The 117,024-nt window shown below is 38.0% G+C and overlaps 4 protein-coding genes across 4 annotated transcripts; 2 read left to right on the plus strand and 2 right to left on the minus strand.

The window, feature by feature from the left end:
* Window positions 1–524: 524 nt before the first annotated feature.
* On the minus strand, window positions 525–36,342 carry LOC114349717 (C-Maf-inducing protein). Its single transcript, XM_028300189.1, has 14 exons — window positions 35,133–36,342; window positions 25,570–25,794; window positions 10,607–10,735; window positions 9,573–9,623; window positions 9,420–9,491; window positions 9,232–9,321; window positions 8,208–8,446; window positions 5,985–6,206; window positions 5,165–5,435; window positions 4,728–4,826; window positions 4,490–4,645; window positions 3,925–4,080; window positions 3,254–3,398; window positions 525–2,890 (listed from the first exon to the last, which is right to left on the minus strand). Exons 1-14 carry the CDS (start codon window positions 35,754–35,756, stop codon window positions 2,766–2,768), a joined length of 2,604 nt encoding a protein of 867 aa, XP_028155990.1. The 5' UTR covers window positions 35,757–36,342; the 3' UTR covers window positions 525–2,765.
* A 1,846-nt stretch (window positions 36,343–38,188) lies between these two features.
* Window positions 38,189–40,739, plus strand: LOC114349729 (phenoloxidase-activating factor 2-like). The gene is made up of 6 exons (XM_028300206.1): window positions 38,189–38,647; window positions 38,887–39,036; window positions 39,311–39,408; window positions 39,625–39,885; window positions 39,977–40,178; window positions 40,473–40,739. The coding sequence occupies exons 1-6, from the start codon at window positions 38,189–38,191 to the stop codon at window positions 40,632–40,634; spliced, it is 1,332 nt and encodes a 443-aa protein (XP_028156007.1). The 3' UTR covers window positions 40,635–40,739.
* Window positions 40,740–41,395: 656 nt separating this feature from the next.
* On the plus strand, window positions 41,396–44,531 carry LOC114349870 (phenoloxidase-activating factor 2-like). The gene is made up of 7 exons (XM_028300462.1): window positions 41,396–41,790; window positions 41,923–42,221; window positions 42,381–42,536; window positions 42,669–42,766; window positions 42,926–43,186; window positions 43,546–43,747; window positions 44,262–44,531. Exons 1-7 carry the CDS (start codon window positions 41,448–41,450, stop codon window positions 44,421–44,423), a joined length of 1,521 nt encoding a protein of 506 aa, XP_028156263.1. The 5' UTR covers window positions 41,396–41,447; the 3' UTR covers window positions 44,424–44,531.
* Window positions 44,532–44,558: 27 nt separating this feature from the next.
* L (zinc finger protein Lobe) lies at window positions 44,559–94,917 on the minus strand. The gene is made up of 10 exons (XM_028300463.1): window positions 94,888–94,917; window positions 88,943–88,987; window positions 59,079–59,296; window positions 49,745–49,887; window positions 48,024–48,231; window positions 47,310–47,948; window positions 46,823–47,107; window positions 46,384–46,528; window positions 45,789–45,964; window positions 44,559–45,629 (listed from the first exon to the last, which is right to left on the minus strand). Exons 1-10 carry the CDS (start codon window positions 94,892–94,894, stop codon window positions 44,796–44,798), a joined length of 2,700 nt encoding a protein of 899 aa, XP_028156264.1. The 5' UTR covers window positions 94,895–94,917; the 3' UTR covers window positions 44,559–44,795.
* Window positions 94,918–117,024: the final 22,107 nt, after the last annotated feature.

A 117,024-nucleotide genomic window follows, 5' to 3' on the forward strand; every position in this document is an offset into this window, starting at 1 on the left:
CTTATGTATTGTTAAGTAGTCGGCTTACTTTGGTCGGCCGTGAGACTGCCATGGCCATACCCATTGAGGAATTTATCTATGGCCATACCTAAAGGATGTAGCACTATGAAATACCTAATTAAAGAATCTGTTAGGAGTGTAAAAAAAACAAATCATATTCAAATGGGTTTTTATTAAAAACTTTCACACTTCACACAGTGGATAAGTCTTATGCCTCTTTATGAAACTAATTAAAACAATGTTTCAGTTCTTATTTTTTATGTAAATATTTGATGTGCAATATCTACATTTAAAATGAATTAACTTGGCCAAATGATAAAATAAACAATAAAATAACACAAGTACTTACATACATAAATATCTTAACAAATCATTATAATACATCTAAAATATTTCTGATCATAATAAATGTTTTAATTATTCCATTTCCTCTATTTTTTCTGACGTACAATAAAAATCTACGTTTTCAAAGCTTTGATCAGAAGTGTGTGTTATATACAGCTATTCATATTTAATAGTAATCGGATAACTTATACTAAAAATCAATAGATATGGCCGTTTCCAAAATCCAGATAGTCGAGATTTAAAAATAAATTGAATTATTATTCGATAAAACAACAGAATTATAAAATCTATTATTAGATATAAATACATAAGTAGTAGATTTATACATTTATTTTTGTGATAAAATAAATGTGACATAAGAGCATCCAACTTTCCACAGTGTTTCATACACGCGAGTGTCGGTCTAATCTCACAGCCCAAAATAAAATATAATAAAACTTAAAAATTACAATACTAAATTTTAAGCGTAGATAGTATAATAACGAACTGTTTATTTATCATCAACTGTACAATATCATTGTTTTATTTTGCTAACTACGTGTACTATCGCCGTCGCAGGCAAACATACCATAAAACCACGAATTTCTCCAATAGTTTTGAACTTTCAGCCCTTCAGATAAGGTTCATGTTCAATCGATGTTTGTTATTTTATGGTACGTTGCTGTGCTCGCGTCGTACGTTACGCTAATTAATTGTGAATCCAATATGCTTTCTATATGCAACGTGCTTCTTTTAGATTCAATTGGAACTACTTTAGTCGGGTACTAATTTAGATAAAACAGAAAGTTAACTTTAGGAATCTCATATCTTATTTATGACTCTCACATAGTTATTACATAAATACACTTATTAAACTATTTTTAGTGAATTAAAATCTTGTTGCAGATGATTGAGAAACATCTAAGGAATGCATATTTATGTTTTGAATACCCATAAAACTATTTTTCTACAAAACTTTTAAGTCTCCTCCTTATCGTAGACATTTAAAACAGTACTATAACCCGGTTTAATAATGAATGTTTTGTCACTCAGCTGTTGTGTGAAAAAATCTAACAGTGCTAAACCCCGTTTAGTTAATGAAAACTTTGACACACCGTGACGAATAAAGACAAAAAACCGTGCCAGACGGTGTCATAGGTCTGTTTCAGTTTATGAATAAGGGGCTAAGGTCCGCATTATAAGCGTCATTCACCAATCTGCTAACCGGGTAAAAATATTTATGTAAAGAAAAGTCTAAAAAAGAAAGAAAGGTCTAAAAATAATATAATCGGTGCTAAATGAAATGCCGATCAGAAGTATAGGTAAAGAAGACGCTTCTAATTCGGATCCTGTACTATTAGACGAAAAAGCAGCATAAGTAAATACATAATATTCAATTTTCCCTCAAATATTGTGTCATCAATATTCCCATAAAATAAATAGGTACATTTTGAATCTAGTAGGTATTAGAAGAAACATAGACTTGTGTAGGTATTAGAAGAAACAGACTTGTCTGGTATTTCCATAGAATTGAATTTGATATAAAGCATTTTCTGTTAATAAATTCGATAACTTTACTTATTAATCCACACGGCACTCATCATTTGGAAATGAAACTTAACTCTAAAAATAATAAATATATTATATGAACCCCTTAAACGGACGTTGTCTTTGATATTACGAAATTCGCAGTAGTTTGTATTTATTGTGTATTTTTTATCAATAAATAGACTATAGGTATCACGGCATTTATTACTAACATTGGCTAGTTAGCTAACTGATGCATAACGTTCGGCAAATTGGACCATTAAGGGGCAGTTGAGAGGACTAGAACGAATTGAAAATTAGCAGAAAGTTAAAGCATTCAATTTACCATAAATAACTAGGGTCTACACTTAATGTAACATTGAGTCGTAAATATTTAATTGTTTCATAAGTTGGTACCTCTCCTACTTGGTATTTATTACATTGCATAATTTACTTTTTACACAGGTACCTACCTAAACACGCCCGGTTTCTGAGCCGATCAGAATAACCGCCTCTACTTATGCTTACCTAATATTTAATTTAGGTGCTTAATCACAGGTTACTGATGATGTGGCAATTGTTGTTACCAAGCTCAGAATCTGGCAGTAAATGGTTGGTTAAGGTCTTTAGCGTTACCATTAATTGTAATTTACAGGTGGCGCATATTCATTTAGGTAATTTTAAATTAAAAAACATTATTGCATAAATAATTAGGTAATTCTGTGTCCTAATATTAAAAAATGGAGTTTGTGTAATCAGAACTAATTACTAGACGCCACCGGTTCTTAGTGCGGTTCCTGCCGCGTTGATTCAATCAAGCCGACTTGTACCAAGATCCATTCGTTCTAGTTCCTCATGAGATCGCGAGGCTAATCACATGGTAGAGGGGCGGGCGGCCACGGGGTGGGCCACTGTCACCACGCCTCCGTGTAGCGGATGTCATACTCTTGGAGGTGGGGCAGCCGCTGGCGCAGGTTTTCGAACGCCTCGGCCGATAACTTTGTACTGTTCAGGTTCAACCGCTGCAGGTTTGATAATCCTGTAACAAATAAAAGTTGGATGTCATATTTGAGATTTCAGTTCGAAGTTTTGGGGAAAGAATTAGGACTCATAATCACCAATTATTAGACGTATTTCTTAGGAGGACGTATTTCGATACTTTTCGTAGATTTTATTAACATTTTGAACTTATGACGTCACAAATAGATACTGAATTTTACAGTAAACTGAAAAGTAATCGATTTTTCAAGGCTAAATTACGCCTCTAAACGTATTTCGGAATTAATTGGTTAAAGAACTTCCCAACTTATTTGTGTTTTAACATACAGCTGTCTTCAAAAAACAATTTGGTAACACCGTTTTTACAAGTCATCACAACCATTAATGAAAACATGAAAAATACCTGACAAAGCTTCAATTCCTTTGTCGGAGACGGGCGTCTCGCACAGATTCAGGACTTGAAGGCGAGGCAGGTGCTCTGCGATGAGTTGCACGCCGCTGTCGCCGAATTTAGTAGCCCATAGATTCAGGTAACGAAGTGAGGGGAGCTGGAATAAAGTAATAACGTCATTATCTAAGGAAATAGAGCTATGTAATTATTATCTAAGGAACTTGGGAATAGAAAATAATAAGTCAAGCAACTTATTCTATGCTCTAATCATCAGCTCATAGGTAAGTTGTTAATGTTGTTAAATGGCGGTTAAGCGCAGTTCCACTGTCCGTCTGTTTTGCAGGACCGCACACAGAAAATTGTATGACATCTTAGGTGGGTTAAGTTGAGTGGAATCGTTACCAACGAACGGTTAGTGTGCGGTGTAGTCTTGCAAGCTCACAACTGACGCACGCCCTTCTCAAAACGACTACTGAATGAAGAGGTTTACGAGAGTTTGTTCCTCAATTCCCCGCCAATTTATAGTCGAACTGCATTCTTATGGTGCGTCCTCACTGGGCGAATGTGCTCGCGCGGTACGCTTGTCATCCTGCTCACTCTGCTCTTGAGTAAGCAGGATGTTGAGTTTGCCGCGCGAGCCCATTCGCCCAGTCTGGACGCACCATTACGTAAATGTTATTTACCTTTATAAGGTGGTGTGCGCACGCGCTGGTGACGCTGGTGAAGGCGAGCGAGAGGCACTCGAGGTTGCCGAGCGCGCCGGCCTTGAGCAAAGCCTCCACGTCCGCGTCCGTGGCCCGTACCGGCAGCGCCAGCCGCCGCGGCCCGCCTTCTGCTTGCTGTTCAAGAAAAGTGAAGGTAAATAGAGGTGTTAGACCGACGATCTGGTGAAGGTCGCGGGAGGTGCCTGAATGCGAGCGGCGCAGGACCGGACTTTGTGGAAATCCTTGGGGGAGACCTTTGTCCAGCAGTGGACGTCTTTCGGCTGAAACGAACGAACGAACGAAATAAAGGTGTTAAAGGTTCTCAGTCAGATACCGGCACCATTAAGCTAGTGTCGATTTGAAAGTAACTTCATAAGTTCAATTGCTTCCTGATGTTGTTGTACTAGGTAGTTGCCACTTAATTAGTTTCATCAGTTTTTACGGAGGTTGATCAGACTGGATAGGCAGAATGAAGTGGTAAATTTTGTTCTGAGCTGAACTGATCAGTTTTTTTGCTTGCAAATATTACACAAAGAGAACTCACCAGTCTTTGTAAATTCTGCTGCCTTTCACATAAGTCTCTATAATACTTCAGGCCAAGTTCAGTACCCTGCAACGCTGCTATTATTTCTAGTTGAGTTTGTTCTCCACTTGCAACTTCCCATTCCAGCATTAAACATAGAGCTTCTAAGGCGGCAGGCTGAAACGAAAATTATAATCATTAATACAAAGTCCAAAGTATGCCATTTTGTTACAAGTTTTAAGTTATGTAGGCTACTTACATGTTCACTCAATGCGACTAAAACAAAATCTGGCAGTTGCTTGCTCATACTTTGCAGGAAACTTTTTCTTTTACAACAACACCGTAGCAAAGTTCCAAGCTGAAACCAAAATAAATAAATTCAATACGGTGTTATTTACATGTACTTATTACGTCAAAGTCACAAGCGCATATCAAAATTAGTGAATAGCACAATAGAATACCTATCAGTAGGTAAATAAGAATGCAAAAGTTANATAAGTTAGTTTCAATAAATAGAAGTTTCTTCCAAAATTGGGGCTGCTTTTAATGTTTTGATTGTGTAAATGAGACGATTGTCTCTACTCTCTTACTAGAGCACTACTACTTACTAGTAGCAAGCATTATTTTAAGAAAGTGTCTAGGTAATTTTTGAATTTCACGTATATATAGGTGTACCTAAGTTATTAAGTGGCTTACCATATCACCCCAAAGCTGGCACAGCTCCTGGCTAGGCAGGGCCAGCAGCGGGTCAGACGGCGCCGCCGCACGAAGCCACGAAGGCGGGGAAGGCCGCGCCGCGCGACACGGAGCGACGCACGCGTGCGCGCCGCAGCGCGAGTCGTGCGCCAGCGCAGACAGCACGCGGCCTAAACGCTTCGCCACGCGCGGGCAGCTCAGCGCGCCCGAGCACAGAGGAACGGGCTGCAGAACCGCGCCCACTACTACTAGCCAGTCTTCGTATTCGCACCTGCGATAAAAACGCTTATTAGAGTCAGCATATTGGCTTATTTTTTGCTTCTGGTGAATTTTTCTTCTTTTACAAGATTAATTTAGATAAAATGTAGGTTAAGTACGAAGAGAAGATTTATGACGTAAGAAGAGTAGAGTCAAATTATATCGTAACTCTATATTTATTGAAGGATTGAGGAAGCAATCTTAGCAATCATTTCTTTGGCGCCTTATAACGTTTCACATCACGATTACGATTTCTATATGACTAACATGACGATAAAAGAAGAAAACCCTTCCGCAGCGTCAAAGTACATAATCATCAGCAGTCAGGAAGAGCTGGGCAATGACCGATGCGGCGTCAGCCTAGGGCGATGCCCTCGATGTTAGTAGCGTACCAACTCACATGTGCTCTAGAATATCCGCGAAGCACAGCACTTCTTCCTCAGCATCGTCACATACGTGTGGCGCCGTCGAGGAGCGGTATAGTGGTGGTCGATGGCCACCAGGGCCACACGGCCGCGAAATTGAGAGCATTGGACTTATAAAACGACAGTAGCCTACTCACATGTGCTCCAGAATATCCGCGAAGCACAGCACTTCTTCCTCAGCATCGTCACACACGTGCGGCGCCGTCGAGGAGCGGTAGTGGTGGTCGATGGCTGCTAATGCTACCGCTGCAAGGTTGGGAGCGGCTCGCGGGTGCGGGCACGTGGCGCGCCGCCCGCCGTGCGTCACCTCCACGAAGCGACGCACCAGGGCTGCCCCCGAGTTGTGAGCACTTAACGCACTGCAAAATTAAGAGAACCATGAAAAAAATATCCAAGTGTACGACTGTTAAGACAGGGGCAAGGAACTGAGAAAGTAGAGTCGATTATTTTAATTTTTTAATAGGACATAGGGATATCTCGAAGAGCTGTATCATCATAACGTTTCTCGTCTATGGCTTGATTAGTTTCATCAAGTGTTCTTTGCCTACAGAAATGATTTATTAATTGCGTGATACATTAAAACTAATTAATGTGATTGGAATTTCATTGACCTAATGTTAATTGATTTACTTATACCTATTTGCGTCACATTGAGATATAATATTGAGTTAGAACGGGCAAGGTAACGATCACAATTGAGTTAGTATGTCATCCAATCAGACCAATTATGATGTAGATACTTCAATTTAATGAGTTAACTTCGACCACAGTTCATTTAAGAGGGCCATCTTACGAGCTATGACGCACGTTGTTTGGGTTTTCGGGCAAATTTTCAAGCGCACTTTACAGTAGAAACTGAGGCGTCATTCGTACTTTATTATTAGGTCTAGGCGTGTTTAAGGGCAAGGACGCGTTGCAGAAATGCAAAATAAATAGGTATAACGCTACATTATGTAAGTATATGAATTGTTTCCCCTTCATAGATTTATTTACTTACTTACATTACCTACTTTTATTTCTTGCAGCGACATTAAAATTTGTTTGACGTCAGTACAGCTGATAAATCTAACATTTACCTGATGAGTCTAATAAACTAACCTGCATTGTAACCAAATGAGGCTAAGAGGCTCATTTGTTATTCCGATCAGATAAAACTCAGACGTGTATCTTTCATAATGTGTTTGGATGGGCCAAATGTTAAATAAGGCTCAGTTAATGGTCACTTATCAGTTTTGTCCTTCACGGTGACCTCAGCTATTGAGTTTGCTACCTGTTTACTGTTTGTACTTAGCGAATAAATCAATAATTGTATGTAACTTTTTGAAATGATGTAGACAGGTTGGTACAACTCTACATTTTACGATCTCTGACAACTAAGTAGTAAGTAGTACCTACTCAGATATAGGCATTGTAAAGATAGATTTTCAAATGTAGGCAGTATTTAATGCCTAAAACCCACGCTCTTTCATGAAATTCATAGTAATCTTTTAAAGAAAAGTTCGACATTTAAGGTGCACTTCCCCCTACACTAAGTATAAATAACTAACTTTACTTGATAGGCACAGAAAGAAATTTTAATATTCTGAAATGCTGATCCGGATACATTTCACTGTTTTTCAGCATTTATCGGAAAAACATTGCCTGAACTTCGTCTTTGTAGGCATTTTCAAAATAGGTAGCTCTATCATTATCTCATCAATTGGACTACATCCTACACTTAACTTGTATAATATATTTAACAAATGTTTTGCGTAACCTTTACATAACAGTACTACAGTACAAACTACTATGACGCTCATTTATGAGGTAAGTAAATAAGTAGCTAATGTAAATAAGTCATTCTCTTTTGTGACTTTTACTTGTATATTGCCGATGATAAAAAATCTCGTGTTTCTGAGTACGTTACTTGCAAAAGTATTAAGTGTGACGTAAGTAAGTGGTCATTGTGAATTTACGTTCGTCAGTTACGCACTACTCTACTCATTGTAACAGTTAATATAAATATATGGAAATATTATTACCATTTATTTCCGTCATATCCAATATGTAGGCTAGAATTTTAATATTTAAACTACTCTGTCCTTTAATTTAATCATCAACCATTTTGTTAGGTACGTACTCGTATTTGGACAGATATGTAGATAGTTACCTAAAAAGATGACATAATGTTCTTATTTAAGCATAAACAATAACTTTTCGTGTTAGTTTATGAAAACTGTACATCATCATTGATACCTACTTGACGACGTAACTATGGGTGCAATACTTTCTGTTAAAGCCAGAAATAAACGCGGGCTAAAGCCAGAGCAGCAGCTATAACTTAATGTGGTATATGTATAACTAGGTATTTCGTTGTTTACCTAATATAATCTTTGACGAGCTGCCGAGCGTTGGGCGCCCTAGCGAAGTCCACGTTTCTCGTGAGCACTCGTCGCACCGGCGGCGCCAGCGCAGGCAGCGGCGCTGCTCTAGGCCTCCGCCGACAAAGCCGAGCCAGCAACGCACACAGCTCGCCCGTAGCACACCGCTCAGCCAGAAGCGGAGCCGCCGCGCTAGTCACATTCTCCGCCCACTCCTCCCAATCAGAGCTCTCCTTTCTCTAAAACAAGCATTCTATATCAGTATACCTAATACTCATAAATATCTTATTTATAACCAACCAGGTTTCGCCTGTGGTGTAGTTTTCAGTTCGTAAAAGCTTTCATGAGACTACGCATGTTATCAGTAGATTTATGAAATCCATTGCTTTTGGGAAAAACAAGAAGATCAATAACCTACGATTTTGGTGTAATAGACTGAAAATTATGTACGTAGGTTACAGTAATGGAGTGATGCGGAAGGGGTGACATGAGTGGTAACATTTCTGAAACACATCTGAAGTAAAATTTACGTAACAAAAACAGACCCTCCCGCACCGTACCATAATCACGGGGACCTAATTAGTTGAGTGGTACTACCTGAGTACCTACCTACTTACTTAACAAGACGATTCTTTCATAAAATATTGAGGACCGTGTATTCCTTGAGATGTATGTAAAGTAGTAAAAAAATGATTAAGGCTATCCTTTACGCAGGCACCTTGTAAAAACTAGCAAATGTTTATGTTGGCCCGCGCGCTGTTAGCGAGTCGACTCCAGCGCCGACGTCAATCACCCGCTTGATGAAAACATCACGAACGTTTCAAGTGCACACATTATGCTGTGTATATGTTTATTATCAAATAAGTATTCGACAATCATTAAATTGTTATATTTAAACTACGCACACTATTTAATCATACGTTGTTCTGTTTTTGTAAGAACGTTGGTTTACGCATGTTTCAGCCTCTACGTTTATTAGTATAAATACATTTATTAGTAGGATCAATGAGATTTTCTGTCTTACCTCTGATAATAAATCTGTGAGTATCTGCAAAGGCGCCCGAGTAACGCTTTCGTCTTGCAACGGTGTCGTCATAACGAAATCAACCATATTCTACAACAACAAACAAGATATTGATCAGTATTTTCAGTTACAGTAGGTACATTTTCCTTCGTGTAAAGAACGTCATTTAAAAATAATTAGCAACAAACCTTTAATTCTTTAAGCACCACCTCTCTTCTTACAGACTTCGTTAGGAAATGTCGGTATCTTATAATGTTCCTCTGTAAAAAAGAAAATGAAGTTAAAATTATATCTACCCACCTGAAAATGCAAAATGAATTTCAAAGGGCGGGTAAACTTACCCTCCATACAATGGAATGATACCACTGGTCTCTTGTGTAAACATCGTTAGCCTGGAATACAAATAACCAACGATCAGTATGAATTAGTGGTTGGTAGGTTAATGATTACCTACTGTGAAGCATTTTAAACAATGAAAGTGACTTATTAATAAATTAAAAGTGGTTTTCCTCAATGAAGTTTTGTTGTGGTTGGTACTTCTACTATAAATTACTTTACACAGGTATTAGTTGAAGATCGGTACTGAATAAATCCTAGTTATTTTTAAATAAAAGGATCATAAACATTTGCATCAGTGCTTATTAATATTTATTTTTGTTTAACACCACTAAACCACTGAGTAGGTATCATATTACAATCCACAATAATAATATGTGGTCGCATGATATCTGGATCAAGTAGCGCCTATTTTGTAACCCAGATGGAGTCATAATAATATAGTAGAGTCATATTTTATTTAGTTACCTACCTACACGGGGTTTTTCAAAATTAAACCAATCGAACTTTGGCTTAACTTAATGTAACTAGAGATAATTCAATATGTAGTATAGCTTGAGGGTCTTTGTGTTTGTATAGGTAATGTATGTTGTAGTAAAATGAAAAAAAAAATAGGTAGGTACCTACTACCTATCTAATGCGCAAGTAGAGTCGCTATCGTTATGATCTTTAGTGTTACAAATTCACTTATTTACACTTAGGATCCCAGGGTAGATGGAAAATTTTGATCAGTATTTAGGTAAAACGAAGGCGAGCGAAACCACATCCTTGTGTGATATTACTTTTCAGAATTTGACCATTAAAATTGACACTGACCGGCTTCTTACAAGCTGTGTTTTTCTCAAAACTTTCAGATTCGATTCCTGTCTTTTTTTTTCAGAAAAAAACTAAATCACTGAAATGGAATCATATACATTCGATTTCAGTGGTTTAGCTTTTATTGGAATAAGCTGAACCTGTTTACTACAGACTCTACATGTATCATTTTAGTTCGAATATTTGTCACAAATGCTAATTATAAAAACAGATCAAAACCAACCTGTAATAATAGTGATCCATGAGGCATTACGATCCTTAGGCAGTATTTCCTCGCAGAGTCCCACCGTGAGATACAATAAACCTCCTGCATGCAGCTGTACGAGAGTGGCTTCTCAAGCAGACCCGAAGGCTGAAACAAGAGAAGCATGTTATAATTAATAGGGTCACTCAGGGTCAGTGGCACAGGGGACATACGAATCAATCACAGGGCTCTATTCAACGCTGTGCGTTCGATTTCCTGCTTCACTTGAGCAAGCATCGTTTGTGAATAAGGGCGTCAATCCACTCGATAGTGTGTGCATAGGGAGGTAAACGGTAAATGGAAATACCATTTGACGGAAACCACAATTAGGTAGGTACCTATTTTAAATTAAGATTACTTTTACTGACGTAAATAGAATTAGGTATTGAAAAGTAGGGATGCATTATACTGTTACAAATATCCGACCTATTTAAGTAAATCATTGCCTGAAAATTGGACTTTCAAAACAATTGTTCAATGATCATTGACCATGGCTCATTAAAACAGTTTAAATAGGAAGTCAGAAGCAATAATACACCTACTCTAACTGAAAACCCATCAATTATGATGCCCGCCATCAAACGAGGTTAATTTTGGGTGTCTATTACACGTTCCGATAAAGGAAATTTAGGTCAACGAGGGCCCTGGGATCACTAAGTAAGTACCTACTAACAAATGTGGTATGATGGTTCGTAGAGCAAAGATATAAGCAAGCATTTTTTTTTGGAGCCAAATAGGAACCTGAGTCTTATATTAAAAACCTTAGTTTACTTTTTGAGCCATTATTTTTTGTATTACAAAGAAATAACATACTATAATTAGATTGCTGCATACATTACGCATGTTACACATACGCAAACCCATTCAAAGTTTAACACGTTAATTAAAGTAAGTATGCATGTAATTTTACTTTATCTTAATTACTTTTAGTCCGCGGCACGAGTATATCGTGGAAACAGTTTTTCCTGAGTGAAAATACAAATATGTATATTATTATATAAAGGACAGTGCCAATCCATGTATGGAAGTTGGACCAAGTGCTGCCCAGAATGAAACTATAGTGCATTTTGTTCCTCAGGCCAATACTAATTTGTAAACCGGAGCGCACTGAAATCTATCCCAGGAGTTAAGAGAAAAAAAGAGTTTTGTTCGGAATTATTTACATGCAAAATATCATCGATGTATACCTACTACGCATAAGATTTCGCGATTTTGGCATTAAATAACACTCGTTATATTGAACTTAACCGTACTACATCCGTACACCTTACTTAAGTACGACTTCTACATTATTTATAAGCGATCAAGGGCTGTTGCAGTAGTTTGGTTAGTTGACATAAATTAATTATTTCCAAAATAAAGCAAGAAGTTTTAGCTTACAATAACTTCAATAATCGATTGTAATACACCAATAAATTGATTTTTCGCAAGGATAGAGAACTAAAACTTCTTGATTCATTTTGGAAATAATGATTTCTGTCAAGTAACCAAACTATTGCAACAGCGCTAGATCGCTTATAAAGAATGTCTAAGTCGCACTAAAGTAAGGTGTACGGATTCAGTATGGTTAAGTTCAACATAACGAGTGTTATTTAATGCCAAAATCACGAAATCTTATGCGTAGTACGTATACATCGATGATATTTTGTACGAAAATATTTCAAAACAAAACTCTTTTTTTCTCTTAACTCCAGGGATAGATTGCAGTGCGCTTCGGTTTACACATTAGTATTGGTCTGAGGAACAAAATGCACTATGGGTTGATTCTGGGCAGCACTTGGTCCAGACCCTGGCACTATCCTTTAATATAAACCTAAAACTTATGCTTTAAGTTCCCAATGCATAAGTTACTTAAGCTCGTAGGATTATTTAGAGAAAAGCTTCAAATTCGCAGTCCATTTATTATTTGTGGGGTACGAATAACCAAAGCAATAGTAATAGCAATCCAAGCAAAATTAAGCTCGCTGCACGATTGTTAGAACTATCGTCTCTTAAATGTGCTGGCTGTTAAGTTTGGGTTGTGAATGCAGTCGGGTCGCAGTCGTGTCGTGTCACAGACTCACAGAGCAATGCCCTGTCCGCACGGCCGTTGGGTCGCCAACCGAACATACTGACAATACTGGGTCACTCGGAGAGCCCTTGTGCCACAGTATGCTCTTTGGATATCGGCTTACTGTACCCATCGACCCAGGAAGATCGGTACTCATGTAAGTTTAAAAGATTCTGCATGTTTTTATTGATCTGCCCATTGCATAAAAGTAACATGACGAATGGGTTATAAGACGGGTTTTAGTGATTTCTGAACTAAATAATGAGCAATTCAATTCCAAGAGAGCAAGATAATTGGTGAACTACACCATGCGTGACCCACCATACCACCAGCTCATAACACTACTTAACAAAAAAATATACTACCTAATTAAGTAGTTAAATAACATTTTCAAATTAGTACTTAATAATTAAATAGCATAATTTTGTCCTAAGTTTTACGAAATATGTATAACGTCTTTATTATTTTGTACTACCGGTGCTTAAGTAGTTAACTGTCATACGTAAATATTTGTAACGTGTTATTGTACTGTATCACATGTCCAAATAAATTACAATACAATTACAGGCTGGAAATCCCAAAAATTACGCATTCCTAAGAAAGCATGTCATCTGAACAAACAACTTCCGAGAAAATTTCAAGATATTTGTTAACTCATACCTAAAAGTCTTATAATTAGTTATGACATGACTTAAAGATATGAAAACAAGATAAAAAGCCTGGCTAATCGAAAGCTGAAAGGTCTGAAATGTGAAGTAAATATTTTCATGAAATTGTTCTAGTGTAGGTAGCTTTAAATCTGTGCACGTGTTAGAAATTATTTAGACGTAGAAACTGAAATTAAAATAANGAAAATAACCGAAATTTACTTGAATAAATAAATAATGCAATGAAAGAAAAATAAATGTTAAATCAAGCGGAAAATTCTCGAATTTTACGGAAGATACAACCAATTGGTTTCAATTAAAAGGCATGGTCTGACAATTTTTTTGCCGGCTTGACCTTTACACCATGTATAAAACTACACGGCATCAATAGGTAACCAATGTGACGTCGAAATCTTAAAAAATAACCTCTGCCATAATTATTGCTGTACAGCTGTTTTACAATATGTATTGGGCATTAATTGTTCACATACAAAAATGTGTTATAGCACCTTAAGAATTTGAGCATCATAGCCCCCTTTGGATTGGACTAATGTTTTCCTGCTTTTATTACACAATTCATGCTGATATTTATAAACAATAACTCAAATAGGTGCCTGTATTAAGAAATGCATTACATAATTCAGTCTATCTTAAAATATCAGCAGATTGGTCGGTATAACAGGAATATTACAATCCAATTAAATACGCGTTGTGCCTAGTTGAGTTTGTAAATGAGTTGTATTGACTTCAATCTTTTTAGGGTATCGTCGGTTCATACTCAAGTGCTTGTTATTATGAAGTCATTGTTCAAAATAAAATTCTATTTGATGCCAGAGTAATATGAAGTTTTACTGGTATCTACACATAAAGGTGTTGTAACTGCCCTTATTACAACCTTTTTCTGATAAAGAAAGTTTTATAGCTACAGGCACGGAAAGGTAGGTAATCAAAACTTACAATCTTTAGTTATTAATTCCATGGATCCAAACAGTAAAAAAAACGCATAAATTACGAGTAATCTGTTTTAAAAGTAAAACTAAAGTTAATAACTATACATTTCTAAAATCAAATCACTTTCTACATTTAAATCTCGCAGTGTTACCAATAAGTACTACTTAGACCTATTACAGTTCAATAGTAAAATAAATATTTAAGCACATAGTTACATTACTGAATAGGTATTGATAAAGAAAACTATCTTTTTACTAATTAAAATTTTATTATGACGTAATTTTTATAAAACACGAAGGAATGATTTTGTTCGCTAGCTATCAAAGGTACATAAATAAATAAAACATATCGTGTAAGTACGAGACTGTTAGACTTCCATTACTACATAGAAATGATTACGACAGTCATGAAAAGATTATAGGATGACGTAAATGTAGCCGTGTTATTGTCTACACACAAATATTTATAGAAAATGTTACAAGATGAGTACTCGAGTTCGTGATATTTTCAATTGAAAGCAAATCTATACTTATAGCTTTATTTTAGTAGACCGTAGCAAGCCCGCATCAATCTATTGAGTAAGGATCTTTGGGGGTACGTAATGTGTAATAATAAATAGCCCGTTAACTGCAAAAAGAGATTAACTGTACCAAATCCTACTTTCGTAAGAGTTATCCCCATGTTTTGTTGAAGGTTAATACTCATAAATTCATTAAAAAATAGATGTAAAGTTTTACTAACCCGACATGTATAAAGACGGAACGTAAAAGTTGAAGCAACGTAAAAGAAACGACTCTATTTTACCTGTGCTTAACAAAATGAATTAATCGACTTGGATAACATTCATTCTAAAACTATTCTACAAAATATATAATGCAAATAATTTATAGCCTTTTGTTTTAGTGCTAGGTGGTAATTAAATAAATAATTTATACTATTAATACCGCTAACTATCGTATTTTTGTGGCTGTGACGCACGTAAAGGATCATTAATGTGTTTAAAATTAAAATATTCCATACCTAAATTGCCTATTGTGAAATCTGAACTCACACTTGAGGGCACAGCTAATAGACTATAAGCACAAAAACTATTACAATAAAAAGGTTCTGTATGTTGATTAAGTTGTAAAATTTTTGGGTCATAAAAGGGATAATGTTTAAAAAGTGAATAAGTATGCTTTTAGTTTTGTTGTTCACTAAAGCTCAACAATACATTGCAAAGGTCAATGGATTATTGTAATCATGACTGATGATCCATTGTGTGACAAGGCAAGCAAACTGTTAGGCCACTGCGTGTGTAATGATCATGGCGTAGTGTTTACTATGATGATGAAGGTATGGACCGCATTCAGCGGAGCTCGCGTGACGCATATTAATCGAATGCGAGGCATGTGAAGTAATGAAACCACGACGTAGACACATGCACAGACAGATCCAAACGATAAACACAAACAGATAACGAGGGTCAAATAAATAAATGAACTTCTCATATCGAAAAGTAAGCTGTAAGAACCCTAGGTCTCTACGTCAGGTATCATACGTTAGTGATATGAATTCAATAATATCGCATCTACGCTGAAAAACATGATGTTTTTTTGGGACGCAACCTACTGGGTATTAGTGTGCGGGCAAAGCTCATTCGGACTATCGGCCAATAGTCTGGGCCTTCCCGACATATTTATTCGAAAGTAGATTTGATTGAGTCTTCAATTTCCTTGTTGAACTACACACTCCACGCCATTTCACTTTGTGTGTCCCATCAGGGTATTGAACCTGAGAATCCAGGCTGGAAGATTTTCCGTCTCTGGAGTAGAGACAACTAATTTGAGATCCACCAGTCAAGATAAATTGCAATCAGGTAGTAGTAGCACAAATAAGTATGCATGTTATAAATGCGTGGACTTTGGATTCTCAAATATTATATTATACCTACATATAAACAGTATTTACTCTGTAAGATAAGTTATAGGAAACTTATAAGATCAGTGGAAATGGTTTGCAAATTGTGATAAATAAAATATAAAGAATAATAACTTAGAAACGATTTGTGTACCTGGCGATACGATTAACTTTTTTCTTCAGGACCTAGGTAGGTACCTACATTATTGATAGGTTTTATATAATAGGGTGTAATTGCAGAACTATCTTCGAATTTTCGTTATCAGGAGCTATAACTATTGAAAAGTCAGAAATAGCTATGTAGAGCCAATTTTGGTTCAAAGTTCAAGTATAATTTATTATGTTCATTAACAATTATAACAATAATTGAACTTTTATTTATGTTGCAGTCAAAACTCAAAATCAGTCAAAAGTGGTTTTAACTGGTGCCCTTGGTCAATATTACTTTTATTTATTTTTTCAATCAAAAGTGGTATTAACCAAGGACGTTAGTCAAAACCACTTTTGACTGCAAAAAATCAGCCAAAGTGGATTCGCTAGATTTACAATTTTACCAAGCTGTCCAAAAATATTTGAAAATAAGGATTAGTGAAAATTACCAGGAATTCATGAAAAACGTGATAAAGAACAGTGCATACAAATGATGACACCTACCTTACTAATAGGTACTTAGTATCTGTTTATCTCTTATCTGAAGAATACTTAGATTTCTGAAAAGCATCATTACTGTAGTATTTAAGTACGTGTGATCATTTTGTATGCACAAATTACATAAACGTTACACTTTCAAATGGTTTCCATAACACATTTGATGATTTCCAATTAATTTTCACTAATCTTAACACTTGTATGAATTTTGACCAATTTTAAATCAGGCGAAACCACTATTACATTTGGCAGTTGACTGAATAAATCTGATGCCAAAATGCCAACGATTTCTATTCACCCTGTATAATTGAATTTATTGAAATTACGCTTTTAACCGACTTTTTAAGAAAGACGGAGGTTGTTCACTATCGCGTTTTGTTGATATTTGTATATATGTTACGGTTAAAGTAATAAATGTGAAAATAATCGCCGGTTATAATGAATAATTTACCACATGATTTGGTAAATGTGATTAATATAAGATCATTTATGTGTGTATAAAACTAAATAGGCGGCTTAGGGGTGACCCAAGGGCCACCCCCGCCGCACCTTAACCTGTTTCTCACTTTAAATCAAAATAATGTGTTATAGGCATTATGGTAAAGTAATGTAACGCAAGAAACAGTCCAAACTCATTTTACCAAATTATATTAATATAGGTATGATATCAAAACGTTTAAAGTGTGAGGCTGTACATGAGCGCTGTACACGAGCCGGTGTTCTCTTTTATGATAGTCGTTAGTACCTACTAAGGATACATTATGAAATAATCACCAATAAATGTGATTAATTTATCACTTTTACCTCGCCTGACGGTAATTATTCATAATAACCGGCGGTTATTCATAATTTTCAATTTATCACATTAACCGTAACATATATAACAGTTAAAACTCATAATCGGTCCAAACCACTTTTGACTGGAAAAATCAGTCAAGGGTGATATTGACCAAGGGCATCAGTTAAAACCACAATACTTTTCTATAGATACAAACATAAAGGTAGGTACGTATATTAGCTACCTACATCTAGTCAAATTCTCAACCACTGCGCCAAACCGATCTTCAAAGAAATAAATTCTCTCTATTGACAATAGGTATAGTTATGCCACCAGAATTTGCATAGTAAGCGGTAGGAATTAGGATGCATTGACAAAAATGAGGCAGGTCATGCGGCTTAATCTACTGATAACGTTTCGTTTAACCCACTTTGTGCCCACTAGGCCGAGGCCACAAATGCCAACGTTTATTACCTACGGCTAGAACCTGAAATTAGGTTTGCTTTTGAACCTATTGAAAACCGCTTTACTAGGAATTGCAGGAAAATGCGGGACATACGGACAGCGTGAACTCAGCCTTATGGCAATCAAGTCACGGAAAAGACAGTAACAAATAAGCCTTTCACAAAAAATACCCTTCACAAAAATCCTCAATGATGTGAGCAAAATTAAACGAGTAAAAAGTGAAATTTATAAAAAGTTCTGCAGAGTTTTGTGCTTGTTACCTATTCTGAAAGGATTTACAAATATTAGTTAACACCTAAGTAGCTATAGGTATGCACATGGTTGGTGTCAATATCAAAAATCTGTTAGGTGCAAGCTATGTTTTACATAAGAACATTCAGGGTTAATAGGTATGTGCATGAATATAAGATTTTTATCTGTAACAATATTTGTTATATCATTGTCTGTAACCTATTCATAGTACCTACAAGCTAGACTGGTTGACAAGCTAATCTCCAAATAGCCTTTATTAGATTGGCTGTTGACTGCACCTACACGGTTCCAAGTCCCAATATTAGGACGCTAAAAGTATTTTCCTTGTGTTGGCTGACGTCAAATGGGAACGTTTTGTTTTGAAACACCAAGATCCGCCTTCGCAGGTAACGCAAACATTTACGTTTTCTTTCTTTCATGCACTCCGGCGCAATTTGCTCAATGATAAAAAGATAGCGCTCGTATCTGCGATATCGTGATAACGCTCTTATCTAAATTATTGAAACGATGCCTGCATGCGTTTTCATTTAAACTGCCTTTGTAGGATATCTAACGATACAATAACTTTTGAACCTAAAAGTTTCACTTAATTTTCGAAACTTGTAAATTAGTAAATGAAAATTTAATGACTTTTGTTATGATGCATTGACTAGAAAAATTGTTTTGTTTCAAAGCCCAAATTATTTATTTTGTTATCTCGTCCAGTAAAGAACTCCGTTTTCCTAAGTTACCTATGAACAAACGGGGAAAAGTAAACAATGGGTGTATATTTAATAATTTATCAATATGTTACCTACGTCTATAAATAAGGTAGGTACTTACCAATATACTCGTACTTTCAATATGTGTGCCAAGCCAAACGTATCATGAAACCAAAACGATTTGCTATTAGTTACAAGAACATCATTTTTCCTGTCCGATATTAGAGCAAAAGAGTTGCCGTGCCACTAACACAATTATAAAGTAATAAAACACAGTTCTTTATTTCTTCTCGGAAGAGATGTTGTTTTGTTTGTTACATTGAATATTTTTAGCAGGCACTGGTTGTTTATAGCACGTAAAATATCTCTATACAGTAAAAAATTGTTTAGTTTACTTTAAACATAAAACAAAATGACGTACTAAATAACGGCGAAGATAAATTCAGCTTATGGACTGTGCATTTAATAATAGTTATTTCAGATAAAAATGTTTCTTTTACATTGAACGTCACATCCTATCTTATTACCCATTCATTTCATCATCATCATCATCATCATCTATAAAAGTTTACAAATACCTTTTAACTCACCAAAAAAATTAAGCAATCGTTAGTGCAGGACGAAAAATTCATAGTATGATACAAACGATTTGTCCCTTGCTGGGTTTGTGCACGCGACTATATCGAACGGTAAACCACTGAAATAACTGCTAACACAATATTGAATATGTATAACATAGAATAAACGAAAGGCTAGGAAACATTTTGACAGGGAATGTGGAATTCCCACAGTGTGTCCCACATGTGACAGTGCTTCTCGCATTGGAATTCCTTTCTTGACAATTCGATCACATTTCATTTGAAATTGAAAAATGAATTAATTAAAAAATCCAGATTTCATTTTTACCGAACAGAAGTCGATACTTAGCATTAAGCTCCTGTTTTCTTGTAATTTCGTCGCGATGGACTAACGGCTTTCACTTATTGAGAATTATTGAAGAAATCTAGATTGTGACTATAGACACAGAATATAATTTATAGATAGTAATAAACAAAATGAATCGCAGTGGGAATCCCTTAATGATATCGAGGTAGGGAGAGATTATGAGTTCATTGTTTTTTTTCCATTCTTTCCCTTGTTTATCTACGTGGAAAACTCGAATAAGTACATGGTTTCATACATTTTAAATAACAGTATTGGTATTAATACTATACTAATGTAGTGACGCACGGAGTCTCTTATCTGATTGACCTCGGCGGGGTTCACGATAAAATTAAATTGCTGTCGTCTAATTTAAATACAGACGTCATTGTAACTGCTTGTCTTAATGAACAGCTTAAGGCTGGGTTGCACCATCTTACTTTAACTATAACAAACGTCAAAAGTCTGTCAAACTCCATACAAAAACACCGGTTAACGTTATAGTTATGCTCAAAGTAAGATAGTGCAACTCTGCCTAAGTCCTCTATCAATGCTTGTTGGCGGTGCAGTTGCGTTGTATCACCACAGCGGCACGTGTAGCAGAAATTGACAAATTGTTCTTAATTGTTGAGTTGTACCAAAACATAAATATGCACTTTTGTGTTCTTAAGTGGACGTTCTTTGTATGTCTTTTATGCCACCAGCCCAATCGTAACTAATACTTATAATATGTACAGTGTTTATGAAGAAAAGCAGAATTTCTTTCTCCGCATCAATATTCATATCATACCCACAATGTCGTCGTAAAATATTCTCATCAAAAAGACAAATTCTATTTCCTTGAGGCAGGTGACTACATTTCCTATTGGAACCATTAAGTAGGGTGTAATTGAACTAACGCAAACTAAAGCTTCAGGTATTCCTGAAGTAATTAGATTTTGTAAGCGAAAGTAGGTAGGTATTATATTATATCTGAGTTAAAAAGTTGAATGGCGCGCATGGCAAGATGCACGTTCCAGCGATAGCAACATGTGTTTGCGTCATTTGAGTCGTAGTCACAAATCAAAACTAATACACATGAAACTCTTTAACAGTCATTTACGAAAACATTATCGTATTTTTTTAGCTTTATGGCATACTAGCTTTTGCCCGCGGCTTCGCCCGCATGAAATTTCATTTGTCACAGATCGTCATAAATTATAGCCTATATGTTATTCTGGATTATAAACAATAATACTCTAACTAAAGTTTCATCAAAATCCGTTTAGTAGTTTTTGCGTGAAAGAGTAACAAACATCCAGACATCCAAACTTTCACATTTATAATATTAAGTAGGATTTCATTACGTGACTAAACTTAATTAATTATAGTTGTAATAATTAATAATTATTAATCACTTAGGTACATCAAAAATATATACCTAAATAGCACTTTAATTATTCATAATACAATACCTACTTGCGTTATCTATTGCATCAGAGTCTTAAACTGTTTCGTCTGCGTCTCCCGACATTTATAATTTTCAGACTTACTTATCGATTACTTATTATAACTACTCTGTCAAATATACTTATTTCAGTTTGTGGATTATAACATTTTTAGTTTCCATTTGAAAAACACACTAGCTTTCGGTGCAAGTAATATAAAAAACCTATCCTACACTTACTCGTAAGAGACGTAAAATTAGAATAAATTAACTAAACTGAAAAAGGGAAATGACGCTACCGTTCTATGCCTATGTTTATGTGCTCTTATCTGAAGAACTTCTAAAGGTTTTCACGAGACCTTCACTCTTGCATTTTCCGCGGAGACACGCGCGTATTTATTTATACCTCCCAAAAGCTCCCTTGAGGCTGAACTTCGTCTTAACCTTGTAGTTCTAATGATGTTGCCGATTCAAAGCTGTATTTACTATAACGAACTGACCTGGCGAACTTCGTACCGCCTATGTTAATCAAGAATGATGTAGAATTCTAAAGGTAAAAGAATTTTTCAAATCGGTCCAATAGTTCCGGAGCCTATTCAGTACAAACAAACAGCAATAAAATTTTACCTCTTTATAATAATAGTGTAAGGATGTTTACATAAAAAAATATCAAACAAGGACGATTCTATTTTATTTATGGCTAAGGTGATATTTCTTATCTATAGTATAATGTTGGTTTGCTTTGTTGACTGTATAATTTTCTCCGTACCGGTGGGTGAAATAATTAAGTATTTCATCGTAGATGTGGACGGAGTTAATGTTTTATTTCACATTTCGTTATATGTATTTCGTAAAAAAAATCATAGAGTAATACAGTATTAATCCTTCAAGGCCCGCGAATCTAGACACAATAGATAATCAATTGTTATGACATTAATGAATGCCGTCTGGGACTCAAGCGGTTAATAGAAACAAAACTAACTGACTTGACAGACTTCGTTCAAAGTTCAAATAGGCCAGTAGAATTAAACACAAAAATGAATTAAATCGGAAATAATTCCTACTAAAGATTTTAGTGCTTTAATGGCTTCATTAGTTGCCCATAAAGACTCTCCTAGGTTTTCGACTTCGACGGAGTTGTGCTTAAGTGGTGAGGGCCCCCGAAAGGGGCGCTTTTTCGGTTTTCCGGTTATACCACGTAAAGGACTTACCCTATCGAAAAGTGGTCTTCCTGGCGGTTGAAGGGCATTTAATCCTGCATTAAATAAGACCAAATTCATATGTTTTGAACAAACCGTTCTCGTGCAAATGTTCGGCAAAGTAGAAAATATGTGTATAATTAATGACCCTCTCCACGTCCAATGGCTCGTTACCCGCAGGCTTCCAAGTCTTGAAAAGAAGCGCCTCAACCAGTATAACCCTATCAAGGCTTACGAGCTGGATGCGCCTATCCTTGTTCGTCCCAGCCGTTCTTTAACTGCGGTTGCTGCACCTCTTCCTGGTACTCATCTGAACGACTCTGTGTTACCTACTGTGGCTGCCCCTCTTCCTTGTATCCTCCTGCACGACTACGTTGCCTAGCCGTATGCCTGGTCTAAGGTTCGACGCCAAAAATCAACAACAACAAGATCATATTAAAACGCTGAAGAGTTTTTTGTTTGTTTGTTTGAACGCGCTAATCTCAAGAATTACTAGTTTGATTGAAATAATTATTTTTGTGTTGGATAGCTCATAAATTGAGGAAGGCTATAGGATATATACAATCACTCTACGACTAATAGAGGCGAAGCAGTAAAGAAAAATGTTGCAAGCACGGAAAATAGTATTTAAACTATTTTCACGCGTACGAAGTTGATTTTGTGGCGTCGCACCTTGGGCCAGGCATATGGCTAAGCAATGCAATCGTACAGGAGGGTACAAGGAAGAGGGGCAGCCACATTAGGTAACACAGAGTCGTTCAGGAGAGTGCCAGGAAGAGGTGCAGCAACCACACTTAAGGAACGGCTGGGACGAACAAGGATAAGCAAATCCAACTCGTGAGCCTTGACAGGGATACGCTGGTTAAGGCGACCCTTTACAAGGCTTGGGAGCCTACGGGTGATGAGCTATTGGACGTGGAGAGGGTAATTAATTATACACATATTTTCTACTTTGCCGAACATTTGCACGAGAACGGTTTGTCCAATCCATATGAATTTGGTCTTATTTAATGCAGGATTAAATGCCCTTCAACCGTCAGGAGGACCACTTTTCGATAGGGCAAGTCCTTTACGCGGTATAACCGGAAAACCTAAAAAGCGCCCCTTTCGGGGGCCCCCACCACTTAAGCACAACTCCGTCGAAGTCGAAAACCTAGGAGAGTCTTAATGGGCAACCAATGAAGCCATTAAAGCAATAAAATCTTTTGTAGGAATTATTTCCGATTTAAAATCTAATTCTACTGGCCTAAAAATGAAAAATGGAGTGCTTACATTTTCTTGAAAAAATCAAATTTTTCTTTCTTCATAAGCTTTCCTGAACCTCATGGAATTTTTCCGATTTGATTTAACTCTGCCCGAGATTTGGGCTTAACAACACTTTTAGCGACAATCTTTATTTAGATTTTATTTCTGTGAAAAGCACAGTGGTTCATTAAAATAATAGGCTTCCATTTTTAAACTAGCAGTGAAGTTCGTTATTAATTTTTTATCAACATTTTCCGGCAGAACTGGGAGGTGAGGTGTCCATCACGTTGTCTGTTATTTAGCAAATTGTATTTCGGAGTTGCTCATCCACTTTGAACTTTATCAAATTCACCTGGAAAAATGTGCGGACGACGGCATCAAGCACCTGGTATCTTATGTAATACAATATTTTGAAAAATAACCCGCTGTCGTCATTTACCCACATTTTCTAAAGGATTTAGTGGAATTTCTATACAATTACGCATAACATCGCGTGATGAGTAATCGAATTGACGTATATTTATTATTTGTACAGATGTCAATAAGATTACAGGCTATTTAAATATTCAATTGTAGTGAAAGCATTTTGAGTAACGGAAAAAACAGTTTGTACGTGTCAATGTTATATATTTGGATTAGGAAATAGAAACGGAAGTTACTGAAATTGTATTATTATTAAGAAAACAACTTACGAAACATCATCCTATGCCTATTCTATAAGGAAAATATGTGGAACTGTAACTATTTATAAAGGATAAACAACATAAAACTTTGGGTCTAACTTCAAGAAGTATTTGTCCATTATAAATAAGTATAACTCTATCATTAAATAAACAGTTCACGAGAGATACGTTAAAATAATATAAGTACAGAATTTGTTTACTATGAGCAACTAATGACTAGTTCTAATAGAATTTTCCTCATTAGAATAATTCTACAGGATTTCAGCTAACAAACAATTAGCTGAAATCGTCATAGTTTCCTGTGATATAACTTGTAATATTCCGCATAATATTGTTTGTTGTGGAATAGTAAACTCTTATCACTGTTGTTATGTCTATTCTATTACATGGAGTCGTTTAGGTACTAATTGTATTACTACTACGTTGGACATTCAAGTACGTAAGTTATCAGAATAAATGATCTGATATTTCTCGTAGACAACTCTAGAAGTCATAAAGATCCAATTGAAAAAACACACGTTATGTGATCCATATTATTTAATTTCAGTGCCTTATAATTTAACCAGGGCTAAGATCGCAAATATTATAACTTGTGTAAAGAATATTCATGCATTGACAGCAAATACCTGAAGATAAATCACTAACATAGTTCAAAGATAATGTTGTCAAAACAGCTAGAAAGAAAATCAATTTGCCAACAAATGGTGGTCTTCATTCAGAAAATAACATGTTACTTATAAGATTTTAAATTTTCGAATTCCATTTCAAGTCGAGACCCGTGTTTCTCTATTTTTGTTGAAATAACATATTCTCTTTGTTAGTTAGTGTTGAATATATCAATACCTACTTTGTTGCAGTATTGTTAATGGTGTAGTCATTTTTAATTAACAAATAATGTACTAGAGAACGACAAAAGTTTAAAACTATTCTTATATAAGTATATTAATGTCATAATATAGCGCGATCTATAATGATTAAAGAAAATTATTTAAGGTCTTAACATTGTTTAGCCCATATCTCGATTTTGATTTTAGTTCCCCAAAAATGTGCTAAGTGTGTGAAAAGATACTATCTTACCGTTTTGGATACTATGTTGTCTTCATGCAGACATAGGACATGGGTCTCCCACCGCCTCAGGAACTTGGCTGCCAGAATCTTCACGACCACTGTCCTGGTATGCTGGAAGCAGCACACCCTGAGGGTGCCTTCCGTGGCCAGCTTGTAGCGGGGGCCGGGAGGGGGCACTGGCGCCCCAGTCGTTTCCAGCCCGCTGCTGTCGGTACAGCATTCGGGACTTGAGCCCTGGGGATAAGAAAATTGGGTTTATTTTCCGAAAATGTGATAAAGTATATTTTAGGAGTTGATGCCCGTTTTCACCATCAATAACTAATTTTTAAGTGACCCCTATGAAAACAAAATTCATAGTGTTACCATAGTAGGGGTCACTTAAAAAGTAGGGATTGATGGTGAAAACGTGCATGAGTCAAACAGAAGGATGATGTATTTTTTACTAACAATGTTCGAAACGAAAGTCTTCTACTACACACATCCAAATGTAGCAGCGACAGCCTTACTGTTGGTTATGATTTTTTTCTATAAAAAAGTAAATATTTATAAACAGAACCGTCAATAAACAATATGTAACTCGCACTTGACCGGATTTTTTAGAGTAAATATGGCACCCACTATACAAATGTGTACCTATAGCTTAACGTGTTTTTGAGGCCTTTGGTTATTATGTATTAGGTACACGCGAAACGCAATAATTTCTTTACTGGCTAAAAGAACTATACGAATATTTCTAAAAAAAATCCTACTTGGTTGTAAATCGTTATGTAGAGCAGTGCTTCTTATATAAGTTCGTTATTTTCGTGTAAGTATTATGTTAAAAAAACTTAATTAATCTTTATGAACGTGTTTTATTAAAAGAAACCAACCACAACGACATCAATTACCTATCATTAGAGTTATGTTAGTAAAACATACTGTAAAAAACGACTAATTATACTCATTAAATGCAATATACACAAAGCAAATTACAATACGAAAAACTAAAAGGAGTTTACTTGCCATAGAAATGGTTGGATTATGTACGGTTATTGTGACGAGCGGAGCGAAAACGGCTCGTTCCAATGAAGGCCGCACTAACAATAAAGGCTATTAATCTGAAAAGCTACGACGATGACCATTGGCTGTGCCCTGAAGATAAAACTAATGGAATCATGTGTTGGTTTTCCGCTCAGTCTCTAGTTAAGCGCAATTGTGACTTGTGGGCGCATGCTCGCATCTACCTATGGGGAGGTACTAATATTATAAAATCGAAAGAAACCGAACTGATTTTTGTCTTAAAGATAAGTTGGACTGTGAAGAAGGACATAGGAGAAGTAGAATTCTCTAAGGAAAAAAAACTAGAAAATGATGAAAATTTAAACACGGAATAAAATAGTAACTTACTTATTATGTAGAAAAGGCAGGACACTCATCATAATTCCATTTCTGGGAAGAAACAAACCAAAAACCACGCAAGTTGCGGGCAGAAGCAATTTCAATGACGCACGGGATTGTACCTCCTATACGTGAAACGATACATAGAAATATCCAATATTTTTATAATATTATGACAATGCATATAGATCTAAACTAGCGCTGCACTATCATCGAGGAAGTTATTTTTCATAACAAGGCAGTAGCTATTTCTGAGTAAATTACCTAACAAGTACTCGAAATGTGAAATCTGTTATCTCTACTCTGAAATCATCCGGGTTAACGCCCTCTGAGGTCCGAAGATGGATAGGTCGTACTTTGCCCACCTGATTAAAACAAAGCATTACATAATTTCAAAGGTGATAGACCCGAAGAAACAAGAAATACTCGTGAGTAATAAGAATGTGTATTATAAAATTTTTTGCTGCAATTCACAAGGTTAGTCAGTACCTTCACACATTCGTCTTTGATTGCATATCCAACTGCGTTTTATTGGCGCTGGAAATACCGGCAGTGGCGTGGTAAATCAAAACTCTTTGGAATGTCACACGTCATTTCTCGATAATAAGCCAATGTAGGTACTTAATGTTGTGCGAAGCGAAGTTGATTATAGCGCAGTTTTAATTGGTTCCTGGTCAGTTGGAAATAGCTTTATTTCAGAGGCAGTGAGGTACAGACGACAGCATCATCAGGTCATATAATCTCCACTACAGGATCTTAAACTGCTATAATTTTCCAGAGAAATTGAGGATTTTACACTCATCACTCACTGGCATAAGATGCAACTGCTTAGCTTCATGTGCACCCTCTTTCAAAGCAATTTTTTCCATAAAACATCTGTTGCCAGGCAAAGCTTCCGTTGCTTCGGCTTTATGATTGTCGAATGCTGAAGATTTATAATGATTTGAAAGCAGCTCGTACCTTAGGTACCTACTTTACATTACGTAGGTACTATAAAGTTGACACAGTCATTTATAATTTTAGATTTTTTACTTTAAAAATTAGCATAAAACGGTCCGATTTATTATGTAAAAGGATATAAGTTTTTAAATAAAGTTTGAATGTTCCACATTTTTCCTCGTAACAAAAAACCGCACACCACAATCAGTAACGGTTTATTTACGCAATAAGCTATACTTTACATTACGTAGGTACTATAAAGTTGACACAGTCATTTATAATTTTAGATTTTTTACTTTAAAAATTAGCATAAAACGGTCCGATTTATTATGTAAAAGGATATAAGTTTTTAAATAAAGTTTGAATGTTCCACATTTTTCCTCGTAACAAAAAACCGCACACCACAATCAGTAACGGTTTATTTACGCAATAAGCTATATTTTCCGGATGATAACGTCACAACTAAAGCAATTATTATTTTATGTTAGGTACAATGACAATGCATACAGGGGATTGGATGCAGCATCAACGAAATAACTGGCGATATGACGCCACAGTCAACCTTGCAGGTCCAACGTATACAACAAACTCCTTTTTAGGGTTCCGTACCTATAAGATGACAAAGAGACCCAATTAATATGCCTACGTTCTCTATCGGTCTCATGAACTTCAAGAGGTAATTAATTAGATAAGAGTAGGTACCTGTTGCCGCTTTAATAATACAAAAATTAAATAAAGTGGTTATGCTTTTTCTATTTATCGTGTGGTACGTGGTTTTTGATCTGTTACAGAAAAAGAATCAATCAATCTTCCTGGAAGTAGAATTAGGATGAGTATCATCCTTTCTAGCCTCGACACCAAACAGGGAAATAATATGTCGCATTCATCTTATTAACGAAGCAATTACGATTGATGATAAGTTCCTATAATAATTTAGAAAGTAATGGAAAAATTTACGTTACTTTAAAAGTAGAAAGCAATAAATTTAAATAACTCCATACCTAATGAGCACAATATTGAAACTTATTGCGTATTACGTTCATAAAATAAACTTTTTTGACAGGATGCAGTCGTTACTGCGACATGTAATATCAACAAAATTGTGTTCAGTTTAAAAAACTTTAACTACGAGTATGTCGTACGTTCAGATTTGAACGTTTTGGTATACTTTCAATAAACGTGTCGAGCAAACGTACTAAAATTATTGAGGAGGTGCCTTTGTGCATTGACCCCGCGGTGCCGCATAGTACGACCTACATCGTAGTCGCTGCTCTATGACGTCATTGCAGAAATTTGGGTCATGGGGTCGGTGCGAGCGGGCCAGACGCGGCTGACGCGCTGCTTTGGGATCGACCCGGGCTCTACCAATCGTGATGCATCCTATTAAATTGAAATGCTTTAATTCTGAGCCGAAAATAGCTTTCAGCACCTGATTGTTTGTTTGACTCTATGAAATTAATACAAGTTCTTACAAGTTAAGGTGAGGTTAACTTTACCCACGTTTCATGCCTGAATTTTTATTCTAATTATTATGAACGTCTTGCTAAATGATTCGTTTAACTTTATGACATTACTAAAGCTTTTAAAAGCTCAGTACCTAGAGTTAACTTCGCCCACCACGCTTCATGCTTGAATTTTGATTAACTATAAAAAAAATCCTAAATGTATTCAAAACGATAAGTTAGGTTACATTTAAGTACGAGACGTTAACATTATTTAAAAATAGATAGACATATTTTAAATTTAATAAAGATTTAAACCAAAACTTGACAGTTCATTATTTATACGTATTCGCTTCGCAACAGATTAAATATAATAGTAATGGCTGCGAGCACGTGGAGTGGATCTGAACAATGACCTCATGCGTCACAGCTAGGCCTTGTGAGAGCAGGAACTGAGCGCAGGCGGCGCGGGCGCATCCTTTCACAACTTGGGTGCAGTCCGCTGACTCATGCACTTTCTCGCGTCTGCGTCTGGTAAATTACTTCTCGATTTGTTACTTACAGCCATAAAGAACGTGTGAGAGATGACTCGGGAAATTGCAACGAGTTGTTTTTATTAATGGTTATGTTTTCGTACTTCGCAGTAGATAAACTGAAGTTTAAATTGCTTTGTTTGTTTTACTCTACTACACTATACTAGGTAAACTAACAATGCTGAAATTCTAAAAGCCTGCTACGATGCTACGAGATTAATATTAACCAAATACGTTCAATGTAGGCATGTGTTTAGTAAAATAAGTTACATTTAAATGAAAAGTGCTAGCACTTATCGGCTTTTAACTTTATTACAAATTCCGTTAGTTTATGATAACCCATTTTCCTTAGATATGCTTTAAATTATAAATAGACAGCGGTGGGAATATCAAAACAAGCCCACACACTGTTCGTCTAATTCTGGAAATGTTGGGTAAAACCCATAAAGAAAGAAAACTTTTTGAAAACAAAATAAATGAGTGTGCAAAAATGAAAGTTTATTGTTGTATTAAAAGTCCTATAAAATGTTTAGAACTTATCAAGTTATAGGTAGTTCTATAGAAAAAAAATGGACAATGGATACGACTAAGTGTAAAAATTCTTAATTGAAGCAATTAATTGTTGTTTCGTGTTTCCTTATTTCTGAGTAATAGAATTAGATGACGTGTCTAAAGACTGTTTGCTTGCGACGTTATAAGTGACTGGCCAGACAGTTACATCAAAATTTAATGATTCATAATTAGGTACTACTAAGTCATTCCACTTTACGGACAGTCCATTGCGGAAATAGCAGATTAAAGTGCGACTTCTACGTCAGAATGCGACCAAACTTGTAGAGGCAACATGGAAGAAAGACGATATTTCATATTTTAGCCTTAGGTACCTTAAGAAAACGTTCTTAAGAGACTTTACCCTCACATTTAAGGCATATTTTGGAACCGCATTTACAGATTTTGAAAAAAAAGTGCAAATGAAATCAGTTTTTAATAAAAATCAACAATACCTATCGAACTGAATGAAGGTAGAGCTATAACAAATCAAACTGTTGAAGAGCAAACGCTGAAGTCTGGAATAAGTTCGTTTGCTTTCATTTGTTAGAGCGACTTTCATATTTCTGCACTCACTGAATGCAGAACTGAGGAACACCAATTTCTCTTACCAATATTTTAAAGTATCTTCTGTGTACAATATTCATTTGCATATTATGAGTCACTTTACTACTTCTACTATAATTACTTCCATAAAAATTAACGACTCTCTAAAATTATACAACGGACGCGAACGTCACCAGAGATAAGTGTTTTTTGCGTGTTGCAATACTCCAATGGTTTCAATTTATCTTTCAGCATGTTTGCCTACATCAGATACGTTATAAAATATTTTCTTTGACACTCCTAATAAATTGCTAAAATAACAAAATAGTCTTGAGAAAATTATGAAAGTAAAAATTGGGGATTTTGTCGCGTGTATTTCGATTGTTTTATATTTAAATTATTTAGCGCACAGCACGTTTGCACGAAAGCTGAAGGCTTTGTTTTTTCTTAAAAGCATAAAAATAGAAATGATTATATTCTCAACTTGGGAAATGATAAGATACCTACTACCATAATTTTTGTGACGAAAATCGCGATGGAGCTTACTTAACGGAGCACTGATTGTCTCAAGTTTATCAAGCAGAGGGGTCTGTTATTTTCAATTGTGGCTGATTATGATATCTTGAATTTATTTATATAACAGAATTTAGATGACGTTTTTTGTTTTGAGTATATTTAGTCATCATTTGAAATGAAATTGAAAACTTATGTACCTACCTATCGGCCTTTTTCAGAACTAAGGTACGGATCGGTTAAAGCCTCACAGTAAATTTTTAACTGTATTATAGGTAATAAGTGCGTCCATGTATTCTTGTCATAATTTCAATAAATAGGGAGTCATCCATTTTTTCCTTAAAGATTTTCATAATCTGAAATTAAAATTTAAAAATATTAGGCAGAGGACTTTATGGCACTTTTGTAAATATTCGCAAATATTCAACACATTGTTCCTGATTAAAACCTGTCTTTCAGATACTGGTAGTAGTTTTACTTGGTACTGGTATACCTACCTATTATGTAGGTACCAATACATGGGAAAAATAATGTGCTATAAAAAGCGTTATCAAGATCGACATGGCTTTTATTGGTGATGTTTGTACTGCTTATAGACGCGTAGGTTTTATGAGGGCGAGACGAATGGTCAAGATTAAACCCGTGGTTAGTGGAGTTGAACCAATCGATACGAGACCGCACGTGGCCCGCACGGTTCCTGTGCGTGGTTGATAGTAATAACTTTGGTTTGATAACTTTTTAGGAGAATACTCTTTACCGATTCGGAACTGACTGAATTGTTTTTGATATGAGCTAATTATGTGGTGTCGTTATAAACTATGAAGGAGGCAAAATAAGCCTGGCAATCAAATATTATATTCTTCTTAATTGTAGGTATATGAAAGTATTATTGCCCAAGATCGTATTAGTAAGAGCAGAATAGTAATAAAATCCGATCGCAAATAAAACGATACAGAGAGAAAGAATAAGGAAATGAAGGAAGACGTTTAAATATGAGGAAAATTTTACTAATAAAGTGATTTGTTAATAAATACAATACATGAAATCGTACTTCTTTAAACAAATAATAGTTATGTAAAATAATATAGAGTTACTTTATTAAGTCAACTCTTTATCCAATTTTCACTTGAATGACTTTGCTATATGCTGAATGTAATAGAAATTTTCATAAATTTCATACGTTTTTGGAAAACCAACAAATGTATGATATGTAAGCACGTCGTGTATAAATTCAATAATAATTGTGACGTGTGATTGATTTCCTGTATTTAGGTACTGAATTATAATTTTCTGAAATTATATTTAATTAAATGAGGAGAATTGTTAAATGTGGAAATATAAGTACCTAACTGTGTAAATACGTTATTAAATAAAAAAAACAAGTAGGTAATTGATGATACATACTTTCAATACATGAATCAAATTCTTTCATAATAAACTTTATTAGTAATTTTAATCCGTTTGAGTCGAGTTATTATTCCTTTCATAATTCAGACACCATTATGCTCACGTTTCTTGTAGGTACGCATCTATTATTAAGCAAATTGCATTAGATTTTGGGCATCGATTGTAGTCATGAACAGCCACTGCTACGGATGTTACATAAACATTTAGCCGGCCCCCGGCGATGACGCACAAAACCTGATTTATTCAATAAATATTCTGACTTCGTTGATGAAGTTATTGGTGAGAGATAGCTGGGAATACACTGTACATTTTAAATTTACTGCTAAAGAACTGAACATTTTAAGCCTGAAGAAAACTTCTAAGATAAACGTATTCCTATTTTCGTCAAAATACAATAAGTAGAACCTCGTGGACGATGCCCACGTGACGAGTTTGTTATACGTCACAAAATGTAATGTTTTTTGGAAGCGTGCTCCATGAACATTTTAGACGTATGTAGCAAAAACAAAATTTAAAATGCAGCGCTATTGGCTCCCAGAACAGCGTTAAGTTACTCCACTGTTTAGTTTTATGGTGGTCAAGTTATCTTGGACACTACTACTTACTTCTTTGATCTTTTTGGATGCTAGTTTGATCAAGAGAAAATCATAAACACTGCAATTTTACAGCACTAAGTATCATTGGCTCTACCTACTACTGTACCTCCATGTCGTCAACACCTAGAGTCAAGTGAAACTAATTGGTTAGTATTCTCTCTTAGGGTTTTGACTTACTTGACTTATGGTCCTCTTAGGGTTTTAGATGACATAAATTAGAAAAGATACAAACAAAATAAGAGACTTGATTATACGACGAAAGTGTACCTACGCCTAAACCTCAGCAAAAAGGATTGTTCGAGTTCGTTTCAAGAGCTTGACGGAGTCTTCCAGCGACTTGGCCCACTTTATTTACTTGGTCCACGGGCCAATTCGGTGGTTGAATTTTAATTATTATTTCTTCCAGTAACTGGGCCAATCCCCTTCAGGATATCAAAACAAATAGATAAGTATAAGTACACAGTCACACACCTTTTAGAAAAATTCTCAATTCAAAAAGCTAAGAAGAGACACGACCAATGTTTGTGATGGTCTGCTTCCAATGTTTATTTACAGCAACCCTATTTACTTCTTCCTTTTCCGAACGCTGCGCTTTTTGCCTTTTCAAATGAATATGACGTAAGTTCAATTCACTCTTTCCACTCGTATTTAGTGTAGACTTCGTCCAAACCACGTGCATAAGGTGTCACTTATGTAAGCGTAAAAACATCTTCTCATTGGTACTCACCAAAAACGATTCAGTTTTGTTTTATTTAATTTTTTACACGTCAAAAAATTTGTCATATGATTAATTATAATTATTTTACCAGTACCAGTTTTCGTTATATTTTTTATAGAAAACAGGTTACACGCTTTGCTGTTCATTAGCTTCAATTCAAGCCCCTATTTAGTGCTTCATTATGTTTAGGATCGCTGAGCTAATTAACCAAGCTGGAATGGGTTAACGATTTTTTGATATAAGGTGTAATAAAGTGGTAATTTAATAAGGTTAAGTCATCCCTGCATAGAAGAAGTAACTTGAGAGGTTTAAACGAAAAAACTTTTTGCAGGCTTCAGCATGATTTGTCATTATCTGCAATAGTAAGGTACCTAGTATACCCAATGTCACACCTCCGTCGCCGAAGATCCTCAGATCAGATTCAGTCAACAATCGCCGAAGATACAATTAGAACCTTTAGCATTATCATGATGACAATTCAACATCTACGTGTTGCTCTTGGCAGGTGCTGATGTCAAAAAGGGTCATCGAATGATACGCCCCCCGTGTGACGTCACAATAGGTAAACAGCATCACATAGTGCTGTTGAAATAACATTTGCGCGAATACCACGAGCAACGTTTTTTAACTTGTAACATAACATACTTATGAATGACGTTTCTCCGTATAATTTTGTCCGACAAATTATGGTATTGACACGTTGAAATCACTAAAGCTATTGTAAATTCAAAGCTTCATTCCAATAACCTAATTATTATAGTAGGTATATTGTTCATTAATTAAATAGCTAATTGGCAATAATAAAGTTGATTGGCTATAATTGTTACGTCATTAAAGAGTACTTTGCACATTGGACACAATTATGCGTGACCAATGATAGTGTTGCGTCTAATGAATGGTTATCGTTGTGCTATTACACTTTACAAACTTTTCGTTGAAGGAGATAACTTACGAAATATTCAGCAGAACTCTGGTCAGCCAGAGTTGGTGATAAGAGGCAGCCGGGCGAGGGGGGCGCGGTGGCGGCCGGCGGCGGCGGCGCCAGCGACAGCAGCTCGCCCGCCGACGCCGACACGCTGCCCGCCGCCGCCAGGCTCCGAAGCCGGTCGGCCAGGTCCGTGTGGCCGCTCGACTTGCTGCCGCCATCCTTGTCCTCGCCGCCGCACAGGTTGTCTATGATCCGCGGCCGCCGCAGCTTCCGCGACGCCGCGCGCCACCGCCGCAGCCGGCACGCAGCATTGTTCAGCACCTCCTCAGTGTCGCGGCTGTCGGCCGGCTCCTCGTCAGACTGCGCGGCGTCATCTCGCTGCTCGTCGATGAAGGGCAGCGGCGGGCCGGCCGCCGACGGCTCCGGGGCGTCGTCGGTCAGCACCGTGCTCGAGGCCCCGAGGAAGTCTCGCAGAGCAAAAGCTATCCGTTGGTCGGCGCTCAGGCCGTCGGGAGCGCTGTTCGCGCCTCGGTCGACCGGCGTAAATCTACAATCTCCGTTTTTACTGTCTGTCTTACCCTCGGTTTTTAAGGCACCATCCTCACCGGAAGTTAAGTCCACATTAATTTCTTGACTGAACGAGGGCATTTTCACAGATTCGGCTAACAATTTTTATAAAAACACTACACTTAATTTGTATATCTCGAAATATTATTCTATAATTGGAATATTTTATTTATACACATTTTATTTACAAATGCTCTATTTTAAGATTTGACTAGAATTTGGAGTATCTTTAATTTTCTCCCTCGAATTAATAAAAATAGGAAGTCACTAGCGATCCTCATATTTATAATCAAACGTGATAACTCACTCCAGCATCGGACGACGGTAACTATTCAAACTTTTTATATCTAATCGATGATTTCGGTCGGTAACACTGATACTGTTGCGAATGTTAATCACTCAACTACGGGGAATGTACACACCAAGCGACAAGTTTTACACAATTCCTGCATTTTGTGAACCCGCGGGATTCTTGCTGATTTATTATCAGTTAAATTACATGCACAATTGGCCTCGAATGGCCAATACAAGCAGTGTACGCAAACTGAACGAAGCACTACTGGCTGGCGCTGTCATCGTGGGCTATACATATACGCAATCTGATAGCGATATAGACTTCTTGTTTGTTATTGACGTACGCTCGGCATGCGCGTTAAAACTCAACTACACCAGCCTGCAGCGCCGCAGTCGGACGAGACCGAAGTTAGACTGGCCCGCTCGCTAACGCCACCTGCCTCCTCGATCAGGCACTGTTCTAGTAGCGGTTCCAACTAACTGAACCACCTTCGAGCCCCGTTACAGCTGTAGGTAGATAATTTTCAGTAAAGGCGTCAGGGGGCCTTCCCATCAGTCGACGGTTTCAAAGGAATGTAGGTGACTGAACCATCCATGTTCATAAATTAGTGGAATTTCTTAGCGGAAAATTTACTGCATTATTACGCATTAATGGTAGGTAAGTAGGTACCTACCATATTTTCAGGGTGTAAATTAATTACCTATTATTCTGACACAACGGAAACAGCTTTCTAAAATGAAAATAGAAGAAAAAATGTCCGTGAAAAATACTTACTAATGTATGAGCTCGATATCTTTTAATGTAACTTTCAACACAAACCTCAAAATATTCCGAAGTAAACCATGGTTCCCACATTGGTTTTATACTGATGCTGTAACAGTTGATGCTAAATATACCTACAGATTACTTACGCCTCAATATGAGAGTTCATTGGGGAAAAACAAAACAGCAGCTTCAGGAAATTACTGAAACTCACAATTTCGTGATACCTATTTACGAGTGTACCTACTACCTAAAAATAAGGACGCATTTAAACTTATCAGTGACTGACGCATACCCACGCTATTACCTCATTTTTTATGACGAGAATAAAGAAAGTCATTGCGAATTGTATTTTCATAAAATTTACAATTTCCTGCGACAAATAAGGTCATTATTATATCCTTCCATTGGGTACGTTTAACTACCTAAAACTGTTGGTTAAGTCAAACGTACTTTTAGCTTCTCTAGGACAATTAAGTTTGTTTTTTGAAACGCGATAATCGATTGTTTTGTTTTGACAGTATGCTCACATAATGTGTAATCTATCATTTATTTTAAATCATCTTTTGTTATAATCATTTACTTTGACAATAACATACTTACATTGAATCGCGCCCATAATGCAGATACTAACCCTAACATACAACCTTCATAAAGTTATTGACAGTTGAACGAACATCTAGGTTGTTGGCCGAAACGAGTGAATTAAGTCTTTAAACGTTGACATAGATTACATCATTTATGGGAGCCATTAGCCACATTAGTAATCCACATTGTGATGATTGCAATAATTTGTCGCTGGATGAATATGCCCATTACCCCATGAAGGCTGCAGGTATTAAGGAATACCATAATTAACTAAAATAAGGACACATCTGATACGAGCGCATTTAATTTTCAGACATACAGCCACTGTTTACCAATAAAAATATGATGAATTGGCCCATTATAATAAGTCTGAGGCACCAATAGAAGCCATTGTAGTTCCTAGGTTCCTCCATACCATAGTATCACTACATAGTATACCAGATGCAATACCAGTTACAATAGTGACAATAGGTATTGTCGGTACGTCAACGTCGATTAAAGTCATCAGTGCCAAATACATTTTGTCCACTATACCATACTGAGAACATTATTTCTGAGTCTTTTAGCAATCCTAGTCCACACCGCGATAATTACAATAATTTTTCGCGATATTATCATGCGTAACCACCTACAATGAAGGTTTTTGGTGGTAATGGATACATAAATAGATACCCTTTGTTGTACACCGCTAAAAATAAGCATTTTACAGGAAATACAACAAGTTGAAACGGCTCATCACAATTCAGTAATACTATATCATTTACAATACTAAGGACACATATAATACGCTCATTCACACTTCAGAATTATCATCAACTGGGTCTCATTTAATTTCTAGTTCTACTAAGCGACAGTCGGGTTTTTCAACATGTGTTTGTGGCTTTTGACAGCATGCATAAGTTTTCTCCCCACAAGCCCATCGTCAACTAATATTGTAGTAATACAAGGGGTACCAGCGCCAATCGTTGTGCCGACTGCAGCCTCTACTATGGCTCCAACTGTAGCTTCTACAATGTCATCAACATCTACCCCTGCTACAACAATGGCGTCATCACCTGCTACAACAATGGCGTCTTCTGCTGCATCAACAATGTCGTCTTCTCCTGCCACCAGTGCTCCTACAACCACTCCTACGCAAGTACCAAATAATAGCACGGCAGTAAAATTTCCCCGAGATAAAAGAAGCGCAGATTTGACAGGTTTCTTTAAAAGTACTGATTCTAAGCATGCAGGTCACACAATTAAAAAAAGAGAAAGCTGTAAGTGTGTATCAACTGGTACCTGCATCCGGCCTGGAACTGGAATAGACATAAGAATAGTCACTCCGGTAAGTTGTATTTTTAAAGAAGCTTTGTTTATTTAAGTAGGTACTAAAATAATTTTCATGTAATGTCGAATACACTGAGCCTTAGTGTATTCGACATTACATGAAAATTATTATAGTCACTAAGTGAGTATACCTACTACCTTATAGTATACCTATTATACGAGTAAGTAGACTACCTTAGTGACTAAGGTATACAAATTTTGTTACGAAATCAAACACAGCAATTACAAATATTTTAGGATACCAATGTAAGCCAATGCCCTGCTGGGCAAGAATACTGTTGTACTGATCCAACAACGCAGCTAACATGTGGCACGCTGCAAACAGTCCCAGAAGTTAACGCTACTGCATCAGCTGGACAAGCTAATTATGGCGAATTCCCATGGCAGGCACGTATGAACACAATAAACACAATAAGTAAACGATAGTAAAATAAAATATATTAAAAACAGAATGTATGCCCCTTATAGTATCTTTCAGTATACCTAAAATAATGTGGGGTGGGGTCTCTTTAATTCAGTCCTGAAAAAAATATATCTAATTTATCCGAAACTGTAAAATGCTATCACAATTTATTATATTTGGATTTGTAAGAAGTCCACATCGCGTAAATGTATGTGATGATAGGTTTTTATAAATTAATTCATAGGAAGTTTTTTTCAGGCTCTTGTATTAACGAAGCAAAATAACTATTTAGCAGGAGGTGTTCTAATCGATCGGTTCAACGTCTTGACAGTTACGCACAGGCTCGTAAAATATGTGTAAGCATGACAAAAATACACATAACATAACAAATAAAGTGTTGAATTTTCAAATACGTCAGACGTATTGACTTATCGTATTATTAAATACCTAATGATGAAACTACACTCTGGTTTATTCTACAGAAATCTAAGTATTGATTCAAGTTTGAACTACACCAACCTTAATAAAATTATAACAATAAATTACCATTTTATTATCAGAAAAAATTTCAGGATTTTAGACAATGCTCCAGACGTAAAAGTGCGGCTTGGTGAATGGGACGCTGAAGGGAGCTACGAACCTATTCCCTTCAAAGAGTTTAATGTGTCGAAGGTGTTTACTCACCCCTTGTACAACGAAAGCTCCCTTCAATTCGACATCACAGTGCTTCGCCTGGAAAGCCCTGTGCCACTACCTCCAGCTAAAGATTCTGTATCTACGATCAATACAGCATGCCTGCCTCCAACAATGAATAGTAGCTATGTTGGTCAAAGGTATGTATTTTATTACCTTTACTATTTTTTCCTAATCTTGAATTCCTTTTTCAAATTCATGGCAGTAATTGAAATTCCACCATTTTTACAGGTGTATGGTAGCAGGATGGGGCAAGAACATGTTTGGTGTGCAAGGCATGTATCAGCAAATACTTAAAAAGGTGGATGTGCCTATCGTCGCCTCTGCCACATGCCAGACGCAACTACGAACTGCCCGGCTCGGTGCCAATTTTGTGCTGGACACGACCTCTTTCATCTGTGCTGGTGATCAGGCTAACAAGGATTCTTGTACGGTGTGTATTTTTTTCTTTAGCTTTCACCCTCAGGGTCAGGGTAATCGGTACATCTGTCGTAAGATGTACTATGTGTGAAGCAGTGAAGCTCATTTGTTATTACCTAATGAGAACACTAGCGCTTTTTAAATTAGTTTTAGGAATAGGCATAGAGCAATATTAAGATTAATTATTCGTTGTATATGGATAAGATTATTTTTAAAATTTAAAGTGTCATAGAGTGTAGTAGGTCCTAATATTAAATGAAACTATAATGACTATAACTATACTTTATGGATATTTGTTGATCCATAGGGGGACGGAGGTTCAGGATTGGTGTGCCAAGTGAACGGGCAGTGGGTGGTGGTGGGCCTGGTGGCGTGGGGCCTGGGCTGCGCCAGCGCAAACGTGCCCGGCGTCTACGCCAACGTCGCCGGCCTGTTGCCATGGATACAACAACAAATAGATGCTGCGTGACTTCTTTTGAACAAACTACTATGAGTGCTCAGTAGCACTTTTGAAACTGTCAAAAGCAACTGTTTGTCAGTACAAAGTGATTGAAATCAAAATTAAATAAAAAAATATCTACTTACACGCTCGCTCGCTTAATGCGTTACTTTTTTGACATTGAAGTGCCCTGTAAAACACTGAAAAATCTATTTGAGGATAAATTTTTTCAAAGAAATTTTAGGTTTTACTTATCTACTTGGCTTTATTAAGATGTTAATACTGAAGAGATCTTCATGCGGAGAATGCCATGCTTGCATTGATGCGGTCAGCAGACCCAATAAAATCAAAAACGTCTCTTACAACATGGCTTACCTCATCGTTTTTAAAAGACTAGTTAAATCGTCACGCATCGTTATAACGATTGATGCAACTTTAAAATTGGAAATGACGCATTGTAACATTTGCATCCTTTACAAATCGTACAATTTGAATTCGAAAATTAACACAGCCTTCAAACATTTTTATGGATAGCTGAATGTAGGTTATTGGCCACCGGGACCAAAATGAGTTTGTCGTCAAACGATTCATAGATAATATCATTTATGAGACTATAACCAATTTAGCACTCCACATTGTGATTCTTGTGTGATTTGTCGCTAGATGATCACGCGCATTACACCATGAAGGCTGCAATTGTTAGGGGAATACCATCATTTACCACACTAAGGACATATTTAATACAAGCTCATCATCACCCCTGGTTTTACTAACAACGTCAAATGAGCGCATTCAATTTTCAGATTTACAAAGCGACGGTCGTATTATACGTAGTATTTTACAATGTGTCTATGGCTTTTGACAGCGTGCTTGGGTATACTCCCAGCAAATCCATCTTCACCTAACATTGTTATAGTACAAGGGGTTCCAGCCCCTATTATTGTCCCTACTACGGCAACAACTGCAGCTGCCACGGCGGCAACGAATGCGACTCCTACGGCGGCTCCGACTATTCAACCAACGGGTCAGCCTACTGTTCAACCGACGGGTCAGCCAACTGGTCAACCGACGGGTCAGCCAACTGGTCAACCGACGGCTCAGCCAACTGGTCAACCGACTGGTCAACCCACGGGTTCGCCACCCACTGGATCACCGCCCTCTGGATCACCACCCACTGGATCCCCAGGTGCGACCCCTCCCCAAATGATGGCTACTACAGCTACGATAGCACCAATGACAACAGGTGCTATCGCTTTACCAGTTATAGTTTGTAACAGTTCAGATACTATATGTGTTGCTAATCCCGATGAAACTGCAGGACCGCTACCGATCGATCCAAGACTGGGAACGACGCCAGGGTCTCCGGCAGCTCTGCAACTACCCCCAATCACAGGATACAGCGCCCAAGTACCACTAAATGACATGGCCGTCAGGTTTCCCAGAGAAAAAAGAAGCGCGGAGATGAACATTAAAGATTTCTTAGATAGTATTTCGGGTTCACAGCGAGTCCATACGATTGTAAAGAGACAAAGTTGCACATGTGTGCCAGCTGGCACATGCGTCCGCACTGCTACTAACGCAGGTGCCGGCCTTATCGATGTTAGAATAGTAACACCGGTAAGTGAACTTCTAATTTTAGCTAATTTACTTACCTTAAAAAATGACGCCTAACTATACATAAACCAAAATATCTTAACAAATTCCGAACAGGATTTAACTGCTAGAATGTTAATATTTAAACTTTTGGTTTCTTAAATGGGTAAACAAATATTTTAGGGTGCTAACACGGGCCAGTGCCCCGCTGGGCAAGAATACTGCTGCACGGGCACGACGTCGCAGACGCAAATAGCGTGTGGCACGCTGCAAACCGTCCCGGCTGTGTCCGTCACTCCAGGATCGGGACAAGCGAATTATGGCGAATTCCCTTGGCAGGTAAGTTTGAAGAAAGAAAAGTTTATATAAAATACATCTTGTAAAACCGACCTCTTTTTTTCTTAACTACTACAACTTAATATGTAGGTATACTTTTAAATTCCATGTATTAACTGACTTCTGCTGTTTTAGGCTCTTATAATGACGAAGCAGAATGATTACCTAGCGGGAGGAGTACTAATCGACCAGTTAAATGTGTTGACGGTTACTCACAGGCTTGTAAACTATGTGTAAGTATCATCAGATAAATAATCATACCTATATCAGAATTAGTAAAATAGTAACTGCAGTTAAAAATTTGGAGATGAGTAAAAATATTTGCTAATTACACTATATTACATGTCTAATCACTGTCTTGTCATATCTTTTCATTCAATTTAATTTTTCAGGGTTTCAGGCACTGCACCTAATGTAAAAGTGCGTCTTGGTGAATGGGACGCTGGGGCGACGTATGAACCTATTCCCTTCCAAGAGTACAACGTGGCGAAGGTGTTCACTCACCCCTCATACGTCCAAAACACCCTGCAGTATGACATCACGGTGCTGCGGCTGTCAACTCCAGTGCCGTTGACACCGGCCACTGGGTCTGTAACCACGATTAACAGGGCCTGTCTACCTCCATCTTCGACTTCCAGTTATGTTGGACAAAGGTATGTAACAGTGAAAAGTGACATTTTCTTCAATTTTCATAGCCGTCTTACTTGCTCATTCTAGTAAATACCTATATGGTTAGCCTGAACTGAATGAATTTAACTGAAATTATTATGGCCGCAACCAAGACTAGATAGTGCAATTAGGAGTCGAAACTGTGGTAAAGAATGTGTCTTGACTTTTTATCATTTAAAGTACCTAAATATTAGCTTCAATCAATTTACATGGTTAAATAATTAAGACATTTCACTGAAATGCCCATTCGATTCAGAAATTAGTAGTTACATGGGGCTCTACTTCTTGGGAAGGTAAAATTTGCATGAATATTTGTAAGTAAACGTACCTACTTTTCTTCTAGGTGTATGGTAGCAGGATGGGGCAAGAACATGTTTGGTTTGCAAGGCATGTATCAGCAAATCCTGAAGAAGGTGGATGTGCCAATCGTTGCCTCTGCCACATGCCAGACGCAACTGCAAACTGCCCGGTTGGGCGCCAACTTCGTGCTGGACACCACCTCTTTCATCTGTGCCGGTGGGGAAGCCAACAAGGATGCTTGCACGGTGCGTACTTATTAATTCAGCTTAGTACCGCTTAATACTATACAATTTTTCTGGAGTTAAGAGTCGCCTCTCGATCTACCTAAATATTTTTAAAATAACTTAAAAAAAGTACTTGTTGATACATAAGCCCTAGGTGCAGCAGGTAGATTTTTTAATTGCATTTATAGAGCTCGGTTCTCCGCACGAACAAAATAATATTTTACTTTAACTATTTGAGATTCATTTAAGTAGATAGGATTAAGAACTTACTATCGCACGCATTTGATATCCGCGAAAATCTTAAGATCACCTATTAATTTACGGTATGTTTTAAGGATAAAAAGATCGCCTAAACTGTGGTTTAGGCGATTACTATTGTATCTACACCACACAGAACAAAAAAGTGTTTCTATCTATTGTCCTATAGTTAAGTATTGTGTTGTTGCTGTAATAGCACAATATTAGATAAAATCAGCGCTAAAGAAAATCTTGCACTACTTTCCCACTTGATAAAACCTGTTTTTATATTTTATAGGGTGATGGTGGTTCAGGACTGGTATGCCAAGTGAACGGACAATGGGTGGTGGTGGGTCTAGTGGCGTGGGGGCTAGGCTGCGCCAACGCAAATGTGCCCGGCGTCTATGTCAACGTCGCCGGCCTGTTGCCATGGATACAGCAACAAGTTGCTACTGCGTAACTTCGTTACGGATGCGGAGCTCATTTAACCAAAGCAACTGGAATAAAAATAAAAGTTACCTAGGAATACGCTTACGCTTATTTTACAAGAAAAAAATGTTTCTCTTTTGAACTGTAAAAAAGAATAAACTACGAGGAAGCTTAACACAATAATTTATTAAGATAACAGTTTATACAAATAGCCGTGTAAACATTATAAAACATTACGACCCCTAAACAAAATAAACGACATAGTTAACTTACAGGAAAACAGCGTTCTAAACGCAAACTTCAACGGCATTAACTTTAACTTAAATACTTAATTACGGGACGTATTCTAGTATTGCAGCGGGAGATCCGCGTGTCGGACGACAACGTTCGCTTGGCAACCCGTTCAGTCTTCGTCGGGCTTCTCTTGCTTCACCACGGGCGGAGGGGAGGGGGCCGGGGGCTGCGGGGGCGGTGCGGGCGGCGGGGGAGACGATACCTCTATGTACTCATCTGTGTTACGCTCTTCTTTTATTTCTGGCTCGCGTTTGACCTCGGGCAAAGCTGGAGCAGGCGCCGAAATTTGAGGTGGTTGAATCGTCTCTGGTGGAGCCAAAGCGGCCCACGCGGACGCGGCTCCCCGCGCATAAGCCTCATAAAACGCTCTCTGTGCAATCTCTGCTTCTTCCAAGTGAACGAACGCGTGGTTGTCCAGTTCAGCGCGGAAGAAAAACTTCAATCCGCATCGTCCACAGTCGAATGGCTTAGGTGCTGAGGCATGTTCTGGGAGGTGACGTTGGAGGCCAGCCGCACTGGTGAATACGGCCGAACATAAGTAGCAGGTGAACGCGCTTATGCCTGCGAAAGTGTGTTCAATGAGATGCGCTTGCAGTCGCGTAGGAGAGCCCAGTGCTCGTCGACAAAGTCTGCAATCGTGATCAGCTGGCGGAGGTGGTCGTGGATTGGCATGGCGAGCGTAGCAAGCAGAGCACGCTCGCGCTCCCTCCCCTGCCTCTGATTCAGTCAGCGCCCGGAGACAAATCGCGCATCTCTGCTCATCCTCAGCTGGACGCAAGTGGAAGCGAGCGTGTAAGCGCGCCTCGGCCTCGGACGCTAGGGTTTGTCGGCAGACCACGCACGGTGCGGGGAGCGTCGGATGATGACGAGCCATATGCGTCAGGAATGACTCTTCGGACGGCAGCCGAGCGCGGCATCTCGCGCACGTGTCTCCTGCAACCACCTGGAAGCGTAAAAACAGAATTTTAGTACTTTTGAAAATGTTCCACATTTAAAGTGCAAAGGAACAAATAGTTTACGGCAGCAGTTCTTCTATTGGACGTTAGCCACCTAGAAGTGCTCAGAGCACGAACGATCAAAAAATTAACGTAGATTAATGTACCTTGCAGTGAGTGAGCTTGTGCTCGGCTAGCACGGCAGCAGAGGGCAGCACCTCGTCGCAGATGAGGCACTTGTGGCGCGCGGCCGCCGCCCCTGAATGCGCGCGAGTATGCGCCTCTAATTCGGCGCGGCTGCGCGTGCGCTCGCCGCAGTACGCACACTGCAGCGCCACGGCACCTGATGAAACATAAAATAAGTTTAATATTATGAGAAATGATAAGAAAATGATACTTTTTTAACTCGATTGTTCAAAAAGTATTGGATATTTTGATATCAACGATTTAATTACGATATCTATTCAACATTTTGCGAATGAGTGAATCGATAAAATCGCACATAGTTCTACTATATCGCACCTAACTTAGTAGGTACATAGTGAAGCGATCGCTCTATCAAAAATGTCACGAGTGTTACATTATGTATCTGTAGGCTTAAGATGCGCGCCGTGATAACTTTTATCGACGTCAAAATGTATGGGGAAAATCGATATAATGGCGTGATAACCGCTTATCGCGGTGCGCATCTTAGGCCTACTGGTGACCTTAGTTAGGTACAAAGCGCCCTACTAATCAGGCTCTGTTTACAAAGTGGCCTACCGTTCTTGCGCCGCCGCTCCTCGCCCGCCGGCGCGACGCCATTCCCATCAGCAAGCGTAGTACACGGGGAGCAGGCGCCGTCCGCACCCTCCGCTGCGTTGTTGTTCTCCAGCCGCTTCACTCGCGAGATGTCGCCATTCATAGCCTGAAATTACAGATTCGTTGGTTACTCCAAAGTGAAAAGCTCTGACTGACGCTATCGAATCAAAACCTACCCCCTTACTAATAAAAAGTTACACAGTTTTTGAAAACTGTTTTAAAATTACGTTTCCATACTAAACGTCACTTTAAAACACTGTTCAACGAGCGTGTAAGTTTTATTAGTAATGGGGTTAGAATATAAACTTTCTAAACCCAAAATTTACGGTTGGGTTTCAAAACGTATGAACGACAGCATTACTTTCGCTTTCATAATTTAGTGAACTATAGATAACCGTACCTGATGTGGAGAAGCATGATGAGCTTGCATATGCCGCTCCAGCAAGTACTGCACAGCAAAAGTGTCATTGCAGGTGGGCACAGGGCAGCGATATGCGCGATGAGGCCGCGGGAGTCGTGCACCAGCGCCGCCCAGCACTGCGCCGCACGCGCATCTAGCGGCTGCATGCCGTGAGCGCACGTGCGCGGCGCCCTCCGCTTCCGAGCGGAGCGGGCCCGCGTTGCCGCCGCAGGACCTACACATCCATACTTTGTTCTCGCCGCTGTGAGCGACTGCGAAGTGCACCTGGAAATATAGATGAGAATCTATTTAGAAACCAATAACCGAAGCAGATGTTTTCATAGCCAAATATCAGAAGAAAGAAAAGAAATGCAGGAAAGTTTTCCGATTGTTTACCGGGAAAACTGAAAGTTTTTTTAATTTTTAAAAGGACAACGTCTGACAGGTCAATAGAGATAAATAAGAAACAGTGATTCATTAGGATTACCTGAATAGCCACTTTGGAATCGAATATCTCCTTGCACAGCGAACATCGGTACAAGTGATGAGCATGTAAGTCGAGGAGATGCTTTTGGAGATCATCCGGAGCGGAGAAGCTTCGAGCGCAGCTGTGGCAAGTGTACTCGCAAGACACCGCCAGGTAGTAAGCCGCGAGGTGGCGCTCAGAAGCTGCTGCATCCGCGAAGGTGGCTCCACAATGGAGACACGGTGATGGACTGGCCCGTCCAAGTTCGCCCCCTTCTTCAAGGTGACCTTTTAAATGCGTTCGGAATGCTTCAAAATCTGGTAGCGCCGCATCGCATTGGTTGCAAAGAAGAGTGCTCGGCGACAATGCGGTCTGTGGAGTCCCAGACCCAGATCGCGGTCTCTTCACTGGAGGTGCCTCATCTGGTGCTCGTCTACTGAGATCTGTGGGTGTAGGCTGATCAACAGTCTGCACCGGCGTTTCTCCGTTCAGCAATGCGGAGTGAGCAGCACGGACATGGAGTTGCAGCTGTTCCATGCTGGTGAAAGTGTCGCGGGTGCAGTATATGCACGCGAGGAGTGCAGGCGGGGGTTGCGAGGCTACACGCCGAGGTGGAGTCATGGTGGGGGATTCTACTCCATGTGCACTGGCCATATGTGCCTGAAAACAAAGTTTAAATTAATTTGCGTAAAGATGGTAAAGCTCATTTGGATCCCTGATTGTTACTAAAAGTACCTGGAGCAAATCTGGTCTCCTAAAAGCATCCCCACAGCGGAGGCAACGCAACGCACGGCGTCGATCAGGCTCGCGGCCCTCGCGGTCCCTCTTGTGGCCCTGCATGTGTGACGTCAGCGCCGCTGCTGTGTTGTACCCGCGGTTGCAGACGTTGCATTGGAAGGGCTTCTGGTTGTCGTGCGTCTTCATGTGAATTTTCAGGTGGTCACTGCAATAGGTAGTGTTATTGACCTTTAATTAAACAAGAGAAAATCGTAAGTGAAGTATCTTTTTGACTAATTATATTAGTCACTGAACCAAATGAATACTGTAGCTTAGCAAGTTAAGCTTTAGTCCTTGTGTACCTACATATACCTACTTATTAAAGTGCTAATTACCGAATTTGCTCCAAACTATCTTCTTTTATTTACAAAGTGCAAGGATAATAAAAACTGTGACACCTTGTACAGATAGGGTATTGTTTTACGATATACGAGTAAAGTTTAAATCTTGTCTGCCGGCTATACCTACTTCAGATTCACCGAAAGATAAATTGTTAAGGAAATAAAAAATCTCATCTGCCTATTTCATTCGACATTTTAGAAAAGACCTTAACGTGAAGGGCAACGCAATCATACATCTTGCGTGATATCTTCATTCACCCGTAATAATCACCTCGAGATTACCTACGCTGACAAAAGAATGCATCACGAGAATCTCAGTAAGAATTTAAAAATCAAATGAGCTAAATCGTCTTTGTGTGACCAGCAACGACAATTTGTCATATGAGACATAAGTACCCACATAAAGCACGGACCAAACAGAACTAACAAAGGGGCTTTTCACGCAAACTACAGAATAGAGGCGCTCGCCCAAACACCTCCGCTAATGGCCGCGCTCGCCGCGCCGGTTTAGGTATGGGCCATTATTTCATTTTTGTGAGACCCTCGCCGCCATTTGTCAGCTCATCATCTCTTTTCACTGTCAGCGTTTCGTTGGGCGGACAAATTGCGTGGAATTAGTCACGTGACCGCGGCGAGGTGACGAAAAAGGTGACTCGTCGCCTCGACCACGACCCGAGCTTTGTGCGTGCTTTACGGTGATCAATCTCTCTGAGCCATTGTCGCGCACCTCTCCAACTACTCGTGGACTCAGTTGTTGAGGCTCAATGGCTTGGGATTAGGAGCATTAGTATTCTCCTTGAACGCACACGCATTCCTGGTAATAGATAGGTTACCCTACATTTGGTAGTCTAATTAGTCAGTTAACCTACACGTTTTCAATGAGACATTGTAGTATTTAAAACTTATGTGAAATAGTATTTCTTGTGTGTAAAAGCTTCGAGCATGTTTCCATGGTACATTGTTCTATTTGTATCATTTACCAGGTCATCATAATTATGTTTTCAAGAATTACTAATTAACAAAATGAAATGACAAATGTTACAGGGTACCAGAACATAGTTTGACACCTTGCCACTCGCGCTAACGTTAGCACCATTACCTAGGTAGGTACATTAAAGTCATTTAAATTAAGATGTCAGCCTTGACCAACACCTGACCTCCTGACGAGGGCATGTGGGGCAGTGCAAATAGTCGCGTAATCGTTTTCTGTTCTCCTATAGCAGCTTACCATTCACACCACCGGAGGTAAGCGTAATTATGCTTGGCAATCGCAAGCGAAACTTGCATCTCACCACAGATTTAAAACAGTTACATGAAGCCGTTTGTCACAGGACTTACCTCCTGGAGAAGGCAGCGGGGCAGTGCGCGCAGCGGTACTTTCTGTCACCCGTGTGCAGTTTCACGTGGCGATCGCGCGAGCGTTTGTGCTTGAAAAGTCGCGCGCAGAACTCGCACCGAAAGGGCATTTGGTCAGAGTGTGTCTNATGTGTCTGAAACAATTACAGCGAAGTTTTTATAGTTTTTAATGAATATCAAAAATCAATCAAAAGGGATGAATCCTTAAAAAGATCAAAAGGTGAAAAGGATACAATATTCAAGGGATGAATCATTTTTAAAAAAGATAAAAAGTTGAAAAGGATACAATCTTTCACGAGCTACAACTTTCGAGCGATAGAGGTAATTGACAGTAACCAAAAACATAAATTGCAAATGAAATCACTTAAATGAAAGCAGAAAGCATAATGTTTTAAGGACTAATTAAGTCACTAAGAGTCATCTACAGTTACTTCCAGGTAAAAGCTACAGCGTTTAAGTGGTGTAACTGTAACGGCCGATCTATACGATTTTGAATCTTATCGAATCATGGACTACATCAGATTGGAGCTATAATCTGTATGAGTACTAACGATTAAAATGTGTAAGTCATACAATGATTGAAACGAAATAGCTCCGGGTGCGCTGATCATAAAAACACCGTGAGAACTGGCCATGGACAATGGTGCAACTACTGTCCGCGTGATCAGACCAGCTCGGGACCGCGGCTTTTGTCAATGGACGGCAAAAAAGAAGACTAGGAGCCGACCGCCTGAGGGTTCTATTTGAGTTAGAATTGATATGTCAATACAATACCTACAAAGTAGTACCTCTTAAGATTTATTTATTTTATTTATTCCAATACAGTAAGTACCTCTAACCTAGTTAGTAACTACCTCTTTTGCGTTTGCGGAAAACGCATTGAATTGCATATACCCAGTCCGGGAGGGCCAGTGGATTATGGGGCTCTCACTATTCTACTACCTAAAATTACCTGCCTACTTCCTAAAATTGTATTCTCATAGTACTATCAATTTTGAGGGTTTAATACGATATTATCAGGAACCCTAATGTTGCACGAGACAGTCGTGACGTTGGATTAAGATATCAGCGCGGTTGGGAATTGCCACAATCAATGGAGATCGATTGAGTACGATACCGTAATTTTCATCTGATCGTTTTCTCCTTTTACGCAACAACAAAAAGCTTTCGGAAAGCAATAATTTATCTAGCACCCTATACGTCGATTATCATTTCTCATTTCATTGATATTATAAACACGACTAAAGTACTCGGTATATCCTATAACTTATAGGTTTCATACAACCATTTTTTTAAACTGCCATCTACAGCTTCCAACCTTAAAATAATTAAAAAGCAAAATCATCGACTAACACCGGTGGAGATATAATAGTGAGCGATAGAGGGAGCTATTGTCCGCGTCATTGGGAGTAACGAATCGATGAGCGATAACATTCCGCGCGGGAGCACCGCGCTTATCCTCCATCTACATCTTGTTCCGATCGTAATGCTCATCGTTTTATCAAATTTTGGGGCTCCATACCAAGCCAGATGAAGCAGTAGGCTATTGGAACAATTCATAATAAGAAAACACATCAAAAAACGGAATGAAGCTCTTTATCAGGTCTCTACATTATCACGATATCGAATAACTTTATCAAAGACGAAAGGTTATAAGTAGAATGTTCACAGAATCTAATGTGACAAAAAGTATCTTCTAAACAATAAATATTTCAAATTAATACATAGGTACCTACACCTGTTTTTAAAACACATGTAACAATACTGAAAAAACTCTTCCAAGCTTTAACGAATGATGTCCGCTGGATTAGGATATCCAGTCGTAAAAATACTTAATGATCTTAAACTTTCGTTTAATCCAGCAGTTATAAGCTTAGGCAGTTAAACATATTTCAAGCTACGCATTTGACAGTTTAATAACGATTATAATATGATGGTACATGCTATGAATGGGAGACAAGTATTAAGGCAAGTATTCGCACAATGTCCTAACACAATAGGCTGGTGCTAAAGGTGTCATTTGCTGTAATGGCTGCGGCTAATGTGGCCCGGAGACGCTAACGAGTTTTTAATCCTAGCAAGGTGACACTATGCGTATGTCACATTTACTCGTAATGCATCATTAGGCTTGTGAAATTAAAGTAGATGCACATACACATATGAAGTCATTCATAAAAAGTACTTGTAGACAACTGGATAATTTGGAAAATTATCCACGAAAAGGCAATGTTTTATTTCCTTCTTGAAGAGGCTGAAACTTTTTATTTATTTATTTTCACCAACTTAAACTATCTTTACATGTCAATAATTTACTTATCAAGGTTTAGCCGACTACCGCGTCTGGGCATTGGAAATGTGCACTTACTTTTACTTTTGGTCATACGAGTTGCAATTCTTCAACAATGATAACTAGAGGATAGCGTTAAGTGAGAACAAGAGTAGATTTTCCTCGTATATTGTACGTCTAAATTAGTATTTTCATGAGATCTTATCTACGTGATGTTGGTTGGTTGTTGTGGTAGTTATTGTTATGTGTGTTTTGGTAACGACTTCATTTAGCAAACGATGAATTAGGCACCTACTAGGCCAAAGATTTCGCTTTTGGCAGTTCTCACATACATTTGTTTTTAAAATACGCTGAAAGAATATTCATAAGTTCATAATGAGTATGCTAATTTTGTTGTAATGAATTGCGGCTGGCAGGGACATAATGGTCGTCTTCGGCCTTCGCAGCACCATGAATCGCGCCGGGACCGCCGGCATATATGGCCACAATGGACTCCCAACCTGACAGCTTCACGCTTGTAATGTGACCACCTCGACAGCTCATTCAGTGCTTCTAAACAACGCACGTCAAGTGATTGACTCCACTTGTTCTCGGTTTTAGGCAATATGCTAAACGTTTTTCAGCAAAACAAACAAAAATCTGAATCGGAACGAAACGCTTTGACTCGTTTAGAGATCGGCAGTTAATAATAATCTCTGTTTTTAAATAGATGTCTCTTAAACAGGTAAGAGAACCATTTAATTTAATTAAAGATCTTAAATATACGTTACTTAGATAAATATGGTGCCACTACGGAAATATCTGTCGACTATCACTACCCTAATTATATTCGTAATCGCGCGATCATTGAAAAACACAATTGTTTTTAAGATCAAGAAGACTTATAATTAAGATTCCTTTTACTGCTAATGTTTATGTGGAACATAATTATGTACTTATTGGTTTCAGTTAATACCTTACTAACTTACAATTTATTGATCTTTCGACGGAACCCATTTAAGACAAGAGATCCTGCAGTACTGTACTTTCACAACACGAACTAACACACAAAACAAAAGCCTCCTTTCCCTTGTAGTAACATATAAACTAGGTACACAAGATCCCGTGTCTCTGAGGGTGGCTCGTGCGACCCCAATTAAGTGCTCAGGATTTTCCGTATACTAATATGTTCTTTTTAATTTTGATCGTATAAATCAAGTCTCTACATATCTACCTAACCTACTCGGTGTCTGCTTGAGGCAATACATCTGATTGCATATAACCTAAGCATACTTTTACTCGCCCCAAGATAATTTAAACTCCAGTTACATAGGAACACACACACATTTGCATGTAACAGAGGCCGCTGAGGTTTAACGAGTTAAAACTAATCGCCTGCGTCAATGTCCGGATATCCTGACGAATGGCTCAGTGGCCGGTATCGGCTCAATTATGGCCATCAGTGGCTCAGCCGCTGTTCTAATTGTGCTAAGTGATGGCGCTTCCGTTGGCGCAACGCCGCTTTCTTAGCGGAGGGAACGATTTATGTTAGGTACTTTAAAGCGCACTTATTTATGTCGTGAGGCACATCAATATTATAATTTGCACCCAAGAGATACAGTAATAGAAAATAGCACTGCTACTTATCTTAATGTATAGCCACTTTTCCGTCCACTTTTCAGTGCTATTGAACAATAGAATTGAAAAGAACAACTCGATTTTAATTTCATAATCATAATTAGTAATGTCGATAGACCAAACTAGATCTTGGATGATTATATCTATAAAACTTCAGAATCACTACTTTTAACAATCAAGTATGATCCGGGAGCATCAGTTGATTGCTCTTTTTAATTGACTCCATCAGAGGCCAAAGGACTTCAACTCCCTACAACTGGCTTAGTGGTCCAACTGTACACTATAGAAGTCAACCGTCACAGAAATATTTTTGGTCAGGAAGCTAAGCAGACAGACTGTCTAAGTCTAAGACTGGGTTGCACCACCTTACTTTAACATTAACAAACGTCAAAAATCTGTCAAACTCCATACGAAAAACATAGGTTATCCTCAAAGTCACGGCTGTGGTTACGGTCAAAGATAGGTGGTGCAATCAGTAGTACGTTATTTAATCGATAAAAAATCGTTAACTAGTAAAAATCTCTCTCAATTTTTAGGTAGGCTTCCCACAATTAGTAGCCGGCCGCGGACCCGCCATGTGAGTGATATCTAAATCACATGTTGTGATTAGCGGTGACTGTGAGGGACGCGCGCGCGACCGGTAGCGATGGGCTCCATTTATCAGTATTGCAATTCGAGTAATAATTTTATTGATTTTGAAAATCAAGAAGAGTGATAAATCCAGACAAATGTAGTGAAAATTTAGATTATAGGGAATAACGAAACAAGGATGGAAATAAAAACATGTAAACTCAAATAACATTAGGTAGGTAGGTATGTACATACGAATACTAAAAACCTCACCCTTTAATGTAGGTAATTCAGTTTTAAGACAAAAGGATTGATAGAGCCATAACACATGCCGCATTAGGAACCGTGAACTTTATGATGAGATGGAGTATACTATGTAAAGTATAAGACTGATGTAGAGTCTCTACATTGATCTTATGATATAACTGAAGATAAATGTGGATGAGGTCTCTTCATCAGTCAGAATTAATGATTTATTTTTATTCTATTTTATTTAACAATGTTTCAACAGCATGTGATTGTAGTTGTACGTAGGTACATGTGCAGGAAGATACTACTTGAACATAAGCCAATTAAAGAAACGAACAAAATGAAATAACGATTGAAACACTGAATAAGTAAAATAATCAACATCTGTTCTTCTTTTGTCATTTATATTCACAGGCTTTTCAACGTTATAATGCAGTTGGATACTAAAACACTTTGGCAAAGTTCTTTTATGTCAAACGTCAGCCCATCACTAAAGGCGGCGCGCGCGCAGCCGGGCGCATAAACTTCCCGCGGCATGTTTACTCCGCTCGCTTAATTGGAGCAATCGGCCCCCGACAGAATTAATAAATCCGAACGTCTGTACGCGATAAATCCAGCGCCCATGCCCACGCACTTTTTGTACCTGAAAACGTTATACGGGAATTCGTTATGTTTTACTAGGATATCCTCTCAGCTCGCTTTCTTTACACGTCTTCAAGTGCCTCATTATGCACTACTTATGCTAATGTTGAAGTTGTTACTAGCACCTGTCTTGAGATTGCTCCTAAGATTTCTCTCAGTTAATTTAGCAATTTCGTAATGAAAGTGAAAATATTAATTCACTTCAGCCGGCACCTCATTTCGCTCGCTTTATACCGTTACTTGTAAGATTTATAATTCTAGAGTGCATTGAAATTTTCTTATTTAATCAATGTTATTTTTTTGTTTATTAGCATCATCTTTTTCACCAATCTAATCAAATGCAAAAATAATAATCAATGAATATTAAAAAGCAATGCATCGTCCTGGACACGTACATTCACACTGTTGCCGTTTGCCAATGCAAATGGAAAAATTATCCAGTGTGGACGCTGCATTATATTTAACGAAATATTGGACTTGTCATCACAATCCTTCGTGCGAGAATTCAATAAGCTGCGCGAAGCTCCGCGGGAGATCCCAGGCTCCCAGGGTGCGCGGGAGTGCGCGGTTGACCACGCGGCTTATGGTGATGCGGCACGCGAGTAACGCCGCTCGTTATTAAGTACCCGAATAGCGTGAGAGCGTCCGACATTACGAGCCCAATGTTTTCCGCGTATAGCTCACCAAGAACATTTCAAACTAGTTTGAGGTGAACGTGATAGCCAATAAAAGCTTGGAATGGGCTACCGGGCGACTTTCCCAGTACAATAACGCGCCGGTTCACACAGTCGGGTGACTGCGGGTCCCGGGGTCAGGTGCTCGTCGCCAAAAATGTGGCCGAGCGCCTTCTCAGGGTAATTGTCACCTGGACATAAAATGTTTCTTGTCATTACTTAAGATGTAGCGATAAGGGGCTGCAGCTTAAAGGAATGCATTATCTCGGTTTTACGTTGAAATACGGTGTGTTTTGTTTACCTCTTTATAAATAATTCATACACTACAAGGATGGAGGAAGGAATGGTCTACTTAATTTATTTTATTTATTTAGCTCTAGATGCATGTAGCCCCGAGGCTTAGGTGATGTCCCAAGCGAGATTCTAATCTATTTATTGCACATTTATGTTGACAAAATAAGTGGGCAATTTTCATGCTCTCGCTTACCTCGATATTTCTGGGGCATGCGGTGCATACATTTACACAAAAGAACTGGTAACCATTTTTTTCATGAAAATTTGTAGTTTGAAATCTGTTACAGATTACTGTGACAAAATATTCTGCTCTATACCTAGAGCAATGCCGAAATATTTTCTTATCTTATGTTTTTAAACATTTGGCGGAAATGAGGGTTTTCGCGTATGAAAAATCCGCCAGATGGCAATACGAAGACGCAAGGTTCAAATGCTGCATTTTTGGTTATTTTTGACATGACATTGACAGATATGTCAAAATCCACCAATCACGCAGCAGTCAGACCCCACATCCACGTCCCGCCATCTAGCGGATCTTTCATACGCGAAATCCCTCATTGGCACCCAGCGTGTGGGAGTGGATTTATCAACTAACACTGTTAAGACTGCTCTTAAATTAATATTAACCAGAATAACAATTAGCTCAAGACCTAGGGTGTTGATATTCATCCAGCGGACACCGTCGACATAGGTTTTGGCAATGGTTTTATGGATGTTTACTTACTAAAATAATTCATACACTACAAGGATGGGGGTGCGCCAAAGTTCACCTAAATTTTCAACTCCGAAAATTGGAAGTCCGAAAATGTTCTTCCTAAAATTTTTCATCCTAACAATCACAATTCCTAACTACTCTGTCTCTAATGTTCATAATTCCGAATCATTCAACTTCATAATGTCATTAGCAATAAACATCTATTATACTTTTTTTTNACTACAAGGATGGAGGAAGGAATGGTCTACTTAATTTATTTTAATTTTATAAAATATGCTCATACCTTTAGAGCGAGTTAAATTTATTTACAAGCTCATAAAATAACCAGTAGGTAGGTACTCTACTTTCTGCGCACATGCGTTGCATTTCATTTCAAATTAAATTAAGATAAGATCTTAATGTTTTACGACTGCAATCTGATTTTAAACATTGTAGCATAACTGCTGCTACTGCTCTTGCTAAAGTAACTTTCTGCATAAATCAGTGACAAAGTTAGTCATTAAGTGACGTGACAGACCTACCGGGCAGTGAAGAACAAAGAATATGCCGTCAGATTTTATTCCGAGTTAAAATTAGGATCCGGATGATGAGGCCAATTACAAAACAAGTTCGAATGATTGTTAATTGGAGAGCAATATGCTAGACAGAGAGACTACAAGGGTAGAGTGGGTGTGACGCGGCCAGCCGTCTGCGAGCCGCAGCCGCCCGCGCCGACTGTTTTACGAGCGCGATTGCACGTCTCTATCAAATACGCTACAATACATATCGGATGTCTTAATTAACTCGGGCAGTAAATTTCATCCTATCAGCATTTCAGCTTTAAAGTAATATTTTCCGTTGCAAGTTTTACTGTTTTACGATTTCTCCAGGCCTAAGACGAATGGCTAGCTCGGTCTGTAATTGATTTATTCTTATAATGATCGCCTTTCCCATGTGCGGCGCGATGATAAAGGTGTGGCGCGCAGCCTAGGGAGTTGTTATCTGGAGCCTATTTCCGGCCGTCAGCGTCTGTCGCGCGGGACGCGATCATCGCGCGATACATTTGTCGGCGAAACCTCCGCACTCCATCCGCGCACGCATCGATCTCTATCTCCGCAGCGCTGCACTGACCGCAATTGCATGGCGATTATCTAATGAATCCTCGGCAATTAGATTGTTGCATTCCCCGAATGGCTCCTCGTCCGACCTCCCGAATTCGAGGTGACATTTCTACCACTCTGCGCGTACGTGGCGATCGGTATCTTTGCGTAGGTGAGTTTCGGGCGGCAGCTTGCAAAGTGACGTTTCTATTTATCCTATCTCGGCTAGATCTGTCGCGGCGTGTTGTAATCGTAACGCGGTGAGATCGGCCGCGCACAAAGGGGCCGAGATGTGCGGCCGTAATGGCTGGCACGTCACAGCCTAGACGCACTCGAGGCGGCGATGCATATCTACGCACGGCCTCTATAAATGGGCCGTTTTGGGTATCTACTTGCTAATGAATACGGGGCTGCATAGCGAAACTAGACTGTGAATTCACAGATATGACGGCCGTAATAGTCGTTTTACTTGCGTCGTTATTCAAGTTGCTTTATGGTAGTGGACGAGTAAACACACTCAGTTATCTTGCTGCGTAAGCTCTAGATGCATGTAGCCCCGAGGCTTAGGTGATGTCCCAAGCGAGATTCTAATCTATTTATTGCACATTTATGTTGACAAAATAAGTGGGCAATTTTCATGCTCTCGCTTACCTCTATATTTCTGGAGCGTGCGGTGCATACATTTACACAAAAAAACTGGTAATTTTTTTCATGAAAATCTGTAGTTTGAAATCTGTTACAGATTACTGTGACAAAATATTCTGCTCTATACCTAGAGCAATGCCGAAATGTTTTCTTATCTTATGTTTTTTAACATTAGGCAGAAATTGGGACCCAGCGTGTGGGAGTGGCTTTATCAACTAACACTGTTAAGACCGCTCTTAAATTCATATTAACCAGAATAAAAACTAGCTTAAGACCTAGGGTGTTGATATTCATCCGGCGGACACCCTCGACGTAGGTTTTGGAATGGTTTTATGGATGTTTTACAGGGATGAATATATAACTTAAAAAGAACATTGTTATTTGCTCATGTTTCTTCAGGTACAAGGACAGTCCCGAGAAAGCTTGTCGCAAAACTGGCACTGGTATGGTAGAGCGCGATTTTGGTGACGCCGAGCGTGTGGGGCGGCGTCGTCGACTTTTTTCGTCATCGATGGTTAAAAGTATCTATTCTATGTAAACATACCTGCTCATGTTTCTTCAGATAAGACAGCCTCGGGAAAGCCTTGTCGCAGAACTGGCACTGGTAGGGTGTGTGCTCAGTGGCGCCGAGCGTGTAGGGTGGCTCGGCGTCGGCGTCGGCGGCGTCGGCGGAGGTCGGCGTGGAGGCGGGTGACGGCGACGGCTCGGGCGTCGAAGACGGCCAGGAGCTGCCGGCCGTGCTGCCCACGCTGCCCAGGGCCTCTATAACAATAGAGGAATAGGAAAGTTTTAATATAATTGTAAAGCTCGCTGATTAAAGAGGGGCTCTTTTCCGACTCTTCAACCTAATTGGTCAACCCACTCCTAACTCTGCATATTATAATACGCGTATTTAGCTTTACGATTACCTTGTATACCACGCTCATAGGAAGAAATACAATAAACACAAGATGATCATAAAGGCTAAACCTGAAAATATACCTACATAGTGACAACATGTTACAAACTTCAAAGCTTAAGTAAAATTCATGACACAAACTCCGTCGCAAAAATAAACTCCTACAGGTAAATTCGACATTCNATCATGTTCACGGCGAGGTCCCCTCACCTCTTTGTTCAATTAGGCACAGAATTAATATTAACTACTTATTTAGGGATAAGAGTAAATAGAGAGTAAATAGTTTCATAGGCTTGGATGTGGTAACTGATTTTATACAAAGTTATTGATTCCAATACCTAAGCTTTGTAGATTTCCATACTGAAAGTCATTAGTTTTCTTTAGCTGAAAAACACGCTTTTCAAACTTTCTTCCTCTCTTCATACAAAACCTTATAATTAATATGATACATTTATCTAAATCTCTGCTCCCATCGGCTATAAAAACCGGTGTGAAGTGAATATTTTGCGTTAAAAATATTTATTTTCATTGTTTCCACCCCGGTGCTTAGCGTGCGGAACTATTTATATCAATTCGCGCCCTCGGCGCGTGTACGGGCCCCCTAATGCCCCAGATAATGACAACTCAATTTAAGGGACAGCATCATTTGAAGCAAATTAATTATAATTATAACCTAGCCTCTTAGCTTTAAATCAGTATTATATATTTTGCATTCGTGGAGGAGCAGGGATAAGTTGACAAATAAGTACCTACTCTACATGGAATCTCACCAAACTTGAAAATAAAAAAGTTATTCTAGAGTCAATATTTGACACAAATAATTCATTGAATTGAAACTTTGATGAAATACCTATAGGAAAAAAGGTTAAATTGTTGTGACAAGACAATGTGCAAAAAAAATGTAGGCAGGTTTGAGAATCCTACTAATATTATAAACGCGAAATTTGTATGGATGTCTGGATGTCAACATGTTTGTTAATCTTTCACGCAAAAACTACTGAACGGATTTTGATGAAACTTTACAGTATTATTGTTTATAACCCACAATAACATGTAGGCTATAATTTATGACGATCTGTGACAAAACAAATTTCACGCGGGCAAAAGCTAGTTAGTAATATTTACTTGAATGCTAGTATTGCGTATTTCTATGTATTTCTTATACCCCTTTCAGACCCACGACGAAACTAAACAAGGTAGTAATAAAAAAACTCGATATTCATTATCTTTGGGGATCAGAGAAAATGAATATTGAACATTTTCAGTGGTCCTATGTTGTTTTCATGGTTTTTCAGGGGGCGTACAATTGTATCAACGTGGGCCCAACTCATTCAAAGTCACAATACAAAACATTTTAATTCGAGGGCATTTAATGCAATTCATAGTCCAATGAACCCCAAAGATTATTTGGATTTCATTAGATGTACATTGTGATTTCATTTGCTGGCCCTTTTCGGCCATGTAATATAGCGCAGCAGCGATAGCAAACTTTACAAACAGATTGACTTTAAAATAAATTTCTGAGTACTCCGCAAATGATTTGGGCTGTTCATTAGTTTAATTATCTTGAGCTTGACTAGTAGTCTTGCCACGAAATCTTTTTTTTGTCCATTTGCCGTCACTTTGATTGGGGGTTGCCCTCAAAGATGAGAGTGGAGCATCATTCTTGGAGGAGTAAGAATCTTCCAATCTTGCACACATGCCTCATGAACATCTACCATGCTATACTGTTCCAGTTACTCCCCAATTGTATCGTAATTAAGGAAAAATAATGATCTAGCCATTGCAATGTAGTACCTAGTTGGGCCCGCAGTGATACAATTGTGACTTAATACTTCTGTGACACTTTTTCTTGAAAATTTACCAAAAATACGAACAAATTTATTGACTGTTACGTAAAACAGTTCATAATTAACTATAAATCACAATAATAACATAGCAATAACATAATTTTAATGTAATTAGATTCACTCACACGCAGCGATACCCCAAACAAGAGCAACGGCAAAATGAACCCGTTTTAATTTGAATTTCGCGGCGCTTGCTGGCTATCTTACTCACACCAATAGATAGAGCATATCCGTCACAATCGTGCGGCTGTGGGCCCGATCACTTACGCCTTAAAATACCGCCAAAATTTTTCTTTAAACTAACGTCACAATTGTGTTCGGCTGGGCTGAAAGGGATACATACATTGGATTTATAAAAAAGCTCTAAATCACAGATCTCATTTAAAAACGTCAATTCGCCTTTGATTGTACCGACTTCATTCCCCCAGATTATTCTAATTATGTATTTTAATATAAAAGCTGTAATCCAACGTAACTACCGACCTCGAAGTGTAATCTAAAGCTACGTGGCTACGTCTGAAGTACCGCAATTGAACTGCAATGCATGATAGTAGGATTAATAGCGCAGACAATTTTGAAGCATGGTAGCGATTGGCGCTGATTGCCGAGGCGCCGGCCGAGGTGTCCAGTCGGGACGATTACGGGACTATTCCCACCTCTCGTTCCCACCGCTGCAACTCCTGTGTAGCCAGGATCTACAACTTGACCGCCAATAAAAACCAAACCAGTGAAGTTCAGTTTGTCCTGGGGGAAAGTTATTGGACCCGTAACGAAATTAATCAGAAGGAGTTCGAAGTTAAGTTTCGACTTATCCAGTGCAAATCGGATGACAGGAGACAAAACAAAAGTTAAGTTACCTTTAAGAAAAGAATGCACAATCAAACTGTAATGCATGATAGTAGGATTAATAGCGCAGACAATTTTGAAGCATGGTAGCGATTGGCGCTGATTGCCGAGGCGCCGGCCGAGGTGTCCAGCCGGGACAATTAGGAAGTGCGCTTCCGCCGCCCACCGCCGCGCGGCGCCACCGTCACCCGAGGAATTGCTTGCAATCGCTGCTAATTACGCTGTCCGACCATCCTCCACTACACCCACGGCTTGTAACTAATACTCGGGCTAGACGTACTTTCTGGGTAATCTCAAATCCGTTGTAACATTGTCTACGCCTCCTTGGTATCCCACACCAAAATGTAGTTGAAGACTTTATGAATAAGTAACAACACCTATAGAATTACCTACCATTGCAAGATTAATTCACAAGACAAACATTTTCCGCTAAACTATTCAATACCAAAATCTAACGGGAAAGAAGAACGGTCACGCCCCATACAAAAAAAAACCCAGACCCGACAGAAACGAGACATGCCTCAGTTTTTTTGTCATGTCTTAATTAGTTAAATTATATATCTTTTATATTCGAAATCTAAAACACCAAAATATTACCCTTTGTTTTTGTTCAGGCGTTATACAAAAACAAATACAAAATGCCTATTTATCACCATAATTAAATGTCTATTACAGCTGCTATGGAATCTATCTAGGTGACCTGGAGATACAGCCGGATTATACAGGGTGGAAACGATAAGTGATCTCACTCGATTATTTCTAAACTATACAAGGTATGTCTCGTTTCTGTCGGGTCTGGGTCACAGATGACCGTTCTTCTTTGATTTTGGTATTGAATAGTTTAGCGGATTCAATGTTGTCTTTCCAAAATCTGTGCAGAAATTTTTATTTTTTTCAAATCCTGTTTACAAAACGGCAATTTCATTGCCTTTTTAGTACATAGTCAGTTTAGTCAGTCAGGATGATTGAATCACAGCTTATAACTTAAATATATTATTGAATTTTAAAAATCATTGACTAACTCATAGATTGTTCAAGTTCATAAAAGAAAATAACATAATTATTAGTTTGCAAAGAGTGCGCATTACGCCACCGTCGCGTGCGCATATTTAATCTTCTGCAATTCTTTATGCACTGCGCGTCGGGCGGGTGCACCCCATGACGATGCACAAGGTGCATGCATGCGGGTATACTCGTTTGTCTTTGCCTTTTAATTACGTCGATAAGGTTTATAACTTTTTCCAAGATAATTTGAATAAAAATACAAACTGCTAAAATAAATGCAAGTCGCGTGCAATCTTTTGCAGAAACTATTATTATGTATTAAGATTTTTAGCTCAGATTTCGCAATATTTCCTAATTAATAAACATTTGTTCAGCCTACTTTTTAACATTTTTATTAATTAATTTCTCTTCCATTTTCAGGCATAATCGCTCCTTTCTTTTTTCGATGATCGAAATATCATTTTTCAGGCTCCGATTCAATCATAGTAGTACCTTTATAATACTTTACGTTCTTTTAATTCAATTTTAAAGCAATTAATTATACAATTCAGTTTTTCAGTATAAAAGCTTTTTACACCACACAAAGCAGTGGTAAGTAAAGTAGGCTAGAAGAAGCAGAACATGAAACTCAGTCATTTGCTTGCTTCTGAAATTTTAATAATATATTGTGGTAACGACGGACAACTACGGAACCCTACACTGCGCGTGCCACGACACGCACTTGGCCAATTTTTTCTGTTTATTTTGAAGCAAGATAATTATATTTTGTTTTCTTAGAAAAATATTACAATCTTTAGTTTATTGTAAAAGTTTTATGTTCTTAAGGACGTAAAATGCTGCCAAATATCGAGTAATCTCAAAAATTCAAATAATAATTAAAGAAATTAATTCTACAGATTTTATAGTACTAATCTGTTTGATCACGAAATCATGAAATTACTAATCAGCAATTTGCACTATTTATTATGTCGATAGTTTCTTTTATAAGAACAAAAAGCTAAATATTTTATAACCTTTTCTTTTTATAAGCCATTCGAGTGCATTTATGCGCTGCACCTGACTTTCATGTCTATGATAATCCAATTGGATTCTAATTACTAATATCTCACTCTATTAATCAAGAGTTAGTTTAATCGTCTAAAATTGATTTCAGCTCTTGTATTAAGCACCGATGTTGAAAATGACTTAATTTTGTGTTTCAGCAGTTGGAATTAAGATACTTACTAAGGTTTGTTAAAGTAAGATGATGCAACCCCATCTTACTTTAACTTTAACAAACGTCAAAAATCTGTCATACTCCATACAAAAAGCACCGGTGATCGTCATAGTTACGAATAAAGTTAGGTGGTGCAACTCAGCCGTATCTGTCGACCGTTTGGTTTTGGTGTAGTGGTTCGGATTACTATGCCCAAAGGTCCCGGGTGCGATTCCCGGCCGGGCAGAAATTGAAATGATGAATTTTAATTTCGGCGACGGGTCTGGGTGTTACTATGTATAATATCCGTTNTGTATGCCTTTAAAAAGTATATATAGTATATCCGTTACGCTAGCACCCATAATGCAAGCATATAAGTTGCTTACTTTGCGGCTAGCTGGCGCTGAAAATGTCCAAAGATGTATCTATTTATTTATCTCTTCTGTAAGGTTTCCGGGTAAAGTTCGCTTCCACCTTCAGCCTGATCATTACTTCCATCACGTAAGAAGCTAGCGCAAAGCTCCTCCATTGTGGATTTAAAAAATCAATTTGATTCTCTTTGTTATTTTCGTTTTGAATAAATACCAGATTCATTATTTATTTGTGTACTACGCACATTTTATTACAACTTAAACTCTATAATATGTTGTAAAGCTGTAATAATAAGCCTTAGTGAAAAGCTCTACTCATAAACTTTTGTCATTAAAAATCTACGAGATATTTTCAGATTTCATTCATCATCATTCAGCAAACCCATTTGAATATCTGTATTAAATCTGAAATCAAAACTTTAATTTTTTCAATTGTATCTTTTGCAAAATGTAGTATAGTTTGTTCTGTAACGTTTAGAGTTATTCATCACTATGAAAAGTTTTACTCGTATACACGTTAAACTACAATGTATTTGAGTACCTACTTCAACAGAACTTGTTAGTTTAAATAAAAAATGCAGCTTTTATTACAAGCACAAAATCTTAATATTAGGTATTTACCTATTTTAGTAACAACTTATGCTTAATCCTAAAATTACGTAAGTATTGTGTTAAGTGATACAATTAAAACATACACTCGAAAAACATAATATATGTAATAAGTGCGATAAGCGAACCAATATCTAGAGATTGTTTGAAAAACTATTAGAATCGATATTTAGTATTTTGATTTATTGAGTGAATTAATTAAATAAATCATGTTCCTTAAAAAGACATCAACGAGATTTTTAATAAAATTTATTTATTTTTAAACTACTTTTGATGATTGCTTTTAATATTCAATCCTTAAAAATAATAGAGTATGAACACTATTTAAGTATCAAAATATAATACATAATTATAGAATAATTTTATTTCTAAGCTATTTGTTAATTGCACATTATTCATTTAAATGGTTTTAGACATGTTTGATGTCGTCAAGCCTTTTTTGTAAGTACGATTTTCTACAAGAAAGTAGTGTAGTAATGGGTCGTAGAATTGAATAGTAGGTTATCATTTTATCAATAGATCTTATCGGTCAATAGATCGGCCATTGATTAAAATTAAATCTCGCGCTATTAACTACTGCTAGTTGATTAATAAGAAAGGTACAAAATGTTTTCAATAAGAAATAGTGTTGTAAGCTTAAAGAAAAGTTGGTATTATTAGTATCTATTGCAGTGCCTTACCTTTTATATCGTCCGATATCACGCTACTAACTGCCTGTTGGTTAGCAAGAAAGGTTGTTGTTTTCAATAGGAAATAGTGTTGTAAGCTTAAACAAAAGTTGGTATTATATCTATTGCAGTGCCTTACCTTTTATATCGTCGGATATCACGTCGTGGTTCTCCTTGTTGGCCTGGATCTTCTCGATGAGGTGCTCCAGCCTGCTGCTGTTGCCCTTGAATAGCATGATCATGTCGCGGCTCAGCGTGACGTTTCCGATCGCAGGTGCATCGGTTCCAGTTTCGGCTTTTTTGCGAGTGCGTTAATCGCGAGCGCGAAATTAACGTGCGACAGGTGCACCTAATTGCGAGGGCGCCGCGCTTCCTTCACGGCAATTTGGGTGGCGGGTGGTCACTGGTAAATTAGCGACAGTTTGCGTGCACCTTTTTACAGGTGGTTTGGGAGCGATCCACGGAACTTGTGCGCCGAGATCGGCGTGTGCGACGCGACTGTGAACTTGTGAAGGCTCGGGCCGGTGGGCGAGCACCTCGGCCGGCACCCTGCGCCCCGCCCCGCCCCGCCCACTTGCTCCCCCCACCTGCACCTACTCCTCTGGAGCCTTTTAACGAGGACTATGCTCACTATTGCTCACAGATCATCCATCAATGCCTTGAGGCCTCGCCGCACAAAGAACGCTTGATGAGCGAGTTGTTCTTTTAGCCGTGACCTTGCCCTCGAACGTGGTAACAGGATTTTTATTTACGTTGGTAAAGTCTAATGGATTGGTTTTTTATTTACTTTAAAAAAATAATTAATTTCAAGCTATCGCCTGCGTAACACTAGTTTACTCAAATGAATACCTAGTTAACTAATTTCTTTATCTTAGATCTTCTATGTTGAATTGAATCTTCAACATTGATATTATACATCAAAAATCCCAACCTGCACATTTCACCCGAGTTTAAAATTCCCTTGCTAACAACCTTTCAAACATTATTATCAATCGTCGCAAGTGTGACAGCTGACAGCCAATTTGATAGCAGACAAAACACGAACGAGCGCGGCTCGGAATAATAAAGCGAATGACAGGGAGATGACGCTAAAAGCTTTTCGAATTTAGAATGTCACCCGCCGTGGAAAACTGGCTGCGGATTTTCCGTTCCTCCCACCCACGGGTGGGCGCGGCCAGTGGGCGCCCGCCCCGCGCCCCGCAGCACGGCTGACTAGCTTTGGCGCATTACGCCACCTTTGTCAAGATTTTTTTGCTCAACCAAGCTTTTATTATGGTTTCGTTTAAGGTTATTGTCAGAGTAAACAATTGCGGGTTCGACATTGAGTTGAGATGCTATAAATTAATATTTTTGTCCTTTACTCGTACAATGATGTTGTTGCTGTTGTGAGGTTCAGTTTAATTAATATGATATGTATGATCGTTTTTTAGATTGTTTGACAATAATTACTTACGCTAACATAAACATTTATTATCTGATCCTGATGTTTGTTACTAATGATTTTGAAAGCCTAACTGAAAAAAGATTTCGTCGAACAATTATAACAGTTTTCCTTTTCTTCTCTTGATTTGCTACATCAGACAACATTTTGTGCAGAGCTTATCATTAAATATTAAAGGGATATTATAATAAATGTTGATTTTATAGGACAAGTGTCCCGGTCACCCGTGGCCGGTCAGCGATCGGCCCCGGGGGGCCCATGAGGCCGGCTCGGTACCTTTTAGTTGCGCATACATTATGGGATTACCGGGACGTGTAATTCCGCGGATAAACTCCGGAATATTGCCGCATGTGACTACACCCTGGCGAGTTAACTCGGCCTTCGAGCGGCTACTTGACGATTAAGTGATGACCGGATTTGCCGGACGGTCAGCCTCTTATTTAAATTAATAATAATAATAAATATAATAAATAAATCTTTGGACAATTTCACACAGCGCCAGCTAGCCCCAAAGTAAGCAACTCAATGCTTGTGTTATGGGTGCTAGCTTAACGGATATACTACTTATATACTTTTNGAAGAAATACAATAAACACAAGATGATCATAAAGGCTAAACCTGAAAATATACCTACATAGTGACAACATGTTACAAACTTCAAAGCTTAAGTAAAATTCATGACACAAACTCCGTCGCAAAAATAAACTCCTACAGGTAAATTCGACATTCCATTTGCATCTATATCCCCAAGTCCAACAGCAAAGTCATTGAGTGTCAAAGAGCAAATAGGCAATAATTACGATTGAGAGGTACCGCGGGCTGTAAAGCACATTACGGCAGACAGACGGTGCTCTCGTCTGAGATAAAGCCATCATAAATATCGGTAAAGTCCCATATTTCGGTGTTAGGGACGATACATCTCCGCAGCACCTCGAGTGGCGTGAAATATAAACAAATTGAATGGCCACGATGACGAGCAGGCCCGCAAATGATGAGTAATGACGGCCCGCGCGTGCCCAACAAAACACGGATTTCTTGAGGAATTTAAAATATGGGGCATTAAGGTCGGGTGTTAGGCTTCGTTAAGTTTTTTGGTCTATTACTCTAGTTGGAAATGGGATTGCTATGTTTAGGACGTTTTGTGATTTAACGTCGATGATACGCATCGTATTTTGTTACGATTTGTTTACTTTATCATGTTCACGGCGAGGTCCCCTCACCTATTTGTTCAATTAGGTACGCACAGTAAGTAGAACTACTTATTTAGGAATTAAAGTAATGTATTTTATTGGAGTAAATAGTTTCATAGGCTTGGACATGGTAACTAATTCATACGTAGGTAGTACGATTTTATACCAAGTTATTGATTCCAATAAGCTTTGTAGATTTTCATACCGAAAGTCATTAGTAACTAAACAGTTTTCTTCAGCTGAAAAACACGTTTTTCTAACTTTCTTTCTTTCTTTACACAAAACCTTATACCTAATTAATATGATACATTTATCTAAATCTCTGCTCCCACCGGCTATAAAATCAGTTTGAAGTAAATATTTTGCGTTAAAAATATTTATTTTCATTGTCTCCTCCACCCTGGTGCTTAGCGTGCGGAACTATTTATATCAATCCGCGCCCTCGGCGCGTGTACGGACCCCCTAATGTCCCAGATAATGACAACTCAATTTAAGGGACAGCATCTTTTGAAGCAATTTAATAATAATTATAACATAGCCTCTTATCTTTAAATCAGTATTATATATTTTGCATTCGTGGAAGAGGAGGGATAAGTTGACAAATAAGTATACTCTCTGCACCAAACTTGAAAATAAAAAAGTTATTCTAAAATCAATATTTGACACAAATAATTAATTGAATTGAAACTTTGATGAAATATAGGAAATAAAGTTTAATTGTTGTGACAATATGTAATCTAGAAAAATGTAGATTTAAGAATTAGTAATGTTGCTAGTATTGCACATTTTTATAAATTGGTCTTATAAAAAACTCTAGATCACAGATCTCACTTAAAAACAATTTGCTTTTGATTTTGCCGACTTCATTCCCCCCAGATTATTCTTATTAAGTATTTTAATATAAAAGCTGTAATCCAACATAACTACCGACCTCAATGTGTAATCTAAAGCTACGTGGCGTGGCTACGTCTGAAGTACCGCAATCGAACTGCAATGCATGATAGTAGGATTAATAGCGTAGACAATTTTAAAGCATGGNCTTTTAAATACGAGCATGGTCTTAAAAATATAAGGCATTTTCAGGGGCATTCAGAATTGGTTAAAAAAGAAAATTAAACATGCAGTTCAAAAATTATTAAACTAAATTCATTAAATTTGATTAAAACCCCTAATTATTAAATAGTATATTTTAGCGACACTCGATCGACTACAATAGCAGGACAGTTAATACTAAAAAGTCCATTCCAGTGACAACATAACACCCACCATTCGAACGGTAAGCATTCAATCAAGCAATACCTCAAAGACNACACGAAACGGCCGACAAAAATTACTTTTCAATACGAGCATGGTCTTAAAAATATAAGGCATTTTCAAGAGCATTCAGAATTGAGAAAAAATTAAACATGTGGTTTAAAAATTATGAAACCTATTCTATAATTTGAATAAAACTCCTAATTATTGAATAGTTTTGATATATTTTAACGACACTCGATCGACTACAATAGCAGAACAGTTAATACTAAAAAGTCCATTCCAGTGACAACATAACACCCACCATTCGAACGGAAAGCATTCAATCAAGCAACACCTCAAAGACGCAGCAGAATTATTCAAAGACACCGAAGCTCACCGTAACATGACAAGGCAGCCATTTCATTTCACGATCCCGATATCGGAACATAACATGAAACATCGGGTCTAATTGTCGGAAGTGCAAGGAGTGAATACGAGAAATAACAGATTAATGCTCATCAAACATTCAGGGGTTAACGTAGCGGATTGACGCGCGTTGTCGGGCGCCCGGGCTGACGCGGAAGGGTTAACATTAATACTTAAGCGGGCCCACCTCGGCCTGACATGCCCGATTAGCCTGTCACTGAGCCAAATCTCCGGCTCCTGAATAAAGTATTATGAAAAAGTGTTCCTTATCTAGGGAGCGCCGCGGTCAGCGCTGATGAGGGTCCGTTTTTACTCGGACGCTGCATTGGCGTGAAACGGTTTGCTGAATAGATTTACTTTCTCTTACATTATAAATAATATAAATACAATACTTAGGACTTACTTATTTTTTAACAATAAATATTTTATCTTGATGTTTATTCAGTGTTTTACTTCTGTACTTAACTACTATAACACGTAAGTTTTTCGTAGTTTTGTATGTATGCACGTATCAGAACTGTAATACAAGTAAAACAATGAAAACAAAGCTTTTAGTGTAACTCATAAGGGTGATAAGCCCTTATTAAATACAATTCAATAGCTCAAAATTATGAAAATCTTCAAAAAACTAATATTATAAATAAAAATGGAAGTGCTAAAAGACGGGACCAAGGACGAAGCGTAATCTCAAAACAATTACTATAAACTTAGCTATAATACAAAACAGTTACAACAATACTCAGCAACAAAAATAAACATATCAATTGTCAGGCGAACGCCCAAAAGACGCGCTGCGGCCGCGGTCGGAACCGAGACGCTCCCGGGCTGAATTATTGATGCCTGACAGACTCCCGGTGCCAAAGACAATGTTAACCCTTAATTCGAACTGCGAGATGGGAACTCGCTTGAACCCTTTATTCCAACTGCGTGAACTCGCAATCGCCTCTTAAAAATTTTAGTATTTGTTTCTTGTTTTCAGTAGACATCTTAGAGCGACGTTGCCAATTAAAGAAAATTAGTGGAACAAAAATCTGTGCTTTGATTTACGCGTAAATAAATACAAATTTGGAGCTTTTGGGAGTATGCTTGATAGTAAACTGGTTTATTACGTATTTTATAAAAGTTGTAGTTAAATCAAGACTAGGTCATTTGCATCAACGTAACTGACGCTTTTCACTTCATATATGTTAGCCAAGATGTGTTTATTGGATGTCAATGTAATAAAATTGATACATCTACAAAATAACATCTGCATAAAGTTACCAAAACTGTAGTAGGTACCTACCTGTTTACAACATTGTGTTTAAGCTACTTATTTGTAAAGCCTTTAACTATTCATTTGATTCATTCCAGTTGTAAATTACGCATTATCACGTAAATCAACCTGAAAATTATCAAATATCAAAACTTACATTCCTTTACAAGCGTTCCTCTAAAAAATCTTTCTCAGACACGTTTCTCCGGAACAGTTTTTTATATTTTTTTATGCTTAATCAGATATTCCTGTCCATGACGAGCTTGTGTTGTCAACAAACACCCAGCGTTTTTGCGCCTACCTGCGCCCGCGCCCCCAGGGATCCTAATAGTAATAATTCAATCGAGCCATCTGAGCCGTCACTCAATGGATTAGGACATCGTTTTTATGACGTAACACATCTTTATTTTATAAATATAGCGGTCAATTTTTTTATTACATGTCGCGAGTAACAAATCCAATAGAATGATTAACGAAAGAAGAGCTTTCATACCTACTTGATTAAGCTTGGTATAGAAAATATAAGTAAAGTATAAGACTCGTTTATAATGCGAACAGCTAGGGACTGGAATTCGTTGACTGCTGTCTGCTGCTGTATTTCCTGAACATATAGTGTTCAGGAAATACAGCAGCAGACAGCAGTCAACGAATCCGGGCGTTTTCAAGGCGAGAGTGAATAGGCACTTACAAGGCAGATATGTACCATCCTAGACTGCATCTCACTTAACACCAGGTGCGATTGCGGTCAAATACCTGCCTTGTCTAGCATAAAAAAAAGATATCCAAGACATTATATTTTTTCTGATAAATTACACAAGCTTTGATTGAACTTACTTCGATTTTTTAATTGCAGCCTTTTTTATTAGCGTAATTTAGAACAATACGCTATTTAATTGACACAGATGAGCGTAAAATGAAGGCCACACAAGATAAATAAATCGATGGGGGTGATGTTTTTGTTGAAAGATCGCACCGGAGATAAGGCGATGGGGTGGTCCAATCCAACCCGTGATCGAGCACTTAAGACTGTTGCGTTTTGGGCCCAAATGTTTTTCGTGATTGAAGGTACTACCAGTACTACAGCGTAATGTAATATGACGAAACATTAACATGTTTAACCGCAAATGCGCTAGATTTGGACGCGGATATAAATGGTTATGCCACTGTAAACAGTCCCATGTGACCACGGTGCTAATATTATGACTTATTCATTTTATGAAGCATTCTTGTTCATGATGATTTTTGCGTTCGTATGTACGAGTACGAGTATGAATTTCATAATCCTATGAAAATTAATGTAGGTCTCAAATAATGAATAAAAATACGAGTAGTTCTTGTTTATTTCTATTCGTTGACATAACCAAAGTGTTAAGTTAACAGCAATTATCTTAATCGAAAACATGACATCAACCGTGTCTCTACCATATTCATAGAGAGACAAGGACGCCCGATTTGTTACGATACGCGAGATCACGTCTCGCGGCGATGGTATCCCAGAAGCGGGGCTCCGCTGCGCGCTACATCTCACACGAAATGGGTCAATTAAGACGTGGGAGTGGAGTCATACGTGACCGTAACGCCCGATCTCCGTAAACGATATGATGCGGTGCTACGTTTCACGCCTTTGTACATGCATAATGCCCGCCGGAGTCACGAGTCTCAGCCCAGATTACATCGTGGACACCTAATAAAATCACATGCAACAAATCATTGACTGCAGCGACGCATCAACGCAACAGAAGGGCGTGAGCCCCAAAACGTTTCCGCTCTCCGGAAACAATGGACATAAAAGACGTTTACTTGGTGAAACGCATTTCGCTCCATTAGCTTTATCGGCGATCTTTAATTTATGCGCTTTAAAATGCGAAATCGGAATTGGACCTAATGGGTCGCTGACTGACTGTTGTGCCGTTTATCATGACGTGATGTTGACCGCAAAATTTTTATAGCTGACGGTAATCCGTGGGAAAGTTTCCGGCGATGGTGCAGCGGCGTCATGACGGAGGCGGCATGGTGAGCTCGGTGGAACGAAGCAAGGAGCATGCTCGTTTTGGTGGCGATCTGTGTGACCTCAGCGCCTACTACACCGAGGCCAAAAGAGCCCGCTCCTCAGGTGACCAAAATATTTCAATTTAAAAATTGTATTAGCAAACATACATGTTAAAAATCCAACGTAGAGCGTTTTTGCCGTGTTCGTAAATAACATTTAGGGCTGATTTTTCAATCGTCAGATATCTTTTATCTGAAGAATAAACTTGTCATTTTGACATATTTCCCATATCGAAACTGTCAATGTGCCAAACTTATTCTTCAAAATTCAAATAAAAGTTACGCGACGATTGAAAAATCGGCCCTTAAAAGACCAACAGAGCGTATTTTTACATTTTCTAATATCCAATGACTACTATGACTAACACAACCACAACGTAAGAAAAATTCAAGCTGTTTGGACTATTAGGTACTGTACTAACAGGAAATGGAATAAAGTGGAAAACAAAAACATGAAACAGAAAACTATCCTTCCTATCCTATTTGATACTGTTGCGATTATTTTTCTTAATTTTAAAACTGTTTCAGCTCTATCTCAAAGACTTATCATATCATTGTCACCACAATCCCAGTATTGAATCTGCGACAAATACAGTTGATCAGTCCAGCCGTGGCGCGGCGTGACTCGCGATTGCTACGCGTCGCGCCACGACACTTTTTGCCACCTTTGGTGAGATATGCCGCGTTAGCCCGCACGACCCTGACAAAATTATGACACTTGATAATTTACTGACAATAATCTGGACAAAAAGAGTTGGCAAACAAAAACTTTGAACACCATCGCAACAGTCTACAGTGTAGAGCAAAAGCTCTTTTTAGACGAATTAAAAAAACCTGCAAAATACCTTCCTGGATCAAGGTTAGTTTTATATTATTTTAAATAGACTTGATTCCTAAAATATGTATCGGATTAACTTATTATAAGATAACTCTAACGCCCGTATTCACAAACGATGCTTGCTTATGTGAAGCAGCAAATCGAACACACAGCGTTGAATAGAGCTCTGTGAAACTCTACCACACTTATGTTCAAACACTAAGGGCTATGACAAATAAAATGAGTAGTCTGGTGCCTAATCAGAAACATATCATGAAACCTTTAATCTCATCATCTACTCATCTTCTTGCACATCTCAAATAATTTATTCTGCAATATAAAATAAATAAAGAATGATGAAGAGATGCGTATTCGAATTGCCATCAAAAGATTAGGTACGAAAACTACAACAGTGTCCTTGTGAACGTGTCGTAAAGTGAACTTAGTATGAGAAATGGTTGCACGAAAGATGAAACTTATTTTGAGAATTAAAATTGTCACGTTATCTTTTAATACGAAGGTTGAGTATCGAATTTTGTCGAATACGAATCGAAGACGAAAGTTGTTCATGCTAGAGGCACTGTACACACTAGGATACTACAAAGCCGCCCTAAATGTCACAGATATTCAGTTCAAGTTCTTCAACTTGTCCATACAATAAGTAGATCGATTTGCGCGTCCCGCAAGCGTGTCGGCTGCGCGTGCGTCGGCAGCGCGGGCGCAGGTGAAGCTGCGCCGCACCTGCGCCACGCTTCGTGCACAGCGCGTAATCACCAGTTACGCGGTGATTGGAGCCACTGGTTTTATTTTGGTAGTCAATTCGGATGCTTTTTCAACGAGAAATATGGTTACTCAATAATATTTTAAAACTTCTACAGACTATAATCTGTACTGTAAGTTATACAATATCCTTGTTCTGTGTAACTTTAATCAAGGAATCTGTAAAATCACAATCACACTATTGTGATTTGATAGATTTTGTAAATGCAGTGGTCACACATCAGACTTTTTTTGCATAATGGGACCTAATCTGAACTACATAAAATGCTAGAGTTTACCTCCCATCATCCTGTGCTATCATACGTGTAGGTACTATATAACTCTACATCTTCAGGCGTAGTACTGATATTTTGGTCTCAATTACTGAAAAACTGCGATTTTGAAGTAAGTGAAATCTTGTGAAAAAATGTTGTGAATTGTATTGTTCTGTCCTCTCAGTTTTCAGTGATTTATGGCATTTTAAACATGTTTATTACTTCAACTTTTAATAGGCATAAAACAATCATCAAACAAAACTAGAGTTCAATTGACGTATGTTTCATAGATAGTTTAATCAATAACATAATCCCTCAAAATCGCAATATTAGGCATGTTTACAAAACTAATGCGTATTGTAGCACGCGTTCTCCTTTGTTCAGAAAGCATTGTGCGTGATGAGGCTGGCCCATCTCGGCTCCCCCGGCATTTCCTGTTTCTCTACGGCAACTATTGTTATTGTTTGTCTATGCTCTCGGTCTAGTTTGTCTACAGTTTGACGTTCGGACTATTGCGCATTTCCGACTGTTATTGTTATGGTATTTGAACGAGTTATACTGGTACTGCTTAATTGCCTACTGTACTATGCCCATCCAGTCTGCGTTTTCTTAATATTCCTTTTTCTTTAAATTCTTTAAAAAGACTACCTTGCCTAACACAAAAGGGCTTTCAGATCACAACCAGCTCTATCTAAAACCAGTGCATATGCGTAAGAAGTAGGAACCCTTTCATTTGATGATTCGATTCTTAGCATGACCAACGGTATTAGACATCTTAACATTGAATTCGAGAACAAATCTTACTTATTTCGTCACTGTAAATATTTCCTTAAAATTATACTTAATTATCAAAACATTGTAGGCACCAAACGTACAACAAGCGTAGTTTCCAGTGTAAAAACGAACTGTAATTCAAAGCATAAATAACGGGGTGGAGAGGCATTAGAAGGCGGAAGTCCATCTAGCGTGGAGCGCCGGGCAGTGGGCGAGCTTTCCGGATCCGGCAGAGAAGGGCCCGTGATTTACAAACGTCTTATGCAAATTGCCGGACGTCTCACAATACTAAGGATTCATTTAACATTTCTATTCACTAGGTGGATCTTACTTGTGAGGGATCCCATTAATCATGTTGTGAATAAAAACAAAGATTGAGAAAAAAATCTGAAATAACCATTACCAATTTACCTTTACCTACTTAGGTACTTTTATTACGACTGAAAAAGCATTGTAGTATCATACGTTTATAAAAAGAGCAGCGATAATGGCTTAATCACGTGTCTTCGAAATCGAAAAAAGTACCGACACAAAATACTCAATTTAACACTAACCATTTAGAGAATCGTTAGAAAAAACTGCGGAAGTGTTGTGATTGAGTTGAATACAGACGCCTAGCGGCCGATCGTCGATTGTTCTTGATTACCAATAAATGAGGGGACGAAAGGAGATTGGACGCGCACGCGCCGATCGAGATATCACTTTATCACCTGCCCGGGGCCACCGTTTACCAATTTACTTACACCTGGTTCGATTTGCGGTCACCGTGAAACAAAAAGTACACTGTTGACTGACCAAAAAGGTGTACGGAAATAATAGGTTTGGCAGTTATCCTAAATATAGCATAAATGGTAATGGGATTTGTTCAAGGACCAGCTAATAACATTATTAAAGTGTTAAAATACTTTCTTCATAAACATTGAAATGTCTAAAACAAGGTTGACAGTACGACATCATAGTCGTCACCTATGGTCGTCACTGTGCTTACCATGAGTTTACGTTACGTGTGCTCGCTAGCGACTGCGTAAAAAAATGACATTAATTGTATGACATATTGTGCAGCGCCCCTAGCGGCTACTTTCAAGAAACAAAATCTCCATAGAGATTTTAGACGTTTTCGCTAGCGAGCACACCTAACGTAAACTCATGGTAGGTACACACATTTTAATACCTATAAAAATAAGGATAATGGTGCGATTGCGATCAAGTATCTTTTTGTATTGCATTTAAAAACATCTAATCTTCTTCCATGAGGGAAATGCACCTGTAACTGAAATAACGAAAATTATTTTTCTTTCAAAAATATTACTAATAACTAAACACTATTCATCCGATCAGAAATATAATTAGATGTGGTTCTCACAGAACCTTAATTCCCAATTGGCATCTAATTCCGAAGTAATCAAAGAATTCAAAGTCAATGTCGTCATGCTCCGAGCATACCTCCATGATTGTGTTGAAGCATGAATAATTTCCATGGAAAATGTATATTGTTTGCATTGTCAATACGCAAATTGCCTGCGTATTGCTCCGTAAATGAAATGACTCAATCTGGGTGAGAAACTCGAAACTTTTGCGATCGTAATCTTCACCACAATGAGGATGGTTGATGAGCAATAAATGTTGGATTGCTGATTTCCCGGCTATGAGCGCCTCACGATGGAAGTTTATACAGTAGGCCCACAAAAATGATAAAGCAGTCATTACAATGATTAGATAATTTTAGTGATTTGTATTTTGCTTTTGCTCTATCTAGGTCTCAATCTCTCTCTATCCGTGGCACTACATTTAATATTTAAAGTAAATGTTTTATAATCTTCTAAATGTTTTATAATGTTCTTTTTTGTATTCATAGTACCCTCGTCTATTACTTTGTTTTTTTTTCTTTCAATAGAAAAATTAAATAAGTCTTAATAAAAAAAATACGACTTATTTGTGTTAATCATGAATACAATTACTCGACTGTACCAACTCCTTACCGTCTTACCATTTTGACCTCTGTGAGTGAAATTTCTGTATCTACCTCTAATATGGCTGAGTCGTGAGTAAAACGTTTGGCGTAGCCGCAGCCCAGAAATTATAATTACTGTTCCCATAACATTGTGACCAAACACCGCCTTATTGGCCGAGCGCATCACAACAAGTTCATCTCGTGTCCAAAAACCACATGATTACGAGGGAATTGCATACATATTTCATGGTACATTATAATGATGATGATGAAGAAGACACTAGCTAGACGTCCGACACAAAAATGTATTTTGACAGGAGATAACTTGTTTGATATTACTTAAAAGTTATATTTTACATTTAATTTACGTGACTTCTGGAATCTGGAAGAAGTTGATTATTCAGTGACAATAATGAACTCCTGAAAAGAAAGTAGAGATAAACACTTAAACCCATGGAATTCCATAAATGTAAAGTACTTACTTAATTTGGTACTAATTAAATCATCTCAAACAATCAAACGTTAATAAATTAATTCCTACTTGCTTCAGTTGCTTCTAATGAGGGTTTGAGCATTACAAATTTGGTATTCGTCCAACATAATTTCTAAACAAGGAACTAGTAGTAGTAGTAGTAGTGTCAGTTTTTTTCAAAAGGATTATAGTGAGACTATAAACAGACAAAAGACAATTTAGTCGTTTCTAAATTGTATCGGATGTTAAAATCATCAGCCAGTTCCCTAAAAAACTGTAAGCTTGAACCTCATAGCTCCAGCGACGTGTGCATAGTTCATAGCATCGATTGGGAACGAAAAGGCTCTATTTTTGGGTGGTCGGCCGGCGGGCGTTCATTTCACGCGTTTCACCGCCGATTACCGCGGCCTCTGCCGACTGCCACCGTACTTGAATAAACACAATTAGCTACCAATGCCGGAAAATGGCTTGTTAATCACTCATTAAGCTTTTTTCTTCACGCATTTTAATGAGGGTATTCGTCACGATAACTAATGAAGTATATTTTCAAACACTACTCTTCATTTACTTGCTTAAATCGCTTTTTAAGTATAACCTTTGCTTGCCTTTTATACCTACTATACAAAATATTATTCTGGTAAGTAGTCCCAGGTAGAGATTTTATAAAATGTTTTAAAGGGGCATCTGAAACTACATATTCCCAAATTGAAAATAGTTTAATGAACGAAAGCCGTAGTAACTTATTATTATAGAAGGCTTACCCACCACCAACTGCCAGGAGTACGCGATTTAGTTAAAGACTAAAGAATCGCGAGCAAAACTATTATTATTATTGTAAAGAAACATTTACCAGTCTGTGCTAAGTAATTACAGGTAATTACTATGATAACTATAGTCTCTGTTTAACAAAAATAAACTCTCACACGTCATGACAATCATTTCATTCGTGCCGAACACTCGCTCACTGAATGCCACCCACACTGCCCTGTTGTCCGAGCGGTGGGCGGGCAGTTGGGTGCTGCCGTGGGTGCGCCGGGCGGGCCCCGCCCACTGGGCGCCAGGCTCCTCCCAAGGCACGCCCAGGAGTAAAAAATGTCTTTCGACATGTTAGTTTGCATAAAAAACTAACATCTAAATATATATAACTCAAAGGTGACTGACTGACTGACTGACTGACTGACTGACTTAGAGGTCTATCAACGCACAGCCCAAACCACTGGACGGATTGGGCTGAAATTTGGCATGCAGGTAGATGGTTATGACGTAGGTATCCGCTAAGAAAGGATTTTACGAATCTCCACCCCTAAGGGGGTAAAACAGGATCCACGCGTATGAAGTCGCGGGCGGCCGCTAGTTGTAACATAAGATTTTAAACTTTCGCGTTAAGCCAACGTCAAGCCGTGAGTACATAATGTAACTCATTAATAAACGTCGCTTTAAGACCCGTGTCTTACTATTTTAGCTAACATTGTAACATCTCTAGAACTATCTTAGACCGTTTTCCTTATACAGAACACTGATAAGCTATAAATTGGACACGATTTGTGACCTTGCACATAGATATTCCACCATTTAGTAAATAAATTCTCGCTAATTTTAAACGTCACCTCTCAAAATACTTTAAATATGTATGTACTTACTTAAAATGGATTGGTTCAACTTGCCATTATATTTGAAAATTTTCTGTTAAAAAAACCGATTGTTACGTTTCAGGGGTTAGTCCCAACGGCCCCTGTGGATCTGCCCCGTCAACGGGGTGGATGGGAAAAAGTGTTTCAACGACCCCGGTAGTCATAGTCTTAGCTATACTCTATAGCTATGACTACCGGGGTCGTTGAAGTTAGGTGTGCTCGCTAGCGACTGCGTAAAAAAATGACATTACTTGTATGACATATTGTTCAGCGCCCCTAGCGGCTACTTTCAAGAAACAAAATCTTCATAGAGATTTTTGACGTACTCGCTAGCGAACACACTTATCGTAAACTCATGGTAGGTACACAGAAGACCATTTTATTGAAATGAAGACAAAACTTTAAAAAACTTTAAATCTGGCCCTGACAACTGAATTTCTTCTTCTTATTTTGTTTATGGCCAGAAAGTTTAAGTAGATGAAACTTTTTATACGATAGATTTATTATTTATCCAGCAAATTCAAATAGTCAGATTCCACAATTAATTAGTTGTCCCTGGTTTCGTCGATCAACTTTTATTAAATTGTTACTTTAATAATTTCAGTTAGTATAAAGTTATTTGAAGATTTTACTATTCATAAAACATAATTTTAATTTATTTTAAGATTAATAAAATTCAAGAAGAAGCTTGCAAAAAATGTAATTGCTGATGCCTGTAACGCACCCTACTGTGAAAATGCTAGAAAGTACAAAGCAACAAGATTAAAACTTTTGGGCGGGCGGAAAATCCGACGCTAAGCTAATTCCCTAGTTTTCCGGTAGATGTCGGTGCGCGGTGCTGTTTTCGGGGGTGAATCCCGCCCTCGTACAAGCACCCAACTAAAAGCTACTTTACGTTGTCCAACGGTAGAGTGCGCTATGAACTTGTAAAACTTTTCAGCTTACTGAAATATTTTCAAGGAATATAGGTACCAACCTAACAAGGTTGAGAAAACTTATTGAAACTTAATTATAAATTTTCGCGGGAAAACATATTTTTTAATAAGATGAGCTTTTAAATAGGTACCTAGGTAAAGGTGTACATTTTATTAAACAAAGTTAATGGTTAAACAATTGGAGCAAGTCTAGAGATACCTACTGAAAGGTACGATTATTAAACTATGCTCAAATTAATTTTTCACAAGTGTTTATGATACTGTTATCTTATTTATCCCAGCAATACACATTCCCAAGAGACCAAACGTTAAGTTTTGTAATGAATTATGTCTTACCAATACCTAAAATATTGCTTAGAAAATAAATATAAATACTTTTTTGAAAACTGTAGGTATCTCAGTGAATTCTAATTTCCTAAATTGGGAACATTTTAATGCGATGATTACTGTATGATTAATGGTGGTGGAGTGTCAAAATACACCTTGAACAAAGTAGCCTAGTCTACCGTCCGTATTCACGGACGACGCTTGCTTACGTGAAGCAGCAAATTGAACGCACAGCGTTGAATAGAGCTTTTTGATTTGTTCATGTGTCACCCTGTGCATCCACGCACACTGTGAGACCTCATACTTAGTAATGTTTGTGAATACGGGCGTAAGCTTCTTTCAGTAATATTTAGTACTTCTTTCATTCCACGCTAAGTGTTCAGTTTAATTTTAATGCAAAATTTACGATTCCAAGTACTAAGCGGCAATAAAGATAGCGCATTACAATTTAAATATGGCGATTATGATCGTGCGACGGTGTAGGCAGCGCGGCGGCGAGATGAAGGCGTAGATGCCATCGCAGCCCTTTGCCACCTCGCCGCCACGCGCCTCTCCTCCAAGATAAAGCCGAGAACATCTCTCATTTCATCTTCGCTTACCTAATGTCTTGTGTGCGTTCAGTCTATCTTTACTTCGAGAGACGCGTATGCGTTTAGAAAATCAATCAACCCAGGCCAATACTTTCATGAAAAATCTCTATTCAGTCTTTATGTCACAAAATAGGTATGGTAAAAAAAAACAAATCATCCTGAAATTCTGAAATTATACATCAACACGGTACCTTATTAACAAGTCTATACACAAGGTACATACATTGTTTTTCGCGAACTCAAGTGACTGTTTACTTATTTCTTTGAAAGCTTGTGAGATTTTTAAGCTTGCAAATTGAAAACTAACTCGCTTTTCAGCGAGAGATGAAGGGGTTTTAAAAGAGTTGTGTGTCTTCTTGAATTATTGGTTAATGGTGTCAACTTTAGTTAAACTTAATTCAGTATGTAGGTAGGTAGTAACGAAGTTCTTCTCTTGAATTTCAGTAGTATTTCATAAGAGACCAAGGCAACAAATCTACTCAAATATAAGCCCAATTTCTCCAGAAGTAAAAAAATACTTATTCAAACACGAACATTTATGTTCCCACGCGCTTTCACCCGACCCGATCAGCCACGCGAATCCACGAAGTGCCGACCACGACCACTGCTGTGCGCAGCGACGTCGACCGCTCGGCGCCCGCGCAGTTCCGGTGGCAGACAAAGCGCGCACGCAAACGAGTGACCGCTCAAGGTGAAAATCGATGCCCATCGTGATTTCACGCTGCTGACGCCATTATCTTTGCCATTTCGAAGCCTTCACAAATTCAATACGGTTGTTATTTATATTTTAAACGAATGTATTCTGACTTAAATAAATACGGTAGTTTTTCTAAACATTAGAAAATTTTCGGTAAAATAAACTATGCTCTTATTTTCCTGAAAGCCGCATTAAAATCACTTACCCTAGAAACTTCGTATCACATTTGTTAAGCATGTGATTAACTTTAAAATTGAGTATCTGAAACTCTGCCAAGCTTTCGGTTTTGGGAGCGCGGCATCTCTGTCCATGCATAGTTAAGTGCATCTGTGTCAAGTGTCGACGCAATATCGGAACTTCCCCAGAGGTCGCTGGTTGTCGATTTAACTTCTTGACTGGTCGCTCGCCGTGCTCCTGGAGATACGTGCGGTCGTCATACCGCGTTGTTCATGCATATATAAAAAGGCGCGTCGCGTGTGAATCCGGTCCCAGGGGCCCGCCGAGCGTCTTGAGATATTAGACCTTCAACCGCTATGACAACTTCTTACACTTTCCATAAAATAAACTCCCAACACACGCTTCCGAAATGTGATTAAAGTGGCTACAGCGGTTTTACCAATGCAGATTTATTACCATAGACGTACTCAAAGATAGCATGCCCGGTTTCGGGTGGCTATCATGTCAAAGTTTAATTGAACAACGGTGCAACGCCAGTGCCATCCGGGACTCGCATCGAAATTGGTCGCCAGCCCTCGGGACTCGGATAGCATAACCAAATCTTATAAAAACTTCCATGCATATGTACGGTCTATGTTATTAATATTTCCTAGCAACACAAAAATCTAATTTAAACCGTGTTCAGTAGGAGGTTTGTTATAGCCGCCTCAAAAGACCCTGGAACGCCCGAGCCCGCCTCGTATTATCTTTCTACAATCTTTAAGTGCTAAACGTATGAATGCTCGGAATCCATTCATCCGCCGCAATTCAACATAGAAACAATGAGCGTACCCTTCGCCGCGGTCGGGTGAAAGGGTACCTACAAAACGCGAAAAAAAAATTATACGTACTTCTTGGGAACCCTTTATTACTGAGGGCAATCGAATGCTTAAAACATTGGAATCGAATATGAGTCGGTGGTGGCCGGGTGAGCAGGGCACAAAGGCCGGCCAGGCCCGGTAGGTGTCGAATGTCGGCCGCCCACCCGCGCCCGCGCCGCCGCACCTCTCAGCGCCGTCATACGATATCGCCTTTTTATTTCATAATTTCTACACAATGAAAACGCTGCAAAGGCGTAGGGCGAAGACAATGCGCCCGGAGGTGGACCGCTCGGAAACCCTTTATATCGAATTTATTGTCTCAAAATAAAATCGGGTGCAAATTAAAATAAGTATTGAAGCGTAGGACCATACCGCCAAGGTTTTTAATTGTGTTGATTGTGTTTACGATTCAAATGGTAATGCGGAATAGGATAGTTTTTTTACTCGTATATTTTCCATAAGAGTTAAGGCAAGGTGTGGGTGGAAGAGTGTGGAACTGTGTAAAAAAAAATGAAAATTGTTCGAGATCGACTGACAAACTAAAACACATTCTTATTTTGATATACTCAAATAATCAATGAGTATGCTGATGCCCAAAATTTTATTTGTGAGGTAAACCTATTACAATAATATAATCCCCTAATATTAGAATTTCCATATGCGGCAGCAACAAAGCATACGTTTTCAACAATCGGAAATTGCCCAACTGGGGGTCCTGGAGCATTGTCAAAACAACTCATCAGCGGCCGCTAATAAATTGTGGGTGGCTTATCGAGATTGGCGATCCGAGGTAATGTGTGTTGGGGTAATCAGATGTGCGCCTTCTAACTTTTAATTCCCCGAGTAGCCGCGGGGGCGCCGGCAGGGAGGGTCCAGCGCCGCCGATATCGCATATAAAAAGGTTGCGGATCGCTCGCTCCTCCATCCGGCGATTGGCTAGGCGGCGCCCGCTGCTCCCCAGGGTCCTATACGAGAAGCGAAATGGGCCCCCGAACACCCATAAGAGAGCGACCCCGCCCGCCACGGCCGAATAATTAGGGCTCTTTGTTTAGATAGCGGCAATTTTATTTGGGAGAGAGCGGGCGCTGGGGACGTCTTCGGCCATTCCGACCGCCTGATATTAATAAGAAACGTGTGTGCCCACTAACCCACTATCCGCGCCAAATAATACAGTCACCGCCGATTACCCTCCGAAAAACAAAGATTCCTCCAACTCTCGAGCGGCCGATGAATATAAAGACAAAGCCATACGTTTTTGGTATTGATAGCAAAAGTTGCCAAAGTGTGAATTACACCGCAAATTCATAGCAAAGAAAAGGGGAGCACCGACAGTCACCGAGCAATATCACATAAATAATGCAACCAGCAAAATTGGGATTTTGATTTGTTTTCTTAGAAACTTTTATTTGTCTTGCGAGTGAATAGGGCTAACTGAACCAAGCACAATGGTTGGCTTCTTTTGTCTCACCATTAAAGTTTTGCTTTGAATTGGCAGAATCAAGCAAGTGGAAAATTATGAAAAATCTATACTTAGCCCACTTTCTAAACAATACAACTTGCGCCAACTAAGAAAACAATATGTTTTCAGGCACTTAAAACTCTCCTCAATTTAAAACCTTTTCCAAAATGGGAAAGGCCTATACCTTTATTCGTGATGGATTGATAAGAGGTGTATTACCTACACTTACGTTATTTTCTCCACACTTTGGGGCTAAATAAAGGAGTGTGAATAATATGTCAAATTACATACTGAAAATAGAAAATCATGTAAGTTGTCTTTGTGGTCTTGTAAAGCAGAATATTCTCGTGAATTTTTGTAGATCAATCAGTGTAATAGTAATAAGTTATAGTAATAATTTCTCTTAAAATACCTCCTCCTTTTTTGAAGTCGGTAAAAAGTGCACAACGTATCTAAAGAAATAGTAGTTCATTTTCAATTGTAAAGACGCCAAATTCTTGTCGTGAGTAGAGCTAGCGCTGCGGTTCAATTCGGGCGCGAGGCGCCGAGGGCCGCGTCCTCTTGTTTCGTCGCCGCAAACTTGCCATAAATGTTAATATGGGATCTTCTCACATTTGAATATCTATTTGTTCGCGAGGCCGGTTCGTTAACGCGGCCTTGAATTTTAAATTTTATCGCCGCAGCGGGAGCGCCGCAGATGAGGTGCGCGCCTACGTGATCTCCCCGAGAAAATAACCGAGGGCAACTTCTTATTGTTTGTCTTTTTCGAGAAAAGTGAAACGGACGATATGTGAACAATGAAACACGACGACCGTTTCAAATTCATTCGGATTCAGGATAATTTTCTTCTTTTTAGAATCTAGAATAACTTAAGCCTTACTGAAAGCTTACTTACCTACATATCATATCATCTTTCTCTTTTTGGGTTAAAACAGAACGTGTCTGGCTAATATTTGTGTGTTAGTTAGGTGTAAACTTGAACTTTTATAAGCTTAGATCATATAAGTACACTGAATACATAGAACTAAAGTAAATGAGCGAATTTGGTGAAGATAGGTAGGTAGCCGTAAGCTTAAATTTTTGTTTCAGTAGGAGGTAATCCTGATATTATTTATTATCTTAGTTCATTTACATTTCCATCTTGTAGTGGTGCTTTTTACTAAAGTGAAAAACCGTTCTTTTAAGAAGTACTAATAAGGTCGGTATTTAAACAATAGTTATTTGCTGTGCCAGCTCCCGAAACTGTCAGACTAAAGTCACAAGGCGCGCCTACAAGGCCGACTGCAGCTGCTCTGAAACCTAAATTACCTATTTGTCGCGGGTGCAAGATCACGTGAACATTGTCTAGTTTTCTCATTAAAACGCCTGTATGGCTTAATTGCGATCCCGTGATTGTATTTAGTGAGGAATAAATTATTCACGCTGTTGATTCGGGATTGCATTAAAATGTAGAGTCAATGATAAAGCCTCCGCAGTTTAGTTACAGAGTTGGACTTTGAAATCTGAGTTCTTAATTGAAATATTACCTACTTTGAACAATTGTTCTTAATTTCGTTTAGGCATTGGTCATCATCTGATTGTTGAAAGAAATATGATTTAGTGCGTACCAAAAAAAATCGGTTAGGTAGGTACTTGTAAGTTTAAATGACATGATATTCACATAGTAGGTACAAGTAATGTTTCAGCATGTCCATTAGTAAGATTCCTGGCTACATAGGAGTTGCAGCGGTGTAAAAACGAGAGGTGAGAATAGTAAGATTCGATTATTAGGAAAGTCATGAATTTTGGGAAAAATTACAATGTGAAAAACGTCATCAATATTGACTTGATTTTTAAAAATACAATGTTTCATAATAAGTAAATAGTAGTCCAATACAAAACACTAAATTCAACTATAAGTCGTAATTATCAAGCATAAAAAAACCCATAAATAGATGGCACGTTCAGTAAAGCTCAGGAATTTGCGAATATTTCCAGCGGCAGTCCACGCCGAGCCAGTCCATTAGTTTCCAAATCTAGCGGACGTCGCGGCAATGACGATCGGAAAGTTAGCTCACATTTTAATACGCCCCCACCACCCTGTCTGACCCTCAATTATTGAAAATGCATTTCTGTCCGCGCCCTGAGCGCGCCACATCGCAAATGCACATTTTAAACTGCACCTGATTGCATAGTCGTGTACTACCCGGCCGAAAGTCGCGCTGTCGCTTTATTTTAGCGCAATAATTGACTTTATTAGCGCCCGCTTATTACTCGAAGCGGATTTTCGACAAACGACGGTGAGTGACGGACGCTGGGGTTGTATTAAAGTGATAATGTAGCGTTTTCTTTTGCCATTATTGCTTCTACATTAGTACTTAAATATTAATATTAATGCCAGATTAGCTAACTCTAATTTATCATTCATATTTCGCATATATTTTAGTACATCAAGTAGTCTAGATATAAAAGCTCTATTTACCTAAGCTTTCTATTCATATTGAAGTAAAGATAGAACGTGTAGGCAGAATTCAAGGATATTGCCTGTCAAAAATTTAAAAAAATTAAAATGGGCTAAGTAGGTAGCTAAAAATTTTATGTAATCTAAGAAAAAAAGTTTCACTTAAGGTTTTTTCAAACATCTTCATCTTAATCAATATCTCTAACCTATTCAACCATTACGAGTAAAACTCGGTTGATTGAGTTTGCTCGTATTTGAATCGGCATAAGAACAAACGTGAACAGCTCTTCATTTTCAACCACCAACGTGAATTAGGAAGTACTTAATAGAATCAGGCGGCGCCCGCGCTCATGGCATGGTGCTAAGTGACGAACGGTGTACACAATTTCGGGCGTCCATTTTAATTGTAAGTTCGGAAGGTCCACCCCGCAATGCAATTTTAGCGCGTTTTCAGTCGATGCTCTTATAAAACAAGCTTGAATACCCTTTTAGACCCATCTATTTTGAAACAGTTACGTATTAAGGCCGAATGAAGGGAGCTCAAACTCTTTAACCAGCGTAACCAGGTACGCTAAAAATATTCTTTTTGAAATCGAGTTCAAAATCGTAAAATGTTAATTTGTATATCTAATGAGGAGAAATATTAATTATTATTTATAGAAAAAGAATAAAACGACTTTACACTGCACTCTTTTGAAATAATCATTTTTAGCTGCAGTTAGTTTGGTGCGTAACTATAAGTTAATAGGATGACAGTCAAGTACTTATCCTACCTATTTAAATTTTATTTACTCTCTTAGGATTGAGAAATATAAAAAGGCACAATAATAGACTAGTACTTGGTTTTAGTACTAGACATGTCCTTTCGTCAGTTCCCGCAAACTGCGTGCTCCGCCGAAGCGCGTTTAGTGTCGCCAGGAGGGAAACTACGATTCCTTTGAGCGAGAGTACTCTACTCCTCAACTTTACGTTCATTTTATCTTTTCGGCAGTATTGCGAGACGGGGACACGCCAAAGGCCCTCCAGGGCTCCGTTAACGCCGCGGCCCTACCACCTCCGACTTCAACACTTTTTACACTCCACTATTCAAATATTAATATGAGAGCGGCCTTCGCGCCGTTGTCATTTAAGTTAAATTTTATTTTTATAGCTTTTTTATGTGAGCCTGCGTAATCGCTTACACGAGTTGTTATTAACAGGCTTACCTGATTCGAAACTGTCCATGCTCTCCGTTTTGATGTCCGCCATTTCTGTAACAAAAGCAAAACCGTTATTGACTCATATTTTTTAAAAGGTACTAGCTAGCTGGCTCTGACTGCGTGAGGTTCTGTTTTATAGAGAAACACGTAGATAGGTATCACATTCCTACCTAAGTAAAAGTAGAGAAATAACAAAAAAAAACAGAAATATTAAGTTAAAGCTTCTTTCCTAGTATTGAATTGAAATTGGTAGCAATGAAAAAAAGAAAAGATTTTACGTAGATAGACCGAAATAAACGATCGAGTGCTACGAATAGTTCGTAGCATAAAACAGTTGTCTGTAACTGCCATTCACTTCATTCATGTTTGATACAATACAATTTACCTGATGAAACCTATCCATCAACCTATAGCTACATCCGTTTACTATTAGGAAAGTTGGAGAACTCTCTTTCGTGACCGCACGAAGTTGCCTGAGGCGCGGTCGCGGCGGTGACCCACGCCTCTACCGCCCGCAGCACGGACACTTTTGCTACTGTTTTAAATTCACAATACGGGAAGTGATCCAGTTTAAAACTTTTACTCCAATTTGCTAGTTGCCGACCCTGCGAGAGTGGTCTTTCTGTAGCTAATACCTGCTCCATACTACCCATGTCGATATGCCTACTGATTTTCAATTTCATTAGGAGATACAGTTGTGAAGTTGTATACTACTTTGTACCACATTTACCGCAATAAAGAAATTCTATTCTATTCTATTCTATAGTTTAAATCATAAATGTCTTGTTTGAAAGTAGATATTTGAGTTACGTATAGTGACAGTTTTATTTTTACGAAACAGCAATTTCATATCACTAATAGCAGCCTGTATGTATACACGTTCTTGTGTTGAAGTTGATTCCCTAGATATTTGAATTCGATCGTTATCTTATACTTTCAATGAATCACCCTGCTAGTACATATAAACTTCTACATCAATTGTGGTCGAACAACATATTGGCTACCTACCAAATAACCCATTAATTTTCGTTGTTATGTCGATAACATAAGGAAAACCAGTTTTTTGTTAACTTTGCCAAAAGTAATACGACTAGGTATATTAATAGGTATCCTTAGTATCTTGGTTGTGGGATAGGACTATTTACATAAAGTCACTAATTTAAGCGTCTAAACTAAATTTTTTACTCAAGTAAAAGAGCTGAACGTAAGAGGTGTATGTTTATCGTGCTTGACTAAAGGTTTAAATACAACCCTGCCACCAAGCTTTTAGACATAGCTTAATATTTAATACAATGAAATTGGTGTGCAATTAACTCAAGATGTATTAGAAACTTCAATTTGAGTGCTGTAGGCTGGTGCAATAAGATAAGGCTGGCACCCAGGGGACCATCCTCGCCCGGGGAACTGCGTACTGCAGCAACGATGCCTGAGATAGATACCTACATTGTTATGGCTCCTGACTAGTCTAGGTTAAACTTGTTGTTTGGAAAACAAGTAGATATTGCACATAACACGTATGCAGATGAGAGACTTGTTGGCGAAAACATAAACAGTGTTAAGGTTTTTTGTCTACATATCCCTCTCAATGTAATGTAGAGTCAGTTAAGTTTTCAGATAAATATCAATCCATCATTATTTACTCTGCGGTATCTTACTACGCATCCATTATACCCTCCCGAGATATATACATATACATAAGTAATACAATTCAATCAAAAATAAACTCTAATTCTTCGCGTCTAGACTATGCCTGAATGCGTTCAGGTTTTCTTTTCAAGAATCTGTGAATGTGACAACGATCGGGGCCGAAGCTAGCGCCTAAGCGTAGCGATAGAGATAATAGAGGGCCTGCGGCGTGCAACATTGATGAACGCAGGCGCCCCTCGCGGCGACTTTATTGCGATTAATCCCGGGACACTAGATTAAACATGGACACTAATGTATTCCAGGATATCTTCACCTGTAAATTTTCAGTTTTTGCGTTATAAAAATCTGTGAATGTGACAACGATCGGAGCCAAAGCTAGAGCCTACGCGTAGCAATAGAGATAATAGAGGGCCTGCGGCGTGCAACATTGATGAACGCAGACGCCCCTCGCGGCGACTTTATTGCGATTACTAACCCCGGGACACTCGATTAAACATGGACAAGGTACGTATGATTAAAACAATTAAAAACATTTTAATTGATGNGATTTTGATTTTTTTGATTTTGAGTAGACACCTCTGAGCTCTATTAACTCATAAAAAGTTTCAGCTCAATCGAGAATTGAGAAGAAGGTCAAAACATTTTTAACATTCTCCATTCAACAAAAGATCATATTCTTTCCAGTTCTACAACCACACAAATATTTTGAATATTTCAATAAGGTCTCAAACGCAATATCTAACTTCGTTCCAATAATAAGGCTATGATCTCTAGAGATAACCTATTCAACACCTACACGAAAATACAAGAGCAGTTTATCCGAATGTGCTTAAAAGAAAAGGTAACATTTAGTTTAGTTTAGTTTACAGAGACGCGGCAAGGTGCAGGTGGCGTCGCCGGCGGAGGATATTAACGGAGTCCCGGCGGAGCGGGCGCGGCTCTAAGGCTGCGCTAGATTTCCCGCGGGGGCACGTTAATTTTCTGCCGCCTTGAGCATACTGCCCTCCCGGGGACGCTACCTTTCGCGTAGCCATTCAGACTCAAGGTGTTATTCCGGCAACGCCGCGGACTCATGCCGATATGCGTCTCCCGAGGAAACTTTTTCACCAAATAAAAATAACAACGCCGTACAACGAACGTATTCCTACTACATAAGTTATAGAACTTAACACTTTCCCCGCACGTGTAGAACTCTACCGACACAGATTCAGGATGTCATTTAAAGTTAACCCGTGGCTGACCTTAACTTTCAACTCGTTTCAAAGTTCACGGACATTGCGATCCATCATAATATTCAGTGATTTTTACATTATGCAGTTATATTTATTTATTTATTTTTATTTATTTAAAGACTTTATTGCACACACAACAATGTTCAGTACAAAAAGGCGAGCTTAATGCCATAAGTCATTCTCTACCAGCTGACTATATTACTCGGTGATACGAAATGCATAGGCAATCAGGCGCGCCGATTGAACTGAACTTTTAATTCGTGTTGTATTGTGTAGCAAATTAAATACTGCGATGATTTGTTATAAAGTTTGTTGGATAAAAATTAAAATATTGTTTAAAATATGATTTTTTTTTTCAATGAAATAACGTTCATAATTAGACTTTTTTGAAACTATGAGTAGTGTCCTCCTTATTATGAAAGTGAAGTTTGCAGTTCGGAAGATTTTTTACTCAAACCAAATGAATGTCGACTTCTGTATGTTTAGTCTCCGGAACACATAGCTGGGAAAACAACATTGTGATTTGCGAGCACTCCCGTTATCAAATATAAAACATGGAGCTGCAATGAAATTCGGTTCAAGCGCTAGGAAAATAGGACTCTGTTTCCTCTTTTCCGTTCCGATCATTGTTGCTAATAGCGATCGCGCCTGTAGTGGTGCGCGTGTGTGCGCGAGTGGCTCCCGCGGGAAGGAAGAAGTGTGGCCCGGCGCGCCACCTGGGACCGGGCCGAGGGACGGGGGCATTAGACAAGTAACAGACGTAGCCAATACACGATATAGAAATCACGCTACAAGTTTCAGTCTCCCCAAACAAGAAACACTTTTAGTAATTAAGTATTGAAACGATGGCCTCAGGTCGCGGGTCATCCCCAGCGACTGCTGATAATATCTAAATGCCTAATGGCAGTAATGGCTGCTGGGCCTGTGACGAATGTATCGGGCCGCCGCCCCCCGCGCGCCGCCTGCTCGCCTCTCCACTATGTGATAATTCCAAACGCTGCGGCCGCGCCACCTGGGATCTGCCAGGGACGGACTCGTCCACCCGATGAATACATTATGGTTTTTCAACTTATCCATTCCAAAGCCACATCATTACTAGGTTGGTGTCTCACCGTCTGGGCATAGAAGGTCCAGCTAAGGTTGGACCAAACGAAAACAAATTCAGCACAGGCTTTGCTATTGAGCAGATGTTCAGCCTGACCAGTTTTAGTAAAGGCATATAGACTTAACAATGAAAGACCTTAGAGAACATAACGTCTGCCATTATTTTAAAAGCGATTTTATCATTATCATCGTCATCATCAGCAGGTCATTTTGTCTACACGACCCTTTAACTAAATATTGATTAATATTTTAGTTAAAATTAATTAAAGGCTCTACTAATTTAACTCTACCAACTCCGAAGCAGATAATATCGGTATTTGTGTTGACAAGTGGATTGTTGGCACGAATTTGAGGCCAAGTTTGCAAACAATTCGAGATTGTCAACGTTGCCCTATCCAGGAACGCGGCGCGGTGTCGGCGGGCGCGCGCCTCGGCGCCGCGCCGCATTCCCGCTGCACCCGCCGCCGCCCGCCCGCCGATACTACGCCGGCATTTAATTACCCACGTGCCACACCGAAAGGCGATCCCGGTCAGCATAACCCGCATAGTTGTCCGCCTAAGTTGACAAAATAACGCAAATACCCAGCATAATAACCGATGTCAGTCCCAAATATCGGCGTAGTTTACGCTCAACTTAATTAAAGTCCGAGATTGGCGGTGTTGGGAATATTTTAAAAATTGCGCGTCGAGTGCGGTCCCTGTGGCTCAGTCCCACGGGAGCGAGCCCGCGCGCCCAACTTCGGGCTCAGCGGCGCCGCCCCCCGCGCCCCCCTCGCCCCCGCTGAGAATACATTTGCGCAACACTCGCGCTGGCCTAACAACGGCTCTGCGACAACGAACAACTCACTGGGAAAAATTACTCATTTTCCAATACCGCCTAAAGATAGTTTCGATTCCTTTGTCAGGAAACAATAAGCTCTTCCAGTTTATATCCAGCAGGCAGCAACGGCAGACTAAAGAGCTCATCATAAAACATGGACAATGAGTCATACTCATAATTCTAAGGGTGCTATAAGAAAAGAATGCTTTGTACCCGTATTGTTTTTGCTTGTAATGTGTGACTGTCTAACTTATTATTTCAAATTTTAGATACTTTAAAAGCTTACTACCTACACCAAAGTAGCAAATAAAAGCTATACGTAGCTGCGAAGGTTCATGGCTACATATTTTAATTCTTACTGAAGAATTATGTATTAAATACAGACACTAGGACTCTCGTCTTATGATAAGTTATCTAGTCACTAAAAGCGATCTCTTCCAGAGCCTTCTCTGATTACTTTTTCATCGTGCAAATCTGCTAGCAGCACGGCTCTTGTGACTTTGTTACTGGCATTACTTTCACAAAGATAACTTTAGTATTTCCACTACGGGTAAGTGCTCAGCATAAAATTTAAATTATCTGGGTGACATAAACTTAAAGGCTGGTAGGCGCTGCTGTTTTAAAAACTCGGCGAAGTCATAAAAGATAAAGTGGAGTTACTGTGGACCGATGATGGGCCAAGGCGGCCAATTTATTTATAATCTCGGGTGGCTGAATTGGCTACGAATTAGCATGTAAATATTTGAGGTCCAAGGAGTCCTGTGTAGATTTATCGCGAACGGCGTGAGATAAGCGAGGACAGAGTCGTAAAGCACGGGGAGGCGGGGGCAGAACACCCTTTGACGAAGTTGTAAAAAGAGCATTAAAGCGCAGTAAAAACGCATCGCCCACGCGGCCGGAGACTGCTTGTTATTTTAGTGGGCTTCTTATGAATTTCAATGAAGATGTCGCCGTAATGAGCACGCTCCGCGCCCAACAACGCTATTAATCGCGCTCTCAACCCTAATCATTTCTTTGCGTTAAAATTTTAATAGTAGGGGTGATACTGGTCTGGAAATAAACTGCTGGGTGCTTGAGAATATTGTCAACTGATAACTTGTTTGATTACTTTAAATAGTTAAAATAGTTTTTAAAAGTTTAAAACTTACCAGCCATATCTTCGTCAGCCTCGTAATCTTCAGGCTTGTTTTGGTCTCCANGATAATACAGTTTGAGTCACGTTAAAGTGTACATATGAAAATGGATGAAACTAGACCTATTTTTATCGACAAAAAAGGTCAAAATTTTTTTGAGTTTTTTTTTATTTTTTATAGATTTTTTTTCTTCCAATTACTTATTGCAAAAAAAACGTAATAACTTTTAAACTAAGCGGTATATCCTGATAAAACAAAAACGGTAATAATGCTAAATAACAGGCGATACTAAAAAAATACATAAAATACACAAAAAAGGCCAACAAATAATAAAAAATAATACTTTTTGAAAAAAAACTGCTTTTAAATTCGTGTTTTTTGGTTATTTGATAAATTTCTCCAAAAAATACCCCTATAACAGGTAGTTTTTATTACTTTGTATTATTTTCTATCGTATCATCTTTGTAAAACCAAAAATCGTATGTCTCTATTCCTATCACAACATTTTTTACCTCTTTTTTGTCGATAAAAATAGGTCTAGTTTCATCTATTTTCATATGTACACTTTAACGTGACTCACACTGTATGTATCAAGTTTCTAAGGCTGGATTGCACGGTACAACCACGGTACGATTAGTTGCACCATCTTACTTTAACTGTGACAAATGTCAAAAATCTGTCAAACTCCATTCAAAAAACACCGGTTATCGTTATATTACGGTCAAAGTTAGGTGGTGCAACCCAGCCTAAGGCTAATAATATTCTGAAACGAAGTTAAAATTATATGATTGGTTAAACAATATTTATACCAATCACGTCTTACCCATTCTTGGGTATTCTCATAATTGAGACATTTATTACGGACCTAAGGTTGCTAAAGTTGCTGCCTAAGGCTGTATTTGGGACATTGAATACCTACTTATCTTGAGTCGGGTACAAATGTTCTTGTTCATTAATTCATCACACAAACGTTTGCTTGCCCCTTGGGCTTAAGAGACCGGCGATTAAGTAATTGAAAGAAAAAAGGAACAGTTTTTGATATTACAGTAAAACAAATCGAATAAATAGATAAAATTTACTTTTTCAAGTCAGTGTTTTTCATGAAATAAGGTAAGTGCCCCCTACTTCGGTATATTAAGGCTCTTACGACTTTAACAATTTATTTAAAAATAACCAAGGATGATATCAGTATGAAAGCTTTTGTATGCTAAAGTTTGGTCTTTTGACAGTAACTTAATACATAAATTATAGTTATATTGTTTAAACTTNGATCTCCATCTGCATCATCGTTATCTGTGAAACAAAATGAACAGTCAACAAAATAATCCAATCATTGTAATTTTCAAAGGCGTGCAAAAGAAAAACATACACGAGCACATTAATACGTCTGATACGCACATGGCTAAAACAAACAATGCAAGAAATTGAAACACGAAACAGTCATTAGGTAGAAATAATAACGCTAAAGCAACTCTTCTCATCGGAGCGACACACGGCGCCACTGGGGACCGTATATGAAGACGGAGTGAAAGTAAGATGATAATGTAAATGCATCGAGCTCAAGAGTTTTTCGTCCCCCTTAAGACAATACGCTGGAGGACGAACGTCTTTGTAATGACAGGAAGCTTAAATGAACGGTTTATTTTTTAATGTGTCGTTTAAAATTTCGATTTTCACCTGAACATTCAATTTACATAAACATAATAATCTGCTATATTACAATTAACTTATTCAAACAGCAACAACCTGCTACAGTAGAGTAGAACACCACGTCTAGTCAATTGACGTAATTTTGTCGTCAAAAACGTGACTCTACCATGGATTTTGTATTGCAACGGATATCTATGAAGCCATTGACTAGGTATTTATTAGTTTCAAACTTACTAAAAGTCTAATTTTACATCTCATTGAAAACTTAATAGATTCTCAACGCTACAATAAAGTGATTTTCGAAGTAGGTAGTTGTGTTTCGGAATTATCATCTGATTTTTGGTGACAACCCAATAACTTTGACTGGTTGAACATGGACTTCTCTTAGTTCTACACTGTATTCTGCTTAAATTCCAGAAGAACCGTATTTTCCAGACAAAAAGTGCTCAATTCTGTAAAATCTCTCCGGCAAAATGTGTAAGCGTTGGGAACGCAGAGCGAATGAGGAGCTAATCTGACGATAGATGCCCCGTCTGTCTAGCAACCCGACATCTGACTAAGTGCTGGGTGCGGACTGCGATTAAGCCAATTCTCATCAATCAGTATCTGTTTAACATGTTATACAGTTTGATTACGCGTTATTAATTCAGTTTAATCTAAGTGACGTATTGATTTATGAATTAACCTAAGCGTCAGCCACTGAGCTGCGCAAATCGCAATAACGTAAATTAAGTAGGTACGTACGAGAATGTTTATAAACTGAATTAAAATTAAATAATAGAATAAAAATATTATTAAGACTAATCCTGGAAACTTAAATTGGACTATTAATCAGACTGGTTTCTGAGCTAATTATCCAAATTGAACAGCTTCTTAAGTTATTGAAGGATTAAAGACCTATAAAAGGTCATAGCATGGTCTATTCTGAAATCGGGGTTATGTGTCTCTCAATGGAATAATGACCTAGATAGATACAAAATTCTTCTGGCTCTACTTTGAATTTTACTTCGTTCATCAGCTTTACCAAAAGGAAACACTAACTTTCAATACTTTAGGTACTATATTTAAAAAACTGTTTATTACGGTGATGTATTATCTATACATCACCGTAATAAACAGTTTTTTACATATTAGCTATATCACAAGCTCTGCGAATACAGAGGAGGCCGATCTGTCACCCGCAATTCGACGAAACAGAATCGCACCCAGTGCCCGGCGCCCGCCAGCCGTATGTCATCCCTATCGGTATGTTTGTGACGCAGACTCCGGTAGGTACTTAATATGCAGATTTCTACAGCAAAGAAAGGTATTGTCAATTTGTTACAGATTAAAACTACATAAACTAACAGAAATAATTTAGTGGGTTATTGAAATAGTATACCTTTCTAAAACAGTGGTGTAAATCTTAACATGTGGGATTTGGTGAGTTTTTTGTGTACTATCACAGGTACTACGAGTAAATGTGCTGAAAGCTCCACTTACAGCTTACAAAAGTTAAAAGATGGCTGCTTTTGGCTATTTTGGTCTCGTTTTTGTTAGAGAAAATGGAAGCTACTTTAGGTTAACTTTAAAAGGTGTACCTAGTAATGGTATAAAAACAAAATTTCAATGCAATAACTTCATAAGACGGTTTAGAATTTCAATATGTCTTTAAATCTACGAATAAGGGTAGAGAACCTCACCTTCTTCTACTTCTTCAATATTGGACTCGTCGACGTCTTCCATTTTGTCCTCGTCGTCCTCGTCGGCCGCCTGCTCCTCAGTCGGATCCTCTTCATTGGCCATGTCGCTCGCGCCCGCTGGAGCCGGTCTGTCCTCATTCCATTCTTCCTCGTCAGCTGAGGATGAAAAGGACTTATCAGTAGAACTCGATAGCAGGTACAACATAATAACTTAAACTTAGAAGAAATTTTATAAAGTTGAAATTGAATCAATTAGTTTAGGTATATGTATAAATGTAGTATAAGCCCGACCAGGAACATAAAAACCCTCGCCATGTTGCGGAAAACTAATGGTACTAATTTCTTTTAATGGCAACAGTAACTGAAAACTTCATTGACATGTCACCTTGCATGTCAGTCTATTGCTGTCAAAGTGTAAACAAACTTTATTTTAAATGTGCGCAATTGATTTTGTGAATTAAATTGCTAAAATCTTTTTATAGTCGTGAAAGAAAAGTGGTTCACAATGTGTTAAAGTATTTGTCGAAGAGAATACTAATAGACTAAGAGCTAGTGAACGCCAGACCTACGTCATTTTATAAAAGCTGAAAGTTTGTCAGCGTATGCTCCCAATGTAGGATATAATGTTGGTGACAGTTGGTGAATTATGAAGTTTGGGTCGTGGTGGCTTTGGGAGCTACCCTAAAAAAACTGTATTTCTAGGAGTTGGAACTGTCAAAACTGTCTGGCTGTTGGGGATAATACTTCTAATTATTGTCCAAATATTATACATAAAAATCAGATTTAATGGTATAACGTAAGTAGAATTACAGTCTATTGAATATACAGAAAAAGCCACCGTAAAAGTTAGACTTACGTTATACTATAAAATCTGATTTTTATGTATAATATTTGGGCATTATTTAGAAGTATTTTCCCCAACAGCCAGACGGTTTTGACAGTTCCAACTCCTTGCCAGACAGTTTTTTTTGGGTAGCTCCCAAAGCCACCATGACCCAAACTTCATAATTCACCAACATTATATCCTATATTGGGAGCATACGCTGACAAACTTTCAGCTTTTATAAAATGACGTAGGTCTGGCGTTCACCAGCTCTTAGTCTATAAGGGTTCGGACAATATTTTCATTGAATAATATTTCCGACAAAGGTTGTCAAATTGACTGACATGTTTATAGTATAGTACAGTCCACTATGAAAATTAGCTGTGGTTTGTTTCAACTACCTATTTTAAAGTTTTTTGTCGCTTTCTAAGTGTTGAATTTTATGGAATTGGGAAAGAAGTACCGAGTTTGAAGCGTTCATGAGCAGACATTGCAGTTGAATATTCAAGTTCTGAATTTGATTATTGATGAATAATAAAATAAATCCTACTAGCTCGATTGATGGTTTCATTTAATTTATTTAAACTAGGTTACCTATAATAATATTTTTTCGTTAATTTATGAAAATATCAAATTATCCCGTAATCCTGAATCCTGATACATAAAGTTAGCCTATTAATTTAACACAGGTACGACTGTACTCAGTGTTGCACTATCAAATGCAATTGACGCGCCTCTATGCCAGGGTTTTTATGTTCCTGGTCAGGCTATAAAATGATTCTTTTCAAATTCTATATCTTTTCAGATTCTTTAAGTTCAACTGGACTTTTAACTCAATTGAGTGTGGAAGATTCGCGCAGCCATCACGCCATATGAGAATATATTGCTCACTACCAAAAGGTAAATCCCCTTATACCAGGTTATCTACAATTATGGTAATATTATTGTGTATCCTCCAATTCCAGTAAACGGTAGGGTGAACATAGTGATAATAGTAAAACACGCCAAATGCCTTGGTCGGGCGTGTTGAGCTCTACATTACAAAACCAATTTAAACATATCGGACAATAACCGAGCTCCTGAAAGCCTCGTTAACTTTTGAACTCAATTTTATTTTCTATACGAGTAGCCTTTCTTACGGTTTGTGCGTAATGTGTAGACGTAAGAAAAAATGAAGAACTATTTATTTCAGCTAATATTTAAACATTATTTTCAGCAATAATTAATATCTAGACTTTCAGAAAATAAACTATCCCAGATACTTAGACTCAGGATTGAGATTCTTTTATTTATAAACTTTTACGTATTTTAATTGACTTCCTAAGTTCATCCAAATAAATTGATCATTTTTTTCTTAACAATGCTGATAATGTTTAAAAAGTGATTAGTTATTTTAAATCTAAGCATTCGTTCGAACTTCGGANGGTCTCCATCTGCATCATCGTTATCTGTGAAACAAAATGAACAGTCAATAAAAATACCCAATCATTTTAATGTTCAAAGGCGTGCAAAAGAAAAACATACACGAGCACATTAATACGTCTGATACGCACAAGGCTAAAACAAACAATGCAAGAAATTGAAACACGAAACAGTCATTAGGTAGAAATAATAACGCTAAAGCAACTCTTCTCATCGGAGCGACACACGGCGCCACTGGGGACCGTATATGAAGACGGAGCGAAAGTAAGATGATAATGTAAATGCATCGAGCTCAAGAGTTTTTCGTCCCCCTTAAGACAATACGCTGGAGGACGAACGTCTTTGTAATGACAGGAAGCTTAAATGAACGGTTTATTTTTTAATGTGTCGTTTAAAATTTCGATTTTCACCTGAACATTCAATTCACATAAACATAATAATCTGCTACATTACAATTAACAGCAACAACCTGCTACAGTAGAGTAGAACACCACGTTTAGTCAATTGACGTAATTTTGTCGTCAAAAACGTGACTCTACCATGGATTTTGTATTGCAACGGAGATCTATGAAGCCATTGACTAGGTATTTATTAGTTTCAAACTTACTAAAAGTCTAATTTTACATCTCATTGAAAACTTAATAGATTCTCAGCGCTACAATAAAGTGATTTTTAAAGTAGGTAGTTGTGTTTCGGAATTATCTTTTGATTTTTGGTGACAACCCAATAACTTTGACTGGTTGAACATGGACTTCACTTAGTTCTACACTATATTCTTATATTCCAGAAGAACCGTATTTTCCAGACAAAGAGTGGAATTCTGTAAAATCTCTCTAGCAAAATGTGTAAGCGTTGGGAACGCAGAGCGAATGAGGAGCTAATCTGACGATAGATGTCCCGTCGCCCGTCTAGCCCGACATCTGACTAAGTGCTGGGTGCGGACTGCGATTAAGCCAATTCTCATCAATCAGTATCTGTTTAACATGTTATACAGTTTGATTACGCGTTATTAATTCAGTTTAATCTAAGTGACGTATTGATTTATGAATTAACCTAAGTCAGCCAGTACTGTGCAAACTGTGTGTGCTGTGCAAGTATGTATGTTATACCTACATAAACTGAATTAAAATTTAATTTAAGAAAAAAAATATTTAACCTAATCCTGGAAAATTAAATTGGACTATTATCAGACTGGTGTCTGAGCTAATTATCCAAATTGCATAGCTTCTTAAGTTATTGAAGGGTTAAAGACAGCATGGTCTATTTCTGAAATCGGGACTATCTCTCTCAATGTAATGATGACCTAGATAGATACAAAATTCTTCTGGCTCTACTTTGAACTTTACTTTGTTTATTAGCGAACCAAAAGAAAACCCTGATTTTCAATACTTCACAATATAAAAAACACAGTTTGTTAAGGTGATGTATAGCTACATGTTAGCTATATCACAAGCTCTGCGAATACAGAGGACGAGGCCGATCTGTCACCCGCAATTCGACGAGACAGAATCGCACCCAGTGCCCGGCGCCCGCCAGCCGTATGTCATCCCTATCGGTGATGTTTGTGACGCAGCCTCCGGTAGGTAGGTTGGACCTACTTAATATGCAGATTTCTACAGCAAAGAAAGGTATTGTTACGGTTAACGAATTACAGAAACTAAAAAGCAATTCAGTGGGTAAATTGAAAATAATTTTATGTTTAAAGAATGAGATTGCTACGTATTTACGAGTACCTACTTTCCAAAGCAAAGGTGAAACAGCAGTCTCAAAATAAAGATTTAAAAAATCTTAACATGTGGAATATGAGAGCTTTTGTAAATGTGTAAAAGCTAGTTACCTAGTTATTGTTACAAAAGTTAATAAAGATGAGACCAAAATATGAATGATTTATGCACAATAACTGATTATGATTATTATGATTAAGAGAAAATGGAAAAGCATTTCTACCTAGTTATGGTACGAAAGCAAAATTACATATTGTGAAAAACTTGCGAGTGCCACAATCAATCAACTCAATTTAGAAGATACTTCACGCATTCTAACAAACCTAGACGGTGCTGAATTTCACAATGCTTTAAATCTACGAATAGGGTAGAGAACCTTACCTTCTTCTACTTCTTCAATATTAGACTCGTCGACGTCTTCCATTTTGTCGTCGTCGTCCTCCTCGGCCGCCTGCTCCTCAGTCGGGTCCTCTTCATTGGCCATGTCGCTCGCGCCCGCTGTAGCCGATCTGTCCTCATTCCATTCTTCCTCGTCAGCTGAGGATGAAAAGGACTTATCAATAGAACTCGATGGCAGGTAGGTACAACATAATAACTTAAACTTAGAAGAAATTTTATCAAGTTGAAATTGAATCAATTAATGTACCTATATAAATGTAGCAAAATGATTCTTTTCAAATTCTATATCTTTCCAGATTCTTTAAGTTCAACTGGACTTTTAACTGAATGGAGTGTGGAAGATTCGCGCAGCCATCACGCCCCGGCAAGGCATATGAGAATATATTGCTCACTACCAAAAGGTAAATCCCCTTTTACCAGGTTATCTACAATTATGGTAATATTATTGTGTATCCTCCAATTCCAGTAAACGGTAGGGTGAACATAGTGATAATAGTAAAACACGCCAAATGCCTTGGTCGGGCGTGTTGAGCTCTACATTACAAAACCAATTTAAACATATCGGACAATAACCGAGCTCATGAAAGCCTCGTTAACTTTTGAACTCAATTTTATTTTCTATACGTGTATCTACCCGCCCAGCCTTTCTTACGGTTTGAGCGTAATGTATAGTCGTAAGAAAAAATCAACTACATTTTTATTTTAGCTAATATTTAAATATTATTTTCAGCAATAATTAATATATCTAGAGACTTTCAGAAAATAAACTATCCCAAATACCTACCTACTTAGACTCAGGATTGAGATTCTTTTATTTATAAACTTTGCTAGAATTTACAAAATGATTACACATTAATGTTTGTCATAACGACAAACTTTCGCGTATTTTAATTGACTTCCCAAGTTCATTCAAATAAATTGATCATTTTTTTCTTAACAATGCTGATATGTTTAAAAAGTGACGAGTTATTTTAAATCTAAGCATTCGTTCGAACTTCGGATACAATAACTTTACGTTTACGACTTACACGTAACTATAAAGGTGGGCTCAATGGTGGTAATCAAGTTACAATAAGTACATCAAGTTAATGAACGTGGGGGAGAGGCTAATTAGGATAATGTAAGCGTCGGCTGTGTCAACATGGAAAGCGCGAGTTAGGTGCGCGCCCTGAGGGACCTGAAATCACTGGTCATTGTGCGAAGAGGAATGGGCAGATACCGTACCGAGTGACGTTCGCGTTGCCTAATGAAAATGTAGGTTCCTGCGTTCAGTGGAGTTACGCAGTAGGACTTGATGAAAGTGATTTTGAATAGACCCCTCCTATGCTTAAATATGTTATTTTTTAATTACCTACCTACTTAAATTTTCTTCTAAAACATTATTGAAAATTATTTTTGCATTTCTTTATACTTCGTTGATGAAGACTAGGTAACAAAGATAAAGTTTTCATAACGAAAAATCAACCCTTACATCACAATGTTGGTAAATCGTTCACCAAATAAGTAAGATCTCTTTCAAACTCTTGAGATGTAGTTTAATTAGTCCTGAATTTCATGATGTCGGTTACCACATTACGATTTTACGGTATAACGACAGAGATCGTACGATAGGCGTAGATAGATGCTTTTTAAATGGTCTTCATCAAAATCGCTATCCTCTGAAAGCGATTGGCGACCTTCAGAGCGATAATCATGCATGCCGTGACGCACAATAGTGTTGTATAAAGCCCACTGCACACGATGCCCCGCGTGACATAATTGCGCGTGGGCGCGGGTGTCGTGATTGCGCCGCGTTGGGAACCGCGCCCAAACAGTGACATTATCATCATGCTATTACGTCCCCAATCTTATCGGACCTGTGACGGCATTCGAATCGTATTTGCGTATCCTTGCGTATTTATTTTTGCGGTCGAATAACTCAAGTACTAACTTTTAAGTTTTAAAAATATTAATTGGAGATTGTTCGAGCTTAAAGCTCTACTGTGTCTCATTAAGCTTTATTATTAAGAATTGTGCTCCGCTACGCGTCGTCTTTAATATTCCTTTTTTATTTATTAAAAACTGTGTCAAACTAGTAGGTGCACTCAGCACTAGGTGCTGTGAAACCTGCAGCATTTAAGCAGCAGTAGAAAAAATCATAAAAAATGATCGTCTTCTTCTTGTTTCAGGCATCGTAAACAAACGTCAAATTCAGTTTACTTCATGTCGCAAAATATACATGCATAGTCAAATAGATGTGAACAATGTAGGCAGTCTAACTAAAGCTGGTATCCACGGGGGACAGAGCCCGGCCGAGCGCCCCCGGGGGCTTCCATCGATTCATCAAAAGCGGGGCGCGGGCGAGCAGCGATGCCCTTACTCCTCACCCTCCGAACCTAGAGGTTACAGACCTGCACTCGGCTCAAATTAACCTAAATCTCATATTTATTGCTATTTATTGAATGAGTGACAACGCTTTATTTGTGTGCCATTCAATAATTTATTTTTTTTTCAAGGCAATATTTTCTCAAAAAATTTTCAATTGTCATAACTTGTTAAAGAATGACAAAAAGAACATCATTACCTCAAACAGAACATTAACTCTTTTCTAATCATTGAGTCATTAAAAAGTGCTGAAGAATATGAAAACAAAATTGAGCCTAATTGATAATTCAAAATTTCAGTGCCATCCAAATAATACTGTAAAAGAATACTGAACTTAATATTTTAAACATTTTTAATTTGTTTTTAACAACAACATTTTGTGCTGTTTATTTAATCATGCTCATCGCACAAGCTGTTGTAACTTCAATTTAAATTTCACGTAGAGCTGTTCTTATGTACGAGTCAACGAGCCATCTGCAACAACGACAGCCCATCATAACTCTGCGGAATGTGCGGCGCGGGACGCATTCCGCACCAAAGCGCAAACACTGCAATACAGCCAGCAATTCAATTTTCTTACTGACCATATCGGTATTGCTTATTACCCCACGAACAAGCTCCCAGCAGTTAAATAGTTTACGATTCCGGCTTACAACGCGCTGGAGAATCGAGCGCCCGATCCTGCGATGCGAGACAGATTGTAAGTAATGATGTTTTGGTGAACTGGATAGCAAGAAATACATTGAAAAATAGTCAATTTGGCTAAACATTATTTACAGTTACACACACACATTGTTTTTGTACTTATAAAAATTTAAATTAAAAAAAAAGGAAATAACTTTTTGCTAGTTTATAACAGAAAAATCTCTAATACTACATCATTATTTGTACTCGCAAATAGACTTTAGTACTGAAACTGAAAACTGAAAATGCCGACTGATACTAAAACCAATCTGTACGCCCCAGTAATGTGCATAAATAGTTATATTTTTATTTCAAAGCGGGATAGTTTTAAGATCTGATACATTACAAACTCTATTTTTAAAATCATTTTAGGTACTTTCCATTGCCGCAGACCTTCAACTTGACTTGATAACATTTCCAAGTTTATGCACCCATATTATATTTTTGTTGTTGTACACGAATTGTCTTTATTTAATTACCCACGAATTCGGGGGCCTAAAAATAGTGCGCGTGGATGCCCGTCACGGCCGCGACGTGACGCCCGCGCGTGCCGAGCGCAAATCTAATCACCAGCGCCTGATTTCTGAATTTTGCGACATTCCACCGTGCACCATCTTATAGCACTCTCCTATAAGTTTTCCCAAAGAACTACAAAGGCAAACAGTAATAATAGTCATGCTGATTGTGATTCGCCTTTTAATAAAACAGGAAAACACTTCCTGAAACATTTCCTGAAAATAAAAAAACAGAATTATAGTTTTTTCATGATACCTACTTCTTGAATAGACCTAATAACCCTTTGAAAGCCGTGTCAGAAAATGAAATTTTCAGGAGACGCGAAAACTGTGCTTTATTTTTTTCTACTAAAAATATTTTGTCTCCTGAATCTGCCTAATTGTCTGGATTTTATAAAGTTATGGTTCGGCACCCCTCTATTTTTATTTGACCTACATTGTAATGTTTTATATGTATTAGGTATCAAGTAAAGGAACTTTCTATATAGCAGATAATTATTGCCCAACAGATATATCTACGGGTATCCAGAGATCCTTTGTTAAGTCGTTACGTATAACACGTTAGAGAAACGACCTATTCCACTGGCAGCACTAAACGATGTAGGTAATAACTTTGATTAAGGACCAAGCGGATAGGAGCACAAAGGAATAATAACACAATCCCATCTCAGTCTAAGTCGTAGTTTCGCATAGTTAGAAACTGTAATTTTAATGTGTTTGGATGTTGTAGGTACGAGGCGGGCCCCAGCGGCCGGCCCGCCCGGGGACCTCGTAGCAGCCCGAACCTCGTTAACTAATAATATGACTGCCAATTGATACATAGATAACCTTCAACGGTACATTATTTCTCAACAATCTGGGGAGAAGATAAATTGCTTGTGTAAGATAGTTGCTTTGATTAACCAAAGGATTAATTTGTGAGATTCTTTAGATTTTTTACGATCCTTTAATATTGTATGTGTTAAATGGACTGTCTTCTATTAGGACATAACATCAGTGTATCGTGAAATTCAAAAAGTTAAAAAGTCAAAATGCTAACTATGTAAGTAAGAACTCTCCCCTAAAGTAGATTTTTTTGACTTGAGCACTTTTAGAACTTAACTGACGATAATTACACTATACAGGACAATTTAATATAGGTACTATAAGAAACCATAGACCATAACCATGCCTTGCAGGAAATTAAAAATTAATCTCTGAGTAAAAGTTGCATCTTCTCCACAGTTTCTCAAAGAGGAACGATATAAATCTTTATAAACAAATCCTACAAAAAAATCCTCGTGCTTTTTGGTGATCTTTACGGTTTCTATTTTAAACTTAAAAAAGTTACAGATCATTCACCGGAGAGTTAAATAAGGGTAACCAATTAAAATTGGGACGTCTCAGCTGTTATGTCCCTGCGAGACAGTGGCGGGGAAAGTGGGGGGCAGGGGGGTCCCAAGGGAGCAGGCGGCTCCGCTGCTTGGGCCAGGACCCAGGGGACCCGGCGTGGGCGGCGGGCGAGAACTTCGCTTCCACTGGGACCCTACCCCCCGTTACCCACCTAGTACAAAGGAGAGCATCGTGATATTTTTAACAGTAACTTTAAAAGCTTCTAGGAGAATTTTGTCTATTACCCAGAAAACACTGCCATCTCAGAGTTTACGTGAATGCCAGATAAATATTTCGATCCCATAAAAAAACATCAATAGTTGTACCAATTATATTATCTACTATTATGGCACAGGAAACAGAGCAATTTTTAAAAACAAATCCACAAAAATCATTAAAATCAACAGTATCTACTTTGTCACCTTTATACAGTGTGAGTCACGTTAAAGTGTACATATGAAAATAGATGAAACTAGACCTATTTTTATCGACAAAAAAGAGGTCAAAAAATTTTTGAGATTTTTTTTTAATTTTTTATAGAATTTTTTTTCTTCAAATTACTTATTGTAAAGAAAACGTAATAACTTTTAAACTAAGCGGTATATCCTGATAAAATAAAAACAGTAATAATGCTAAATAACAGGCGATACTAAAAAAATACATAAAATACACAAAAAAGGCCAACAAATAATAAAAAATTATACTTTTTGAAAAAAATCGGCTTAAAAATTCGTGTTTTTTTGGTTATTTTATAAATTTCTCCAAAAAATGCCCCTATAACCGGTGGTTTTTATTACTTTGTATTGTTTTCTATCGTATTATCTTTGTAAAACCAAAAATCGCATGTCTCTATCCCTATCACAACATTTGCTATGATCGTTTGAACAAAGGCCTGCCACAACATTATTCTCCGCTACAGGTAGAGACAATTTTAATTNATAACTTTTTTCTAAACCAAATCAATTGTCAAGGAACACATGAAACCACTATTACAAGTTTTATGCAAATGGACGTTTCTTCGCCTTTTTATAAGCTTAAGAAGTTGGAGCGCTAACCTAACGGTGAGAGCAACATTTTCACGCCGCACGGCTGTTTTTGGCTCTCTGAGAGTTTGAAGCTTCGTATTGCTCTCATTTTTGGCGCCACAATGTTAGTACTTAGTTTTTTAGATAGCTTAAATAATAGAGTTTTTGTAGTAATAAAGAATTTTTATAAATAATATTCCATTTGCTTATTATTTGAGCTAGAAAAAAACTTACGAACTTACGTACTATCACGAACTAGTAGCCATTTACCTTAAGTAAGTTACGTGCGCGAAAATTATGTTTTTTTTATTGATATGTACCTATTTTTAAACAAAAACGTCAGTCTATGAAAAAATACACGTGTGTTAGTAAGAAAATAACATTTTTTACCTACTGTTCAACATGTGTGTGTTTTTGTAGTAGGTAAAGAGGGATCTAAGTTTTAAACTAGCAGAAGGAAAATAGAGTACATGAATATTTAGTTAAAAAAAACTAGGTTTTATCATCGTTGAGAAAAACTAAGCGTTATTAACCTTATTAAATTGGTTTCAGTATTCAGCCAGACGAACAGTTTATGTTTAGTTGGCTATTAATGGGCTGTTCTTGCTGGGCTATATTAGGCATGTGCCTGGGTTTATGAACATGTTTACGAGGTATGTTTGACGAATAATATATCGAAAATAGTTAGTACCAGACCAAGGTGGACCGACGACCTCATAAAGGTAGCAGGAAGGCGCTGGATGCAAGTCGCTACCAACCGGGCGATGTGGAAATCATTGGGGGAGGCCTATGTACCTACAGCAGTGAACGTCCTATGGTTAAAATGATGAATAGTTACTATTCATAATAATAACATAATAAATACAAATAATACTAGGTAGAGACAGAAAAACTCTGAACACTTTCCCATTCTCACTCTTACTATGTCTTTCTAGAAAAACAATTCCTGAAACAAAATTCAGTGGGAAACATAAATCGAGTTCACTGAAAAGTCCGAATAACTCAACCAACTTGTCCCTTATATCTGTATCTTTTTTTAACAAGCTCGAAAACTCAGTTTTACTAAAAATCCCCTATTCAGAAATAGGTACTAATTTCGGTTCAGATTAATTTAGAGATCCATTACCATATCACTAAGACATAATTTCCATGTTACAACACAACATATTCGCAATATGAACAACGTTATTGTTGTTACCTTTTATGGATTTTTTGCGTGAAAGCACGTGAGTGATTTATGGAAGTCAACAGGGAATAGAAAAAAGGAGAATGCTTCGTCATGTTAACAGATTGCATTAATGTTTTACATTCGTATTTTCTTTATAACCTCAAGGCTCGGTTTTGCTAAATAAAGCCCTTACAGCACTGTGTTTAAAGCCTAAAATTATCAAGCAAAATATTGTAAATTAACATAACTGGCCTTTGTGTGGGCTGTAATATCTAGTTACAAATTGAAAACTGTATCCAAAGTTCTTATAGCATTCTAGTTACTAGTAACATATATTTTAAGTAACTAAGTAGGTAGATTAATTTAGCAGATGGTCCAGTTTTAAAAGATACTTACTCAACTCGCAGATTCTGGGTTCGATTCCGTGCTTGAAAGCTCATATTCAGCTGTGTCGTGGTCGGTTCGATTGGGCCTAATCTGGTGCCTATGGCGTCTGATACTAGGGGCTGTCCTGTGACCCCAGTTGTTGCAATACACATTTTAGATGAAGAAGGTGATTCAGCACTGGGTCAATTGCCTACGAGTGCCTTTAATTAGCCGCTAAAACGCTACAGTAGCGCGATTGTGTGTGGTAGATGAACATCTCTAGCAGTTATTTTTCTTATTACTTTGTGCAGAAACAGGCCCTATGCCTGACTGACGTCTGCTGAGTTTAGATTTGGTTCGATACGAGATTTCTTACAATGCAAATCCAGGAAAGCTTTCGATTTCCCAGCGTTCACTACAGAAAACAGAGAATAGTCCAGTAAGCAAATTAAAACGATTAGCTGGCACCGATAACTCGTAGATGAGAGGTCAACATCAACATAAAACTGTTATGATATGGCTTTAGCGTATTTCCCAGAGGCGCGGTGGGGGCGCGCGCTACCCAGGGGAAATTTCCAGGCAGCTCTCGACGGGCCCTCTACAAGTTTTATGAACGCCGACACCCCGCGCCCGCTCGTGCCCATCAACTTCTTATCGTTACACATAACGGAGAGGGAGTAATAAGTGCCGGATAACGTAATTAGACAGGATTCGGTTTCTTAGCTGATTCACGGTCAGTCGATATGGTAGAGCCACAATAGTATGTCCAAGCGTAAGGGATCTATCTCTATGCCTTATGATGCAATAGCACCCTCACACAAGAGCACTACCTATCCAACTTTGCACGTCGCAGCAGGAAGCACAGTGAAGTATATTTTCTAACAAACGATCACTGACTTAATTACAGGTAGGTTTACCTAAGTAATAAAGCTCCAAGACTTATAAATGACACAGTATTTTGGTCAAACCACAGAATAGGTAATGGTCAAACGTAAAAAATCTAAAGGTAGGCCAAGTGCGTGAACATAATATTAATAATGGTAATAACACCAACATGAAACAGAAACTTTATTTACAGGATTCCCTAGAGCAGCCGAAATTTAAAAAGGAAAAAGCTCAGAACTCTAACAAGAACAAAGATAGTATAATTTTCTTCTCAGCCAGTAAACACAATTTTAGTTCTACTAGTATCCATTTAGTTATTTATACGTACGAGAGTATCATAGATAAAAATATGTTTATATTATTATATTGATAGTAGAGGGGAGGGATCACCCAACCGACAAAACAGTCAAAACGTGCATAAAATTACGTTAGTATCTAAGTATGCGTAGGTTCAGAAAAAAGTTGACGCACAAAGCTAAATTGGCTTAACCCTCTTCAAAAGGCTTACAAATACGTCCATCCAAAGCTTTTACCTCGAATAAAACATTCATACGTTTTATTGTGATCTTTACACCTCTCACCCTCTGCATCGGTCCCGTTGTGCTGGCCTCGGTACACGGACAAGTAATCAGTACTTATTTACTCCCTATTTTATCAGTGAATTCAAATTCCAATTCTTTATGTAGGTAAACCTTTTTCAGGGCACTTATGTAACTTACGCCCAAATGGTTAATTCTCATTTCAGTATATTTAGGTATTTCAGTTAGGTCTCTACTTTTAAAACAACTAGACAATAAAGCTAGGTTGTAAATGAGAAATGTCACTATTGAAATAAATGTTACAGCGTTCTCAACATTACTAACATTTCAATCAATTAGGGATACGAAGTAGGTAGAGACCTACTTACTCTTTATTGACATTAGAAATCAAAACTTCCCATCCAAGGAAAGAAAGAAAAGGACGTTGGTTTTTCGTGATAAGCTAAGTCCGTCAGTAAAATTATTTAACTAATAGAGTACCTAAATTAATAAATTCAGTCTTAAGCTTTAACGGTGCTTAACTCATTCCCCACACGCCCGGTTGCATACGAGTCTCCAGGTATTATTTCGTAAACAATTCAAGATACGGCAATTCGTTTTTATAGTCTGTGTGGGACATCCAAGGATTAACATTTTCGCTGGATGTAAAATTTTAATTCCCTGCATGAGGGAGTGGCGGACAAAATTGACGTGTTATTATTGGACCCTGGCGGAACCCTCGCTGCGGACTCGTTCGAGTTAAATCAAAGGAACTTGACGGTTATTATGTCTGCTGGTCAAATCATTTAATTTAATTATTTCATTATTGTGACAATGATAAACAAAAGGTATACCTATGGTTCATTATGCCTATTAAAAACTGTAGCCTACNCAGCCTACATTTAACTTTCAACTTTGAGTAGGTAGGCCTATTACATAAAATATACACCCTGTATAGTTTTTCCTGAAAGCGAAAAAGAGCAAAAACTTATTTTGACAAGCAGTATTGCTAAACAAAAGTGTGCACTTAAAATATTCAAAAATAAGTGCATATATAAAGGACATATGTATAGGTACCTGTGTAGGTACTCAGTTATCAATGGATTTATTAGAATGCATATCACCTAACTTCAGATGAAGAAGCTAGTGTTGTGCCAGGCGTCCCAAATGTAGTGCGATGTGAGCTTCAGAATCTACCGGCTCTCCCGGGACGCATTACGAAAGTACTAAACTTCGAGATCGATACTAGAGTTACTGTATTAGCTTGGCTGATAATACGTATAAACTATAGACTTTTAGACAATTCGTCTCTCGAGAATATGAGTATTTTTAAATTTCAAATTATCCTAGAATAGTTGATGAACCAACTAAAAATAATAGTGTAGTTTTTTTTTAATCATTTTCCAAAACGGATCAGCAACTATGGACTAGGTCTCATATATCTTAGGTCATAACGTTACCCACTTTCGCAAAAATCAATTACTACTTCTAGCATATTATTCACGTAGCAAGCAGTGTAGAGAAGGTTGATACGTAATACAAGAAAATGTGCATGAAACGTTTCAGGTATAAGAACGGAAGATAGTATTGCATTAGGTGTCCCAGGAGAAGAGCGGAGAGTCGAGCTTCTCCCGACCCTCGCGGGACGCATAACAACAACACTACTATGAAGATCAATACTAGTCTCGGTTACTTTTTAAGATATAGTACTATTTCGTTACCATTCAAAGATACCGTTATTTAATATGTCGAATCCAGTAGCTCTACTTTTCTTCAAAGTTCTAAAAAAGTAATTGCATGTCTTCATAGACAAGTACGATTAGGTACTTTTTCACTATTCTGCCTGATAAAGAACGATTTCTTCTCTAAAAACAGAGCGTTAGAAAATACATAATTATATCGCAGCCTATTAGGACACCCTGTATCTATGTAGCCTGGCCGGACTTTTTGATATCAGATTTAGGTAATTTACCACAGATGGCTTGTAACTCAATAAAATTGGTCTATAATCCTCAAAACCTAGACCTACATAACTTGCTGAAAAACAATAATAAATCGTTAGCCACTCCAAAGTAGTTAAGTACTCCAAGCTTAAGTAAATTGACGTCACACTTTGATTTGGAAAAAAAAATCATAAAATGTCGTATGTTAGGGAAATCCGTACCTAAGTAGGTATATAGTACAGACCCAGCCACCTCACGTCTCATTTGTTAAATAATGGCGGTCCTAAACTCGTCGCGTTGCGACGTAGCGCGAGCCAAACCGCGGGCCACACCGCGACGGGTCACTGATAAAACGCTGATATTAGGGCGCCGCGACCGCACCGCGGCGCAGCGCGTCCATCACCCGCGCTGGTTGATGCGGCGCTATTCATTACACTTACAAACTCGTACCTGTGCTAAATCCTATGTAGCAATGTTGTGAGGTGTGCGATTTACAGTGGTCTGTTTAGGTCTCGATTTACAACCGTCAATAAGGCATTAGGGTTCGCACAAACGTAATGAGCTTAGGTAATAATTAACATATAACCACAGAATATTAATAAGTTACTAAATATAACTTATTAGCGGCCGCCCACGACTTCGTACGCGTGGATCCCGTTTTACCAGATTAGGGGTTGAATTTTGCAAAATCCCATCTTAGTGAGCACCGTTCTAAAAGAACCCCAATGTAATGGAATGTAATATTAGTAAATTGTAGTGTACACTTAGATTAGGCTTTATTAATCTAAGAGTGCACATTACTTTGCTTGTGGTAGGAACGGGTTCACCGTAATGTAGTCCAGCAGAAAACGAGGATAGAACTCGGAAAATCTGAACGGATTTTTTTTTCACTTTTTGGAAGGAAAAATATCGTACCAATAAGCGTTTATAAATTATTTAAAATACTACATATTTAATACAATAATTATTTAATACAGTTAGATATTAAAGTAACTTTGAGTTTTTTTATGATAAAGACTAGCTGTGCCCGCGATTTCGTACACGTGAAAATTCTTAGTTTGAATAATATTTTCCGTTTTCACAACATTTTTCTCTACTCCGCCCCTATTGGCCGTAGGGTGATGTTATCCTTAAGCCTTCCTCGATACATTGGGCTATTCAACACTAAAAGATTTTTTCAAATCGGACCAGTACCTACCTAAGTAGTTCCTACCCTAAGATTAGCGCGTTCAACCAAACAAACAAACTCTTGAGCTTTATTATATTAGTATACTTAGATATAGGGGATTTTTTATATTATTCTTTGATAGCCTCGATGATGAGCGTAAAAAATCGTTAAACCTTTTTTTTTAAGAATAGGTAAGTAGCAATCAGACCTCATGAGGAAATTAGATAGAGTCTAAGCTGGCCTGATTCCAAGTTCAGCATTGTTTTAGAATTTCAAATAACAATATTCGAAATATATATAAAAATAATTACTATACATGCATCGGTAAATCTTTGTTCTTGCTGTTGTTGTTTGTGGTGTTAATTCTTTGTCACACCGCCGAAATTATATCTACTTCTGTGCAGCAGAAGGGGGTGACATTTTTGTTTCTTAAAATAAATTGGAACTAAACTAACCTAGGAACTACTTACTTTAAGAAAGCTTTTGGGTACCTTAACCTCAGTTCACATGTTAGGTATCTAACGCTCGCTCTCAGTTATCTCTAAGTAATTTAAAAAACTAATTAATTTGTTTCACTAAAACTTACGTTTCAGGGATCTAGGTTTCGCTTGTTTTCTTCGTGACATCCTTTCACCCAAACACCAACACAAGGGGCACTTTAGTCTGTTTTTAAATGAACCAAACTGATTTGAGACATATTTTAGCAATCGTAAACACCGATAAAGTTTCGGGAAAGTACGGCGTAGGGGTCGCACGAGCTAGGGGTAGACGCGGCGCCCATCCAGCGCTCGCCGAGTTACTGGCGCCCAACAAGTGGCAATAACAACATGTAGCCGCCGCGCAAACTCATAAGTGCACGCTGACTCTTGCACTTTCTTAGAAACTTAAGCAACATCACTTGAGCATAAGTGCTGAAACACTGGTCAAAATTTAATAGATATTTTTGATTTTGAACGTTTAAAAGACATTCGTTTTTACTGCCTACCTAACATACAGTAAAGACATTTTAAAGTTGCAATAGAAAATAATTTAACATAAAGGTAGGAACTTATTTGTTTACTTACTCATAAATGCATGTGGTGTGGTGGTGTTTAAATTTACTTTGTAAATTACTCAATATTTCTTAGTTATGTACCTACTTGTTTTGTGTACATTTAGATTAATGATAGGTACATATGTCGTTAGTATAAAATCATAAATCATTAACCTGCCTAAAACGGCTTAAAAGGAAGGTGAGTATTTTTTTCACACAAATATCACAAAAATGTTTTATTTGTAAGTACTTACAAAAAATCACAATACATGTTTTTTAGACTACTAAGACAGTTCAGATAACTGCGCAGTTTTTGAAATTACTTAGAACCTATGAAAATACTTTAAACTACTTTTAAACTTTTAAGTTGATATTAATGTTTCACTAAAATACTTATTTTTTAAGTTTCTAGCAAACATTTTGTATCTTGCAACAAAGATAGGATGGAAGGTGAGTAGCTACCTACTTATTTTTTTCACACAACTGCAATTGATAGCGATTCTGTTAAAAAATAAATCTGAGAAAAGTCAACCCAAAAAAATATAAAAGACTAGCTGACCCGGCGAACTTCGTACCGCCTTAGCGTAGAGATTTTCTTAATATTTTTTTCCGTAAGAACCATCCTTGGACTTCCACAAACATTTAAAAAAAAGAATTATCGAAATCGGTTCAGCCGTTCACACGTGATGCCGTGACAACGCGAAACGGGTTTCATTTTTATATATATAGATAAAATATAAATAAACTCTACTTGATCAAGAAATTTTTAAAAGTTACAAAATGAAACACAACTTCTAAACTACGAAATTGTAGAACATACATGGGAGTGATTGGGGTAGCCCTAGTAATGCTCTACCTCTGGGCTTCGGCTTGACACTACTTTTTGGGACACTCTGTATATGGATAACAATTATAATTTAATTTCTTATTTAAATTAATTTTATGTTTATTCGGATAATTTATTCAGTCCTTTACTTTCCTGTGTGTTCCTTTCCTCCTTTAATTTTCCTTACCTTACCTGTGGCTGACACACAAACCAGCCGTGGCGTGGACCAGCCGTGCATGTAGAGATGGGTTTCCACCCGGGTAAAAACCCACATGAGGGTAAAAACCCAATAAAAACCCGTTTCATTCCACCCGCGGGTGTTTACACCGGGTGAAAACAAATAATTTTATAATTATTTCAATTGGTATCTTTTCTTTATTTTTATTGAATTTTTCTCATTTAAGTTTATTGATTAATAAGTAATAAGTCAAATTTAACACTAATATGCATTTATATCGTGGCCAAATCGTAAAATTGATCACGTTATGATGATGTGACCAATTATTTTATAAAATGGTGTTATTTCAAGAATCGTTGAACCGATTTAGAAGAAATTCAGTAGGAAAACAATAATTTGTGATCATGG

This window comes from Ostrinia furnacalis, unplaced genomic scaffold (assembly GCF_004193835.3).
Source record: "Ostrinia furnacalis isolate ACB-3 unplaced genomic scaffold, ASM419383v2 OfSCF0710, whole genome shotgun sequence".
In the NCBI taxonomy this organism is placed as follows: Eukaryota; Metazoa; Arthropoda; class Insecta; order Lepidoptera; family Crambidae; genus Ostrinia; species Ostrinia furnacalis.

What these genes read in the sequence shown, in the direction of transcription:
- LOC114349717 (XM_028300189.1), bottom strand. Translation starts at nt 35,756, where the DNA reads ATGCCCTCGTTCAGTCAAGAAATTAATGTGGACTTAACTTCCGGTGAG. An exon ending in TGGTGCTTAAAGAATTAAAG is followed by an intron (nt 9,322 to 9,419) that starts GTTTGTTGCTAA and finishes TTGTTGTTGTAG; the next exon opens with AATATGGTTGATTTCGTTAT. An exon ending in GCGGATATTCTGGAGCACAT is followed by an intron (nt 5,436 to 5,984) that starts GTGAGTAGGCTA and finishes TTTTTATCGCAG; the next exon opens with GTGCGAATACGAAGACTGGC.
- LOC114349729 (XM_028300206.1), top strand. Translation starts at nt 38,189, where the DNA reads ATGTGTTTGTGGCTTTTGACAGCATGCATAAGTTTTCTCCCCACAAGC. An exon ending in ATGGCGAATTCCCATGGCAG is followed by an intron (nt 39,037 to 39,310) that starts GCACGTATGAAC and finishes AGTTTTTTTCAG; the next exon opens with GCTCTTGTATTAACGAAGCA. An exon ending in AGTAGCTATGTTGGTCAAAG is followed by an intron (nt 39,886 to 39,976) that starts GTATGTATTTTA and finishes CCATTTTTACAG; the next exon opens with GTGTATGGTAGCAGGATGGG.
- LOC114349870 (XM_028300462.1), top strand. Translation starts at nt 41,448, where the DNA reads ATGTGTCTATGGCTTTTGACAGCGTGCTTGGGTATACTCCCAGCAAAT. An exon ending in ACCACCCACTGGATCCCCAG is followed by an intron (nt 41,791 to 41,922) that starts GTGCGACCCCTC and finishes ATGAAACTGCAG; the next exon opens with GACCGCTACCGATCGATCCA. An exon ending in TCCAGTTATGTTGGACAAAG is followed by an intron (nt 43,187 to 43,545) that starts GTATGTAACAGT and finishes CTTTTCTTCTAG; the next exon opens with GTGTATGGTAGCAGGATGGG.
- L (XM_028300463.1), bottom strand. An exon ending in ATCATGCTTCTCCACATCAG is followed by an intron (nt 46,529 to 46,822) that starts GTACGGTTATCT and finishes CTGTAATTTCAG; the next exon opens with GCTATGAATGGCGACATCTC. An exon ending in GGAGCGGCGGCGCAAGAACG is followed by an intron (nt 45,965 to 46,383) that starts GTAGGCCACTTT and finishes ATGTTTCATCAG; the next exon opens with GTGCCGTGGCGCTGCAGTGT.